The sequence below is a fragment of the Pipistrellus kuhlii genome, unplaced genomic scaffold, assembly GCF_014108245.1.
Source record: "Pipistrellus kuhlii isolate mPipKuh1 unplaced genomic scaffold, mPipKuh1.p scaffold_m20_p_3, whole genome shotgun sequence".
NCBI classification, from domain to species: Eukaryota; Metazoa; Chordata; class Mammalia; order Chiroptera; family Vespertilionidae; genus Pipistrellus; species Pipistrellus kuhlii.
Genome location: NW_023425529.1, coordinates 14,152,901 through 14,274,796, shown reverse-complemented (window position 1 = coordinate 14,274,796; position 121,896 = coordinate 14,152,901). Strand labels below are relative to the sequence as shown.

Genomic DNA, 121,896 nt, shown 5'->3' with positions numbered 1-121,896 from the left:
CTTGAATTCTTTTGTAGCAGGAATGTGCTCGAACTTCCCAACGGCTTGAAAGAATGCCTAGAATTTCTTTTACTATTTTGGTCACTGCTATTTCACACAGAGGCAAGTGAATCTTCCTGAGCTAGCATGACTCAAGTAGGTGAGCCATTAGCAAGCTTTTGGAGAGCAGAGTTGGCCAGTGCTCCATGGCTTGGGCATGGGGAATTCCTGTGTTTGTCACGCATGCGTGTCAGAGAGAACTTGTAAATCTTTAAAGGCAACAGGAAAATTAATGAGCACTGCACAGAACAGGACCTTGTCAGCTCCATAATGGGCAGTGGGAGGAAGAATTCTGCTGTTTTTTCCTCCAGGCATTTAGTGTAACTCAAAAACGCTTGCTTTGTGGTCATTAGCCAATTATAACAGCTTTCCACTCTGAAGAATTTAGTCATTTATTGCTTTTAATCCATTTGGAGGAAAATAGTATTCAGTACAATCAAGACGATGGAGTCTATTACATTAAATTTTCCATTTAGTGATGGAAAAGCAATATTTCTCTTAAATCATTTAGGACATCGAATGCTTGATAATGAAGCCCTACAATTTGGATAAAGAGCAGGGGTCATTATAGCTATCTTCCAAAGATGCTTCCCCATTAGACTGTGAGCTCTATGAGACCAGTGATTTTGTTTTGTTCACCACTATACCCTCTGGGTCCAGAAGAACTACCCATCAGATAGGAGGGTCATAAGAAATATCTGTTAAATTCATAAAAGTCTATAATCCAACAAAAGATGTTGAGAAAGGAGCGCAGAGCTTTAAAATAGCATTGTGCAGTTGATAGAGCATAAGATTTGAAATAAGACAGATCCCTATTTTGAATATTTGGCTCAGCTAGTTTCTAGCTAGTTACTGGCCCTGGGCAATTTATTTCACTCCTGTTAATATCACATTCCCCATCTGTAAAATGAGGTAATAGTGCCTACTTCAAAAGGTTGTTCTGAGGATTAATTGAGATAATGATTGTGAGATGTTTGGTGTTCCAAAAATGCTGGTCCTACCCTTGCATTTCCATAAATTATGTTGCTTCAGTAAGGAATTACATAGCAGACTACCTATTATTCAATGGGAGAATAAGAGAAAGCAAGCATATATTACCATAAAAATCGATAATACTAGTAAAGAACTCTTCATGTTGTAAGGTATTTATTGTTTTGTTTATACAATGTTATTTTAGTTTCTGCTTAAGAAAGGAAAACCTATCTCATAAAGATTTTGGAGTCCTGAAAATCTTCTATTGCCAAATATGAGGCTTTAAATATGCCTTCTCAATAGTTTTCACCTATTCCTAGTAGGATACCATATGTGAGGTAATTGAAAACTTTCCTAAAGTTAATGTTCTTTATTGAGGCATTTGATGAAATCTTTTAAATTTTTCAGGGTACTGATAAGTACTGCATTAAAAGTGTATTCACTTTTTATTTCAAACTGCTTAATATAACATTCATCAAAGACAGAGAACACATTAATAAAAATATCCAGTTGTACATTCCCAATTGTTATAAAAAGCTCTCTAGGTTGCTGAAGGTCACTGCTGGGCAAGTCTCCATGAGTAAGAGGTTGGAACACATAAGTGTGTAACATGAGTGAATCTGAGGTTAAGGAATTCCATTTGCTGTGATGCAAGTTGGGTACTTTTCCTTAATTTTTCTCCTCATGCCTATCAAGAAAAATGTTAGCCTGGATTTTATTTTTCATTTACGGGATTGGGAAAAAATGTGAAGCTTGTGTGGATTATTATCATTTGTGGTTTGAATCCTCATTTCTGTGAGACAGTATGTTAGGCAGTTACCCATAGTTTCCTTTCCCAATGTCAATGCTTTTTCACCTTCTTCCTTATTTTTTAAGCCTTTCAGTGGGGGTACAACCGTGAGTAGGACTGGCACTGCCTACAGGGAAATTAGGAAGCTACCTAAGCAGCCTGATTTATGAGGCATTGAAAGGCACAGCTGACCAAAAATATCTCCATCACTGGTCTGCCATCCGTGCCTAAAATTCTCATGATAAAAAATCACTCATTAAAAGTTTTCTGCAGACACGCATGACTTATTTGGGTCAATAAAGCATTGTGTTAGGGAGAAAGAGGGAAGTGAGAAATCGGGAAAGTATCTCATTAGAATGATTTATTTCATCTTATCAATCTATCAGTCTTTTGGTGAAGAGTAGCATCTTGACAAGTATGTACAGATACTGTTTAAGGCTGGAGGAAAAGTTGGGAGGTTAGAGTTTTGTGTAGTGTCTTTGTGGAGACTCTGAGAAGTATGAAGACAGTGAGCTCCTGGAAGGAGATCGCCCAAAGTGGATTCAGGAGATATAAAAGACAAATTTAGGTATTTCACAATTCTGTGTAGGCAAGGTTAGAAAGTAGTAGGGTACATAGAAGCTGGAGGGATCTCCTTTAAACTCCCCTTTTCCACCATCTTAGTTCTTGGATAACTATAATAGAACTAATGATTTTGCTATTTATAAAATAACATTTGTGATAAAAGCCAAGTAGACTTATGAGTAGAGAGAGATATATTTGCAGAAACAGAAGTGATGAATAATTCTATGACTTTGCTGAGGCTATTCTGTAGGAGTGTTTAGAGCAGAGTTTCTCAAAGTCTTATCTATGGACCACATGTATCTGGTGCATATTAAAATGCCTGGTGTGTGGGCAGAGATCAACCAATGAACTTGTATGCATATATGCATAACCCATGGACACAGACAATAGGGTGGTGAAGGCCTGGGGTGGGGAGTGGGGGTATTTTGGAACAGGTCAATGGGGGGAAAAAGGAGTCATATGTAATACTTTAAACAATAAAGATTAAAAAAAATGTCTGGCCCTTGTTCTCATCCAGATCTTCTGAAATAGACATTCTGAATAAGGGGCCTGTACTCTGCATTTTAATGAACATGTCTACTGATTTTTATGCACGTTATTTGGGAATGATTGGTTTAGAGGTTTCATGAGATAATAGAGGTTAAAAGTATGAGTTCTAGAGATGGGTAAGTCAGGGTTCAAATACTAGCTTTGATTACTTGCTTTACCTTGAACAAGTTATTTAATCTCCTGTTCCTCAGTTTCCACCTAATAATAATACTGACTTCACAAGGTTATTATGTGAAGTCTGAGGAGATAAGTTATGTAAGATTTAGCACAACACCTGGCACATAATAGCAAAAGTAATAACCATTATTATGATCAGTACATATATTAAAAAACTCTTAGGCAGTGTTTACAGATAGCAAATATTTTATTGACTATGTACTTTATAAAAAATCTAGAGGCCTGGTGCATAAAATTTGTGCATGGGGAGAGGGATCCCTTAGCCCAGCCTGAACCCTTAGGGGTTTGCAGGAGGTGACCAGTGGGGTGATTGCCGGCTGGCTCTATCCCCTGATCACCACTGCTGGTTGTCTCTATCTTGGGGGAGGGGCGGGACACAGATACTCAAACAGGAGTGTCTGCCCCATGGTGGTCAGTGCGCATCATAGCGACTGGTTGCTCTGCCAGTAGTTTTGCCGTCCAGTTGATTTGCATATTAGGGTTTTATTATATAGGATAATTTAGGCTGGCCAATGTGGCTCAGTGGTTGATCGTTGACTTATAAACTGGGAGGTTATGTTCCCTGTCAGGGAACATTCCTAGGTTGCAGGCTCAATTGATGTTTCTATCTCTCTCTCCCTTCCTCTCTGAAATCAATTAAAAATATATTTTAAACGATATTTTAAAATTATCCTATATAATAAAAGGATAAATGCAAATTGACCCTAACAGTGGAATGACTGGGAATGACCAGTTGCTATGATGTGCACTGACCACCAGAGTACAGATGCTCAATGCAGGAACTGCCCTCTGGTGGTCAGTGCACTTCCATAAGGGGAGCACAGTTTAGTCAGAAGCTGGCTCATAGCTGGCTAGCACAGCAGCAGTGCTAAGGATGTCCAGCTAACAGCTTAGGCCCTCTCCCCAGGGAATTGAGCCTAAATCTGCAGATGGACATCCCCCGAGGGCTCCTGGGCTGTGAGAAGGTGCAGGCCGGGCTGAGGGACCCTTCCAGGTGCACAAATTTTTATGCATCAGGCCTTTAGTTTTTCAATATATGGCAAAACCATTGAGGCTGTGGGAAACACCCATATCCTTTTGGCAGGAAATTCCAATAATAGACAATCAGCAAAAATCTATATATGATTAACAAGTGGAGATTGCTTTAACTACCAATGTCTCAACTAAACAATGAATGAATAGCTCCGACCATTCAGAGCAATTAAGGTTGACCAGCCTTCCGGATTCCCTTTTCACATTTCTCTATTAGTGACAATGTTCGGTTTCTGGCAGGAGAGGGAGAGGGGGAGAGAGATGGAAACTCTGATGAGAGGGAATCATCATCAACTGGCTGCTTCCTGCATGCCCCCTACTGGGGATCGAACCCACCAACCCAGGCATGTGCCCCCACCAGGAATTTAACCAGGGATCTTTTGGTTCCTGGGGCACCGCTCAAATGTTGAACCATACCAGCTGGGCAGATGTCTACATTTTTTTATTTCCTGTCTCTCTCTGGTGTAATTACTTCTAATTCATCTTGCAAGCAGGATTGCTCTACATAACAAAAGTCAGAGTGGACAGAATTGATTTGAAATGGGATGCAGTTGAATTTTACAGCTTATTCAGGGTCATTATTGATAAATTCGGGAGTGAACCTTATGGCCCTGGCTGGTTTGGCTCAGTGGATAGAGCATCAGCCTGTGGACTGAAGGGTACTGGGTTTGATTCCAGTCAAAGGCACATGCCAGGGTTGCAGGCTCAATCCCCAGTAGGAGGCAGGCAATCAGTGATTCTCATCATTGATATTTCCATCTCTCTCTCCCTCTCCCTTCCTCTCTGAAATCGATAAAAAATATATATTTTTAAAAAGGAGTGGACCTTATGCCTACACAAAGCTCAGAAAACTAGACCAAGAGCAAAAAAGCAGAGGTAAGAAATGGACTCTTACTATTTCATCTTAGTATAAATTATGGTAAGCAGTATTACCCTAATGACGATGTAACAAAGAGAAAGACATTAGAAAATTACGTAATCACAGAATGGAATATTATGATACATTATAATGTGCAGTATGGAGAAGAAAATGGGAAACATGTTGACCCTTAGTGGACTTTCATCAGTTAGGATCTAAAAGAAACCGGCAATGAGGAAAATAGTGCAGTTGGCATCACCTCACATTCGTTCCTTTCTCAATGCCAGCTCTCATTTTAGTGTTTGAAATGTGAACTCTGAGAGTTAAAATGCCTAAGTTCAAATCCATTTTCCACAGTCAGTATTAGCTGAGAATCCTTGGACAATTTAGTTAGTCTCTCTGTACCTCAATATCCAGGAAATGAATAATAGCGTGCACTTCAGGGGTGCTTAGAAAGAGTCAATAAGAAAACACATATAACTTAGAAAAGTGCCTAGCTTGTAGTAAATTCTTAAGTATTAATTCCTTTTAATGTTATTATCTTATTATTTTTTTATTCACTGAGTTTGAAATCCGTGGTGGTGTTCTGGCTGAGAAGGATGTGTTCAGGAAGTTTCTGGGCAGACCATTTTGCTCATATTGTGAAAATTTGCTGACAGTGGCTATTATTCTTTCAGAAAAGTAAGGTTCTCTGCCTGGCTGCCATTCTCATCTATTCAAATAAATGCACTATAATTTGGTCATTCCTAGTACATCTTGGATATTCTTGCATTTATAAATTAATTCATTACTAGTGATCACACTTTGGGAAATAGCCACTCACCTGTGAGAATATATTAATAAAACTAGAGTTAAATTCAGCATTTACTAGCACCCTCATTTTACAGAACATACATTTCAAATTTTGAAAATACCTATTTGGCCCAGTGCATATTTCTTTCTTTCTCATGACTAACATTCTGCTTTTTTCATTATTCGGTATATATGAGCTGACTAATAATAAATCTGATAATTTTTTCATTAAAAATGTTGCAGTTCTCAAACTGTTATTAATGCTCAAAAAGTAGAGAAACGAATAAATCACTTTGGTGAAAGTGTAGGAAAGCAAGGACAAGGGCATCGTTTAAAAAAAATATTCTCAGATAAATCATTCTTCGAGAGACTTAAAAAAACATGTCATGCAAGACACACCCCTTTGCTTTTATTCCATTTTTATCATACCAATCTCCCTTGCAAAATTGAGGTTGTTCATAAATATTTTCCTTCCAGGCTGTGGGAAATAAGTCTTGAGTAACTTTGGCTCTTTGATAAAATTAGGTTAGGAGACTGCTTATCATTGAAACAATGAACACAAAAGCAATTCAGTCCTGGGGCCTCTGAAAAACTCCTTAGCAGCCCAGGCGGTGCTCCTGCTCCTTGTTCTCAGGCATTCCAGGGGAGTGGCCAAGGGACAGCCAGCACAAGGAATTTTCAAGGTTCTTTTTCCCAGCCTTTAGAGTTGATAAGTCTCTGATCATTCAGAAAAGGATTTATTTGGCAAGAATCCAAAGTATCCCAAAGAACTATGTTTATCTATAAGAGGCCTTGCTCTCTGTTTAATATAGCCAGAGGGACATTGCTTTTTGGACTTCTGGTCACATCCCCACAGATTTGACCTCATTTAGTGGACACTATTAAAAGATTGTCTTATTACTGAGAATTTCCATTGCATCAAATACTAAATATTAGTAACATTCTTCTCTGGGGAAAATGACGTAATAACAGGGCATAGTCTAGGTTGACCTCAGGCAAATTACACAGAGGTATGTGGAGATTATGCAACTAATCTGCTAACAACCCCACAGTGTAGAGAGAGACTTTCCCAGTACTTTTTGAAGGAAGTATTCAGGTTCATCTGAAGCCATAGATGGAAATTTTATTAGAATCTGTTGCGTTGGTACTGAGATCATTATTTTGAAAGATACCATGGAGGAGAAAGTGTACATAGAAGCGTGGCAGAATGATGGAAGGATAGAATGGGAATGGGATGATGGGCTGGCTAGTTTACGCTCCATTTTGTTGTTTACTTTTACAAATGAAGTACACAGGGTTTTCTTTTTTCTTTCCCTTGTTCCACTTTGGAAGCCAAATGATGCTCATAAGAAATTAAAACTGCAGCTAAAATGCTGCAAGTGATTGAGAATCAAAACCTTAAGAAATTGCAGCCTGTTGCAGAAACCAGTTTGGCTCAGTGGTAGATCGTAGGTCTGTGGACGGAAAGGTCCTGGGTTCGAATCCGGTCAAGGGCATGTACCTTGGTTGTGGGCACATCCCAGGTAGGGGGTGTGCAAGAGACAACTGGTCAATGTTTCTCTCTCATCGACGTTTCTAGCTCACTATCTCTCTCCCTTCCTCTCTGTAAAAAATCAATAAAATATATTTTTAAAAAAAGAAAAGAAAAAAAAAAGAGAAGAAATTGCAGACTGTCGAATTACAGCGGGGAGGGTAGGGATATCTGGGGGAGATAATAGATCAACCGAAGTATTGTATGCATGCATATAAATACAACCAATGGACACAAAACTCTGGGGAGGGAGGGTATGTATGAGAGGGGGAGCAATGTTAAAATATGTACACAGATAAGTAAAAAAAAAACCCTTAAGAAATAATTATACCAAGGACCTAATTTTGGGAGTGTTGCCAGAAAAGGTGCTTAAAAGAGCATCTAAGAGAGAGAGGACTGGGAAGATATATTTAGGCTGAACAATTTGGTAAAAAATCAAAATTAAATATTTAGTTATAATTTTCCTTGAACTTGCTTTTAAAACAATTGATTGCATTTTAATTATTTTTTAAAAAACAAGTTACACATGTAGTACATGATCAACAGAAGAAAGTAAAACAGTACAGATATAAGCAAAATAAAAAAGGAAAAATTTTCCTCCTTCTTTCCTCTACAAGGGCAAATACTGTTATAACTCTGCTACCTTGACCTTTTAAAACACTGTTTGTATTATAAATGTGTTTTGGAATGGTGGCTAATACAATATGTATTGTTCTCTCAGGAATATAGACATATTTTTTTCTCTCAGGAATATAGACATATTTCTATTCTTTTTTTAAAAAATAGACAATTGTGTTTTTTAAAAATGGTTAGCTATTTTATTTTATTTTATTATTATTATTTTAGAATATATTTTATTGATATTTTACAGAGAGGAAGGGAGAGAGATAGAGAGCTAGAAACGTCGATGAGAGAGAAACATCGATCAGCTGCTTCTTACACACCCCCTACCGGGGATGTGCCCGCAACCAATGTACATGCCTTTGACAGGAATCAAACCTGAGACCTTTCAGTCCGCAGACGGACTCTCTACCACTGAGCCAAACCGGTTTCGGCAAAAATGGTTAGTTATTTAAATAAAGTGAAATGGAAAAGAAGGCAAGTTGGCAATTTTGAAACTTAAGTTTTATATTTGATGTATTTAAAATATTTTTCTTGGTATGAATTACTTACCAACATATTTTATAAGTTGCTTGTAAATGATATCATACTAGATAAGTGTTCCACCTACTAACATAAGATAGGAGTAGGAAAGCAGCTGAGACCTGCTACAGGTGATAAATGTAGATATTATTAGAAAATGTACAGTATAATTACAATTCTATAAAAGATATGTATACTAGTATGCATAAAAACAATCTAGTAGTAAAGAAATTAAAAGCCAACAGCTGTTATCACAGGATGGCTGAAATATAGATATTTTTCCTTATTATAGTTTTCTGTATTTTCAACAATGAACTTTTATTATGTTTAGAATTAGTTAAAAGGAAAATGCAATATAAAAATGCAATGTATCTGATAAAAATTTATGTCTAAGCACTACAGAAGCTAAACTCATCTGAATTAACATCCACTCCATCCCCAAATCCCATAGTAACAGAGTAGAAGCACTAGGCCCTAGGTTTTCTTAATTTAAGGACTTAGATTTGAGTTCCCTCATTAGAGGAGGTAATCTTTAGCATTATTCAGAGTTGATCAGAAAATGAGACAAAAATCAGGAGATCATATTTCTTTATTACATATTAAAAAATTAACAAAGCAATATATATACACATATATATTTTGCAAGTCCACAGGACCTCAGGAAAAATATATGTTCTGTATGTGAAATTAATGTGGTACTGTGGTTCATGTTTTGTATATTCAAATACAGAAGAAACTATATATAGAGTGATTATACATGGGTACAGAAGATGAATAATAATAAAAAACTGTAATTTTGTGAACTATCACATACACTGTGTCAAAAAAAAAAATGAGTAACTATAAATGACCATATACTGTTAATAAAGAAAAGGAAGAAACTTTCAATATTCATGTTTAAATACTAAAACACAAAAATAAAACAAATTCTGTGTCTATAAGAATTTTTGAAGTGTATACAGTGCATTGCAAATAAATGAGCCCTTTAAAATTTATAGTCCATTTCCTCGTTACCAAAGCATATTTTTATACTTAAGATTTCTTTCTCTTATTTTAAAGTCTCTTTCTGTTTATAAAAAATGACTCATCATGGCCAATATCTCTGGAATCTAATCTCTAGCCTGAAGCTGAGACTTCATGCAAACATATTCTCCTTTAAGGTTGCATCTTCACATATTTTCTCCAAGTATTCAGAGTCAAATAGTACAACTTCCTTTCTCTGGTCATGTTTGTCCACATTCAGTGGCAGTGCTTCTGTTTCAGTAGGCTTTCTCACACACGCCCTTTTCTTTTCTTTTTTTTTTTTTTTTTGCTGTCAACAGCGTCTCCCAACTCACACAACACAAGTGATAGGTAGTAAAGTGCTTTATACAGAGAAATACTATATAAATGTGGAGAGGTTCCTCTTAACACACCACAGGCCAAAGTTCACACACATCACACAAGAGAAGGCTCTTTTTAAGAGACACCTTTTCTGATAGAAGGGTTGGGATTCCTTAAAATCTTATTAATTAAAGTAAGTAACATCCAAAGCTGGGAGAAGTCCTTGTTATATTTATTGCCCTTAATGGATTATTGTTAAATATCATACCGCTATTAAAAGATTCTTAATAGCTATGAATTTCAGAATCAATTCTATAGAAAACAGGTATCAGCATAGATTTTTTTTTCATTTCTCTTTATGAAACAAAGTGTATTTAAACATGGGCCCAAAGAGATAGACAAGGCCCATGCATTGGAACATTTCTATACATTTTGGCACTTAAAAATATTCCAGTTTCATTATTGAGTTCTCCTTTCCACCAAGCTTGTGTTTTATCCATAGAGAAGTGCCATTATGTGCCATACACCTTTATTGCTACTTGCACTCTCTTTTTAAAATATCCATGACTTTTCTACCAAGAGATGGTTTCCAGCGCTGAACAAAACTTTTCATATTCACAATTAGTTTGCCTGTTCTTACATCCTCATGTCCTGCTACAAGGTACTCCAAACCTAAAAGAGAACAAAAGAAGCTATATAATATCATAATTTATTGAAGGGGAGATGTGATTTCAGCAGTTTTATGTATGCATAGTTAATGGTTTTATATATTCAAGGTTGGAATTGGGAGCAATTCTATATAATAAAAGCCTAATATGCTAAGCATCTGGTCATCTGATCTTCCATTCAGCCAATCAAAGCGTAATATGCTAATGATACACTAAGGCTGCTCAACTGCTCGCTATGATGTGCACTGACCACCAGGGGGCAGACAGTCGACCAGTCAACCAGTCTCTATGATGTGCACTGACAACCAGGGGGCAGAGCTTTGACTGGTAGGTTAACTTGCTGCTGGGGTCCGGCTAATTGGGACTGAGCGAGATGAGCTAGACACACCCTGGAGCCTTCCCTGGGTCCCTTGGAAACTGGCCAACCTCTTGTGTCCCTCCCCAGCTCCGATCATGCACCAGTGGAGTCCCTCAGCCTGGCCTGCACCCTCTCACAATCCAGGACCTCTCGGGGGATGTCAGAGAGCAGTTTTGGCCCAATCTCACAGGACAGGCCGAGGGTCCCCACTGGTGCACAAATTTATGCATCGGGCCTCAAGTAGACAATAACAGCTAACATGTAAGAAGCATTTATTAAGTGGTTTACATGTATTATTTCATTAATCTTGAAAATAACCTTATAAGTAGGTATTATTTTTCTTCTTGTTTTACAAATGAGGAAATGGAGGCTTGGCATGATCAAGAACTTGTTCTGTGTCTCTCATTGGTAGCAGCATTTTGACTTAAGCTCAGGTCTGTCTGATTTCAGAACTGTTTACTCTATACAGTTCTGTAAGTGCCCATGGAAACCTATTCTTTACCTCTATGGTAAAGAATAGGTTTCCATGGGCACTTAACATATTGCTATAAATCAGTATTTCTTGGGGACTCACTATGTGTGATAGTGTACAGTAAGGAGAATTTAACAAAAGTTTAAAGACTATTTGGGAAAACATATCAGAAGAGAGCTATGGGTTTTACAAAATAGCATATAATTCCTAGATAAAGTTGATGTGCTTTTGTAATATAGGAGGTTTGTTTGTTATACATTTAAAAAAAGATTTTTTTGTTGTTGTTGTTAATCTTCACTTGATATTTTCCCATTGATTTTTAAGGAGAGTGTAAAAATGAGGGAAAGACAGAAAGAAACTTCTATGTAAGAGAAACACATTGATTGGTTGTTTCCTGCATGAGCCCTGGCCAGGGCTCAGGCCAGGGAGGAGTCTGCAACCAAGGTATGTGCCCTTGACTGGAATCAAACTTGGGACTCTTTGGTCTGCAGGCTGAAGCTCTATCCACTGAACCAAATCAGCTAGGGCTAAAAAAGATATTTTTATTGATTTCAGAGAGGCAGGGAGAGACAAATAGAACATCAATGATGAGAAGGAATCATTGATTGGCTACCTGCATGCCCTTTACTAGGGATCGAGCCTGCAACCTGGGCATGTATCCTGACTGGGAATTGAACCATGACCTCCTGGTTCATGTTTGATGCTAAAACACTGAGTAACACTGGCCAGGCTATTTGTTATACATTTTTTTTAAAAATGGTGAGAACTGGCCAGATCTGGAACTGACTTTGTAATTCAAAATTCTTCTCAGGCTAACACAGACATAAAATAAAAAGACAATCTCATTATCTATATGTTAATAAAAAGAAATATGATAATCTCCCTCAGTAGACATTTATAGTAATATCAATATTGGTATTTTTCATTAATATTATAGAACACAGCAATAAGTAATTATGTTTATAAAAGAAAAATTTCCAGCCCAGCCAGCATAGCACAGTGGTTGAGGTCTACCTATGAACCAGGAAGTCACAGTTCAATTTCTAGTCAGGGCATATAATTGTGTTGCAGGCTTGTTCCCCAGAAGAGGGTGTGCAGGAGGCAGCCAATTGATGTTTTTCTCTTATTGATGTTTCTATCTCTCTAAAATCAATAAAAATATATTAAAAAAAACAACACAATCTCAATTCTAGCTATCTTAACTTAGTGGATAGTGCATCGGCCTGTGGACTGAAGTGTCCCAGTTCAATTCTGGTCAAGGGCATATGCCCAGATTTCAAGTTTGATCCCCAGTAGGGGGCATGCAGGAGGCAGCTAGTCAATGATTCTCTCTCATCATTGATGTTTCTATATCTCTCTTCCTCTCCCTCTCTGAAATCAATAAAACAAACAAACTTCAAATTAAGAGAAAATATTAGATGTTAAAACTCAATTGAAAATTTCAATTTAAACTCATGGTTTTAAAAAATATATATGTATACTTATTTATTCATGGAAATAACCTAGAAAAATGTCATTCAGTGAAATTATTGATTCAGGAAGGGATTACCAATTGGTGTTAAAATCATTAAATGAGTGGTTAATGGGACACTTGATATTTATATAGTGATTCAGTAACACAACTTGTATTATTTTTTAGTTTCACAAGGGAAAACAGCTTTGGTCAGTGGCTCAGTTTGTGGAATGTGGTCCCATGTACCCAAAGATTGCCAGTTTGGTTCCCAGTCAGGGCATATACCCAAGTTGCAGGTTCCATCCCCGATGGGGTGCTCACTAGAGGCAACGATCAATGTTTCTCTCATATTGATGTTTCTATTCTCCCTTTTCATTCCTCTCTCTAAAATCAATAAAAACTTTTTTTTTTTAAGGGAAAACAAAATAGCCCAATGGAGAGATCAGACTTTTATCACTCACTCAAGTGTCAGTTTAGCAACACTGATAGTGGGTCATCAGGTGCTATGTGTCTTCTGATATTATTTGACACAAAGTACCCAACATGAAGTATATAACACAAAGTGTAATGAATCCAAGCCAAAAATGTTTGTCTTGACTCTAGCAAGCTTTTCTTTAAAGGTTACATAAAATATTGAAGGTATAGGGACAAGCTAAATGACACCACAAGGAACCAACTAGACAAACATAGAAGGGTAAGGTAGTCTCTAGGACAACTGGCCTGGTTTCTTAAACAATAACAATTTTTTTTCAACAATAATAAAAGGAAACTGTACTTGAATAAAAGAGACTTGAAGAACTTAAAATCCAGATAGTATGTGATCCTAGCAAGGATAAACCACCTCAAAAGGACATTTTGGGATTTGTTGGGAAATTGGAATATGGTCTGAGAATTAGATTATATGAAAATAAACTAAAATTGAAGATAAAGATCATTAACTGAATAAAGAGGGCTACATATATTATGATTTTATTTTGGTTAAAAAATATGACATGTTCGTGTACAAAAAAAGATCTGGAAGGATTTTCACTGAGATATTAACAGAGATTATCTCTGGAGGGCAGAAATGTGAAATTTAAAAATTTCCCCAAAATTTCTATACCTGTAATATATTTAAATATTGCTTCTTTTATAACAATAAAAGGATCATTTTAAAAGTTTATTGAAACAAGTCAATCCTAAATTAAAGATAGCTATGATGGTGTTTTCACAAAAAGAGAAATAAAAGGAAAATAATGACATAAAAAGGTTTAGACATTGAGGAGCACAAATGTGTGGATTATAAGGTATTTAAATTCTTTAAAGGGTTACCTTAGCTTTTGCATGAGAAAGAATCCCAATCCTGCAGGACACTCAACCAACTGAGAGCCACACTGGCCAGGGCTTAAATGCTAGTTTTGACATTCTAAAACATAAAATTAATGAATGACTAAAAGTATACATGAATATAGGAATGGATGAATTCGCAGGGATGCCAAATTAGATTGTTCTTTTTCAAAAGTAGCAAAGGAAGCAAGTTGGCCTGTTAAGGTTTCAGAATTTTCTTATCAGCTTTCTTTGCTCTTAGCTATTGAACTTGTAAAAATGGAAAAACAAAGTGAAATGAAAGAGTGTCTGGTTTTGCTTTGGCAAGTTCCAGTGTTTTCTTCAAAGTGAGTAAACATGTTTTCAAGAATTCTTTGAATAATTGTGCTTATGCTTTCAATTGTGATGAACTCAGTTGATTCCTTGACTGTTTGGCAGAAATCTGATTAGGAAGTATAGTTCACTTCCTGGAGAGTGGCTCAAATGGTCAAAGCTTTTGTTTTCAAAGTCTGGCTAAAAAACTGAGTGGATTATTTTGTTCTTCCTTTGCCATGATAGTAGAAAGTGCTTATAGGAAGAGCCCCTGTGCCTAAATTGTTGGGAAATAGAACACAGATTAATAACTCTTCATTTCCTGTATTAAAAAATCCAAGATTCTAAAAAAAATTTTTAAAAATTAAAAAAATCCAAGATTCTGATTACTTAATTTGTTCTTTGAAACAATATTTATTTAAAATATTTTCTTTTTCCATTTTTAAAAATTTAAATTAATTTAAATGAAATACTGAAGGTGTAAAAAAGGTGTGAACAGCTATTTAACAATAGAAATATAGTCAAGAATTGTATATCATTGTTTAGACTAGGGGTGTCGAACTCAATCAGAGAAGGGGCCAAAATCTAAAATCCAGCCTAAATCGCGGGCCAAATGGTTTACTGAACAGTCATAAACTGTCATTGTGATGGAAACGCAGCGGAGTGCAGTGATGACAGCGCGGTGTGGGCCACATTGCAAGGCCTGGCGGGACGGATTTGGCCCGCGGGCCTTGTGTTTGACACATGCGGTTTAGACGGTTTGGGTTGAGGTAGATATTTTATTGATAGTTTCTCTCTCTCAGTTATGTTTATTTTCCTCAAATTTATGTGTCAAAGATCACAAATGACTTCTTAATAATATAACTGTGGTTTTCTGGACATATACTTGGAAGGAATTATATCCGGAAGAGAAATTATGCACTTGTTTGAACAGTGCCTTTGAGACACAGAGGGCAACTACACAAATGGAAATACAGAGGATTTTAAAAAAATTATTTGTGCTCTGGATGGTGTGGCTCAGTTGGTTGAGCATTGTCCCATGCATTGAAAGGTCTCTGGTTTGATTCCCAGTTGGGGCACATGCCCAGGTTGCAGATTCAGTCCCCGGTGGGGGTACAGAAGGGAGGAAACCAACAAATTGATGTTTCTCTCTCTCTTTCCCTGTTGCTCTAAAAACATTTAAAATCAATAAAAACATTTTAAAAGTTATTTGTGCTCTGTTCAGTGCTACAGAGTGGTTAGAATGTCAGCCATTGCACCAAAGGTCTTAGGTTCGGGATCTGATCAAGGGCACGTATCTGGGTTGCAGGTTTGATCCTCAATTGACATGTCTCTCTTATATTGATGTTTCTCTCTCCCCTCACCCCTTCCTTTTCACTTTCTCTGAAAATTAATAGAAAAATGTCCTGGGGTGAGGATTAACACTACCAACAGAAAGAAGTTATTTGTTTTTCTAGAACTTACTATCTGGAAACTATGTTACTATTATTGAGGTACTAATGGTAGGTAATGGGGACACTATGATAAAAAAATCTAAATCCTGTCCTCAAACTTAATGAGGAAGATAGTAAAATAAGCAGTTTATGACACAGTATGACAATTGTCCTTATATAGTGTGAAGGTATGAATCCCTGCAAATTCCACTGCACTTCAAGTTTCTCTAAGATTCTACAAGGCTTGTTTGTCTATTTGTTGGCTTGCTTGTCTATTTCTGCTGTTTCTAGTTTAAAACCAGAATGATAATTTAATGAAAAATAAGATGCTAACTTGAGAGTTGTTTTCTATCCAGGAGAAACAGATGCTTCTCATGCAGTAGTAGAAATGAATTCAATATTATTTGCACAGATGGAATTTTGCATTTGAACTTCCTTTGGGAATAAGTTCTACCCAGGGCATCGTAATAGGACCTAGCTTTCAGATAAAGTGTTAGTAGCAGATAAATTCATGAAAGTGTTTTCTATGCTACTGACACCTGGAACCAATCTGAGACTTCTCTTTTAGGGCAGAGAATATTATATTGCTGGATTTTAAAGTATTATACTTTAATACAGCACCTGGAAGAGAAATCGTTTTTTGATGTCAGTTCAAAGAATTCCATTTGGGCTTTCCCCAGAATTCAGATGTGAAAAAGATGCTTTTTGCAGAGTTTATTTAGGTTGTGGTTCAGAGAATGTAAGACAAACAGCAATTCAGCAGAGAGAAAGTAGAAAAAAATCTAATGCTCACCAGGATTGAGGATTGGACAAGTGCAGCCTCTGTTAGTCCATGATTCTGGATATAATGTTCGCTTTCCTCGTAAAATTTTCAATTTGGTAGATTTTAAGACTTTTTTAATCTTCACACTGACCTCAGCATGAGATCCTTTATCATGAGCTGATAAAATCTTTATTTTTAGCACTGTAACAACACAATTTCCAAAGTCAAAATGCATAAAATTTCATATCATCTTTTGATATTTGAACAACTTAAATATGCACTTCAGAGTATAATGGAAAAGTGATTTAATGATGTATCATTAGGCTCAGCAATTTGCTACTCATTTCTATAAACTATACTCTTCTTTTTTAGACATTTACAATTGCTACTCATTCCCATATCACTACTCTAAAAGAATATCAGCCATTTGCCTACAGCAAGTATAATCTTTAACACATTCACCTATCAACTAAATAGAATGATGTGTAGGAGGTAGAATTGTTATCATGATTTTAATTTAAATTCTAATTCTATTATACTGTTTTGGTTGATTATGTATAAAGTTATGACAAAGAGCAAATGTTACTACCAGGTTATATTTAAGTATTCTAAAGGGATTAAATAATATTATTGATTATTTAATCTTCTTCCTCTGATGTAAAATGCAAGCTGACTGGGGTTAGGGAGGCTGTCCTATACGATGGCAGAGCTCCAGTATTTTATATGACTCATGATTCCATTATGCTCTAAGATCAATGAAATAGATGGGGGAGGTGTTAAGTAATGGAATAAGTTGGGGTGGGAGAGAAAGTAAACCTAAGGATCAGTGGATGCAATATTCTATATTACTAGAGAGTTCTTACTATATTTTGATGAAAGATTGTGTGTAATGAGAGAACCCTATCCTGGCTGGTCCCATATCCATATGACTATTAGAAAGCTGTCTTTTTAGAAACACCAAGTTTTAGACTCTGAATGGGTCTTAAGAGCTCATCCAATTTTGTTTTATGTATAAGGAAGCAAGTTTTAAGAAATTAAGTGAACTGCTCATGTTTTCATGATTTGTTGTTTAGAGATAGAGTTTGGACTAGAATCCTGATAGGATAATTGCATGAAAGGTACATAGCACAGTGCCTCACACATAGCCATGTTCAATAGCTATTTTTGGCATTTTAGGGTATTTTTTCACTAGACTGAAACTCAGGGAATTTGTCTATTCACAATACTAGCTCAATAAATATTTGCTAAAGGAATGATCAAATAAAGTTTTCCCTCATTAAGGTAGAGAATGGGGTGGAACCATTCCTCCCTCTTTCCCAAGACTATAGGTGTATAGTACTTAATAAGATCAAGGTATTTAATTAGATTATTAAGAGCATTCAAATTATCCTAAGCAGAAAGTACTACAGTTGTATTAAAAGATGCCAATGTGGTTTGTAAATTCAGGCAGAGAGCTACTGAATCCATGTGATAATGAAAATCAGTTGATATTTCCACTGAACTGACTGACTTTGAAACTAAATGGGCATTTTTTTTTCTTTTTTGCTTTTAATAATAAATACAATTCCTTCTAAGTAAATACTTTTCCTTATTAGGCACTATATATTTCAAAAGTTTTATTCTATTTTTTAGTCAAGTTGGCTGATGAAAGGGAAGAAATATGCATGTAATTTTAGATAAGATTTATGAGGTTTTTAACATTTACTTTTTTATCTCTTATGAGATTAAATACAATGTTATCAAGAACTTAAACATTTGGTTTCAGAAATCATGACTTAGATTTTTCTCTTCATTGTAATGCACATTTCAGGCCCTATAAGTTATGGAACAATAAAAAGCCCAGACACTAGTTAAAGATAGTTGGCAAGCCCTAGCCATTTGGCTCACTGCATGTATCATTGACCTGTGGACTGAAGGGTCCTGGCTCGATTCCAGTTAAGGGCACATGCCCGGGTTACAGGCTTGGGCTGTGGGCTCGATCCCCAGTAAGGGGCATTTCTTTTCTTTTCTTTCATTTCAGAGGAAGGGAGAGGGAGAGAGAAATAGAAACAACAATGATGAGAGAGAATCATTGATTGGCTGCTTCCTGCACGTCCCCCTGCACGTCCTTCCTGCATGCCCCCACTAGGAATTGAGCCCACAACCTGACCATAATCCCTGACCAGGAATTGAACCATGACCTCTTGGTTCATAGGTTGATGCACAACCACTGAGCCATGCCAGCTGGGCTAACCATTGATGTTTCTATCTCTCTCTCCTCCCCCTTCCTCTCTGAAATCAATAATAAAATAAAATAAAAATAAAATAAAATAAAATAATATGTTTACAAGATCAGATATCCTTAATATTTAATATTTAATGGTAAACATAAAGTTACTTAGAATTAGAAGGTAGTAACAGTCTGTATTTAGGACAGTGACATTTTCTTTATATGTTGCATTTTCCTGGTATTTGAAAGATAGAGAAACAGAATATACATAGAAAGTAGGGAAAAAAACTCAGGCAGTCAGCTCATCTCAGCATATATATCCTCTTACTTTTCAGAAATATATATTCTCTTCCTCCTCCCTACCATTTACTGAGCATCTAGTAAGTGTAAGTTAATGTGCTTTTCAAAAATCTCATTTTATGAGGAAGGTAGCATCATCTCTATTTTACAGATAAGAAAGTCTGTAGAGGTTAAGTTACCCACTCCATAAACTAGAAATGAAACCCATATAGGTCTGAACCCAATGTCTGAGCTCTTGAAATACTGCTTTATGAAATACTGCTTCAAATTGAGTTCTGCTGGGGTCCAGCTGATCAGGACTGGGCAAGAAGGGCCAGACATGCTCTGGAGCCCTCCTGTGGTCCCTACCTGGCTGGCCAATCTTCTGCATCCATCCCTGACCCTGATTGTGCCAACAGTGGGGTCTCTCAGCCTTGCCTGTGCCCTCTTGCAATCCGGGACTCCTCGGGGGATATCAGAGAGTTGGTTTTGGCTGGATCCTGCTCAATGCAGGAGCTGTTCCCTAGTGGTCAGTGCTCTCCCACAGGGGGAAGCACTGCTCAGCCAGAAGCCAGGCTCACAGCTGGTGAGCACAGTGGTGGTGGCAGGAGCCTCTCCCGCCTCTGCGGCAGCACTAAGGATGTCTGACTGCTGGCCTAGGCCCATGGGGAGTGGGCCTAGGCCAGCAGTCAGACATTCCCTGAGGGTGCAGGCCTGGCTGAGGTACACCCTCCTCCCCTCCCCCGCCGGGTGCACGAATTTTGTGCACCAGGCCTCTAATTATTATATAAGACTAATGTTTTAACATTTTTGAGAATGTCATATGCCAGGCCTCCCATTTTCTAGGAAACTCTTCATACTTAGTTTGAATAGACTCTCAGAAACATTCAAGGACTTTAGACTCACCATATGAATATTTCATTCCACAGAATGCCTTGGAGTTTCCCAAAACCTGTTCCTTACATTCACATTTACCTACAGAAATAAAATGAGAAATGATGTTAGTTAAAAACAGAGAGAAAAAAAAATCATCAAGTAAATCCAGGTAGCATAACTCTTTATGACTTGAGTGATTCATACAATATCATCCACAAATACTAAGAAACCATGAAAAATCATTCAAGAGAAATAGTCACTGCCTTGGCCTGTGTGGCTCAGTTGGTTGAGCATTGACCTTTTCATGGAAATGTCACCAGTTTTACTTGGTCAGGGCACATGCCTGGGGTTGTGGACTCGATCCCCAGCAGGGGGCATGGGGGAGGCAGCTAATTAATATTTCTCTCTCCCTCTCCCTTCCTCTCTTTCTCTAAAACGAATAAAAATATATTAAAAAGAGAGAGAAATAGTCACTCTGAATTGAATTCATCATTATCCAGTGAAGCAATGACCTAAGAGAAATACAGAAATGTAGAAATACTGATATATTTTAATGCTTGCAATTGATGACATACTAGTAAATATAGTCCATGCTAATGGAATGGAACAACTAATAGATAACTTATAGAAAAACAATTATCCTATCTAATAAAAGAGTAAAATGCAAATTAACTATCACTCCGTGTCAAAAATGGCAGCACCCATAACAGCCAGGGCAGACGCTGGCAGTGGCTCCCCAGCAATGTGAACCCAGAGTTCGATTCTTGGTTGCAGAGGGAGGGGAGGGGCCTCTGACCAGAACCCAGCATACTTGCCCTGCTGCATGGAGGGAGGGAAGGAAGGGGCCTCTTTGCTGAGGCCTGGGTGAGCGATGCTGGGCTTGTGGTAACATAAGACCAGTGTCCCCACCCCAGCAGTGCAGAGGGAGGGGAAGACCTAGAAAAATGGATCTTCCCAGTTCCGGACACCGAGGGAGCCCTATGGGTGCTGGGGTTATCTGCCTGAAGCCCCCAGTCACAGCCTGGTAGCCCCAGTCACAGACTGGAGGCCCCTTGCCCGTAGTGCGGACTCAGCCAGCATGGAGCTGCAGCAGGGTGGGGGTAAGGTTTCGGTGGGCGCACTATAGACATTAAATCACTGCCGCTGCAGGCGCGCCCCCCCACTGCACTCACAAGCAGTACAGTATAAGGGACAGCTCCTGAAGCTCAGCTCCCAAGGTAGCTGATGCACACCATGCTGGCAGGGAAGAGGGATCTGGGACTCCAAGTCTCTGTGTACCTTAGTTTCTAGGTATCGTGGCTGGGGCCCTGAGAAGGCCCCAGGACAAGCATCTTCCCAGAGGCTTCGCAGAGGGAGGGGAGGAGCCTCTGGCTAGAGGCCTGGTGAGGGATTCTGGCATCATTGCAGTCCAGGCTGAGGGACACCCCCTCCCCGCACCCTTCGCATTTCATGCACCGTGCCTCTAGTATATATATATAAAAAGCCTAAGCGATTGAACTACTGAACAACCAGTCGACTGGTCACTATGACACACACTGACAGGGACAGATGCTCAATGCAGGAGTTGCCCCCTGGTGGTCAGTATGCTCCCACAGCGGGAGCACCACTCAGCTGACTAATGGGCAGCAGACACCGGGTTCATGGCTGTAAAATGCAGCTGTGGCGGCGTGAGCCTCTACTGCCTCCACGGCAGTGCTACTGAACAGCAGCAGCAGCAGGTGCAGCAGGGCCAGGATGAGTGGGAATGATGTGGTGTCTGACCCAGGCTCAGGCTCCTCCCTGGCCGCGTGCTGCTTCATGCACTTCTACATTCCTTGGAGAATGTTGGACTGCAGGTTTAAACTCTACAATCCCTGGGGATCGGGCCAAAACTGGCATTGAACATTCCCCAAGGGGTCCCGGATTGTGAGAGGGTGCAGGACAGGTTGAGGTACCCCACCGGTGTACAAATCCATGCACTGGGCCTCTAGTATTTTTATAATTAATGTTCACCACAACAAAAGTCAAATGAAATAAAATAGTAGGGCAGTTCTTTGAAGGTAATGCCATGAAATTAAAATAATTTATTGAGCCTCTATTGTAAGCAGGACATGGTGCTATAAACATCAGAGTATATAAATATGAGCAAGGCACGATTCTTGCCTTAAGACTTGCAATTCAGCAAGGTGAATAAAGCAAGTATATTAACAGTGATAAGTGTCCTAAGATGGGTACAATATGCTTGGTTGGGAGGCCACATGTTTGAGGAGATGGAAAAGACTTCATGGCTGAAGAAGAAATTGAAATGGACTTTGATGAAAACATCTACCAACAATTAAAATTATGTATTGCAATTATGTGTGAGAGATTTGCCAGACCCTGTGGAAGACTTTCAAAATATCTTTGTACGTAGTCTACTCAGTATGTATGGTATTCTCATACTTATTTATGTATCTGTTTCCTCTCTGGACCGTAATCCTTGAGGACAGTGGTTATGTCTTATTCATCTTTATATTCCTAGAACCAGAATGGATAGGATTTTCATTCTTACTAATTTTTTCACAAGTAGATATAATTTTACCCCTCCCCTCTTGCCCTCATGTATTGCATTTCATAGACATTGAGTGGTGGTAGCAGCAGGTAGCATTTACTGAGGAGAACTTACTATGTAAAATACTATTGTAAATGTTTTACATTTATTTACTCATATAAGATTCTAACGTATAGAAATTTGACAGGAATATAGATATAAAAGGGTGAGCAAAAAAATGTTAAGAGAGAAAGGACAGAGTGTATTCATGGAAGAGTCAGTGGCATTGTTTATCCTGGGAACAGATTGAGTAGAGAATAATAGACGGTATCATGGAGGACCTTGCTGATATGCAGTTAGGGCCTGAATTTAATTTGTTAGCTAAACAAATTAAAGAAGTTACTTGAATTTAAAAAATATATATGAAAATTAATTTGGCATTATCATATCAAAAATATTAGAATGGAGAGAAGATGAAGGCTAGTAAATTAATTATAACAACAGTAATTAATTTGAGTGCCAGCTATAGGCAATAAACTATGTGAGGAGAGTAGGATTCTGATGATATACATAGTAATATTGACTAATTGGCTCTAAAGCTTCTCTAGGAATCAGGGAATGAGATTTGCAAATCACAGTGGAATTAAATAGTGAGAAAGATAAATCAAAGGTGCTTAAAATGAGCTGTTCTGATTTTTAAATAATATTGACTTTAAACCTAGCAGAGAGGATTATTCATTCAGAAATTATAGTAACTTAAGAGAAGAGCCCACAGCTTTTGATAATTCCACCAAAGCAGGACAGTATGGTAAGCACCATGTTATAAAACCTAAAAGAATTCCAAATGACATATATTATTCCTCCACATAATGTTCTTCTCTTAAGTCCTTCAGCCTATCTCTCTCTATAATACCCTAATATTCGAATAAACTGAGCAGCAGAACAACCGAACAACTGGTCGCTATGACATGTGCTGATCACCAAGGGGTGCGTGCAGAACATGGCGGGTGTTGGCAGCAGGTGGCAGAGTGTGGAACATGGTAGGCATCTGCTGCTGCAGGATGGTGGAGTAGGTGAGCAGGGGTGCCAGACCAAGGTGGGGTGCTGGTTGCTGTCATCGGTTGGTTACTGAAAGTTCTTTGCTCCCATGCACCATGGCACTCACACTTGCTGCTAGCACTGGCCCCACTCACACCCACTGCTGGCACCTGGCACCAGCCCTGATCACTTGGCACCGTCAGTGGGTGCTAGTGGCAGCTGCTGGCCCTGATTGCCTCTCAGGGCTTCTCCACCTCCCCTTGCTACTGAGGGACAATCAGGGCCGGCAGTTGTATCTTGCACCTGCTGCTGGCACTGGAGCCACTGCTCACACCCACTGCCGAGGCCCAGCACTGGCCACAATCCCTCCTTGCTGTCAGCAGTGCGAGCAAGGCTAGCACCATCAGCATGTGGGAGTGGCGGCAGTGAGAGGGGGGTTGCGGACAGACAGGGGACCAGGGCTGTGGTGGGAGGGGCCAGGCAGGGGCACAGAGGATGGGACAAGACCCACCCCTGTGCCCATCACAGCCTCGAGGCCCACATTTCCTTTCAAGGTGCACGAATTTGTGCACTGGGCCCCTAGTAAGAACATATGTAAGTCTGTATTTAAAGATCTTTCTTTGGATGCTTTCCAATACTCTCATTTCATATATTAAGATATCAGACATTAAAATTTGCTTTTGAGTGAATCTTTGTTGATCAGCCTTCAACCTTAGTTTTCTTAAAAGAAATCTGGAAAGGGATTAAAATCTGCTTAGATATACTCGGTATCAGAATGTTAAAGGGAGGTTGGGAGAGAGAACATTGCTTATAGTTCTTTGGTACTAAAGGTAGTTTTGTTGTACATAAAGTGAAAGTTTACATCTGATGTTCTCTGCCTCAAAAGAAGTGGTAGAAGTTAAAAGTGTCTTTTGGGTATAGGACATTACATTCCTAGTTATGTAAACTCATGATAGGTAAATAGGTAGGTAGGCACATATATTTGAGAATAAATCACAGTGCTTAGGAAACTGACTATCACTTTTGTACTGAAAAAAGGTGCCCAAGAGTACTATTCTATACCCAATTGAAATATTGCTGTTTAGCAGGAAACTGAACAATGTCTTCTGCAATCTGGAGTTCATCCAGATGAATTTCAGAGGCTCTCTGGGGACATCACAGACCTAACAGCTGTTGTGAACACTAGAGTCTGGAGTCATTCTAATGCCAGCATGTTATGCGCTTAATTCATGTGCTGCCAGCTCCCTAGTAACAAGATGACTGGCTTAATGAATGTCCTAAAAACTTGACTTTTATAGATTAGCTTAGCAGACAAAGTTAAAGAATTATGAAGATCATTGTGTTAGAAAAATAGCAGGAAGCTTTGAAAAGTGATTATTAAAATCAGTATTCAGACTATGTAGCATTAAGGCAAAAAATGAGGAAGATTTTTTCTTTTTCAAATGTGAAAAGATAAATATGACTACATATTAACCTTTCCACCTTCTTCCCACTTGTGAATTAAAATGAAACCATTAGGAAAATGATAAGATTATGTTAAATGAAAAAAAAAAACACACACCGTGATATGGAATTATAAATATTAGTGTTTCTCAAATTTGGGTTCTTGATTCTTAAATGGCCCATAAGTTCTTTTTTTTTCTTTTTTTTTTTTTAATATTTGTTCTTGTGAACTAATGACATTTGGGATATATATAACTGTAAACATAACCTTTCTTTAAAAAATAGGTTTTTATTGACTTTTAGAGAGAGGGGAAGGGAGAGAGATAGAAACATCAGTGAGACATCATTGATTGGCTGCCTCCTACACACCCCTCTTGGGGATTGAGCACAAAATCCGGGCATGTGCCTGGACTGGAAATCGAATCCTGACCTCTTAGTTCCTAGGTCTACATTCAACCATTGAATCACACTGGCCAGGCCACAAGTTCTTCATGAGAATATAATGAAATTATAGTTTCTAACTCTACTTCAACCATATTGGTCTGTTGCTATTTCCAGAATTAGCCAGGCCTAGTCCCACTTGCTGTGTCTTCTATATAAATGTTTTCCTCTGTTATATGTATAGTTGGTCCCCTTACCTCCTCCACATTCCCCCCCCCCCCAAAATGTCACCTTTCATAAGACTTCCCCTGACAACCCTATTTAAAAGTATGCCTCTCCTAAGCACTTCTTATCCCAATCCGTTTTATTTTTCTATTATACTAAACATCATTATATTAAATATTTTATCTATTTATTAGCTGTCATCCTCTACAAAAATAAAGGCTCCTTAGAGGCTGGGATTTTTGTCTGTTTTGCTCATTACTATAATTACAATATTTATACATATTATGGGTACTCAATAAACATTTGTTGGATGAAGGATGAATCTATGAATAACTTTCACAAATTGGTAAGAAAATTGCAAGTTGGAAATTTGCAGAAAAAGAAACCTAAGTGACCAAGAAACCATGAAAAGTTACCAAACCTGTTAGTAATCAGGAAAAGGCAATTGAAAATGGCAAATCCCATTCTATACCCATCAAACTGGTAAAAATTTATAACTTTGATAACACTAACTTTAGAAGTCCAATAACTGTTAAGTGAGTTAAACTGTGACTGATTAATGAGTTAGATTGGTGCTTTTACGTGCCATATAAAAATTTGTGCCATATAAAAATTTGTTTAATATATACAAAGTATTAATGAGGATGTGGTGCAACAGGATGTCATACCTTGCTGGTGGAATGCAAATTTATGCAACCACTTCAGAGAGCTATTTGCAATATGTGCTAACAATAGCACACCCATGACCCAACAGTGTCTAGGTTGTGGCCTAGAAAAAGGGTCAGCAAACATTTTCTGTAAGGAAACAGATGATAAATATTTTAGGCTTTGTGGGCCAAAGCAAAATTAATGATACTATGTAGGCATTTATATAACCATTGAAAGTGTAACCATTTAATCCTTAGAGCAAGTAGAGTTTACAGACTATAGAAAAACAGATGGCAGGCAAGATTTGGCCTGAGGAAATACGTTATATCTATTGTCTCACCTGAATGTCGAAGTGCAGAAAATCCTTGCTCATCCTCCCACTCCCAGGTTGATTCACTCTTATTATGCGTGGAATGGAAGTCAGGAATTTCATGATACCAGTCTATGTCTGTGCTGCTAATAAAACAGAAAATGATGAAGACATTATTAAGGAATTTCTCAGAACTTGAATGGAATGAGTACCTTTGTAGATATTTAAACATTTACAGCTACCTTTCCAGAAACAAATAGTGTTTTTAGGACCTATTTATTGTTAAGAAGAATAATTTGTTTTGCAAAATAAACTAGACCATCTCTAGAATCTTGCAAGAACAAATGACTTGAATTTCAATTTGACAAAGATTCTTTAAAGCACATGTGTCAAACACAAGGCCCGCGGGCCAAATCCGTCCCGCCAGGCCTTGCAATGTGGCCCGCACCGCGCTGTCATCACTGCACTCCGCTGCGTTTCCATCACAATGACAGTTTATGACTGTTCAGTAAACCATTCGGCCCGCGATTTAGGCTGGATTTTAGATTTTGGCCCCTTCTCTGATTGAGTTCGACACCCCTACTTTAAAGAGATATATAAAGCCTAGCCTGTGTGACTTAGTGGTGAGCATTGACCTATGAACCAGTAGTTCACAGTTGGATTCCCTGTTCAGGGCACATGCCCTGGTTGTGGGGCTTTATCCCCAGTAGTGGGCATGCAGAAGGCAGCCAATTGATGATTCTCTCTCATCACTGGTATTTCTATCTCTCTCTCCATCTCCCTTTGTCTCTCTGAAATTAAAAAAACAAAATCAAAAAACAACCCACATAAAAAAGAGATGCGTAAAGATATATTTGTTTCACTGAATATGGTAATACAAGATTGAATCTGAATATTGGCATACAAGATTTTCCATATCACTACCAGATCTTCAAAAGAATCTGAAAGACACATAGATGAGAATAAGAGCCATGCACATTCACCTGCTGATGCAATCTCCTGTGAGAGGGTCGCAGTTCCCTGCACAATCACAGGGCCTGCAGCCGTAGTCTCCGAAGCCCCAGTATCCCACCATACACCTGTCACAGTGTGGCCCTGCCACCCCGGGCTTGCAAGGGCAGTCACCATTACTGGGGTCACAGAAGGTCACTGAGCTGAAAGGAAGGACAGCTGATCCAACTGGATGGCAGGAACACACTACAACAGAGGACATACAAGGACTGATGAGTGACTGGATTGTGGAGAATGGGCCTGTCAATCCCAAAATGGCTTCTTTTACTACATAGCATGTCTCTGAGGCACATCCTTTCCCATTGGTGTATATTCGGAGAATAAAAGCTAATTAAATTACAGATAAGAAGATAAAATCAGAAAAGTATGTCTGCTGCAAAACAAATGGCATTATCTATAATAATAAAAGTGTAGTATGCTAATTAGACCGGATGTCCCTCTGGATGACCTTCTGGCCGAAGCAGGGGCTGTGAGGGAAGCCTGGGTCCTGGGTGGCAGAAGGAAGCCGGTGCCAGCAGCCAGGGGAAGGAAGGCCTACTCTTGCACACATTTTGTGCATTGGGCCTCTAGTTTATTATAAAATTGAAGGCATTAAATATGAATGGATTTTGGTTGGGGTGATGGGAATAAAGACAAAAGAGGAGCATTTTGTGATAAAGGAAAAAGAAGAAGATGACCATGGTGTTCAAGAAACCAAACAAAGATTGTTTCAAAGAGGTAGGCAATATAAGCTGTGTCAAATGCTGATAGGTCTGGAGCACATGTGTCAAACACAAGGCCCGCGGGCCAAATCCGTCCCGCCAGGCCTTGCAATGTGGCCCGCACCGCGCTGTCATCACTGCACTCCGCTGCGTTTCCATCACAATGACAGTTTATGACTGTTCAGTAAACCATTCGGCCCGCGATTTAGGCTGGATTTTAGATTTTGGCCCCTTCTCTGATTGATTTCGACACCCCTAGTCTAGGGAGATGAGGAATGGAAATGGATTAATGCATTTTACAACATGAAGGCCAATGGCGTCCTTGATAGGGACAGGTTCAGTGACATAGTGAGTAGCAAACCTAATTGAAGAGGTCTTGGGAGAGAATGGCAGTAAAGGAAATTGAGCCTTAGAACAGATACCTCTTTTGAGAAGACTTCCTATAAGGGCACAGAAATGTAGTAGCAGCTAAATCTGAATGGAGATGTGTACTCTAATGAAGGTGTGAGTTTTGTTTATTTTGTTTAAGATGGGAGAACTTATGGGAGTGTGCATTGAGTGGGAAGCAGTTGAAGTTTATCATATATTTGGAGAGAATGTATACTGTATAACATGAATATATCAAAGTGCTATGTGAAAACTTTAAAAGAAATCACATATTCCAACAAACACATTTCCTCATTATGAAGTGAATAAGCCAATAGTTACTTTATCACTCAGATAAGTCAATTTTGTTCTTGACAACAGATAGGGGAACCAGAATAAAGACCCACATCTAATGTAATATATGGTATCCCACCACCACCATTATCTTTTTCTCTAGTAGGAAATTCAAGCCTTTCTAGGATTTAGCCCCTCTGTACTACCATATATTTTAAAACCTACCGTACACATATTTCAGGAATGGCCAGAGAAGAATGTAATTCTATTATACGTGCTAGTGGATTTCTTTCTATGTGACTTTTTACATAATTACCAGATAAAAATACCACTTGCAAACTATGCAGAAGTAGCTCCAGGCAGAAAGCCCTGACATCTTTCACAGCATGCTTTTTCAGACTGCACACCAAGGCTTGCCTTGCATACCGATCTCCTGAAGTCTGTATAGCAGGCAATATCTGACACTCATAATCTACATTTCGTATTTTCTTCCAGAATGCAAATATATTTCCTTCTTACTTGGGGGAAAAATAAGAGGTTTTTCTTAGGTACTGGTTCAGGTTCTGATTATCCAAAGTATATTTCTTTTTAGTTGTTGATTCTAACTCAAGCACTTAATTTTTACCTATTCATTATGATGAATGTCAAAGTTACAACCCAACTGGAGTGACATAAATCCTACTGCTGCTTTGTCTTTTCTTGTTAGACATGAAATCCAATAGTAAACATTTGCCCTAAGCTGCTCTCACAACCAAATTAGAAAAACAAGATTAGTTAAAATGACATTTTTAACTCCTAAATATTGTTACGAGATTTCTTTTAAAATGCAAATGACTAATTTAAAGTAATATATTCCATACTGATATGTCCTATTATAAGAAAATGTGAAATGATAATACAAAGCATTCAAAAACAGATATGATAGAGAAAATGGGTACTTTTATAAACAATTTCACAACAGGTTCCCTTTAAATAATGAATTTAGATACTTGCTAAATGTATACGAATTTTATTTACAGGTATATGGTTGGTTGCATCAATACAGCTATTGTGTGAAGCACTGTTCCTCTATAGAGCATTTACAGAAAAGGGAACATGAGGTTGCTCTGGAGTATATTTTACCAAGAAAACTAACTTGTAATGAAACTACAGATGAACATGTTTTCTAAGTAACCTTGTGTACCTGTAAAGCTCTGAAACTAGTATTTGTTTCAACCACAAATGCTAATGATAAATACAGCTGTTTGAAAGTTACCTGTAATATGTCTTAGGAAGTTCTCTTAGGAAGATAGAAAATAAAACAGGGGCAGTATAATAGAGTTGGCAAGGGCACAAATTTAGGAGTCAGACTAGATTGATTCAAATCTGGTTCTAGGGCTTATTTCTTTGTGGAATTAACCTCCTCAAGACTCAATTTCTCACTGATGAAGTAAGAAGTATGCCATAGGCTTGCGTGAGGATTAAATTAAATGATGTATGTATGTAGCAATGTATCAGGCATTTATTGACATCAAATGCTCAAAGAATAAATATTATTATTACCTAGATGAAATATTGGTTTAAAATGCTCACCATTCATTCATTCCTTCACTCACTCACCCCTTCATCAAAGAGTTCCTAAACGTTAGAGTTAACAATAACTATGCTAGGGGCTGACGACACAAAAATGAGTACAGAGTCACTAACTCTTCAGTAAGAGAAGAGAGATGGCAAATAAATAATTGTAGGGCAGTAAATGTTATAACAATGTAGTCCAGGGTGCATGGGAACACAGAGGAAAGAGCAATAACTGCCTCAGTGTAGATAAGGGTTGTTTTGAAAGGAAATTAATGATCAAACTTGCTTTCAAAATAAGCGGAAATTTCTTGCTTTATACCTGGAAGAAATTTGAAGGCAAATGGCTTTCTCCACGTTTCTAAGACCTATAGAATTAGGTAACTCTCCTATTACATGTTTCTTTCTTTGGATTAAAAAAAAAATCAATCTGCTATTACTGTCCTTTTGTGGATCAGAACATGTTGAGAAAAAATAGGGTCTGATCTATGGTCCTGCTGCTTATAGGAAGGTACCCTACAATGTAATGTAGCACAAGGGTCACATCTGTCAATCCATGTGAACAAGTTTGCACAAATGGCTGGAACATAATGGAAAAGTTATGGCTTCCTTTATTTTCATAGGGCTGCCTTTGGTGGTGGAGTCATAGGAAACCATTGCTGTCTTTTCATCTTTATTTGCACCTTCACTAGAATCCTAGGAGTCTGTTTGCATGTCTTTCACTCGAGTGATCCATGATGCCAAGTGTGCTGTAGAGATACCCAGTTGTGTTCAGCATCTTACCCTTTTGAAATTGCCAGGACCCCTTAGCATTACCTTATGACTCCAGCTTTTGCTATTCTGTTTGTAAAAGCTACTCTGGGAGCAAAATACCCTGAAAGTATTTGCTTCTGATTTAGCTTTTCTAAAAACAGAACTCAGAGTTCAAGGCCCTCAGCTGGGAAAGAAGCTGTTCGTCAAGCCCTTTCATCATTGTCCAATGGCCACTCCTCAGTGTGCTGCCCAGGCTCCCAACATTTTCTCCTGAAAAGGCCAAAGCCCTACAGAATTTCTTATGGAGAATTTTTAATGTCAAAGCTATTTTGAAAGCTGTCCAGTTGCCTGCAGAGGTTCTTGGATAACTAGAAGTTAAAGGAGATGACTTTGCATACAACTCTAAACAAAAAGGAGGCAATATGAACTGTTGTTACTATATTAAGTGTGAAGTTAAATATTAGATAAAATAAAACCTAGCCTTTTTGGTACTGTTTTCTCCTTTCTTTCTACTACCAACTATTTGTAAACAAACAAATTCTCTGTCAAAGGCAATATGGTTTACCCCTTTATTAGCCTCAGGAACAATTTTCTATTCATCCTTTAAATGTTACATACATTGTGTTCAAAGATATCTAATTCCATGATGTTAAAGGTGTATGTTAATTTCAAATAAAATTGTGCTAGAATAAATTTAATAAGAGAATGATCTAAATTAAGATTTGACTTTCACTTACCGAAATATAGTGTCTCCTGAGTTACTGTACATCTCACAAAAGAAGATCAATTTATGCATGAAATCTAGCCATTTCTGCCTCTATTTTAATGTTTTAAAAATAATTGTAAAGTATTTAAGTATATATACTATCTGAGTAATTACTAAATAAGTAATGCAAATAAATACAAGACATACCCTTTATTTTTAATGCTTCACTATGTGGCCCCTGCTCAGAACCTACATTTGACTTTTGTATCATTCCTTTCCTGTTTACTATTTGTAACTGAACCAGTTACTATTTATTCCTGAGTATATCTCAGAGTTCTTTGACAGCTAAATAGCCAATTTTATATTTCTGGATTGTTATTTCAGTTAAAAATGAAGAAAGTACTTTTGAATGTAAAAACAAATTTTACTACAGAGAAACTTTTCAGTATAATTTTGGACACAGTATTTTGCTTTGAAGATTGGTTATATCTCACATCATTATCTTTTTGTTGAAGAAAGCCTGTATTCCCAATCACTCAGGCAGCATCCACCCAGGCACCTAGCCAGGAATTGAGGTCATCCCTAACCCCTTTTTCCTTTGGAGAAAGAACCTTTATTTATTCCATCTAACTTAGCTCTCTCTTTTGAACTGATGTTGCTAATCCCTGTTATAACCTATCATGGTACCTTCTCTTCATAACACTTACTGTAGTTTCCAATTACATACTTACTTGGATAAATGTACTTATAGTTTGTTTCCAAGGCATTAGGAACTGTTTTATTGTATACTAGACACCCAGTGTACAAAATTCACACACGGGTAGGATCCCTAGGCCTCGCTGGCTATCAGGGTCAATCAGGGCCTTCCAGCTGCTAGCTGGGGCCTTCCTTCTCCTGGCTGCTGACTGCTGGCTGCTGGCCAGGGCCTTCCTTCATTCTGTGTCGCCCCCTGGTGGTCAGCATATGTCATAAATAGTAGTTGAACTCCTGTTGGGTCAAACACCAGAGAAGATAATTTGCATATTAGCCTTTTATTATATAGGATACAGTGACTATGATTAGCCTGTCACATTGTCACCTCTGAGTAAACCTATGTTGAATTCTTAATAATGGATGAATTATAGCCATTTGATAACTATTTCTTAATGATTGATACTCTTCTGGCCTCCAGTGTAATCACTTTATGGTGTTTTTTTTTTTTTTTTCCCCTCATTGCTCTTTTTATAGTACACTGTAAAGGCCTAGAGGTAGGAGCCACATCTTTTTTTATCTGTATCTTTAAAACCTAGGACAATAACCGACCCACTTTAGGGACTCATTCAATCTTTGTTGAATGAAAGAATGTACCTCTCAATAACCAACAAATATGAAATGATGTTATGTTTTAAATGAATATAGCACTCAATAACTGACAAACATGCAATGATCTAGGTTTAAAGCTCTTTAAAGATTCATACTATTTATTTATAGGATTTTAGTATCTTAGCATCACAGCATTTGTAATACTAAGATATTAGAAAAATAAAAAATAAAAACAAGCCCTAACTGGTTTGGCTCAGCGGATAGAGCATTGGCCTGCAGACTGAAGGGTCCTAGGTTCGAATCCAGTCAAAGACATGGATCTTGGTTGCGGGCACATCCCCAGTAGGGGGTGTGCAGGAGGCAGCTGATCGATGTTTCTCTCTAATAGATGTTTCTAACTCGTTATCCCTCCCTCTTCCTCTCTGCAAAAAAATCAATAAAAATATTGCCGAATTTATTAATAAATAAATAAATAAAAACAAAGCAAAACAACAAATTCATAGAAAACTAAGATGCTCAAGTAGAACAGATTATTCTTAGTCTTGAGACTATTTCCTACATTTAATACTTTACTCAGTTGAGTTTTATTATTTATTATTTGTAATAAAAGTTCTTTATTCTAACTCTGTAGGAGACATCCCCACCTATCAATGCCTCTTACTGGCAGCAATTTTTTTTTTTGTCACATTAATCAATCTGAAATTCCTTTCCTCACTTTCATCCAATTATATGTAATTATGACTCTTTGTTCTAGGAGAGTAAATTATTTTTTGCCACTCCCTACATCCCCTTTCACCTTTTGAATATGTGTAGAAAGTTATATTCTTTCTGAAAAGTTTCCTAATCTGTGAACATTTATGCTTTTTTATATTGATCTATTAGCATCTCTCTTTTCATGATTGTTTTGTTGGTCTGTCTGAAACACTCTCCATTTACCACCACTTTTCTTGTACTAAGAATCCTTAAGATAAGTGCAGTTCTTTATATTCACACTTCATATGGCTCTTTATCAGTAAGCAAAGTTTTATTTAAAACCCAAAGTGATATTTAAAATTTTTAAATATTATTTTTTAGCTCCAGTATGTATGTCTGATTATTTCCACCTTTGTTAACTCATTTTGTTTTCATCAATTATGTCACATTGTGGAATCAAATTCTTTGGATTTTTGTAGGTCAAAATCTCTGAGGTCAGATAAAGTTGGGTTCAAATCCCAGCCCTGCCTCTGACCATTTGCATGAACTTAGACAAATAATATCAATTTAACAAATGCTAGTTCTCTTTTTTATATCCCATCTAATTTTGTACAGACTTTTTGAAGGTTTTGTTGTTTTATAATATTTGCTTAATTATTTAATTCTTGTCCTCATCATGTACAGAATGACATATTACAGTTATTCAAATTCATGACCTCTCCTACTTTTCTTCCCCAGTCTAACTAACTTTTATTATTTATCAATTCATAAAATTTCTCCTTTTTAGGTGAATTTTAATATGTTATTTAATCTTTTAAAAGGATAGTCCTACTCTGATTATTACATTATGATATATGTATTTTCTTAACCTTTTTGTTTTACATGCTAGGTTTTTTTAAAAGCTGAGGTTAGCTCAGCTGGTGTGGCTCAGTGGTTGAGCATTGACCTGTAAGCCAGGAGGTCATGGTTCAATTCCCAGTCAGAGCACATGCCCAGGTTGTGGGCTTGATCATCCATGAAGGAGGGAGCCAATTAATGATTCTCTTTCATCATTGATGTTTCTATATATCTCTCTCATTCCTCTCTGTAATAAAAAAATTATATAAAAATAAAAATAAAAAGCTGAGATTAGAGTTTTCCAACTGTTATTGCCGAATCACTAGTCTATTTAAAGTTTACTTTGCCCTAACCAGTTTGGCTCAATGATACAGCATCAGCCTGTGGATTCAGGGTCCTAGGTTCGATTCCAATCAAGGGCATGCACCTTGGTTGCAGGCACATACCCAGTAGGGAGTGTGCAGGAGGCAGCTGATCAATGTTTCTCTCTCATTGATGTTTCTAACGCTCTATCCCTTTCCTATCTTCTCTGTAAAAATCAATAAAAATTATATATATTTTTACAGAGAAGATAGGAAATTTTTACAGAGAAGATAGGAAATATATATATATATTTCCTATTTACAGAGAAGATAGGAAATATATATATATATATATATATATATAAATTTTATATATATATATATATAAAATTTTTACAGAGAAGATAGGAAATATATATATATATATATAATATATATAAAATAAAATTTGCTTTTCAGAAACAGTTACTTCATATTGATTCTATGCTGGAATCATACACAGTTACTTTCTTTTTTAAAAAACAATATTTTTTTATTTCAGGGAGGAAGGGAGAGCAAGAGAGAGATAGAAACATTAATGACGAGAGAGAATCATTGAATGGCTGCCTCTGGTGTGCCCCCCACTGGGATCAAGCCCTCAACCCAGGCATGTGTCCTTGATGGGACTCGAACTTGGGACTTTTCAGGCCACAGACCGATGCTCTATCTACTGAGACAAACTGGCTGGGACCATACAGTTACTTTCAATAAAAAAACAAAGATGTATATGTTGTTTACATGGCATAAAATGAACTTATATGGCTTTCTAAAACTATAATTTGCCCACTTAAGTGAATACTGAAAGAAAATCCTTTTCTTGAGACAGACCAGAACATAGGCACAAGAATGAAAAATGGAAGGTGCTTTGGATTCCTAAATGTGTCACTGTGGTAAGGTATTCTGGATTTTACTAATTTAAATTTTTTACTTTTAAGACTCTTTAAAGGGAGAGAAAAACCACTCTAGAGGTAGAATGAAGTAATTGTTAAATAGAGGTATGAGCAAACAGGCAAACACAAAGATTCTTTATGGGAGCACCATGAGAAGATCATATCTGAGCAGACTGTGAAGGATAGAAAAGTGGTCTGTGGCAAGATAGTCACCCATTCAAAGCACTTTTATTTCCATCGACTGAACAGTTCTCACCTAAGTCAGAAAGCAAAAAAGAAAAGAAAAGAAAGGACAGAAAAAATGATTTGAGTGGATGATAGAACACAATCTTTACAAAGAGAGCTGGCTAGTTAGGGTAACAGTAACCAAGTAACCAGACATTATCTTGGTAAACACTTGGTTTGGGTTTAAGGGCAGAGGGATCAAGTTTATTTTTATTCATTCTCTACTGAAATGCAATTGACTACATTTATTTTGGCCCACCAGGGAGGAAGGGCACGTCAGTTTTTTAAGAGGTTGTTTACTTTGATAGGGAATGAATTCTGCTTTCTTTTCCACTTGCTGATTTTTCTTTAAATATGGAGAAAGACTATGCAATAGTTAAAAATAAGTTTTGACATAAGGTTAATAAATTTATTGTATAGTTCCTAACAGGCTGTTTCTTAAAAAGAGAGCTAATTCTGTTCTATAAAGCAGTTTTTTTTTCTCAAACATCTGTTTCAAAACATGTATTCTACTAAAGTAAGGAATTTTTTCTGTAGGAAATTTCATGTCATGGAGTGAATAGCTGTTAATATTCCATACCCAATCAATTTCCCATCTGTCTAATATTTAACATCCTTTGTGTTAAAAGGAGTGAGAAGGAGAAAAGGACTTTATGAAGAACTGGATTGATGATTATTTAAATCCAACACAAAACATACTTATAATAGTTTAATGTTATGTTTTGAAATATGTAAATATAAAATAAAAGTAAAATGTTGATGTTGCACTAATTTTATTATAAATTCCAGTTGCAGTATACTAATTTACTTCAAAGTATAAGATATTTACAGTAAATAAATTTATATACTATGAATAAGAGGGCATTCTCTGAATGGAATTGCTAGGTATTTATTTTGAAACTGTTACATGAAAAACAGACATCTTAGAATTCTGCCAGAAACTGCTTGGAGGAAAGCTGAGGCTCTAAGTTAGACATCTTTAAGTGGGAGAAGGTACTAGTATTTTATATGAATGCTTACCAGTATTCACATCTCCACTATGTCAGGAAAAAAGACCTATCTAGCCAGAGTTTTAAAAACCTTTTAGAATTTCCTATCAGAGTCATGGCTAATTCAGTGAGTAGACTAAGTTATAGATGGTTATTAGCTCCAAATCTTTCACCAAAGATGAAAATAGAGCTCACACTAGAAACAGGAATGATATAAGTAGTGGTCCTCATATGCTAGTCATGAGGCCAAAAGGCTGAATCGGAATTACCAATGATACTTAAAAATACAGATCTCAGCCCCCATCCCTGGTGGAGATTCTGATTTGGAAGATCAGGGTCAGAGCTCTGAGATGTCATTTATTAATAAGTGTTCCCAAGTGATTCTGATCTATATGCAGCTTTGACTAAAGAGAGGTTCTGGGATCAGAAATGGGTCTGAGAAGGTGCAAGATTTCATTCAAAGGAGAGAAACCATTCCCCTTTTGGTTTAGAGTTTGAGTCACTGAATTCCTGATTAAAGAAAAAAAAAAATAACAACAATGATCTGGTAGTTGGAAACTGGCATGGTGGGACTATTTAAACCAAAAAATTGGTCAGTGCTATAAATCAGCATTTTGTTTTGTTTTCTTTTCTCCCTAGGAAGTCAGCATACCACTGCCTATTAAGGTTATTCTCATATTTATATTGTGCCTGCCTTAGGAAAATCTACTTAGGTTATAGGATATCAAAGGTACAAAAGTAACTTTAGAGATTTCAAATAAATTACTCTAAAAGAGACTTCTCTTTTAACACAGAGATATAGTATTCCTCACAGTACCTCAGTACACAGTGAAATTTTACTATTTTACTTTTTTACTATTTCTATTTTACTTTTGGACCTTTGTGACCAGCCAGTTTGAGCTTTGATTTCTGCTGTCAGCTCCAGATTCAGCTGGGGCAGTTTCACCCTGTCCGATGTGTTCACAGACCTTGAACGCACTGTCCTTTTAAAATTTGTTTTCTGAGTTGTAGAAATAAATTCAGTTTCAGTGATCTTCAGTAGTCTTAAAAAAAAACAAACATCTTTGGAATCCTTAGAAGTGATTTCTTCTAAGGCAATGTGTAGCTGACTGGGTCCTGCAATTGATTCTGGTTACAGTTGAAATTAAGAGGAAGTGAGAACAGAAATGATTTAATTGCTCACAGGAATAAATCTGTTGGTTAAAAAATTTGGTGCTTGACTCTTTGTATTTAAGTTTGATGAATTTATGGCCATCAATTAAGTACACACATAAGGACCATAGCACTTAAATGTTGCTTATCAGGATAGAGGTAGGGAAAATAGAGCCTGGAACATGAATGGGGCCAATAAATCCTTGGCTTACTTGGCAGGGAGCTGGTGATGTCACTGTGAATGGAGTCCCAAGACTAGTGCCACTATTTATTAAATGAATGAATGTGCCTAGGTGAGTATTCTATTAAATGTGCAGTGGATTGAATAACACAAATTCATTCCATTTTCTAGATGAACTCATTAAAGGCAAAGAAGGCAATCATTGATTAGAAAGTGGGACAAATTGTGTTTCAGCACTTTTAGAGGAAAGAATAAAACAGCACCTAAAGATGAGTTGGAGGCATCTCATCAAGGAAATCTCCTCTCATCTGCTTTCATCTCATCCACACATTCCTGCTAGGTACTCCAAATATCTCTTTCACTGCACTTTCCTCATATAGTAATAGTACTTCCTCATATAATAATAGTGCCTATATCAAAGTGCTTTTGTGAAAGTTAAATGAATTAATGAATATATCACTCTTTGAACAGTGAACAGAAAATAGTAGGCACTTTATACATATGAACTATTATTATCATATCATCATCATTATCACAGTGGAATGAAGTGTCTTGTTATTTTAAGTTTCTCCTCATCTAGAATGTAAGATCTTTTAGGAAAGACCTTTTATCTTTACAGACCTAGTGCTTACTACAGTGCTGGGCAATGAAGACATGTCTCCTGAGCGACACTGAGAATATAATTTATGTTCTACTGGTAAATTCTGTCTGAGCTGCTGCTTCAAGTTTTCAATGGATCCAACTCCTGAGAAGACATAAACTAGGAAATGAGGGAGGGAAGTGTTTTCATATGTTATCACTGATATATGACTAGACTGCTGAGGCTCAGTTTTTGTTTTGTTGTAATTATTTCACTGATAGAAATATAAGGTCCTTGATAAATGATTGTGGGATCTAGCACTTGGAAATAAATAACAAATAAAGGGAAAGAATCTTCTGGGACATGACTTCCCAAGTTTCTATAGCTCACTGGTCCCACTGATGTTCTGTAAGAATGGCATTCCCTGCCTGGCTGGCGTGGCTCAGTGGTTGAGCATCAACCTATGAACCAGGAGGTTACGGTTCGATTCCCAGTCAGGGCACATGCCCGGGTTGTAGGCTCCATCCTCAGTGTAGGGCACACAGGAGGCAGCTGATCCATGATTCTCTGTCATCATTGGTGTTTCTGTCTCTCTCTCACCCTCTCCCTTCCTCTCTAAGGTCAATAAAAATAAACAAGTAAAGAATCACCAAGGCCATTTGCCAACATGGAAGGAAGGAAGGAAGGAAAGAAGGAAGGAAGGAAGGAAGGAAGGAAGGAAGGAAGGAAGGAAGGAAGGGAGAGAGGGAGGGAGGAAGAGAGGAATAAAGGGCACTCCCCAGTTAAATTTGAAAGATGCCCCTCAAAGCTCTGTCTGAGGTTTGTAATGAAAATTAGCATATGAAAGGCTCTGAGAAATCCTGAGGAAACCTTTGATTAATTCACCATTTTCTAAATTTTCAGGCCATAGGCAAATTTTCTCTTACACTCATTTCTACTAACATCTCATGGAATTAGTGTTCCATGAATTAAACTTTAGAAAATACTGAACTACAGAAACATACTTATCCAGATTTCCATTTTCCCCTCTGTAAATCTTTATGTAATTCAGTTTTAAAAAATTCTAAGTTTATATGCACAAGTAGAGATGCAAACCTTGGTAAATTTGATGCTTAGGTAATGATAGGATGTTCTGGATAATTAAAAAAAAAATTAACATCTAGAGTAAGTGCTGAAATGCATTTAACTTTTATTGAAAAGCATTCTGCAGTATTCCCAAACTTTAATATGATATGATCACTTGAGAATTTTGTTAAAGTGCGAATTTGATTCAGTAGGTCTGGATGGGAACAGAAGTTCTGCATTTTCTAATCAGATGGTGCCAGTGGGATTGGTCTCTGAGCCACACACTGAGTGAGTAGCAGATTTCTTTTCTGCCTTGGTGAGCAGAGTAGAATAAATATAATAAAATTGTTATTTTGAATAACATTGTACATGTTGTTGATAGAACCACACACTGAGATAGTTTAAAGTTTTAAAAATATCAGCTTGTTTTCTTGATACTATCTTTATCATGAAAGTAAATTGGGAACTAATAAGGAGAAAAGTAGTGGCTATAACAACATCTAAATCAGCACCTACTATGAAATCTGATACATTATAGATACTTAATAAATGTCAATTAATTAACTTATTTGTCATTAATTTTATCGGAATTAATAACTTGAGGTGACAGGGATACATCTGCCTAGGAGATAGTTAATGATAAGAAAATATTGTCAAATAATAGTGAAAATGAACTACTAGACTTGATAAATTAATTCAGCAATGTAGCAGGATACAAAATTAACACCCAGAAATCTATGGCTTTTTTTATACACCAATAATGAACTCACAGAAAGAAAAACTAAAAACAAACAAACAAAACACAAACATTTACCATGGCAACAAAAAGAAAGTAAGAAACCTAGGAATAAACTTAATTAAGGAGGTAAAACACCTGTACTTGGAAAACTACAGAACATTGAAAAAAGAGATAGAAGGAAGATATAAACAAGTGGAAGAATATACTGTGTTCATGGATTGGTAGAATCAACATCATTAAAATGTCCATACTACCCAAAGCAATCTATAGATTTAATGCAATCCCCATTAAAATACCAATGGAGTATTTCACAGATCTAGAACAAACTTTCCAAAAATTTATTTGGAATTAAAAAAAAAAAAGACTGAATAGCTGCAGCAATCTTGGAGGGATGACAATACCTGATGTCAAGCTATATTATAAAGCCACTATTCTCAAAATTGCCTGATACTGGTACAAAAACAGACATATAGATCAATGGAACAGAACAGAGAAACCTGAAATTGAACCAAGCTCAATTAATATTTGACAAAGGAGGTAAGAGCATACAATGGAGTCAAGACAGTCTCTTCAATAAATGGTGTTGGGAAAATTGGACAGGTCTATGCAAAAAAAAAAAAAAGAAAAAAAAAGAAAAGAAAAGAAACTAGACCACCAACTTATACCATACACAAAATAAACACAAAATGGATAAAGAACTTAAGAATAAGATTTTGAACCATTAAAATCTTAGAAGAATTCATAAGCAGCAAAATATCAGATATATGTTATAGCAATATCTTTACCAATACAGCTTGTAGGACAATGGAAACTAAGGAGAAAATAAACAAATGGAACTACATCAAAATACAGCTTTTGCACAGCAAAGAAAAACCATCAACAAAACAATAAGAGAGCCCACTTGATGTGGGAGAACATACTTGCCAATGTTATATCTGATAAGGGTTTAATTTTCAAAATTTATAGGGAACTCATACAACTAAACAAAAGGAAGGTAAACAATCCAATTAAAAAAATAGGCAAAGGATCTAAATAGATATTTTTCAAAAGAGGACATACAGAAGGCTAGGAGACATATGAAAACATGCTCAAAGTCACTAATATCCAAGAGATACAAATCAAAATGACAATGAAGTACCATCTCACACCTGTCAGAATGGCTATCATCAACAAATCAACAAACAACAGGTGCTGGTGAGGATGTGGAGAAAAAGGAAACCTCGTGCACTACTGGTGGGAATGCAGACTGGTGCAGCCATTGTGGAAAACAGTATGGAGTTTTCTCAAAAAGTTAAAATGGAACTCCCATTTGACCCAGTAATTCCACTTCTAGGAATATATCCCAAGAAACCAGAAACAGCAATCAGAAAGGATATATGCACTCCTATGTTCATAGCAGCACAATTTATTGTACAATAGCTAAGATTTGGAAACAGCACAATTGCCCATCAATAGATGAGTGGATTAAAAATGGTGGTACATCTACACAGTGGAATAGTACACTGCTGTAAAAAAAAAAGAAAAAAGAAAAAAAAAGAAAGAACTCTAACCATTCACAACAGTGTGGATGGAACTGGCGAGCATTATGCTAAGTAAAATAAGCCAGTTGGAGAAAGATAAACATCCCATGATCTCACTCATTTGTGGAATATAATGAACAAAAATAGATCCAGAGACACAGAAACATCAAACAGATTGTCAAACCTCAGAGGGAAGGAAGGGAGGGTGGAAGGGTGGGATAAGAGATTAATCAAAGGACTTGTACACATGCATGTAAGCAAAACCAAGGGACACAGACAGTAGGGGGGTGAGGGCATGTGCTAGAGGGCGGGAGTGGCCAGGGAGAGATCAACGGGGGGAAATGGAGGTATATGTAATACTTTAAACAATAAAGAATTTAAATTAAAACAAACAAAAATAATAATAGTGAAAATGTTGCCAAACATGTTTGACAATTAAATAATACATTATGAAGAGTATTTTGGTTGAGATAAGAATTAGATGTGCTAATAGGTGTTGGGACATACCCCTGGCTGAGTAAAGGAAAGAAAAGAACCAGAAGGTGCTAATAAGGAAAACCATGCTAGGGAAGTGAACGGGCATAGGCATCTCTGCCCCAAACATATGCTGGAATAGTGAATGAAGATAAGTGAATGAAGATAAGCTTTTATTGGGCAGTGTCCCAGTTGATCAGGGGGCTGTATGGAGAAGGGAAGAAGGAGATATAGATCTTCCTTACTAATCCACCTATTGATACCTGCTATAAGTTATGCTAAAAGGACTAATTTGGCATAAGTTATTTTTATAATTCCTTACTTGATGCATCTATGTATTTGTGAACTAGGAGAGATTAGCAATATGAATTATTATTAATTTCTAGCTTCAAGTCTGAGTACATACAGGAGCTGAAGTAAAATAGAACTCTGAGAAATAGTATTACATCTAAATTTCGGGCTCAGTGTTGAAAGTGAACTGTGCCACAATCTATCTTCTACAGTTTAAGAGAGAAAGCTTGTAACAAAGAAGCCCACTCAAATGTTGATATCACCTGCCTGATGTTAAAAATATGTCTTTTTCAAGAGCACTAGACTTTTTCCTTTAAGTTAAAAAAACACACCAAGATTTTAAATGATTATTTCCCATTGTATTGCTCCCTTCCTGTCACTGTTTTGAGCCAGAACATGGAGTCCTTGGTGGGGAAAGGAAGGGCATGATCATCAATCTCCATTAAGAATCTTGAGTGGTTTGTCCTCTAATAATTTCTGAGTTAATAGACATGTAAATACTCATGTAGTTAGGTAAGCTGTTCAGCCACATTGGACATTGACTTAAGTTCTGCATGCACCCTTTACAGTCACATTTCAGATAATTGGATAGGCATTTTAAAATTCTACTCTTTTTTCCAAATAAACTTCTTGGAGTTATGCCAACAAAAAACCAGAATCCATTCTATATGAATTTTGTATTGGATGGGGAAGAGAAGGGATTTATTATTATGTTCTAAATTTGTTTATGATATGGGGGTGCATTAGAGCAATGTCAAGCAAATTACATTCATAGTGAAACCAAACAGGTGTTCAAGTTCACTCTGGAGATGAAAGTTAGAATGACTCAAGTGCAGGAAACCACTCTTTATTTTATTAATTTCAGTCTACTTATTATTGTCAATGCTCTACTCATATATTTTGTCTTAAGATAATTTTAAATATACTTCCCACTTCATCATTCTTTTTTCTCTTATACTAGACATCTTGTTTTCCAAAATGTGGTGCTACAGAAAATAATTTTACTTCATGGAGAGTGAGAAAGGAGAATTGTTTTTAAATGAATATTATACTATTTTCACCTAACAAGTTGAAAATTCTTGCCCCGTATCAATGAAATTAACTGATGAGTGTGAGTGTATTGTTTGAAATTTCACGACCTCTCTCCCTTGAACCAGCAAATGAAGGATGGAAAGATTCATCTCTTTTACACATATCATCCTTTTCTCCAGCAACCATGAATGAGATCACTTACATTTGCAAGCATCTGGAGCAGAGAAGGGTCTCCGGAGGTCCCGGTAGAAGCCTGGCTTACATCGCTGGCAATGCTGGCCTTCCGTGTTGTGCTGACAATCATTGCAGACACCACCACTGCGATTCCCTGATGCCTCCCACACATTCATGTCAAAGTGACAGGCATCAGCATGTCCATTGCACTTGCAGGCTGGGAAAAAGCATGGAAGGAAAGCAAATCATTAAAAATAAAGTGGTAGGTTTTATAATATTCAGTTAAATTTTTTCATTTAAATTTTAGTTTTTTGAAGAGTACAAATTTCACAGTACATAAAAACCAAAACAATATAAATAGGTATACTTCAAAAACTCTAGTCTCCCATCCCCATTTATCCTGTTTCCTCTTGCCTTTAATTGGTTACTACTTTCTTTAAAAAAAAAAAAAAAAAAAAAAAAAATATATATATATATATATATATATATATATGTGTGTGTGTGTGTGTGTGTGTGTGTGTGTGTGTGTGTGTGTGTGTGTATACAGTGGTGCCTCGCATAAAGAACGCCTCACACAGCGAACGCTGCACACAACGAACTTCATTTCATGATTCATACAACGAACTTCGTTTCACACAACGAAGTCGCCCGAGCTTCCACGATCGCTGCCGATGTATTGCATCCTTCCGCGCAGGCACTGCAGGCAGTCATTGGTCACTGCGCTTAACTTAAGCACGTATCTCGGCAATCGTTCTTCATTACGAATTAAATCACGCACGTATCACGGCAGTCGTCCTTTTAAGTTAAACTCAATATTTTTTTTATATAATTTTTTTTTAAATTATGTTTTTAGATGTATCTAAATAAAAATAATAACAAAAAAATTATCTTTTTTTATGTCATCTTAGCATATTTTATGCTACAGAACGAATTATTTTTTTTAACATGTATTGTTATGGGAAAACGCGTTTCACATAACGAACTTTTCGCATAACAAACTTGCTCCTGGAACGAATTAAGTTCGTTGTGTGAGGCACCACTGTGTGTGTGTATATATATATATATATATATATATATATATATATATACATATATTTGATTTCAGAGAGGAAAAGAGAGAGAGAGCTAGAAATATCAATGGTGAGAGAATTATTGATTGGCTGCCTCCTGTATGCCTCCCACTGGGGATCAAGCCTGCAACCCAGGCATGTGCCCTGACTAGGAATCGAACTGTAATGTCCTGGTTCATAGGTCGATACCCAACCACTGAACCACACCAGCCAGGAACTACTTACTTTTTTTTTTTTTTTTTTTTTTTTTTTTTTTTTGAGTTTTGGGGTATTTTTGGTGTATATGTTTAGTTTTTCTTTTTAAATATATATATATATATTTCATTGACTTTTTACAGAAAGGAAGGGAGAGGGATAGAGAGTTAGAAACATTGATAAGAGAGAAACGTCGATCAGCTGCCTTCTGCACACTCTCCACTGGGGATGTGCTTGCAACCAAGACACATGCCCTTGACCAGAATTGAACCTGGGACCCTTCAGTCTACAGGCTGTCACTCTATTCACTAAACCAAACCAGCTAGGGCTTAATGTTTCTTTATAGATTTTTTTTTAGGTATAATTGACATATTAGATTTTTAAATTAAAAACTTACTTTGAAGAAATGCCTGAAAGCCAATCAAATGTATATTTGTTTACGTAGGCAGAGATATAACAATTACCTTAGCAACTGGAGTTGACATTTATTTTGGAAAGACTATTTGAGTGGCCATCAATTTTTTCTCTCTTTAATGGAAATATGTCACCATTTCCATTCCTGCTACTTCTCAAGGACCACTGTTATCCCTGGGGGTCCCATGCCTTACTTAGAAAACCCTATATTGTCAGGCATTATTTGAAAATAGTTCATACTTCAGATACAGGCCTGATTTTATGCTCACTAATGAGCCTGGATAACACTTCTGTTTGACAGGAGTTAATAACTTGGTAGGTAGATTTATTTGTTTTTCTATTCATCAGCTATTGTACTGGTGAGTCAAGGTAGTCACTTATAAAAGGCTCAATTTTCTTATAGAAGAGGTCAGTAGTGTTTCCTATGTAATCAATTTCTTAAAGGCATTTCTAGAATTATCGGTCAATAGCACCAAGTGACAAGTCTTTTATGTTCTATATGTATTTAGATATGCAATTGGATTCTCTGTAAAGGGCCAGCATGGCATTCTAGGAATTTAGGAGAAATTCTTTAGATTCTCTTGATGAGTGATTTAGAATAAGATTCTAGACCTTTTTTGTGTGGAGGTCAACTGTATTTGAAAATGTTTGTGCTATTGTTTTTCATTGTTTCCTTGATATGTTATGATATTTTGAGAAGATTTATAATCTTTAAAAATCATATTGTAAGATAATTTAAGATTTATGCTTAGAGGAAATCCTTTACATTTCCTAGAAACTATAATAAATCAGTTATGATGCCAAATTATGAATGAGAAGAGACTTCTCAGAATTTTACCCACAGTACTTGCCTGTAAAGCCCAGTAAAATTGAAGTTTGTGAGTATAAACATTGTTATGGGCATGTGACTTTCTCTGAATATTTTGAATTGAAAAAAAAAAAACACCCAATGATTCATATTCCCATATTTTTTACCCTTCTATCTAATTTCAAACCTTAAACTCAAAGTTAACCTGGTAATGCAGCCTCCTTTTTTTTTTTTATATATTTTTTTAAATATATATATTTTATTAATTTTTTACAGAGAGGAAGGGAGAGAGATAGAGAGCTAGAAATGTCGATGAGAGAGAAACATCGACCAGTTGCCTCTTGCACACCCCCAACTGGGGATGTGCCCGCAACCAATGTACATGCCCTTGACCGGAATCGAACCTGGGACCTTTCAGTCCGCAGACCGACGCTCTACCGCTGAGCCAAACCGGCTTCGGCGCAGCCTCCTTCTTGACTGACTGGCATAATTTCAAATCTGATTTAGTACCATAGTATGGGGGGAAGGGAGTATTTAATTTGGAATTCTGAAGATTTGGGACCAAGTCTTGACTCTATTTACTAATTTTGGAAAAACGATTTAATCTTACTAAGCTTCAGTTACCTGATTTCAAAAAGGGGATTAACACCACCTGCTTTATAGGATTGTTTTTGAGAAATGAATTCATGATTATAATTCATTAACTCTACTATGAGGTTTATTAAATACCATTATCCTAGTTGCTCTTATGTCTGACCATGTTTTTATAATGCCAAATGATTAGGAAGGATGCTTAGGTGCCCCAAAGTGGCCAAGAAAATGAGCAGCATATTCTTGGTAAAACAGTCATATTGGCAACTTGCAAACTGTAATTCTTTCCAATAGTTGAGGGCATAATGGCCAGAGATACTGGTATGTTTGTGTCAGTCACTCACAACTTTACATTATGTTTCCACAAACAACAAAGATTCCACAGATAAGCTTACTTTGTAAAGAAGGCTCTGAGAGTTCTAGTCTTGGTACTTACTTCTGCACTCTTTAGGAGATCCTGTTTTGCCATCAGCTGCCTCCCAGGGGCGATCATTGTACAATGGTGCACAATGTTGGCAGTGAGTGCCTGCTGTGTTGTGTTTACACATACACTTCCCATTGACCTACAGACAGAAATAATTAAGCTATGAGCACAAACCATGCTAGAAAAGCACATTTCTTCCCACAATCTCATCTCATTAGTTGGCTTTAAAATATAACATTCATTCACCTATTTTTTATTTTTACATATTGTATTTTAATTCAGTAATGAATATCTTTGTAGCTAACTATCTGTGTATAGCTTTATTTATTTGAAATGTGTTTTCTAGAAGTAAAATTAAATGGTAAAAAATATATATCTTTAAGACTTTGAATACATTTTTTCAAAATGACTGGTTTACAGAAAGAGGAAAAGAGAAACATCAGTTTGTTGTTCCACTTATTTATGCATTCATTGGTTGATTATTGTATGTGCCCTGACCGAGGATCAAACCTTCGTGTATTAGGAAAACACTCTAACCAATTGAGGTATCCAGCCAGGTATCAGATCTTTTGCGTGTGTGTGTGTGTGTGTGTGTGTGTGTGTGTGTGTGCGCGCGCGCGCATGTGTTTTTTCTGTTTGTTTTTTGAGAAACAGTATAAAAGGTAACTCAGCATAAAGGTAATAATTATATCAACTAGTCAAAAAGTATTTAATGAATATATACAAGGGAGCCCTGGCCGGATAGCTCAGTTGGTTAGAGTGTTATCCAGATTCACCAAGGTTTCAGGTTTGACCCTTGGTCATGGCACATTCAAGAATCAATCAATGAGCCGAAACTGGTTTGGCTCAGTGGATAGAGCATCAGTCTGCGGACTGAAAGGTCCCAGGTTTGATTCCGGTCAAGGGCATGTACCTTGGTTGTGGGCACATCCCTAGTAGGGGGTGTACAAGAGGCAGCTGATTGATGTTTCTCTCTCATCGATGTTTCTAACTTTCTATCCCTCTCTCTTCCTCTTTGTAAAAAAATCAATACAAAATATATTAAAAAGAGAATCAATCAATGAATAAATAAGTGGAAGAACAAATTAATCTCTCTCTTTTTTTTAATCTCTCCCCCAAATCAATAAACAAAAAAGAAAACTTACACACACACATACACACACACACACACTGGACATTCAATCCGACAGGTAATGTTTGGTCCACAAAGCACTACAAAATATAATTTTTGTCTTTAAGAGAAGTATAAATGTAGCTAGAGGAAAAAAGATTTAATAGAAAAAATTACATATAAAACTAGACAATAAATAAATACCTAAGAACAAAATGATGTTGGAACTAAAAGGTTTCAAAAATTACTATAGGTTGGCAGTTCTGGAGTGCTTTATGAGAAGGATTATGTTTTGAGCTGTCCTTGAAGATGGACAGTAGCGAAGAAAGTTACCAGGAAGAGGAAACAAAATAAACCTAAGTGTGGTTCTAGGAGTCTAGGGACAATCTAAAATGTTTTGATTGCAATGATAATGGAACTATTAAAAATGACATGTATTTAGAATGGTAAGAATCAAAATGAGTTCCTAGAGTTCAACAAATCTGGAAATAGTTACACCAATACATTGATCTACTGCTTGACCTAATTTAACACTCCAATAAGTTCTATTATTTTACCCAAGAGCCCCTTTCTCTTTTAATTATCTTAATATCCTATATGTATAATACAAGGCTAATATGCAAATTGACCAAATGGCTGAATGACCAGTTGTTATGACATGCACTGACCACCAGGGGGCGGATGCTCAGTGCAGGAGCTGCCCCCTGGTGGTCAGTGCTCCCCCTGTGGCTTATGGCTGGTGAGTAAAGCAGCGGTGGCAGGAGCCTTTCCCTCCTCTGCAACAGGGTAAGGAGGGGGTCCCAGACTGTGAGAGGGCACAGGCCAGGCTGAGGGACACTCCCTCCCCCAGTGCATGAATGTCATGCACCGGGCCTCTAGTACATATACATAAACATATACACATTTATATACACATACATATACACATACACATATACATACATATACATATACACATACACATACACATACACATACATATACATATACATATACATATACATATACATATACATCATATACTGTGTGTGTGTGTGTGTGTGTGTGTGTGTGTGTGTGTGTGTGTTTATGGAGGGACTCTGAAAGTGGCATATATATTATCCAAGTATGATATATAACTACTGTGGACCTTATATTCACATATTCAAGTGCAAGGATTACATAGTGCTTGGAGGACTGTAGGCTACTTATGAATAAACCACATGAGGCCTAAGAGTTATAATCTGGAAAATTTCATAATGATTTGGTGGCCATCTTGCTAAATTTTATTTCTGTGTATTGTAATGTAAGGTTTTTGTGCTTAATAAAAATTGATTTTAGCTGTCTTTTTAGCTTTTAGGGATTAGTAAATTAATATATATTACTTATTTGAGAAGGTGGGATTGGTTCCTCACTGTACCATGTTGCCAAAATTTTTGTTGGTTTTCTTTGTAGAAACTCAACTAATGTTATAATTCAATTTACTGGTTTGGTCTTGGAATGCCCAACTGTGAAGTGAATTATAGTTACCCATTTTCTTGGACTTCTCTTTGTGACCATTTTTCCATGGAGCTACTGTTATGGAAAGTCCCATGGAGTTGTAAGAGTTTACTATACATCTCCATTTTCATATCCAGACAAGCTCTAAAGACAAATTTGCACTTAAATTTGGAGGTCTACAGGAATTCGATTTCTACTGGTCTATAAGAGTGAGGTCTTTTTATCCGAGCTCCAGGATATCTGATTTTTCATATATTTTGGGAGAAATGCTCTAGTCGTACTGCTCTTATTAAATATTTTATTGATTTCAGAGAGGGAGGGAAAGGGAGAGAGAAATAGGAACATCAATGATGACAGAGAAGAATCTTTGATTGGTTGCCTTCACACCCCACACTGGGGATCGAGCCTGCAACCCGGACATGTGGTCTGATGTGAAATCGAACTGTGACCTCCTGGTTCATAGATCAATGCTCAACCACTGAGTAACACTGGCTGGGCTTATTGAATCTTTTAAATTCAACATTCCTTAACATCATTAAAATGGAAACTCTTAATCAAATAACTTCTGCATAGTAAGATTCTTTAAAGACTTTCAGTAAAAACTGAGTAACTTTGTTTACTTATAAGAGATGCTGATTTCAAACAAAATGAATCTTTGGAAAAACTGAATAAGAAAAACTTTCCAAAGTTGAAGAGTTTAGTAAAGTGAAGACAAACTTGTGTAGCTGAAGGAAGTTGGTAGCATAATGAAGATCAGTCAGAGAAAGACAAATAATATATAATTTTACGCAATGGTGAGTCTATTGAACAAAATAAACTAACAAAATAGAAACAGACTTATAGAGAACCGTTTGACAGCTATCAGAGGGGAGCAGGCTTTGGGGGGCTGGATGAAAAAGGTGAATGTATTAAAAAGTACAAATTGGTAGTCACAAAATAACCCTGGGGATGTAAAGTACAGCATAGAGAATATCCTATACTAGTAGCCCTGTGAACGAATCTGTATACCAGTTGGTCACTGCTGCCCTCCTATAGCTGCCCTACCCTCCCTCACCGCCCCCCCACCCCCCCACACACACATAACTTGCTGCCCTGCCCTCTCCTGTAGCTGTTGGCTGCGCACTTGTAGTTCACTGCCCCACCCTCCTGCAGATCCATGATCTGGTTGTTATGCAGTTGGTCGTTATGCCTTAGGGCATAATGGATAATTAGCATGTTCCTTTCTTATTATATAGGACAATAAGAGGCTAATTATGCAAATTGGCCTTTCAACTGGGAGTTTAACGGCCTGCAACCCCTTACTCCAGCTGGCCAGACCCCACTGGTACACAAATTCGTTTAGTAGGCCTCTAGTAGTCAATAATATTGTAATAACTAGGTATAGTGCCGGGTTAGTACTTGAAATATTATATCACAGCTTATACTTTCCAACAGCCAGTGGTACCCATGTGTATTTTCTGATAATGTTCAGAATTTTAAAAGGTTGTTAATTCTTATTTATTGCCTTTTTGCAATCTTTATACTTTTTAACAACCATGTATATAGTTCTATATAAAGATAGATACTACCAAGTACTGTTAGTTTTCTTTAGAGAAAGTAAACCGTCATTATAGGTCAATGTTTCAGGTTTGGTCCTGGACTACCCACAGCTCATAGGTTAGCCTTGGCCCACAAATTCCAGGCTTCAGGAGGCCACAGATATTTGAAGATAGATCATCAAACATTCACATGTATCACAAGATAATGTGGAAGGTCAGTTCCCTCTGGAGTAAGGATTTCAGAGCATTTCCTTGTTTCCCACATGCTGAGAATTGGGATGACCTCCCAGGGTCTGAAAGATGCCAGCCCAGCAAATTTTTCTGCACACAAAAAAATTCAAGGGGCTGTCATTTTGAGTATTACCCAAAATAGCTGTAAATCATTACCTAGATCATTTCAAACAAGAAATCCTTCCTCAGCGATACAACTGTTACTGTTCAAGCTTGAAAGATCACCCACTATTTGATGCTTGTGAAAAATGTGCAAGTAAAACTAGGTCTTCATTGAAAAAACAACAAGGGAAACTTTAGTAACAACTTGGTTAAACATAGCTCTTATTCGGTACACAAACATAAACTAGATAAAGAGCAGGAAAATGGGATTCTGTACTTAAGATTTATTTGAAGAGGAGTGGTGTCTGGCTATCTAATTAGAAAATGAGAAATCTACTTTAACAACAAATCTATAGTTCCTGATTATCTAAAAGGTACACCTTGGCATTTTTGGTACTCTATGAGTTTTATACCCCCTTTATTATAATAAAGGTACTTTACAAAATTTCTCCTACTTATATCTAATATTATTTATTTGTTACTACTATTAACCTACTTGCAAATCACTTTTAGCATATTTGTCTTACAGGGAGGAACTCATACAAACTTTGAACCAGTAATTTAAAGAATTATTAGAACAGTATACTCATTAATAGCTGTGCACTTTGGTGACATATATATATATATTTTAGCCAAATAAATACAAAGAGAAAAATACCATTATTTATTTATTTTTATATCTGAGGCTGCAAACTCAGGAATCTAGGTGGCGAGCAAAATGAAGAAATTATCATCTTTGAAACACATCATTGGAAGATATATAAGTCTTGCCTAGAAAAGCTGCTTTTTTCAATTATTGTTCTTTTGGGGAAGGCCTTTAGTAGTCAGCAATCATGGAGTTGATAAAATTATCCATGACAAGAGGTGGTGAGAATCTGGCCATTGACAGTGTCAGGCAAATGGGTTGAACAATCAATTACCAAGATGTTGTAGAATATTTAAATATTAGATTGAAGATTGGTCTAGAAAACTTTTAGGGTTCTTCTAGTCATAACATCCTATGATTTTTAAAAATACTAGAGGCCCATGCAGAAAAATTCATGCACTGGAGGGGGGGGCTCCCTCAGCCCAGCCTGCCCCCTTTCACATTCGGGAGCTTTCAGGGGTGGGAGTCGACCTGGCGATCAGGGGAAGCTGATGCCCCATCACACCTCTGCTGCTGCCACTGCCGGTCGCAGCACAAGCCTTGGCTGGCACTGGTTACCTGAGCCTCGGCCCTGGGTGGCTGGGCAGCAGCCATCCAAGGCTTGCCTGTGCCTCGGGCCAGCCCTGGGTGACTGGGGGGTTGAGGGGATTGGGGGACTCCAGAGGCAGGCGCGCCTGCTGACTTGGCACAGCTGAGAGGACTGGGTGCCACCATCTTGTGGCTGTGGGTGCCACCATCCTTGTGGGTGGGATGGTCAATTAGCATATCCCCTCCTTATTGGCTGAGGGTGCTGCCATCTTTGCAACAGCATAAGGGTCAATTAGCACATTCCCTCCTTATTAGATAGGATTTTTATTAATTTCAGAGAGGAAAGGAGAGGGAGAAAGAGGTAGAAACATCAATGATGAGAGAAAATCATTGATCGGCTTTCTCTTGCATGCCCCATACCAGGGATCGAGCCCACAGCCCAGGCATGTGCCCTGACCAGGAACTGAACCATGACCTCCTGGTTCACAGGTCAATGCTCAACCACTGAGCGACATCAGTTGGGCTTAAGATTCTATGATTTTAAGGTTTCCTTCTTTGTGTTGGCTGTAGGCAACTACTCAAAATCCTTTATTAGCTATCGGAAAAGAAGCAAATGTCCTATGGCTGGGTCCTGTTGCCATATCAACAATGCAGATCATCTGAAAATCAAACAAGAGACAGCTAGGAGAATATCTGTTATTTCTTGCAGGCATTACTTGTGACACAAATGAAAAAGTAAATGTTAATAGTTTCTGAAGACAAACTTTCATTTGTCAATATTGACTATATATCTTAAACTAAGACCTATTCTTTCTGATCCCCCCCACACACACTATTTTCCTATTTTTACATTGCATTTTTTCCCATTGCTTGTGACTCAAGAAGTAATAAAACAAATATCATTCTAGCTCCTTCCTTCCAAATAAATGTATATTTATTTCATCATCTATTGATGCTCACTACAGACATTCACCATAATGGAATTACCAAAGCAAAAAGCCAATCTGTTAATGCTTTGGAGGAAGCACATTAGCAGAATTCTTTTAAGAGTGTGTGACAAAACTTGCTTTCTAATGCATTCCAAGAAAGAAAGACACAACTGTTATTTATGTCCAACTAAATATTCTGATGAAAGTTAGTAGGGAAAAGAAAGATTTTACAGCTAAGTATTCAGAAACTCTTGAATCATAAATGGAGTAATTTCCTTGTGCTGTTGTGCCATTACTTTTTACACACACACCATTTTAATTTTTTTTTTATCAGTCTACTGGGTTGTACTCCTGAAATTAATATATGATAATATTGTATGCCAACTGTCATTGAAAAATAAAATTATTTAAATTAAAAAAAGAAAATCTTTTTTCATATCATCATTGGAACTTTTTAAAATGTTTCTGAAAAGAGAATGCAAACAGTCCCTACTCTATGAACCAAAGGAAAATGCTTCTGTAATAGCAGCTGCAGCAATTCACGAACCTCCACTTAGCTATGACAAATGATTTAGAAGTGGAACAATGCTATGTAGCAATTTAAGGCAAAATGTGAAGGCAAAAATTGATTGCTTTCTAAAAAGATAGTATGTCCTTTTTAGAGAAAAAGATTAACTTTTAAAAGAATGAACTTCTTATTCATGAAAAGAGACAAATTCTACAATAATAACAGGCTAGCCTGTTAGGACCTGTTCCTCTTATGCAGGACAAAAACACGCACAACAATGCTATAGCAGAGACCTTTGAATAGAAAGCATTGTAAGAAAACATGTCTTTTCATTAATGAATAAAATATTCTTTTTCCTATTAAAGGTTTGTATGTTTCAGTTTAACAGAAGAAGGAATTCTATGGTGAATATGAAGCATAATAATTGAGTTTGGTGGGAAAGGGACCTTGAAACATACTGTCAGAATGGGAGCAAAATAGGTTGAAGGCTGAGTATTCCAAAGCTTTGCCCAATAATATATATAGCAACAATGCAAGCAATTGAAAGCTCTGTAATCTATTCATTGGTCTGTACTTGAACACTAGAGAAAATAGCTCTTGTCAGAAAGCATGAACAATGAAACAAAAATATAGAGCAGAGCAGTCATGATTAAAGAAGAAAAACTGGGCAGTACTTTTCTTTCTCCCCTAGCCAGCTGCCTGAAATTCTTCCTGTAGAGGTTCATCGTTTAGCTCCTCAATCTGTTTAAGTCTAGGAGCTCTCTACAAGAATGCATTTACACTCAAAAGGGGAAAAACCTTAAGTTATTAGCAACAAACATATCAACTAGGATTACTGCCATCTGTTCTCAATCCTAGAACTGGACACAGAGTTAGCTACCTAGACAAGGAAGTGACTTTTTGGTGGAGGCAAAGGGAATGTCTTAAGAGGAGAGGGAAGGAGCCAAAGGCAACTGTGCCTACTTCATTCACTCTTGTGCCAAGAACCTTGTTCTGGCTGACAGAGCTGGAAAAAAGTATTAATGGAGCATTGCAAATTTCATAAGAAAAGTGCATTTAGTACACTGAATATAATCAGGTGTTTATCTGCCTTTCTCCACTAGATTGTACATCCTTGAAGGAAAGAAGAAACAACTGACTTAAATTTCTTTGAAATTTAACTCATTTGTTTTCAACAAATGTGTTAATTTTTTTAATTCAGCATATATGTATGTGTATGTATATATATGTGTGTATATATATATATATGTGTGTGTGTGTGTGTGTATATATATATATATATATATATATATATATATATATATAATTTAAATTCTTTATTGTTTAAAGTATTACATAAGTCTCCTTTTCCCACATTGACCACTCCCTGGCCACCCCCACCCCCTCAGCACATGACCTCCTCCTTAATCCCCCCTATCTATGTCCATTGGTTATTCTCATATGCATGCATACAAGTCCTTTGGTTGATTTCTTACCCCTCACCCCCACCATCCCTCATAGGTTGGACAGTCTGTTTGATGCTTCTATGACTGGTTCATCAGTTTATGTTGTTCATTATATTCCACAAATGAATGAGAACATGTAATATTTATCTTTCTCTGACTGGCTTATTTCGCTTAGCATAATGCTCTCCAGTTCCATCCATGCTGCTGCACATGCTAAGAATTCTTTTTTTACAGCAGCATAGTATTCCATAGTGTAGATATACAAGTTTTCTAATCTACTCATCTGCTGATGGGCATTTAGACTGTTTTCAAATCTTAGCTATTATAAATTGTGCTACTATGAATGTAGGGGTGCATATATCCTTTCTGATTGGTGTTTCTGTTTTCTTGGGTTATATTAACTTCTATTTTTTATCTTGAGGATGTACTTCTAAAGGTGGAATTTCAACATGTTTTATAAAGCTAAACTAGAGGCCTGGTGCACAAAATTCATGCACAGGGTGATGGGGGGCCCTCAGCCAGGCCTGCACCCTCTCTCAATCTGGAACCGCTGGCTCCTCTCTGCTCACCTGCCTGCCTGATGTCCCTTAACCACTCGCTTGCCTGCCTGATCACCCCTAACCACTTGCCTGCCTGCCTGATTGCCCCTAACTGCTCACCTGATTACCTCTAACTGCCTCTGACTCAGCCCCCACCATGGTGGCTTCATGCAAAAGGACATCCAGTATGCTTTTATTATTATAGATGGGTTTTGAATGTCTTATATTGTCACAAGATTAATTCTACTAGTTTCCTCTTTTCAGTGTCATCAAGCACTTTTTCTTCTGAGGACTGTAATAAATATTTCTGCCATAAAAATGCAAATAGCATTGAACTGAAAATTGCAATGCCCAGGAGGCTTTTGAAGATTACATTTAGACATGATCATACTATTAACAAGTTAGGATATTTTTTTTCTTTTACTTCATTGCATAGAATTGTTTCAAATTTGCTTCTTACTGCCTGGTTTTAAAAGTCTATCCAGAACATATCTTTATTTTGTTAAATCCAATGAGTATATGCATAAATTGGTTTCAGATTTGCTTGTATACAATGGCAATAAAGTAAGACTCTCTGATTCTAAGACTAACTTGCCTTAAAATATTAAATTAGCTTCTTTTCTCTAAAAGCCACAATTTTTCAGCTGCAAAGATACAGACAAATACCTTTATATTCTTGCTGCAGTTCTTGTTCATAGATATGTTGCTGGTAGAAATGGGGTCCTTATAGTGTCTGGAGAAAAGCATTTCAGAGGATGAGGTATGGTGGTAAGATTTATTGAAACTGGGGCAAACACAAAGGGCTGTCCCAGGTTTTTTTCATCAAGCCCAGAAGAAAGGCCAGAGTCCAGAAATTTTGTGCCATTGGTTCAGTCTAGTACAGTCCCTGTCTCCAACTGGCCAGCCTAGCCTCTGTTCCCGGTTGCACTCGAGCCAGGGCTGTGCTGCCATCCCCAGTACCTAGGCTCACACTTAGAGCCCATGTATGGGAGCCATGTTTGGGCCCCCCTCAGCTGCTAGGCCTACATGGCTGGTATAGAGAGAATGTCAGTGCAAGAGTGCACATTATGGGACTTTAGGCCCTTATTAGGTTTAGATTATATTATCATGAGTTTTCAAACTGACCAACTTCTTTCCCAATACCTTGAAGGCTTGTTCTGGGCCCTCCCCCTAACCAATCCATTTCATAGATCTTCCAGAGTCTATATCCTTATCCAATCTTATCCTTTTCCCAGGCTATACTCTCCTTGGTATGATTGCCATCTTAGCTTCTACTGCACATGCCTCATAGTAGAAGAACCTCCCCTATGCCATCTGCTGGGCCTGTGCCCAGCAGAGGAATTTCCCTTTTATTGGTTTTATTTCTTCCTCCATAATCCTGGTTAATGAATGCTAATGATCCTTCCTGTCCATTTTGGGGATTAGATCTCAAGGGTAGAGGATGCAATAGGGGAATTGAATGCTCCTCCTCCTCCTCCTCCTCCTCCTCCTCCTCCTCCTCCTCCTCCTTCTTCTTCTTCTTCTTCTTCTTCTTCTTCTTCTTCTTCTTCGATTAGGCTTCTTAATGTCTAATTCCATTTGCCCCATTCTTTTTTATTTTTTATTGAGGAAGGGAGAGGGAGAGAGAGATAAAACATCAATGATGACAGAGAGTCATTGATCGGCTGTCTCCTGCATGCCCCCTACTGGGGATCTAGCCTGCAACGTGGGCATGTTCCCTTGACCAGAATCCAACCCAGGACTTTTCAGTCCATAGGCAGATACTCTATCCACTGAGCCAAACAAGGTAGGGCCCCATTCTTTATTATTATCCAGCTACCTACACTAACAGACAACTTTGAATTTCCTATAATACTATATAAGAAACTATCTCAGTATAAAGCTAGGCAATGAAATTTCAGACAAAATTGTTGCCCTATAACTGTGTTGAGTGACTACGATAGTTGCTAATAGCCATTCAACCACTCCATCTCTGCTCTTCATTTGATCTCAGTTATGTGTTTTCATAATTTCACTTTGCACTTGTCTTTTTATATTTAAACTTTTCTAAGGCTGCAATGCAAATCAGAATAGGGAGCAGAACTTCCATGAGAATCCTAAAATATTAGAGGCTCCATCTAAGAACAGTGATGTCATCTGAAGGATTTTTTCCTTCCCACAAACACCTAAAATAACTTCTTATGATAAAATCTCATTGAGGGGAAAAAAGGGATCAGATCAATGTCAATTTCTTAATACCTATTTAATTTAAAAAAGAAACAGTAGAAGTGGAATTAACAATGTAGAACTTCTAATATGCTGTTAAAACTATTAACAACTATGGAGCAAGAACCTGGAAACTGAGTGAGGGCAAAAACTAATAGAACACATTTTGTAAGCAAGTTATCTGTCAAGAAACATTATATTTGAGAATGAAGGAACATTTTGTGATGGTTTTGTTCAAGGCCTTTTAGGATTTAGATCGTTTTTATAATGAGGTGGGGACCAGGTAAATTCTATTAGAAATGCTGTGGGAGATTATCAAGTACTTTTCAACCGTTGACATTCACTTGTTCAATGTGCTCACATAGCTTCTGGTTATTTTAAAGGAAAATTCTTTGTCAAAGGCTATTTTGCATTCTCTTACAAAGTTTTTTTTTTTTTTTTTTAATTAATTCTAGTTCACATTTCCCACTTCTTCCTTTTTTTCTTGACAGCTCTGTCTGACTGTCACTCCATATTCTATACAGTGCAGAGGGTGTTACAAAAGTTGACTTGTTTAAGATAAATGAGTCCCTGATTGTAATACAAGAAGCCAGTTGCTAGGGCATGTTTTCTTTCATGTCTTTTGTTGTTGAATTAATTCATTCACATGGTTCTTTTTATATTGAAAAACTGCTTGTTTCTTGGTGAGCCTTATAAAACATAGTCTGCATTATTGAGTATGCTCATATGAAAGATCAATAATGATGTATTAAAAACTTATACTTCTTTGGCAACTCTATCTGAATGCAGTCATTAACAAATCTGTGATCATCAGTGTAATGATGAAACAACAGTCACAGACACAGCCACAGATACTGAAAGAATTGGTTTTCTTCAATACCCATCTATCCAGAGCTATTGCTTTTTAAACAGTCAGCTTGAAAAACTGGAACTTGAAAATCTATAATAATAAAAGGGTAATATGCTAATTAGACAGGATGTCTTCCAGAAGTCCTTCCTGATAAAGCCAGGGCTGGTGGGAAGCAGCCTGGGTCCTGGGTGCCAGAGAGAAGCCAGTGCCAGTAGCTGGGGGAAGGAAGGCCTACTCTTGCACGAATTTTCATGCATCAGGCCTCCAGTAAATATATAAAATCCCTATATAAGCAGCCATGGTATTTAGTTAGTTTGTTTTTTAGTTATTAATTTTTCTTATTGAAATTATATTCTCATAACAAAATTCATCATTTAAACCATTCTAAATCACACAATTTAGTGGTTTTCAATATATTAAAAAAAAAAGTGTGCAATAATTACCACCATCTAATTCAGAGCATTTTCAAAAGAAACCTTGTGCAGCACCTGAGCCCTGTTCGCCCCCATCCACTTGAGTCATGGCGCCCAAGTCCCCATGTGGATATGTGGTAAGCGTGGCCAGACGCTGTGGGCCAGGGCACAGTGTGGGCCTCTTGGCCATCCAGCGGTACCACACGGAAGCTGGGTGAGCAGCGTGCTCTCTCCTGGCCGGCCTTGCAGACTGGCTTCTGCGCAAACCCACAGGGAGCCTGACCGGCCCCTGCGGTCCCGGTGGCTACGGCCTGGCTTACCTAGAAGACACTGTGTAGGTGCAGGGTGGACTACTCGCAGGCACCCGGCACCTGGAGGAGAGGGGGTGCTTCCCATGTGCACAAGCTCTGGCATTCCAGGACAGGGTAGCAGGGGGAGTACAATCTTTAGCCTCTATTCAGCATATGGAAATACTAGGATCTCACACTCTCTTTAATTTTAATGCCTACCAGTGCCTTGTCTGGGAAACAATGAAACCACTGCCCTTCAAGAACTCTGAGAGCTGACCTAGCCAGCTGAATTACATGCCTGCTAGTGGTGCCTTTACAGATGCAAAAATAAAAGGCAAAGGACACTTGATCAGTATTTACTCTTAGGAAATACATAATTATTTATATTATATATGAAATATTTAATAGTGGAACACATGTAATCTTTTTTCTATTTCTAACATGTGAGCTTTCTTAAAGCTAAATATATTATAGTTTTTGAAACTATCATTCTTTTTTCTTTATATCTAAGAAGCCAGAGAGAAAAGTTAAAAAGATATTAGATTCTATATAACTGAAAAATCTTATAATGAGTTAACAGGTACATAAAACCATACATGTACTGTTTTATTCCATTAAAATATTGATATTGCTAAGATATAATACAACTGTAATTCCAATTATAGTACTGTATTAAGGCTTTGAGTGCCAAGATAAACAGACCTGGATTTTCTCACTGTTTGAAATGGCTGTGAATTTCTCTGTCTAGTAGAATAATTATCGTGTGTGTGTGTGTGTGTGTGTGTGTGTGTGTGTGTGTGTGTGTATTTTAACCTCATGTGTCTAGTCATTAAAATTTTTCCTTATGAGAGGGACTGAGGATTTAAATTACAGCTATCTTCTACTGAATGCTATTGTTTTAGGAAAAACTGAACTACATTTTCAGTTCTTACAAAATTTGCAAGACACAAAAGAAACACGTTAGAGGTGTGAGAGCTGGTGCTGTGAACCAGAAGTTAAGTATCTATCTGCAACCTAAGCTTTTCTCTTTCCATAAAGCTTCCCCCACACCCCATTATACTAGCAGTTAGGTAGAGAGACTAGGCTTTACTGACCCAGAGCTCAGATTCCAGGCTCCCAAATATCCATAGAATGAACCCAAAAGTCCTATCATAAAAACTCCCAAAGTGAAATATCTAAGGAGCACTTTATAGTAAAATATGTCAAATTTAACTTGTTGTTTCCCAAATTTATAAAACCAGCAGCTTAAACCTGTTAAAGGAACTCATTTTTGCAGCTTTATGATGCCCCAGTTTTGACCTAAATCTACATGTGTTCTACATTCTGCAATTCATAAAAAGTTGAATGTACGAATATATTTGGATAACTGACCTTACTTTCTAATTGGTGTATATTTTACTTTCAGAGATGTCAGCTCTGACACCAACATTTTCGTTTTCAGGTATTATTGTCCTTTTACCTCTCCGTGAAATAGAGGCCTATAAAAATATTTAAATATTCTAGGGGAACTCTTAAAAGGAAACCCATTGGGAGTTCTTTCGTGAGTGCAAAATTGCTTTATAATGCCTTTAGTTCTGAAGTCTTCTGGTTTCCTGATCATCCAATAAAAAGAGTAATCTCAGGCAACTCTTGTCATTAAAAGAGAACATGTCTTACTGTCTAGACAGAAAATAAGGCTAGATTAATTGGAAGTTTTACAATCAAAACACTAATAATTTTCAGCCATGAACATATTTTACTGGCTTGCCCTTCTAGGAAACACAAGGTAGTAAATGCAGTATAACAACATTCTGTTCACCTTCTATATTATCTGTAGTTACTCATTGCCAAGGGACTACTGGCAAAACTATATCATGCTAACACAGGAGCATTGAAATGAGAAGGTTAAGACTTTGCAATGGATTGAGAACAGCCTCACACTAAAAGCACCAAGTAAGCAGGCATTAGATTTTGTTTACTTTAGGGATACAACATTGTGTCCCCTTTCATGATAGGATTACCCATTCCTCTAGATTTGATGTGACAAAATGAAATGACTGGCATTGCTGCTGTTTTTCATCCACAGTGAAAATTATTTAGGGCTAGATATGAAAGTAGAATTGTAGGTACAGAAATCCCTCTTCTTATAAAGACAAAATATAAGCATCAATGATGATACATACCCCCCAAAAAATAGTCACTCCTAATTTTTTTTTATTTTGCAGATTATCCAAACTTATTGCTTTGACTCTTTCTTCTTTCCTCCCTTTAAGCCATTTCACTAGTTACTGAATGGAAGAGAAGAAAGAGAATCAATGATAATTTCTGGTTCCATATTAAATGTAAATGACTTGGGTAGATGGCCTATCCCTATAAAAAGAGTCTTTTTAATAATAGTGTTTTTTTTTCTTTCTTAGTAACCTATTGGGTATGGAGGTAGGGTACAATAATAAGGATTCTGAGTAATTGCTCTATCACTGTGACTTTAAGCAAGTACATTAACCTCTTATCTGTATCTGTATCTCAGTTTCCATTATTTGCAGAATTGAAATAAAAATACTTCCAATGTTGTAGTAAGGATCTAGTGAAACAATATATGAAAAAGGGCTTTATAAAATATGAATCAGCAGACCTTTGGTGGTGGGAATAGTCTTTGCTCTCTTGTGTCCTAACTTTCCTCCTTGCTCAGTTTAGATCCTATATAGTCCATCATGATAATCAATCCCTTGAGTCTGTCCCCATCTCCCTTGCCCCTACTCTACTTTATCCCTTCTTTTTTCTCTGTTCTTGGCATAATATCAAACCTGATTAGATACAAATCTTTAACAGCACAACAGCAAAAAGAGAATGGGCTTCAATGTCTGACAGGCAAATTTAAACTATAGCTCCATCCCTTCTCAATTTTTGAGAAACCAAATAACATTTCCCAGCCTCACTTTCTCATCTGTTAAAGAAAATGATGATATTGCATCATCCAGTTGTTGTGAATATTAGACTTAATAACATTTATAGCATGAAGGCATAAGACTTGGCACACAACATGCATTTGATAAGTAATAACTCTTAATAGTAGTATTTATAATCTATGATTATTAAAAATATATTTTATTGATTTTTGCAGAGAGGAAGGGAGAGGGATAGAGAGCTAGAAACATCAATCAGCTGCCTCCTGCACACCTCTTACTGGAGATGTGCCACAAACAAGGTACATCCCTTGACCAAAAATTGAACCTGGGACCTTTCAATCCTCAGGCTGATGCTCTATCCACTGAGCCAAACCAGTTAGGGCCTAAGATCATTTTTTTTTCTCTGCTGAGAAGACCTAGAGAATTAAGGCTAGATTAATTGGAAATTTTACATGTCCAATTTACAGGTGTTAATTTTCAAACATGAATATATATTTTACTATATAAAATATTTTTAAATTCTTATATATTATCATTTAATAACTTTATTGATTGTTTTTAAGCCTTCTGATCTCTCCCTTAATACTTTGAAGAGTCAAGAACATTCTCATTATTACTTTTTGCTTATTTACAATAAATAGTTTTTTAAAAGAAGAACAGTGGTCTTAAACCTGTTCTAAATTTACAAAACATGGCATATAAGATATGCAAACATAAATACATGAATAATTATATTCAGTTTCTGCCCATGAAACTGTATGAATGAATCTAAATCCTTACTCCCAAAGGTAGGTGGCTAAGTAACATTTTTCTCAAAACACACTCTATGGTTCCATAGATCTCAATGCTACTCTTAGGTTTGAACTCATCAGTTAAAAAGAAAAAAAAAATCCACCACCATAACAAGTGTAACTCAAGAGGTTTAAACAATTGTTCCTTTTATTCTAAGACTTCTGTATTATCTAGTGGATAATACTTTGGTAAAACAATGAAGCTTTCCATGCTCCTTCATAGTATCATCCATCAACAACTATAAAATCACCAGCTGCTAGGGAAAAAGGATCTAAATAAGTCCTCTCCAGCTGCAAAGAAAAAAAAAAATCTTTGAGATCTCCTCTTCACATAATTTCTGCCATCACAGGAGGCTGGAGTCAAAGTATAGTGTTCCTTGCCACAAGATCTCTAGCCCTGTATACATGTCCAATAGCACATATGCTATAATTTACTTTTGTTATTATTGGGGTAGAAAAGTATATGGAAGTAGTTAAAATAGTCTACACTAATAAAAGAGTAAGATGTAAATTGACCGTATCTTTGCAACACCCACCAGCCAATCAGGAGGGAGTATGCAAATTATCCAACAAAGATGTTGGGTTAATTTGCATACACAGGTGCTAAGCAACCACACCAGCTACTCCAGGCCTCTGGGCAGTATGGGAAGGTGGAAAGGCAGCTCCTGGCCAGGGCGAAGAGGCGTCACTGGCTAGAGCAAAGGCAGTGCTGGCAGCCAGGGGAAGGAAGGCCCATTCTTGCATGAATCTTCGTGCATCAGGCCTCTAATACAATATAACAACATCAATAACCATAGGTAGTGTCTATCATGTCTTAGGCATTGGCTATCATATGTTTTTAATCCTTACACTAATTATATGATAGATGTCATCCTCATTTTCTTAAGAAACTGAGATGCAATGAGACCAACTTAGTAAATGTGAGTCAAATCCAGGTCTATTTGAATCCAGTGTTAGGATATCAATCATTGTTCTGCCTTCTAATAAAAAGAGCAACAAATTGAACTGGAAAAAGATAGAAGGACAAACACAGAAGAGCTGGTGCTACTTTTAAAGACACAGAAGTGCCCTGGCCAGTTGGTTGCAGCATTGTCTCTTATACCAGAAGGCGGCAGATTTGATTCCCAGTCAGGGCACATACCCAGGTTGTGGGTTCGATCCCTGGTTGGAGGACATGTAGGAGGCAACTGATATATCTCTCTCTCTCTTTCTCTCTCTCTCTCTCTCTCTCTCTCTCTCTCTCTCTCTCTCTCTCTCAAAATAATCAATCAACCAATCAATAAAAGACACAGGAGTATTTTAAGATAAATGAACCTGCCAACTTGTATTCTTCATATCTTTTCTTCCTTCCTACTCCCAAAGAAAGAAAATAATCCTAAAACATTATATAACTTAAGAAACAGACAAAGGATCATTTTTATTAACTTCCTTAATTATCTATTATCAGCCATAAAAAATTATGGCACATAAAGTCAGATCTTACTTAGTTGCCCTCAAAACAATATTAGTTTTTGCTGTCTATGGAGCAGCAGATTTCAAACTTTAGCAAGCACTGTAATCACCCAGAGGGTCTGTTAAATATGGATTTCTAGGCCGCATCACTAGAGTTTCTGATTCAGTAGGTCTGGGCTAGGAATTCATAATTCTAACAAGTTCCCAGGTAATGCTGCTGCTGCTGGTTCAGAGACCAACTCTTTGAATATGACTGCTATAAAGAAAAACTAAAGAAAGTTAGATTTATACACACTACCTAGGGCAAGCTGGCTAGTAAAAGAGAGCATATCTTATGAGGCTACTTTCCATTCTGCATGCACAATTTACAAATCCAGTTATTTATTTCCACATATCTATAATGAATGGTGTTCACAGATACACAAATGTGGGAAAAAATACATAAAAATAAAATTTGGCCCTAACCAGTTTGGCTCAGTAGATAGAGTGTTGGCCTGCAAACTGAAGGGTCCAGGTTCGAGTCCAGTCAAGGGCATGTACCTTGGTTACAGGCTCCTACCTGGCCTGGGCCCTGATCAGGGCTCATACAGGAAGCAACCAATGGATATGTTTCTCTCACATCAATATTTCTCTCTGTCTTTCCCTCTCTTTCCCACTCTCTAAAAATCAATGGAAAATATACAGGTGAGGATTAAAAATAAAATAAAAATAAAATAAAATAAATAAAATAAAATAAAATAAAATAAAATAAAATAAAATAAAATTCATCTAAGCTCAGGGATGGGAAAGATCTGAAATCAGAATGATTCACATTTCCAATTAACCATAAGACTTTGCTTGTCCAATTGCTATCCCTCCCTCTCTTCTTTTCTTCCTCCCTCCCTCTCTCTCTCTTCCTCCCTTCCTTTCTTCCTTCCTAGAATAGAGACAGCAGGGATTCACATGGAACTGGATCCCTGGAAACTAACATATTCTTGACCACATAGTCTGTTTCTTATCTCTACCTGGCTCTACCTCCAGGTTGAACGATGTCTTGCCTGATTTTAGCTATAGTTACAGCAGTAGGGGCTACCACCACTGCTGCACAAATTGAAATAAATATGAAAGCTGGGGCACAGGAAGCCACAAAACTAGTATTATTTTAAAGGGAAATTGCTTTTGATTTCAAAGCAGTCTCAGATTATTAAGGAAATGCAGCTCCTGTCCCATAGAGTCTTCTGGAATAGAGACTTATTATCCTAACCTCCTTTTGAAATGAAAAACAAAATAAAACACATTTACTATGTAATCCCCTTTCCTTCGTTATCCAGATCTTCTTTATAGATTGATAGTTTTCTCTCTTTCTTTTTTCTTTTCTTTTAAAGGGAGGGGGCTCCTACAGTAACTTTATTGTAACTGAGAAACCTGGCTGCAGACAGGCTACATGATTAGAGCAGATGGCTATCTTTCCAAAGGGTGAGGCCTGAGCCCAGCTGGCAGCACACACAGTTAAAACCAAAGCCCAGAATAACTTCTTTCCTGCCACTGTCCGGCTTTGCTCGACTCATGAGTGACAACACAACCACACTGAATCGAAGTACAAGGTCCAACTGGGCAGGGGCAAAAACCCAACAGGAAACAGCTAATCACAGGAGAGGGTGCTAAAATAAAATGCAGTTGCCTACTCTACGCTATTCTTTGCAAAAAAGGTGAGGGTATGGGATGAGCAGTAAGTTATGTTTCTTTCTTCTTCACATAAGAGAATGGGGTTGATGGTCTATGAAATAGTAGAAGAGGATGAAAATCTAGGCTAGTTATAAATCTTTGTGCCTAATGAAAAGAACAGCAGTGCTAGGAAGCAGAGAGGAACATTAAAGTACTGGTGATTATTAAAAAGAAGAGCCTTCTTCCTTTTTTTTTTTTTTTTTTTTTTTCAAATAAGACAGGAAACAGCATCTTGTGTTTTCCTTGCTGCAGTGTCTGCAGATTTTCTGGTTTTCATAAAATATAATTTCTATATTATTGTCCATTGATAAAATTGCTCATGAGAAAATGGTAAGAGGTGAACTGTTATTGTTAGAACTAGGTCTTCTCACAAAACCTTGAATATGGGCTATTTATCATGCTGGATCCCCAAACACCATAAGGTGCCTCAGTTAAAGCTCCTGTAATAGTGCAATGGTGTGGTTGACAGGTTCATGAGGGGCTGTAATTTTCTTGCACTTGTAAATCCTTTTGGAAAAGGTGAAGATAAAAGGATGGGAAGGAATTCGGTTTAGAGCCAGAAAATTTCAGACATCAGCCACGGATGGATGCCTCTGCCCCATTTCACTATATGTTCTTCTCTGAGAAACACATTTATAATAATTGAATCTCACAGTAGCAGAAGCTGAAGACAAGAAGGTTGTCTCTGTTCCTTTCACCAGGGAAATCACTTGGCATCCTGGTAAATGAGCTAGGTAGCTCAGTTGTCTGAGGTGACCCCTGACAGAGATGTGGCTGACCTTTGTCATGTAGATGGAGAACTCCTTGGTCAGCCACTCCATCTCTTCAGCCTTTATCTCTCTGAAACAAAACATGCCAGTCTGGTCATGAATGTGCTGCCAATGGTGGGAGAAGTCCTCCTTCTTGAGGTTGGAGACAAGCTGAGTTCACAGGCCAATGATAAGGTTGGTCATGACTTAAACTTGCAACCACTGTTTTTGAAAATCCAAGGTAGTCAGAATGGTTGAGGCAATCTGGGTCCTACTGAGAGGAGGGTTGGAACACATTGGGTGGATCAGTATCTCCAACTGTAATTTAACTCTTTGGGCTTGATCAGCATCTTTGCAGACTTCTACGAAGGCTGCCACATACTCACTATAAGCCCATGTCCTTGGCATAGGATTGGCAGAGAGAAACATTAATGTTCTCTTTGATGGCATCCTTGTTACCATTACACGTGGCAAATCCTTGGCAGGTCATGTCAAAAAACATAGAGATTCTTTTTCCTCACTACTGTTGCTTTTCCTTCCATTTCTCAAGATGGAGTGCCCACTCTCATATGATTGTAGGCACAGGTATGCAGGAGAATGCTTTGCTGTGACATTTTTTGAAATGCCCTTTTGAGAGCCTGTGAAATCAAAGCCACAAGTCTTGGAATCATAGTATTGATAGCCAATACAATGTCCCTGAAAGTGCATGAGTAATTTCCCCCAGGATGGTTTGGGCAGAAATATGTCTCAGCTGAACTTAAAAACCCTTTGCAGATATCTGGCTCCAATCCTTAAGACACATTTCTGAAAACAATCTGCATAGTGACATATTGGCCATTTTTCAAGATTGTGCTATTCTTTTCCAAGGCTAGTTCTGCAGATGCCTTGCAAACTCCAACCTTTTCAGCAACATACAGGTATTCTTTGTCCAGGTTTTTTGCAGCAATCTGGACATTAGGGTACATATACAGCTTTCCATTATCATCCTGGTAGGCATCGCCTTCCAGACTCATCTTCTTGATGTTGGTGTCTCTCTTATAGGCTTCTGTGACCCCTAGGATGGGATCTGTGGCCCTCATCTCCACATGAGCCTACCAAGAATTGGCTGTGGCAGAGGCAAGACAACAAGGTCTCGGTGGGAGGTGGCAGTGACCCGAGACAGGATGCAGCTGGAATGTATCAGAATTATGGTGGGCTGTAAGAGAGCAGGGGGTAATGACAGGATGGAACAGAGAGCCAGCAGGCACAGACACAGGGGTGTGGGCTCATGGTGACAGTTTTCTTTCTGGCAGAAGATTGTATATAATAGTTGTATTTTAAAATTTTTGCAAAAGTCTCTGATAACTCTGCATAATTATCCCCTGTTAAATTTAACAGAATTAATAGAATTTATTTTCTTTTTAAGTCAGAAAGTCAGTTTTTTATTTCTAAAGCTCTGGAATATATTGTTTGCTGGTGGTCACCTGCTACACTTCTATTAATTTGTTCAGGTCAGGCCAAAGAGGTGCACTGGGGTGGCTCTGCTGGGACTGATATCTTCTTGCTTCAGTTCAACTACAATGCCCAGATCTTAAGGCTGGGGCCCATGATAGCACAGAGACAATAGTGGTTGGGGCTGAAGCACAGGGTGATGATGATGTCCCCAGTGTCTAGCATATGGAGGTGCTTGCCTTTGTTGAGATCCCACAGCATGGCCTGGCCACCCTGCTTCCTGAAGCATAAAGGGATCCATCTGGAGAGACAGTCACAGTGTTTAGCGAGCCCTGGTGACTGATGTGGTTTGTCTTCAGCTTGCAGTTTTGGCAGATTCCATCCTTGCCCAGCTTTTCCCAGCCACAGAAGGCAATAATGGGATTGCTTTTCTTGGATGAGAAGCAGACACAAGATACCCACTGCAAGTGGTTCTCATCCTGGACAGTGTATTTGCACAGGTCCACAGAATATAATAAAATGTCTAGAATTTTTTCTTTAGCCTTGGAAAATGTTATCTCTTGAAAGTTTACATTCAGAGGATTTACAAAAAAAAAAAAAAAAGAAAGAAAGAAAGAAAGAAAGAAAGAAAGAAAGAAAGAAAGAAAGAAAGAAGCTATTGCTTTTAAATGCATATGCGTGGGAGTTTTGTAAGGCTCTTGAAAACAAATTTAGTTTGGTTGATCAGAGCCATTCAGGTTGTCTCATGGGTCATTCTCTTCAGAGATATGGCCTACTCTGGGCCATGTCATGGGAACTGTTTGTATCTATCCCTTTGCTCAGGACTCTACCCTGAAGTGATCATTTAAGGCTTGGATTATAGGAGACTGCTGAGGAAACAAAGGGCAGCATCTTAGTCAATTCAGGCTGCTATACCATAAACTGAGTAGCTTATACACAATAGAAATTTATTTCTCACAGTTCTGTAGGCTGAATGCCTAAGGTCAGGGTGCCAGCATGGTCAGGTCCTGTTGAGGATCTCTTCCTGGTAGCAAACTGCCAACTTCTCACTATGTCCTCACATGGCAAAGGTAGAGCTAGCTAGCCATCTGGCCTCTTCCTAAAGGACACCTACCCCATTTATGAGGACTCTAATCTCATGAACTAATTACCTCCGAAAGATCTTAGCTCCACATACCATCCCGTTGGATTAGGGTTTCAACATATGAATTTTGGAAGGATACAAATATTCACTCACTGTAGCCTATAGCCTCTCCTTTCACTAATTAACTTAAATATAACGGCAGAAATTTCTAGCACTCTATCTCATACAAACTATGGAGAGTAGGTTGACATGTCTCTAGAATATCTGGGTTTTTTTTCTATTTGAATCATATACAACTCAATTAACTTAGATATAATGAATTACCTAATCCTGTATTGAAGCTATATTAGTTCAAAGATCTATTAGTGTCTAGAAACTAGTAAGTTGGAGAAGGTGAGGTGAGAACAAATAACAAATAATTTTTCATTATCTCTCTATTCCTATATTGCTATCATACAAACACCTTCTGAAGGCCTACTTCTGGCTCAAGCAATGCACTCGGTCCTGAGGACACAAAGATCACAGTCTCTGTCCTCAGGGAGTTCAAGATCTCCTAGGAGATGAGGAGTGGTAAAAGTTCAGAAGAAAGCACAGGAGATGTATGAACCTAGAGGAAAGAGAGTTTAACTCTGCCTAGGGAGAGAGGGGGTCAGGCCACTCTTCACAGAGGAAAACTATTATTCATTCTATTGGCTGAACAGCAAAAGATACCAGGCTTTAAACAGAGGTTCTTATTTTTTCCACTATAAAAATCTATTCAACAATGGTCCCCATTTATTGTCAAAGCTGGCTTCTGTGTGATAATGCCACCAATATGATTATGCCAACCTCTCCTACTGCTCACCTTACACTTTATATCTGAAGGTCATGTACTAAAAACTGGCATGGATGCTTTCCAAGGAATCTTGTTATCATGCTTGACTATTTATAATTCTAAAATTGAAGATTAAAAAACAAGTTAATAGGCACTTTACAGGACAGATATGGAGTTGGAGAAGTGAATCAGCAGAGGAAGAAACAAGAAGCACTATGCAAACACACACCAGCTCTCAGGGAACTTAGACTACCTGTGCCCAAAGCTGAAGGTAACTTATGATTTGTTTTTCACTGGTGAGAACTTGTGTTACATACCACGTGGAATACTCCTGGGGCCTTGACAGGTCTGAAGCCATCAACAGGTACACATTGATCAGCATGGCCATTACAGAAGCAGCTGCCCTTGACGATGAAATCATAGATCGCATAATGTGTAAAATGTTGAGGCTTTGCATTCAGGTCATTTCTCTGACAGGGACAAAACTGTTGTTTTAGCAGCTGCACACGAAGGTTGGTGATCTTCAGCTGCTCCTGCGCTTTGGCACTATAAGGGTTCTCCATGTCAAATGGTGGTGTCAAAGCTCTGAAAATAACCTGTAAAGAAAAAGAAAATACCATGAGTATATAAGACTGTGCAGACCCCGGGTTGTTTGCTCATAGCATTCTCATTTGATTTATACCTTGTGTTATCTGTAAGTGATACAATCACAAGAAGTTTTTTTTTTTTTATCACACCTGGGGAAGAGCTCTTTCTTATTCCAAGAAAGAGCTGTGCTGCCTGTTTGGATGCAGAAGTATAAACGGAGTAGCCAGCAGAGAACTGACTCTTGAGGTGAAGGAAACCATGCAAAGATCTCAGGGGAAGAGCATTCCAGGCAGAAGGAACAGCATGTTTAAAGGCCTTGACATGGAATCAGACGTGGCTTATTCAAGGAGGAACAACAAGGCCAGTGTGACTAGAGCCCAGAGGACAAGAGGATGGTGTCAGGAGAGGACAGAGGTGATGTGTGGCATACCCTGAATGCAGCCCCTTGAAGGCCATGGCAGAGTTATTGTAGTGGAAGCCACTACAAACCTATAGGCAGAAAAGTGATTATGATTTGGTTTACATCTTTTAAAAAAGATAACTCTTGCCTGTGTGAGGAGAATTCTATATAATAAAAGCATAATATGCAAATTGACTGAATGGTGGAATGGTGCAGGGTGCAGGGCCAGCGAGCAGGCAGTGCCAGGCCAGCCAAGGCACATGCCAGCAGACAGAGGGAGGGGCCGGCAATCGGATGCCGGTGATGGCAACCAGCAGCAGCTGCGGAGGGGCAATGGGGTGGGGTGGGGCCGGCTGCTCACTCTCTGGCTGGCACCATCCCCTGATCAGCCTGCTGGCTCTACCTCCCACAGAGGGAGGCCAAACTTTGGCTTAGGGGGAGCGGGCCAAAGCCATCAGTCAGACATCCCCTGAGGGCTCCTGGACTGTGAGAGGATGCAAGCTGGGCTGAGGGACACCCCCCACCAGTGCACAAATTTTCATATACCAGGCCTCTAGTGTATTATAAAGATTGAAGAACAGAAGCAGGAAGACCAGTTAGAAAGCATTGCAAAATCACGATCCAAAATGACATTTCTAAATGAGATATAACCCTTTCAAAGACTAGTTCGTTATTAATTGGGGTCCCTATTGCTACCAATATTCTTTGTTCTCTTTTAGTGTATCTGCCTTCCAAACTTGTGACACATACAATTGTTTGAGGGTAGTTTGATTTCTGAAATTAATCAAAAGTCACATAAACCCAGATGTGGTGAATAACGTTACTGATCAAATTATTTAATGGCACTTTTGATTAAATGCAAGTCTAATTAAATAATGAGACTGTTTTTATTATGTAGGTTATAAATGGAATCTAAAGGCAATTTAAAACTTTAGTTCTGAGGAGAAAACCAGAGGGCGGAAGGCATGCCGCTATTATTAAAAAGTAGGGTTTAGATAAACTCCCAATTTGAAAGAAAGTATCTAAAAGTAACTTTCCAGAAAAAAACTTATCTAGGAAAAGATTTGGACATAAAAATTTCATTTTAAAAACCAGTTTTAGCCCTAGCTGGTTTGGCTCGGTGGATAGAGTGTCCACTCACAGACTGAAGGGTCCCGGTTTTATTCCGATCAAGGGCATATACCTCAATTGCAAGCTCAATCCCTTACATATGCCAGAGGCCACCAATCAATGTGCCTCTCTCACATCGATGTTTCTCTTTGTCTCCCTTCCACTCCCTCTAAAAATCAGTGGAAAAATATCCTCAGGTGAGGATTAACAAAAACAACAACAACATAAATAGAAACCAGTTTTAGACTAAGTATGAAAAGGTAAGAACCAACTATGTAGGATCACATCTCCAGATCTATTGATACAGAGTATCCTCAGTGAAATATAACCTTGGGGGAGAGGGGTATGATAATTCAATGGACATTGGCCTTCTACAGCCAATTCTCCATCCAGCAGCTAGAGCAATTCTCTGTAAACTGAAGTTGGATCACAATATTTCCTTGCTTAAATCCATTGCCACACAGATATTTCTCAATAAAATGTATAGTTCTTATAATGGCCCTACCTTATTTTTGTTCTTGCTGTTATTACTGCCTGACACATTAGCTTTGTAGTTGTTTAATGATTTACGGTCTTCCCAGTTTTGGATAGAAACTTCTAGAAAGGAGTCATTGATGTACCCCAGAACAATGTCTGGCACAAACTAGGTATTCAGTACATTTTTTGTAAGTTAATTGATTAATTATAACATAACTATAGCACTGTACTTGGCATTCAAGTAATAGGTGAGAATTCCAAATAACTTAACTTCCTTTTATAGTCTCAAACAGATTGACATACTAAATTAACGTTATAGCACCTGAAGGCGAGAGGCAAGAAGTTGTATTATAAACAGTTATAAATAACTACATAATTAACCAGTATCTACATTTCTAGCTATTACACTTAGTAAGTATACTTTCAACTCAAACAATATTCTGCCCCATTTATTCACATGTAAAGTGGTGGAAAGCAATATATTATGGAATAAAATTTTCCAACAATATGTCCCTTATTTGAAAATCAATATAGAAGTAACTTCTCTCTCTTTTAACAATAGCCTAAACCAGAACATGATTTTGTATTTTGAATCATTAAAAAAATTTTTAAAAACATGGAATCCATCATGAGTTTTATATGGGATTTGTTTTCACTATGACATCCCAATTACTGGCATTCTGTTAGACGTTCATGAAAAACACTTGTTTTAAATACGACAAATGATGTGACTACCGCCTAATTTACCAATTACAGTAATGCAAGGACATGGAAGAGGGTAACCAGTGCTAACCAAATAAGTATCCCATTGAAAAGTCTAAGGAGTATTTCTCTAAATTGTCGCCCACCTTTCTTTCTTCTGAACATTGGTGACAACTGTTTGCTCTCTCTGTTCCTGTCACATAGTCACCCTTGACATTTACCCTGTTCCCCACAGCTCCCTTCCCCTCCCCCGCTTCCCCCTGAAAGCTGTTCACATGCAAGGCTAGAGGAAGATCTGTCAAGGTTTGTAGGAACTTAGAAGCTCTTTTGCTTCCTGAACCCAGACTGGAAGCTGAATGGCAGCTCTGTGCTTGGTGTGCATGACACCACAGTTGGCACGCTGATATCAGCAGGGAAGGGACAGCATGACCCCTGAGGCTGCATGCTGGAAAGGAGACAGCAGAGTGCCACAGACACAAAAGTGAACGGGAATTTAAACCATGAAATCTTTTCTCCAGAAAGGAGACGCCTTAATCTGATACCCTGGGAAATGGATCTATCCTGCATCAGGAAACAAAGAGTGGGCCAATCCAGATGCTTCAAACTTCTGGCAGGTCGCCCTTTGGGTCCCACCCAGTTTTTCTTCAAACATCCCCAGAAGAAGCCTGCATGGCACAACTAAAATGGAATAAGAAGAAAAAAAAAAATGTAGAAACACTCCAAATAATGTCAGCCTCTTCTATTTTTGTTCCCATCAGAAACAGGCTGTATTTATGGATTCACCACTGTTCCTCTCTCATTGCTTCTGAAGATACACTTATAACAAGACATAGTTAAAAAGTCAGAGGGGGAGTAGGATCAAGCCTACTTTGATGTTTCCAGTGTGTTAATGCTATTGGCCTGCACTTCATGATCTTATTATTTAAGAAATTTGATTATGCTTTAGTGATTAATACTATACTCATTACAGAAAAATCTGTCACTGAAAAATGTAAAAGACAATAGGAATCTACAATGAGATCCAACCCAAAGACATCCTAGGATATCAACTGAATTATATTTTTTCATCTAGACTTCTTCATGTATACACAAAGAATCTATACTAATAAAAGGGTAATATGCTAATTAGACCAGGAGACCTTCTGGACGCCCTTCTGGATAAAGCCATGGTGTCAGGGCCGAGGCAGAGGCAGTTAGTGGCAATGAGGCCAAGAGGGGAGGGCAGTTGGGGGCAAGCAGATCGGGGGGGGGGGGGGGGAAGGGGGAGAGCAGTTTGGGGCAAGCAGGCTGGCCGGGAGGGGGGCAGGGGGCAGTTGGGGGCGATCAGGCCAGAGAAGAGGTAGTGGCAGTTAGGGGTGATCAGGCCAGAGGGGGGGGGCAATTGGGGTAATCAGGTCAGCAGGCAGAGTGGTTGGGGGTGATCAGGCAGGCAGGCAGGTCAGTGGTTAGGAGCCAGTGGTCCCAGATAATGAGAGGGATGTCCAATTGCTATGTTAGGCGCAATCCCACTTGGATCGGGCCTAAACCAGCAGTTGGACATCTCCCAAGGAGTCTCAGATTGGAGAGGATGCAGGCTGGGCTGAGGGACAACCCTCCCCTCCCCCCCACCATGCACAAATTTCATTCACCGGGCCACTAGTCTACACTAATAAAAGAGAAGCATGCAAATTAACCATCACTCTGCTATACAAAGCCACGCCCTCCAGCCAATCAAGAGTGATTATGCAAATCAACCCAACCAAGATGGTGGCTGGCCATGAAGCTGGAGCAAGCAGGAGGCTTGGATTCACTGGCCACTAGTCCTATCTAATAAAATAGAAACATGCAAATTGACCATACCTCTGCTATGCCACCAGCCAATCAGGAGTGAGTATGCAAATCAACCCAACCAAGATGGCTTGGCCACAGAGCTTGGGTTGCCCCAGCAATGGAGGAAGCCAAGTTCCCACCTGCCCTGTCTTGCCCTAGTCTCCACTCAAGGCTACAAAGTATTAATTATAGAAGATAAATTCCAGATTCCTGCTTCCAGCCTATGTTTGGTTCGCTGGGGGGCGTGGCTTGCCTGCAAAACAACACAGGTCCCTTGCCCAGGCCACCCTACACCCCAAGGGAAGCCCCACCCTGATCCGGGAAACCTTTCAGGGCAAACCAGCCGGCCCCCACCCGTGCACCAGGCCTCTATCCTACCTAATAAAAGAATAATATGCAAATTGGCTGTCACTCCAACACACAGATGGATGCCCCCATGTGGACACAAGATGGCTGCCACAAGATGGCCAACAGGGGAGGGCAGTTGGGAGGGACCAGGTCTGAAAGGGAGGGCAGTTGGGGTGGACCAGGCCTGCAGGACAGGACAGTTAGGGGTGACCAGGCCTGCAGGGGAGGGCAGTTGTGGGGAGACCAGGCCTGCAGTGGAAGGCAGATGGAAATGACCAGACCGGCAGGGGAGGGTAGTTGGGGCAATCGGGCTGGCAGGGGAGGAAGTTAGGCATCAATCAGGCTGGCAGGAGAGTGATTAGGGGGTGATTAGGCTGGAAGGCAGAAGCAGTTAGGGGCAATCAGAAAGGCAGGCAGGCAAGCAGTTGGGAACAGGCAGTCCTGGATTTGAGAAGGCTTGTCCAACTGCCCATTGGTGGAGGGGGTCCCAGATTGGAGAGGGTGCAGGCTAGCTGAAGGACACACACACACACACACACACACACACACACACTGCACAAATTTTGTGCAAAGGACCTCTAGTATAATATAAACAGCTTTGGTTCTAGCCAGTTTGGCTCAGTGGATGGAGTGTCAATCCTCAGACTGAAGTGTCCCAGGTTTGATTTTGGTCAAGGGCATATACCTCGGTTGCAGATTCAATCCCCAGCTCCAGTTGGGGTGCTTGTGGAAGGCAAACAATCAATGTGTCTCTCTCACATCAATGTTTCTCTTTTTCTGTCTCTCCCTCTCCCTTCCACTCTCTCTAAAAACCAATGGAAAATATATCCTAAGGTGAAGATTTTTAAAAAAGTAAAAAGAAACAGCTTTTTTTCAATTTAACAATCCCAATCAATAAAAATAACTCTAACTCTATATTGGCGGTTCTCAAAGTGAGCCCTTCACTCCCTGCTCCTCATCCCCACCAATGGCATCAGTATCAACCTGGCAACTTGTTAGAAATGCAAATTCTTGGGCCCTATAGCAAGCTGACTGAAGCAGAGACTCTGGAAGTATGGCCCAGCAACCTGTGTTTTCCACAAGCCTTCCTAGTGATTCCGATGCCTCATAAAGTTTGAGAAACACTGCTACATTATTTAAAAACCTGGTTAGAATTCCACTGTGTGGCTATGACATAATTTAATGAACCAGACTGCTGTGTTAGGCATCTAGGTTGTTTCCAACTTCTCAGTATAACCAATGACAATCTTGGGGCTAAAAAGTGGAAGCTTTTGTATTGAAGATAATTTCCAAATGTGAAATCAATGGGTAAAGGAAATGGGTAATTTTAAAACGTATTTGAGCTTCTGAAGGAGCCCTTTCCTAACTAATCTTTGGAATCTTCACATTTCTGGACTTGCCTCACATCTCTAAACCTGGACTTCCTTCAAAATTTGCCTAAAGATTTAGATTCTTGACTTATCTGCCATTTCTTATGCCCTAGTATAACAAAGAGATCCTTAAAAGTTCTGAGCAGGTTGGAATCACTTGTATGTTAATAGGTCTTTTCTAGTACACCTACAAAAACTCTCAATAATACTGAAAATTAGTAAAAAGAGCATTCTATATGTCTTGTTTATACTATGAGATGAAAATGTCAAGAATATTAATAGTGTGAACAGATTTAAGTAGAGTAAATATTAGCTATATAATAGTCAAGGAATTCATATAGTATCAAACTCATACCTTACATATTAGTCCATACCTGAAATTTTATTGCCTATGTTGAATCATAATAATTCAAAAAACTTATCACATTTTTAGGAACGTCTCTTTAGATGCTAACTTGAGGACTATTTCAGGTCCAAGTTGATTACCCATCTGTGGACTCCCATGGCATCTGTTCTTTCCATGATGGTACTTTTATAAGAGTACGTTGTTATTGCCTATGTTCTAGTCTGTATCCCACATTTGACTCAATCAGTAGGCAGGAATCTTGTTTGTCTGGTTAACAGCTGTGTCCCCCAGCATGTCTCACAATTTGTGGCATATTGTAGCATTTCATAATTATGTTGAATGAATAAATGAACTCTCTCTCTAAATAGCATTTTTAAAAAGGAGAAGCCAAATATGGAATAGAGTTTAGAAAAATAAATAGAGCAAGATGTTTTACCATACTCTTGATGAGAAACATGTGAACACATACACATATGTATAAATACCTATGTAAAATATATAATTTCAAATGGCTTTATGGATTCTTTTTCTTTAATAGCACACAAGATTTTTCATATTCTTATGAAAACAGGTCAGGGAGGGAAGAGCAAGCACCCAAACACATATAAAAGATCTTTTCTATGGTTTCTGGTCTATTTCTTTTAATACACCCAAAACAGGAGCTTCAGGATCATAACTACAATTGTTCTTTAGTGGTTTTTGAAATCATAGAAATCTGCCGAAACTGGTTTGGCTCAGTGGATAGAGCGTCGGTCTGCGGACTGAAAGGTCCCAGGTTTGAGTCCGGTCAAGGGCATGTACATTGGTTGCGGGCACATTCCCAGTGAGGGGTTTGCAAGAGGCAGCTGGTCGATGTTTCTCATCGACATTTCTAGCTCTCTATCCTTCTCCCTTCCTCTCTGTAAAAAATCAATTATATATATTGGTTTATATAAAAAATCCTAGATATCTTCATGTTCTCAAAAACAAACAAATAAACAAACAAAAAACAGCTTTTGATTTCAATGGCTTTCTTATTGTTTTTAATTTAATTTTTGCTTTTATTTTTATTTATTATTTACTTTCTTCTGCTTACTTTGGGTTTAGTTTTCTTTTCTTTTGCTAGTTTTTTAAAATGGAACCATAGATGTTTGACTTTTTTTTCTCTGTAAGTGCTTATTTAGTTGCCTCCCATAAATTTTGATGTTGTGTTTTCATTTTTCATTTAGTTCAAAATGATTCTAATTTCCCTTTTGATTTCTTCTTTAACACATGGGTTATTCAAAAGTATGCTATTTAATTTCAAAATATTTGGGGATATTCCCAGATACCTACCTGTTATTGTTTTTTAATTTAATTCATTTGAGGTGAGAGAGAACAGATCTTGTATGCTTTGAATTTTTTACATTTATTGGTACTAGTTTTATAGACATTTTGATAAATGCTTCTTGTACCACTGAAAAGCTTGTATGTTCTACTGTTGTTGGTAGAGTATTATATAAATGTTAATTAAATCGAGTTGGTTGACATTCTGTTCAAATCTGCATTCTTACTGATTTTCTGTACTTATTCTATAAAATATAGACAGAAAGGTGTTGAAATGTTCAAATATGATTATCAATTTACATACTTTTTGCAGTTTTTGCTTTATGTATTTTGAAGCCTTGTTATTAGGTACATAAACATTTAAGATGGTTATATACTCTTGATGAATTGGCTCTTTTATCACCATGAAATGTCCCTCTTCATCCCTGGTAATATTCTTTGATTTGAAATCTACTTTATGTGGATAATAATATAGCCATTATAAAAACTTATCTTTTTATTATTGTTAGCATGGCATATCTATTAGCATTCTTTTACTTTTAATTTAGTTATGTTTTTACATTTAAATTAAATTTCTTATAGGCAGCATAGTTAAGTTTTTAAAAATATTTTTATCCACTTTAATTGGAGTATTTAGACTTTTTACACTTACTGTAATTGTTGATGTGGTTGTGTTTAAATCTACCATCTGGCTATTTGTTTTATATTCTACTAGAGGTCCAGTGCATGAATTTGTGCACTTGGGGGGTATCCCTCAGCCCAGCCTGTGCCCTCTTGAAGTTTGGGAGCCCTGAGGGGATGTCCAGCTGACATCTTAATTAAAAATAAATTTTAGTAAGCCATCAGTCAAGAGTGGGCCTAAGCTGTCAGTCAGACATCCTTAGCATTGCTGCTGAGGTGGGAGAGGCTCCTGCCACCACCGCTGCACTTCTGGCTGAGCCCAGCTTCTGGCTGAGCAGCACTCCCCCTGTGAGAGCACACTGACCACCAGGGAGCAGCTCATGCGTTGAGCAGAATTGGGCCAAAACAAGCTCTCCTACATTCCCTGAGGGGTCCCGGATTGAGAGAGGGTGCAAACCAGACCAAGAACCCCACTACTGCACCATTGGGGTAAGAGAGGGACCCCAAGAGGGCTCCAGGATGTGTTCGGCCTGTCTTGCTCAGTCCCGATTGGTTGGACTCCAGAAGCAAGCTAGCCTACTGGTCAGAGTGTCTGCCCCCTGGTGGTCAGTGTACATCATAGCAACTGGTCGACTCTGCCCCCCCCTCCTCCCCCTCCCCGCCCCCAGTGGTTGGTGCACATCAGCAAGCGGTTGAGTGGCCTTAGTATATCACTAGCATATTACGCTTTGATTGAATGGCTGACCAGATGACTGGACACTTAGCATATTAGAGTTTTGTTATATGGGATTATATTTTTCTTCTGTTGGAGCGAATATTTTAAGGTCCCTTTTATTTCCTTTTTTGTTTATTAGTTTAACTCTTTTTTGAAAATAGCAGTTGCTTTGGGGTTTATAATATACACCTTTAACTTACATAGTCTATCTTTAGGTAATATTTACCACTTCACTTACCATATTTTTCGGACCATAATACGCACCGGACCATAAGACGCACCAGTTTTTAGAGAAGGGAAATGAAGAAAAAAAGATTCTGAAACAAATAGTGTCCTAAAATATTTTATGTGCATTAAAACCCAACATCACAGTCATAAACACATGTAATCAACCCTGTAAAGTAAACAGCAGCATTTAGAACCATTTTAGAGCCGGGCAAGCACACAGAGACCACACAGAGCTGGGCAAGTAAAAAAACTTTTTTTTTAAAGTATATGTGTAGGCTATATTTGGACCATAAGATGCAGGGACTTTTTCCCCCCACTTCTGGGGGGGAAAAAGTGCGTCTTATGGTCCGAAAAATACGGTATAAGAAACTTACAACAGAATTCTTCTGTTTCCTCCTCTCAGCCTTTGCACTACTATTTTCATGCGTTTGACTACTACATATATTATAAACCACATTATTTTTGTCCTGAAAAGTCAATTATCTTTTAGAGAAGTTTTTAAAGTAAGAAAAAAAATTATGTCTTTACCTATTTTCCCTTTTTGATGATACTCATTTCTTTTTGTAGGTCCAGATATCCATCTGACATCTGGACCTACACATTTTTCTTTGCCTGAATGACTTCTCTTAATATTTCCTGTAATGCAGGACTACTGGTAATGAACTTCTTACCCCCATGTGTTTGCAAAAGTATTTATGTCATCTTCATTTTTGAAAAATATTTTTGCTAGGTAAAGAATTGACAATATTTTTTTCTGTCAGTACTTTCAGGATTCTGCTCCATTGTCTGATAGCTTGCATTGTTCTTGTGATAAAACTGCCAGCTTTACATTGTTCTTCTAGAGACTGTGTTAGTTCTTTTCCCTCTGGCTGTTTATAAGATTTTCTTTTTATTATTGGTGTTAAACAATCTGATTATAATGTGCCTCGGGGTAGTTTTTTTTTTTGTTTATTGTTTTTAAGGTTGGTTGAACTTCTTGGATCTGTGGATTTATTTTTTTTAATTTATTTATTTTTTTAAAATATATTTTATTGATTTTATACAGAGAGGATGGGAGAGAGATAGAGAGTTAGAAACATCGATGAGAGAGAGTCATCGATCAGCTGCCTCTTGCACACCCCCTACTGGGGATATGCCCACAACCAAGGTACATGCCCTTGACCGGAATCGAACCCGGGACCCTTCAGTCCCCAAGCCGACGCTCTATCCATTGAGCCAAACCGGTCCCAGCTGGATCTGTGGATTTATAGTTATAATCAAGTTTAAAATGATTTTTCAGCTATTTCTTTTTTTCCATTAGCAAAACTTATTTATTTTTAATTAAATTTATTGGGGTAACATTGGTTGATGGGATTGTATAGGTTTCAAATGTACATTTCTAGTATATAAAATCTGTATATTGCACCATGTGCCCACCACCCCATCAAATCATCTTCCATCACTATATATTAGGCCTCCCTCCAACCTCTAACACCTTATTATTCCTTTCTCTCTGGTAACCAACACACTATTGTCTTTGACCATGAGTTTCAGTGTTACATCCTACATATGAGTGAAGTCATGTGTTTCTTAACTTTTTCTGACTGACTTATTTCACTTAGCATAATATTCTCAAGGTCCATCATGTTGTCACAAGTTCAGACATTATTTCTTTTTTTCTTTTTTCTGTCCCACTCTTCTCACTCCTTTCCTTTGTGGACTCTCACTACACAGATATTAATTGCTTGAAGTTTTCCACAGCTATGAGATTTATTTATTTAAATATTGATTTATCTATATTTCTCTTTTTCCCCATTTCATATTGGATCATTTATATTGCTATGTATTGAACTTCACAAATCATCTCCCTTATAGTATATTATCTACCAATACCACTCAATGTAGTTTTCATCTCAATATTGCATTTTCCAACAGTAGAAGTTCAGTTTGGATTTTTGCCATATTTTCCATGCTATGCTTAATGTGGTGAATCTTTCTTCTACATTCTTGAATACAGAAACAATTATAGTAGCTGTTTTAATGTCCTTGATTCTATCTAATTCTATCATTTGTGATATATTAAAAAAAAATCTTTTTATTGATTTCAGAGAGGAAGGGAGAGTGAGAGAGAGAGAAAAAAACATCAATGATGAGAGAGAATCACTGATCAGCTGCTTTCTGCACATCCCCTATTGGGGATCGAGCCCACAATTCAGGCATGTGCCCTTGGCTAGACTCGAACTTAGGACCCTTCAGTTCACAGGCTGATTGCTCTATCCACTGAGCCATTCCAGCCAGGGCCATTTATGTTATTTCTAAATCTGTTTCTATTGATTTATTTTTCTACTCATTATGGATTGTATTTTCCTGCTTTTTCATAGTTTGGTTAACAGCAAAATATTGTGAATTTTATCTTCTTGGGTGCTGGATATTTTTGTATTCTTGAGGTTTTTTCTGAGATGCAGTTATGTTTCTTAAAAATAGCTTAATCCGCTGAGACCGGTTTGCCTCAATGGGTAGAGCGTCGGCTTGGGGACTCAAAGGTCCCGGGTTCGATTCCGGTCGGGGGCATGTGCCTTGGTTGTGGGCATATCCCCGGTGGGGGGTGTGCAAGAGGCAGCTGATCGATGACTCTCATTGATGTTTCTAACTCTATCTCTCTTCCTTCCTCTCTGTACAAAATCAATAAAATAATTGATATTAAAAAAAAAATAGCTTAATCCTTTTGAAGTCTCCTTTAAAGTTTTGCTAGTTAGGACCAATGCATCCTTTGGTATAGGGCTAATTCTGTTCTTTTACTGAGTCAATACCCTTCTAATTACTTTATTGATACATTATGAAGTTAAATTACAAGGGTTTCCACTCTTGTCCGCGTCCTAAGTGATCTCTGAAAATTCGTTCCCTTTGTTCTTTCTCTGCCCCTCAATACATAACAACACTTATGTATTGATCGGTACTCAGCTGAAAACTAAATCTCTGGAAATCTCTCCTAAGCAACTCTCTCCTCTCTGGTACTCTGCCCTGCAAATTCTAGCCAGACTCTCAGCTGCTTAATTCAGAAAATCCACTAGGCTTCTCCTTAATTCCTACTCCCTGCACCCTAGCCTGGAAATTCTCTCTAGGAAGTGAGCTGAGGCAATCATAGGGCTCACTTCACTTACTTCTCTCTCAGGGATCACTGTCATCTGCTGCTAACATCTAATACCCAAAAACAGTTGTTTCATATATTTTGTCCAATTTTGAGTTGTTTCAGGCAGCAGGACTAGTCTGGTTCTTGTTACTGCATGTTGGCTGAGAGGCTGAGAGCTGAAGTTTACAAAACTAACTCAGCTTAACTTTTATGAAATACAATTTATAAAACTACAAAGTGGAAGTTTTATAATAAATTTAGTTGTGTGGATACATTTAATAGATAAAAAGTCTTGAAAACAAGTGAGTTTTCTTATTGGGCACATCAAAGAAATATGAAAAATAATTTAAATTATAAGCATTTAAACTTTATAAGTTTATTAAATAATTCTTTATTATTGATTTCAGAGAGTTATAGATCACTGGCCTCCTGCATGCCCCCTACTGAGGATAAAGCCTGTAACCCGGGCATGTGCCTTAACTGGGAATCGAACTATGACCTCCTGATTCATAGGTCAATGCTAACCACTATACAAAACTGGCTGGGATCAATAATTCTTTTTTTAGTAATTTATATCTTTTAATAGATAAGTGAACCCTCACTATAATTCTATAATTTATTATATATCTATTATAATTTATTTATTTATTTCATGCTTTGATGCATCTTTGTGTTTCCATCTAAAACCTTGTCTTATAGATTCTCAAAAATACCATACTGAAGGAGTGAATTAATATAGAATCATGGTAAGATGGGTTTATTTTAATTTTATGATATAATAATAATGTAAATATAACACAATTTTGTTTATATGTTGTCCATTTTGTTCTAAAGAGAATATACTAGATACATAGTATTTCATAATAAAATTTTATCTTACAAAAAATCTTAGTTGTATGCTAATCTTATAATATACCCCACATGACTAATAAAATTTTACTTCTTAGAATAAATGGATAAATATTTATTAGTATTAAAAGACTCTGAGTGCCAAATTTGAACAGTTATATGATTAATTTATTTCAACTGTAAGAATGACAAATCATTTAGAGAGGAATACCTGGAATTTTTGCCTAATATCTATAATAATAAAAGCATAATATGTTAATTAGATGTCATTCCTGACGTCCTTCTGCTGGTATTGTGAGGGAAGCCCAGGTCCCGGGTGCCAGAGGGAAGCCAGTGCCAGCTGGTGGGGAAAGGAAGGCCTACTCTTGCACGAATTTCATACATCGTGCAAGCCTCTAGTAATCTAATAAAAAGGTAAATCACCTCATAATAAAAACTACTTCTACATAAGAAAAATAGTGCTGAAACCAGTTTGGCTCAGTGGATCGAGCATTGGCCTGTGGACTGAAAGGTCCCAGGTTCGATTCCAGTCAAGGGCCGTACCTTGGTTGTGGGTGCATCCCCAGTGGGGGATGTGCAGGAGGCTGTTGATCAATGTTTCTCTCCCATCGATGTTTCTAACTCTCTATCCCATTCCCTTCCTCTCTATGAAAAAATCAATAAAATATATTGAAAAAAAGAAAGAAAAATAGTTACATTTCTTCCCTACTCTATTTAAGCCTGATTAGAATAACATCTAGATCAAGAAACATTTCCAAATGTATTATAAAGACATTATTTATTTTCTGTGGTTGTTTACTAGTTGTTTACAAACAGCATCTGGTTAATTCAATGAAAGTTTGTTACTACACATCAATAATTGTTCATTGTTAAGTTGGTGACACACCTAAGACCTAAATGCAGAAACTGATATTTTTTTCTTCATTTCTACTGTTGAAGCTATCCCCAAACTGAAAACTCACCTATTTTTATGTTCCTAGAAGGTACTGGGATCCACACTTTAGTTTTATACTGTCACCTCACTAACAAGGAAGGTTTTATGTCAATTAACGTCTGAAGCCAGTTACTGGCACATTTAAGTTAAGTTTTAGGTATGGGAGATGAAAAGCTCAAAGAGCATAGATTTCTTAAGTGACAACAGGTATCGTAATATTAATATGTTCTGGAAACAGGCTTTCTGCTTCCCTGGATAGGTAACCTTTTGGAAAGTATGCAAAGTTCCAGGCTTTAAAAGGGTTTCAGTGAGTGGGAGTTCTGGTTTCACGGAGAAGATTGGACAAGGAGAAGATAGCATAAGTGACAGGTGGGCATCTGCGGGAAAGCAGCTGGTTGGTTTAATTTTAGAACATTTGTCCTTGACTGTGTCACTTTAAGTGGAGCACCTACTTGTCTTAGAGAAGTGTGTCTGTCTTTTGGGCAGCACCAAAATCCTTTTGCTTACACTCTGGAGCATTAGGCACCCTGCTTCATCAGATAGTCCACCTTTTAAAGGGGGAGAGTCTTATCTCCTCAACTAGTCCTTCTAAGATAGGACAATATAACCTAATAACGCTCTCAATGGAGCAAGCCGAGGAATGCAGTGCACTCAAGTGACTTACTTGTACGATAATAACCTCGATTTGTAAGTACACAAAAGCCTCTTTGCATGTTTCAAGGGCATATTTACAGTTTTAAAGTGATGAAAAGGCAGCTTCTTAAATATCTTCAGTGGGGTGGGCAATAACAAAACTGCAAGGAGGAATGAGAAACAAGATAGAAGACCAAAATAAAAATTAGGATGGGGGCTAAAAATAAATTTTAAAAATCCTCCAATACATTTGGAATCCTAGCTTTCCTTTGCCCTCAATACTTGCAACTCTATAGGATTTGAGTGTCAGAAGAGTCCTTAGCAATCGTTGACCTTGTCAGGCAAGAGGAAACTGAGGCACAGAGCTTAAAGTGACCTGCCAAAAGTCAACCAACAGGTTTGTGACAGATAAAACTAGAATCCAGTTTCCTGATCTCCAATGAAATAATTTTTCCACTGTATCCAATTTTATACATGTTTTGCAGTTAGCCACTCCTGGAATAAAGTTAAATTTAAAATGTAGGATCAAAGAAAATACTATCTATTATTTATCCCACCTCCACTTGTCAACCTAATAATGGATAGAACTAACTGTGCCACCTTTATCCTGTTAATGGATGTGACTAATTGTACCCTTGATAAAAGTAATGATACCTGGTTGGTTTACAAAAATGCAATGAAGGTTTTTTTGTGTTTGTTTTTTGTTTGTTTTTTAAGTATCAGATGTAGGAATGCCTTGAAAATCGATATTCTTTATAAATAAAATTGGTTTGTGAATAACTTTTACTGGGGACTTGCCTTGTTTTTGCCAATCTCCCATCTTGGGACTGAGCTCTATCAGTCAATGTAGCCCAGTGGCTAGGAGCCAGATGTTAATTGTCTACCAGGGCAACTTCCCAATATGGATCACCTCTGTTTCTTATCACCATGCTGGGTACACAGTTTGGATCATTGATACATTTGGTTTGCTTGACCTCTGTTGGAAATTACATACATTATCTCTCTGCTATCACTGCCCATTCCTTCCAACTCTTGCTCCTTCTCTTTGTACTGAACTTTATTCTGTTCCTGGAAAGCTCCATTGTCTCTCTCCTTTTCTGGCCTTTGCCAATGCTATTCCCACTGCCTGGAATACTTTATACACCTTGTTGCTGTGCCCACCCACTGCTCCACCCCTTTATTTGGCCAAATCAATCTATCTTTTAGGTGTTATCTTACATGTTCTTTCATTCAGAAAGCTTTCTTCACCATTCCTCTACAATGTTAGCTTAGATGAGATGTTATTCTTATGTGCTACTTCGAGCACCTCTTATTTCCTCCAGACCTAGAACTTACCATGTCTATTTTAATTGCTTATGTTCCTCTCTACACTGTGAACACCATGAGGGCAGAGAGCCTGGCCTGCTTGCCTACTTGTGTATAGCGAATTCTTCGCACATATAGGAAAAAAACACATTAAAAAAAGAATAAATACATATTTATTGGAAGGTCATATTCATGCTTAATGATTTCCAATTTCACAAATTGTTTTTTTCTTTGACTTCATTCTTACAGTAAACCTGTGGTATGGTTTTATTCTCTCCCATTTTTCAGCTATAGAAACTCTGAAAAGATGTTAAGTGACTTGTCTAAGGTCACCTAGCTAGTAAGTAGCAGAGCTAGTATTTGAACCCAGATTACTGGAGTCCAACTTCAGTGTTATTATCATTACATCATAGCTAACCTTGTTTGGTTATAGACTAATTAAAGTCTTATGCATGTCTTCAGGGGAATTAAATGATCATAACTTCTTTTCAGGAGAATAAATCTAGCAAAGAAGAGGCTGAACCGTGGTGTAGGCAGTGGGGATAGAGTGGACAGAAGAGTCATTTGTGAGAGGCAAAAAAATGAATATCAAAACAAAAACTAAGAACAAAGGGCTAAGTTTTAGGAGGCACTCATGGTTAGAGATCAGAAGGAAGCAAATGAGCCAGAAATAATGCCAAAAAAGAATCATTTGAACAGTGTAGAAAAATAATAAAAATTCATCATCATAGAAGTCAAAGGAAGTGGGAATGCAAAGAAAGGAAATATAATTAATAATGGCAAGTGTAATTCAGGAGACAAGAAAGAAAAGAAAAGGTCTGGGAGTTTGGCTGGCTCACAGAAGACTTTTGAGAGCCTAAATGGAATAAGGAACAATTTATAACAGTTTCAAGAAAGAATAGAGAACAAGCAAATTAAAGCAAGAAATAAGTGATTGAAGAATTTTGGCCATTTATTTATTCATTCATCAGTTGATAGACAGTTGGGTCATTTACAGATTTTGGCTATTAAGAATATAAGTGCTATAAACATTCAGATAGAAGTCATTGTGAGAACACAAGTTATTTTTCAGCAATACTTTGGAGAAAAATTGCTAGGTGATATGGTAAGAGCATGTTTAACTTTATAAAGAACTGCAGGCAAGACTGTTTTCTAAGTTGATTGTATGGTTTTGCATGTCTACTAGCAATGCATGATGAAAGTTTTAGTTATTAACACATCCTCATCCTTACTTACTATTGCCAGTTTTCTTAATTTTAGCCTTGATAGTAGAATGTGAGCAGTATCTCACTGTGCTTCTAATGTGCATTTTCTAATTGACTAATGTTGTTTAGCACCTTTTTATGTATTTATTTGACATGCATCTTCTTTGAGGAAGTATCTGTTCATCAAACTAATAATTTTCTCACAGTGAAGGAAACAAGCCTATCTAATAAAAGGGTAATATCCAAATTGACCATCACTCCAACACACAGATGGCTGCCCCCATGTGATCAAAGATGGCTGCCCCATGTGAACACAAGATGGCCACCACAAGATGGCCTGCAGGGGAGGGCAGTTGGGGGGACCAAGCCTGTAGGGGAGGGCATTTGGGAGGAACCAGGCCTGCAAGGGAGGGTAGTTGGGAGCAATCAGGCCTGGAGGGGAGGGCAGTTGGGAGAGACCAGGCCTGCAGGAGAGGGCAGTTGGAGGTACCAGGCCAGCAGGGGAGGGCAGTTGGGGGAAAGACCAGGCCAGCAGGGGAGGGCAGTTAGGAGGGACCATACCTGCAAGGGAGGGTAGTTGGGAGCAATCAGGCCTGGAAGGGAGGGCAGTTGGGAGAGACCCGGCCTGCAGGAGAGGGCAGTTGGGGGTGCCAGGCCCACAGGGGAGGTCAGTTGGGGGCAACCAGGCCAGCAGGGGAGGACAGTTAGGAGAGACCAGGCCTGCAGGGGAGGGCAGTTGGAGGTGACCAAATCTGCAGGGAAGGACAGTTGGGGGCAACCAGGCCTGCAGAGGAGAGCAGTTGGGAAGGTCCAGGCCAGTAGGGGAAGGCAGGTGGGGGTGACCTGGCCTGCAGGGAGGATAGTTGGGGGGGACCAAGCCTGCAAGGGAGGGAAATTGGGGGTGATCAGGCCTGCAGAGGAGGGCAGTTGGAGGGTGACCAGGCTAGCAGGGGAGGGTAGTTGGGGGGGACCCAGGCCTGCAGGGGAGGGAAGTTGGGGGCATCCAGGCTGGCAGGGGAGGACAGTTAGGGGTGACCAGACCAGCAGGGGAGAGCATTTACAGGCAATCAGGCTGGCAAGGGAGCCTTTAAGTGTTGATCAGGCTGGCAGAGGAGTGGTTAACAAGTGATCAGGCTGGCAGGCAGAGCAGTTAGGGGCAATCAGGCAGGCAGGCAGGTGAACGGTTGGGAGCCAAAAGTCCTGTATTGTGAGAGGGATATCTGACTGCCTGTCTAAACAGGCAGTCAAATATCCCAGACTAGAGTCAGTGCAAGCTGGGCTAAGGGATAACCCCTTCCCCTGTGCATGAATTTTGTGCTCCGGGCCTCTAATCCTATATAATAAAAGCCTAAATCACTAAGTGTCCAGTTGACCATTCAACCAATCAAAGCATTGGTTAAATGCTAAGGCTGCTCAACTGCTCGCTATAATGTGCACTGACCACCAGGGGGTAGAGGCCAGTGGGTGCGAGTGGGGAGGGCACCATCAGTATGTGGGAGCGGTGGCGGGAGAGGGGACCAGGGGCCTAGCGGGAGGGACTCGGCAGGGGTGCAGAGGATGGGCCAAGATCCACCTCATGCCTACTGCAGCCTTGCAGCCCACAATTCCTTTCAAGATGCATGTATTTGTGCACTAGGCCCCTAGTATGTACAAAAAACACTTTCCCTGACTGTGTGCTATAAAAAACCATAGTTGGCAATGACAGAGGTCCCTCTTTATCCATGGTTTCTTTTTCCTTGCTTTAAGTTACCCTCAGTCAACTATAATCTGAAAATGGAATATTCCAGAAATAAACCATCTGTAAGCTTTAATTGCATGCCATTCTGAGAAGTCTAATGAAGTCTTACTCTCATCCCTCTTTGTCCCTCTACACTGTATATGCTCCCTGCTCATTAGCCACTTAATAGCCATCTAGGCTATCAGATCAATGGTCGATATTGTAGTACTTGTGTTCAAGTAACCTTTATTTTACTTAATAACGGCCCCAAAGTGCAAAAGTAGTTTAAACTTTATCATAGGTATGCATGTATAGGGAATATCAAAATATACACTGAGTGACCAGATTATTATGATAATTTGTAGGCAAATTAGTCCTATAATGTATCATATGGGATATGGAAGCCGAGGTCTGTTTAAACATCTTTGCTGTCTGTAGTTACCAAGATAAAACGTCTCCAATTCACACAGAAACACAAGGATTGGATAGTTGAGCATTGGAAAAAAGTCATATAGTCCAACAAATCACATTTCCAGTTGCATCATGCAGATGGCAGAGTGAGAATTTCACGGAAACAGCATCAAAGCTTGAACCCCATGAAGGGCAGACATGAGTACAACCCTTCAAGCTGGTAGGGGCAGTGTTATGCTTTGGGGCATGTTTTCCTGGCATGATTTGGGCCCTTTAATTCATGTGGAACAACATATGGATAGCACAACATACCTAAGTATCATCGCTGATCAAGTTCATCCTAACATGTTGATGGCATATCCCAATGGAGATGGCTTATTCCAACAAGACAATGCACCATGCCACGGTGTTCCTATTGTTCAAGAGTGGTTTCAAGAACATGAGGGAGACTTTACCTTGCTTAGGTGGCCCTCACAAACACCAGATCTCAATCCAATTGAGCATTTGTGGGACAAAGTTAAAACAGCCATCAGGCAGCTGGTTCCACAACCATCAAATCTCACAGAACTGGACAGTGCTATACATCAGGCATGGTGTCAGATTCCTCGCATCACCTCTCAACATCTTGTGGAGTCATTGCCAAGAAGAATCGCCGCAGTATTGAAGGCAAAAGGTGGCCCAACGACCTTACTGATGGGGTGGTCATAATAATCTGTCCACTCAGTGTATAAAGGGTTCAGTACCATCTGCAGGTTCAGGAATCCTTTGGAGGTCTTAGAACAACATATCTTTTGGGGATAAGCGGGAGACCACTGTAGTTTGACTTTAAAACTAACTTTTTTGTTGAAGAAGTGTGTGCCTATTGAGGGTGTCCCATAATGCAAATCTAGAGTAAAACAGGCTTTCATCTTTTCATTTAGGAGCCTTCATCATGAGCAACCAAAATGTCCTGATTAAAGTTTTGTGGTTTTTTTTTTGTTGTTGTTGTTTTTTTAATATCACTCTTTAAACACTGTTATTCTGGCGAGAACATCCTGGCTATCAAACATAAAGACTTCAAAGGGACCTCCCAACTTTCCCTAAACCACAGACAAATATTTGCTGTTACTGTTGTACTAGGTAGTATAGGGCCACTTTGTCCTTCATTTATAGAAGACCTTGAAGATAGTTATAATATTAATCACCATCATGCAAAGTTTTCCCAGTAGAGATGGATCTCATTTACCTTTTCCCATTCAGTTCCAGTCTGAGATATAAGGATTAATTGCAACAGATGAATTAAAGATGAAAAGCAAAAGCTTAATTAGAAGGAAGGACTTGCAGAAATAAAAATGAGTAACTGGCTTAAAAAGTAAAAAGTAAATATTGTTTTCTCTATTTTGACCTACATATAATGAATTACCATTAGTTCAACTAAAAGACTGGTAGACTAATTTTATAGGATTCATAATGACAGAAAATGGTAAATACCATAAAAATTTGTTTATGTTTCCTTCTGTTCCAGAATAGAGGTTATATAGAGAATAACTGGTAGTAGAGGATTTCTTTTAGGATATTTAAGTCACTGGGCTTAAGAGCAAGAAAGCCCACAAGAGAAATTCTGACCTCCAAAGAGAAACAAATTAAATCTCATTTCAGTTTCTAAAAATGTTTCTTCTTTTATACTTAAATTTTTTATTTACTTATTGTTAGAGAAAGACATCAACTTATTGTTTCACTTATTTATGCACTCACTGGTTGACTCTTGACCAGGGGTCAAACCTGCAACCTTGGGGCATTGAGACAACACTAACCAACTGAGCCACCCGGCCAGGACACTTTCTTATACTCTGGATGAGAAAAAGACTTCTCCAGTCTGGATGGATTGCAAGCTTGGCTAATATAAATTATAATTGCATCTCCCATTTTTTCCCCCCTAAATGATGACAAAGCTGTAATTAAGTAAGATAAAATTCTGGGTCTATGTGACATTAAGCCTTTTAATAAAGGAATTATTATCATTTATTTATTAATTCAATCATTACTTATTGAGGAAATACTTCATATGGTAGATCTTCTGGATACAAAACTGAATACGAAAAACAAACAATAACATGCATAGATTTGAGTTTCCCCCTAATTCTTAAAAATTAAGCTCTGTTCAATGATGTTAGAAAACAGCTCAAAATAATCTTGAATATCAGAAGAGAACATAAGGCTACTTAACCCAAATTTATCAATGCAGGAAGTCCCACTAGAATACTTGACATCCATTTAGTCTTGACTAGATTCCATACCCTCACCAAAGAGCATGTTTCATTTTGTTATGGTTCTAATCGTCAAAAAGTTCTTCTGTTTTACCCTGGCTAGTGTTGCTCAGTTGGTTGGGTGGTATCCCATGCACCAAAAGGTTGCCGATAGTTTGATTTCTGTTCAGGACACATACTAGGAGTTATAGGCTTGATCCCCAAGGGGCAGGGTGAGGAGGCCACGGCATACAGAAGGTAGTCAGTCAATGTTACATTCTCAGGTCAATGTTTTCCCTTCTCTCTCTTCTCTCACTCCCTCTAAAAATCAACAACAACAACAACAACAAAAAACTTAAAATGTTCCTCTGTATAAAGCTGGGATCTGTCCTATGCAACTTCTAAACTTGACTTGGAGCTATACAAAATAAGTTTATTTTATCTTAAATAAGGAAGTGCTTATTTAAGTCCAAATATTTAAGGGCAGCCATCAACTTAACTTTCATTCTCTAGGTAAAATATCGACCGTGTCTCACTCCACACACTTTCTAGACCATCTACCACTTTGCTGAGTAGCAAATGACCTCTGTTACATGCACAAGTTACTTATGACACTATTTTCCAAACATTTTTCTCTCTAAGAGGTCAAACAAACTTTAACCTCTATTTCTGAGTACCCTTTCCCATTTTTTTTAATCCAAATATATTTGAAAGGTTTTTCTGTAACACATGAATATTGTAAAAGACCTATAGTATTTTTAGTATTTTATAGTATTTTGGTTTGGCTCAGTGGATAGAGCGTCGGCCTGCAGACTGAAAGGTCCCGGGTTCGATTCTGGTCAAGGGCATGTACCTTGGTTGTGGGCACATCCCCAGTTGGGGGTGTACAAGAGGCAGCTGATCGATGATTCTCTCTCATGGATGTTTCTAACTCTCTATCCCTCTCTGTTCCTCTCTGTGAAAAATCAATAAAATATATATTTTTTAAAAAAGACCTATAGTATTTTTACAATATTTATGTTGTAAAAGACTTACAGAGGTCATGCAGCAGTTTGGAAGAAATGGAGCTGAGTGGAGACAGAACTGAGAGGGGGAAAATTAGTCCTCTAAGAGAATATCATTTTTGTAGCCTTTTGAGCACTCATCTCCAATAATCAGGGAGGCATGATTACAGTTCTGATGTAATTATTTTGAGAAGTGGAGAGGGGATGAAAAAATTATTTCTACAATTGAATAGAATATTGTGATATTATCTGCATATTTCCATAACATCTGTCATTGTATTATTTATCTCATGAGAAAATAATATTTCTGGTTCCATGCCAACTAAACTGACAGACAAACTGACAGGAAAGGCTGAGGTAACAGCTGTGTGCGGGGGGAGGCTGTGGAGAGGTGGCAGCAGCCTAAATATTCAGCAGCCACCTGTGAAACAAATTAGTTTCCCCTCTTTCTACCAATGAAGGGATGAAGGTAACTGGCTGGAAATTGACCAGAATATTTTAAACTAGAGGCCTAGTGCATGACATTTGTACACTGGGGGATGGAGGGGCCCTCAGCCTGCCCTGCGTCCTCTCGCAGTCCAGAACTCCTGAGGGATGTCCGTGGGGAGTGGGCCTAAGCTGGCAGTTGGACATCCCCCAAGGGTCCTTAGCACTGCTGTGGAGGCAGGAGAGGGTCCCACTGCTGCTGGGTGCTCGCCAGCCATGAGCCAGGCTTCTGGCTGAGCAGCGCTCCTCCTGTGGAAGTGCACTGACCACCAGAGGGCAGCTCCTGCATCGAGCATGTACCTCCTGGTGGTTAGTGTGTGTCATAGCAACCCATTGTCTACTGTTTGGTCAATTTGCATATTAGAGTTTTATTATATAGGTTGGCCTTTGAGGATAAACTACAGTTCCATAGGTAACATATCTTCCTGGTTACACAGCACCTGCTAGACCATATAAAGTAGTTAATGCTTCATCATCAAGTGGGCTTTTAAAGAAGGAAAGCTAGAAAAGGAGCAGAAATGATATATCAATGAACCTCCAGCCATTAATTTCCATGTTTGCTTCCTGCAAGTGCTTGATAAACAGGTGCTTGTGAGTTATGATTACAGTATTTCAAATTAATAATATTATAAATATGTTATGATTCCCTAACTGACTTGAACAGGACCTCAAGAAAGACTTTTTCAAACATATTACTTTAAAAGACCATTGATTTTAAGAACAAACCTGCCATACACAATCACAGAGCATCTATTCTTTTTTTTTTTCTTTTTCTTTTTTTAATATATTTTATTGATTTTTTTTTACAGAGAGGAAGGGAGAGAGATAGAGAGCTAGAAACGTCAATGAGAGAGAAACATGGACCAGCTGCCTCTTGCACACCCCCGATGTGCCCGCAACCAATGTACATGCCCCTAACCGGAATCGAACCCGGGACCTTTCAGTCCACAGACCGATGCTCTACCACTGAGCCAAACCAGTTTCGGCGAGCATCTATTCTTAATAAAAGAATAGGGAATCCAGATGAGGGTCAGGACCTGAACTCTGCTTGTTCATTCTAATTTCACTACAGAGCAACCTCTTAAGAAAATCACTTGGAAATTCCTCTTTGAGTCTTAAATACCAACAAGGTGTAGGTGGCTACATTTTTTTTTTTTTTTTCAGTTTTGATAAGAAATTTTACTTTAGGCTCATTCTTGTATCTTATCATAACATTGCCATCTAAAAATACCTTTAAAAACTTACCTCCTTATCTAGTACTTGACATTCATAGTATAGTTTAAAAAGAATTTGTAGCATCACAATAGATATGTAGGACTAAAATATGGAATGAATATGTAGGACTAAAATATTCATCTGATTTGTTCATTTTCTCTAAACCTGACTCCCTCCAGTTTATTTTTTACTATCTATGAAGATGATTGGGCTACTCCTTTAATAAAAGCTATATAATTTCTTGTACTATCTTTATCAACTATCAAATGACTCAGGCTGATGTTCTCTAACTAAATATCTGTGCAAAAGCACTAAGCAAAAACGTATACCCCTGATGCTCCTAGAAACGTGTGTGTGTGTTACATGTTGTTGTCATCAGCTCTGACTCCTGGAGACCTAGGATGCCCACAGTGTCCTGTCCTCTACAGCTCGGCTCCTCTAGACACAGGCCTGTGGCTTCTTTTATGGACTCAATCCATTTCCTATTGGGTCTTCCTCTTTCCTGCTGCTTTCTATTTCCCCCAGCATTATTGTCTTTATTCTAAACACTCCTACCTTCTTAGGATGTGCCTGAAGTAGGAGAGCTTCCGTTTTGTCATTTTTGCTTCCAGCAATAGCTGAGGCTTAATTTGCTCTAGGCCCCATATGTTCATCTTTCTGGTGGTCCAGGTTATACATAGATGTCTCCTCCAACACTGTATTTCAAATGAATCATTTTTCCCCCTATCACCTTCTTTACTGTCCAACTTTCATGTCCCTGTATAGTAATGCATAGCATTATATAGTAATATAACACTGACAGTTAACCTATGTTAGTATGAGAAGCCACTAACTGATAAATGGTTTGTGTTCTAAAAGTTTATTTGTAAGTCAGTTGCCTGGACTTTAGAGTGCATTTTTATGTCTGTTTTTGTTTATTACTGTGCCCCTAGAGCATGAGATAGTGCTAGACTCATAGTATGTACTCAAATACTTGTTGAATGATTGATGAACAACTTCACTAATAATGTAATCAAATAATAATAATTAGCACTTATATAGTAGCCACTTATAACACAGATGTATGTCTTATTTTAATCCTTCTGACATTGATTCAGTTTACACATGAAGAATCTAAAACCCCTAAATTAAAGAGTCATTTAGACTACCTGGCGGGGGACATGCAGGGGGCTGCAGATCAATGATTCCCTCTCATCATTGATGTTCTACCTCTCTCTCCCTCTTCCTTCCTCTCTGAAACCAATAAAAAATATATTTAAAAAACAACAACAAGATAGAGACTGAGAGAAGAGGAACTCATTTGTCTTTGCCCTGCCTCCCCTTTCTTTGTCAGTAAAGTGACTTACTTAATGTTTAACGGTCATGAAGGACCACTCATCTTACACCAAAATTGAGGGTTTCTGTCTACCTAGCTGAAAGATTGTCATGACTAGCTGAGCAGTGCCCAATCCATGACCGCTGCTACTAGAGTTGTTTAGATGTAAAGGACTTTCTTCAGTCATTTACTCACCCTATGGTGTAATCAGTGTACCCAGAGGTGGGTGGGACATTATAGAATCCTGACACAAACCTTGAAATCTGTACATGAGTCATTTCTGTAATATCACTCACTGGTGATCATTCAGACGTTGCCAAACATTTCCTGGATGAAAAACTAAAGGAAGCTCACTTTGTCTTTTGGATACATCCTGTTTTTAAGAAAGTCTTTCTTTGGTCGTACTCTTGCCTTCTGTAAGCATCAAAGTCCATTTAATCCCTCTCCAAATATCTGAAGAATGTCAGCAATGTCTGAGCATCCATAAATCCTCTCTCATAGGAGAAATATCCCAAGTTAATTGTTCATTATGCAATGAGGTTTCTAATTGATCTCACCAGTCCTATTCAGCTTTCTCTAAATAGAAATATCCTTGGCCTGAACATAATATTCTAGCTATGCTTCAACTAGAGAACATAACAGAAGGACTATTCTCTCCTTTGTTTGGAACATTCTTCTTCAGTGTAGCCTAAGATTGCATTAGCTTTTTTGGTAGTCATGATGTATTGTTGACTCACATTGAAATTACAATCAACTGAAACCCTCAGGTCTTTTTCACATGAATAGCTGATAAGTCATACCTCTCTAGTGATAGTACAATTGATTTTTTTTTAAAGAGGAATTTATGTTTAAAGCTATTAAATTTAATCTCATAAGTTTTTCTTAAGAATTTTTCATACTGCTCCCTGAGTTGTCTTTCTGATTATGTTGTCCCTACCAGAAGAAATGTTGTTTGATCTCCACTACCCATAGGATCAAGTCCAAAATACTTGGTTCACCTGACCTTGCGGAATCTGACCCAAGCCTCCAGAGCCAACTTCATTTCCCCAATCCCTCTCTCCTCCCCATTACCCTTCCTTACTGTACTCTCCAGCCATTCTAAGAGTTGACTTTCTTTATACATGTGCATTTTTCCATAGAAATTCCTTCCTTACCTTTTGATTATTACTCATCCTTTAAGAGACAACAATTTAAAAGTCTTGATTTGACTGTGAACTCCTTGAAGGCAGGATTATACTACAGTGAAGTTCAGGTAACAGGAAAGGGACATAGCTTACAAGATTTTTAGTGGTTGTACTTTTAAAGATTTTTGGTTTGTTTTGTCAAAGAAAATAATTTTGAAACCTCTCTCTTCAAAGCTAGTTTCTCCTCCCAATTCTAGAAATGCAGGTAATTTGGGTTTGTCTTACTTGGAATAGCAGTTCTTACTTAGGGAGAGGGAGTAACAAGCTTGGTGGTTTATCCAAGTAAATCAAATAGTTTCTCCAGAGGCACTGTCACAAGGCAGTTGTTTTCCAGAATCACAAAACAATTACCTTATACCCAGCACAGCATTGTGAAAAGAACCCCAACTGGAAACACCAAAGAAGCATAAGCATGAGGGCCCCTAATTAATCATTTCCAATAATCTGATGAAAAATAAAATCCCCAAGTGAACTTTTACATGCACTTTCCACTGTTTTTCCAATAGGCAGCAATAGGTTTGTATCTTTCCACATAAACTGAAACCCTTTATGTCCGGCCTTCACAGATTAGTAATAGAGTCTGTGGTTGGGTTGGCAAAGAGACAGATCCTATGATATTGTACTTGTTGAGAAATTATAGTGATCAACTCTGCCGTAGGGTCTGTTATCCTAAATGACTATGAGACACTTAGTAAGTCTATCAAACAGTGTTTAGTGTATCTGCATACCAGATACTGTGTTAAAGAAGCCTTTAAAACACACACACACACACACACACACACACACACACAAACACACACACACAAAAAAAACAACACACCAATAAATAGTCATTATCAATAATATCATAATGTCTCAGAATTCATTTATTTTATAAGTATCTATTTGATATGCCAGGCAGCATATTCAATGTTAAGGTAGTGTTTCTCAAATTGCAGTGTGAACTATCTTAAAGAGCTCACAGCCTGGCCTGTAGTGGTTGAGTGTTGTCCCAGGAATCAGGAGGTTACAATCAGATTTCTGATCAGGCCACATGCCTGGGTTGCGGCTCAATCCCCAGTGGGGGGGTGAGGGAGGGGAGGGGGGCGGGAAATGGGGGCTGGGGTGGGTGATGCAAGAGGTAGCCGATTGATGATTCTCCCTCATCATTTATATTTCTACCTTTCTCTCCCTTGCTTTCTCTGAAATAAATTAAAACATATTTTTAAATAAATACATAAAAAGCTCACAAAACAATGTGACAAATGTTATGATAGAGGGAACATGTGTTATAATGTGCATGAATGATACACATGTATAGTACACCTGACCCAGAATTTTGTGATGGAAAGACAGGGGCAATGGAGTTGAGAGAACTGTTAGAAGATTCCAGAGAGAAGATCATGGGAAGGGGCTAGGTATTATGTTTGTTTTTGGAGACAAATAGGTATCTTGGGACCAGAGAAGAGATAAAAGAAGTGGTCTAATGTGACATAAGTAAATGCTTGGAGGGAAAAAAAAAAATGAAAATTAGGGATGGGGTGGGGAGGGAAATGGCCAGAAGAAATAAATAGAAATGGACAGAGTACATGGGAAGGGAGAGAGTTGGGAGTTGGGGAACAGGAGTTGACAATCATCTTGTTCTTTGTTTTTGCAAACTACACCTCCTCACTATACTCCTTGATAATCATCAGAGAGGGAGCTATTGTTACAAAAGGGTGTGCATCCCTTTGGGTATATTGGAATGGGAAACAACAAGGAGGGAGATTCCTGGAGAGTGAACTGCCTAGTTCTTCTAATAGATCATTGGATATGTTCTGCATTGACTTTTGCTTTTGTTTTTTTGGAGGTGGGGAGGGGTCAGAGGTTATTTTTTTGGGTGGGGGGGGGGGGGCAGCCAAGGTTATTTATTGGGACATGGAGTATGAGAGAAATACAGGCATTGGTTACAAAAGGAATTAATGGAAAATCACTGAGACCTCAGAAGAGTTAAATTGGCTGAAATAAAAAGAAAAAATAATTCTCCATGAAGGTTAAACAATAAAAGTGACTACATTGCCGAGACCGGTTTGGCTCAATGGATAGAGCTTCGGCTTGGGGACTGAAAGATCCCGGGTTCGATTCCGGTCAAGGGCATGTACCTTGGTTGCGGGCATATCCCCAGTGGGGGGTGTGCAAGAGGCAGCTGATCGATGACTCTCTCTCTCATCGATGTTTCAAGCTCTCTGTCTCTCTCCCTTCCTCTCTGTACAAAATCAATAAAATATATTTTTTAAAAAAAGTGACTACATTTTCTATCTTCAATTTTAAAATGAAGTATTTTTCAATAATAGCTGAAAGTCACGGTGTTAGCTCAAATAAACATGATGTCATGCAGAAACCATCTGAATATTTTCCATACTTTTTTGTTTGTTTTAGGAATTGTGGTTATAAAGTGACATCAGCAAACTTAGCGATACCTGGAAAGACTTCTGTTTCTCTCTCAGTTGCAAGAAGGTTAGGAAAAGAAGATAAATATGACACAGAGAGAGGGTTGGTGTTTTGTGTTTTTGTTTGTTTGTCCTTTTGTTTGTTAACAAGATAAACTATCCAAGAAATTAGTGTGTTCTATAGCAATAAAGTGAGGTGTGTGAAAGGCCCAGCACAGTAACTGCACATTCTACTGTGATCTCTAAATGCTGGCTTTCTCTTCTCCCTCTTGACAGAACAATTAAGCATTAATGCAGTAAACACTAATTAAAACATTAATAAGATATTTCTTGACATTGTAAACACTTAAATGAGATAACCATATAGCTCTCATGCCTTAGGTAGACACTCTCCATCACATTCTGCAAATCAAAGTTTACAACATACTAAAGCAGAGAACATGTGTACAAATGCTATCTTTTAATTTCATTGTTAATACTGTGATGAACCAAGGGCATTCCAAAATTAAATTGCTCTTATAGTTTAAATTTTGAATCTAAAAGGGAAAAAAAAAGTTGGATAAGTTAAAATAAATATGAGGCCCTTAAACATGAAGAGATTTTTGAAGGTCCCCTAGAGTCAGCATTTCTCTTTCAGCATGGTATTTTCAAAGATATCTTTCTCCATCTATACTGTTTCCTCTCTCTTTTCCCTTATCATCTGTTATCCAACCAGTGCTTTCCCTTCCCCCTATTTGTTTTGGTTTGTCTTTTGAAAGCTTTAAATTGCAGCTCTCATGCCTTCTCTCTCACTTGTCATTTTAGAATGCACACCCACTGTTCTGACTGTGGCAATTCAGTGTTATTCAGTTCATACTGTTGCTTAATGAAACAACTGTTGGGCAAATGGATTGGTGAGACTGGCTTGCATATAAGCCTTGACCATTTCAGAAGTGTTTTTGTAATGGCAGTTTGATCCTGCCCTAGCCTAGGCTCAGCACTTGGAGTTTCCTCTTTCCTATCCACACCCACTCCTGTGATGATCTCATCCAGTTTCACAGCTTTAAATATCATCTCTAAACTGATGACTCCTAAATTTATATATTTAGTTCAGATCTCTCCTCTGAGCTCTAAACTCACAGATCCAACTACCTACTGGGTGTCTCTACTTGGATATCTCATAGGCAACTCATACTTAATGTGTCCAAAAATGAGCTCTTGGCATCCCTCTCCAAATTTGCTCCGCCTAGAATATTCTCCATCTCAGTAAATGGCTGTTCTATTCTTCCAGGTGCTCAGGCTAAAAACATCCTTACTACTCTCTTTCTCTCACATTCCACATTCAACCTTTCGGCAAATGCTATTCACTCTCTCCATATAATAGTTCCAGAACTCAACTACTTTTCACCATTTCCATTGCTCCCCTCTGTCCATGCACCATTAAATCTAGCCTAAATTATTTCAATATCATTCTAGCTAGTCTTCCTCCTTCCCACTTTGATTTTTTTCTTAACATACATGTCAGAGTGATCCTATTCAAAATACGTTGATTCTATCACCCCTCTACTTAAAACCTCAAATGGCTCCCAATGTCATTCAGAGTAAAAGCAATGGCCTTCAAATAATTACTTGTAATAACTTATGGTTCAAATTGGGACCAATTTACAAATTTACCAATTTACAATTTACAAATGAAAGGGAATGCTAAAAATAATTAACAGGCTTTAACTGACCTAGGTATATGTTTGGGACATCCTGGGTATCTCCTTACTTATAGTACTCCGTCATCTCTGACCCCCGACCTCACCTACTACACTGTACTTTGACCTGTGAGTGACACAAAGTGCATGGCAGTGCAGAGGAGGGAGAGATTACATTTACCAGCTTTTCAGACACTGCAGTAACTTCCATATTCTTGGCATGATTCATTTTCCTCATCTTCCAGAGCCCCAACTTCTAATAACCCCACTATAATATGTAGGGTTCTCCATTACTTGTATGCCTCTTCCAGGTGCCTATTCCTCATCTGTTCTTCATTGTTCACCCTTAACTTGTCAATGTAATACATTCATTACTAACACAACATTTAAAATCTTCTATCTCAAAGTTTCAAGACTATTTTAACCAAATAGTGGCAAAGTTAAACCATCGAATCAAACAAATACTAAGCAAAAAAAATGCTAAACAGATTTTATTGATTTTATCTCTGGGGTTATTCTAATTGTTATGTCATCTCTTTTTTTTTATAATATATTTTATTGATTTTGTACAGAGAGGAAGGGAGAGAGATAGAGAGTTAGAAACATCGATGAGAGAGAGTCATCAATCAGCTGCCTCTTGCACACCCCCTACTGGGGATATGCCCGCAACCAAGGTACATGCCCTTGACCAAGCCAATGCTCGCTCCATTGAGCCAAACCGGTTTCGGCATGTCATCTCTTTAAATACTTTTAATTGATAATCACCCTGTGTGTTTTCTTTAAACCACATGTGTCAAACACAAGGCCCGCGGGCCAAATCCGTCCCGCCAGGCCTTGCAATGTGGCCCGCACCGTGCTGTCATCACTGCACTCCGCTGCATTTCCATCACAATGACAGTTTATGACTGTTCAGTAAACCATTCGGCCCGCAATTTAGGCTGGATTTTAGATTTTGGCCCCTTCTCTGATTGAGTTCGACACCCCTACTTTAAACTAAAGGCATTTTTGGGAAATGCGCTGTTATAAATCTCTAGCCCTACCCCCTATAGGGAAGGTATACAGCCCCAGGGAATGGATAATTGAAGCACTCTAACCAAATATATACATTATTCTATTTTTCAAGGAAGTTCAACAAAATTGTAGCAGAGAATATGCTTCAAAGTAAAACATTAATACATAGGATGACTAAGTTAGGAAAACTGCTTAAAGCAGTTACTGTCTTGATAAAAAGTACTCTCCTTCCCCCTAAAAAAAAAAAAATCAAATAAAACTATGCAAAGTGGTATGGAAGGACTTTGATACTCATTCACATTTAGCTCACTCTAAATGCTCTAAGTGCAAAAAATATTTGTTGTAGATAATTTTCCTATCAATGTAAAAAAATCTACTTTTTTTATGCAAAGTTCATGCAATCATTTACAAATTATCAGTTAAACAGTAAGTGGTATATAATACCTAATAATTGCTACAGCAATTTAATTTTAGTATAGGATTTAGTGCTTTTTTACATTTTGGATTTATAATAAAGCTTAATCATTTAAATAATTTCAAGGCAAGCTAATAATCCCAGCTCTAGCTCAGGCTAGCTATTATTTATTTATAATAATTCCTGAGCATTGATGCTGCAGAAATAGGCATGAGCAGATTTCAGTGACTGAAGAAACTGAAATTAGTGACAAATTAGAGAAGAGTTCTACTCATGTACTACTTTGCTTTATCTTTTAAGTTTAAAAATCCAAAACAGTGCTTAGCACATTATAAATGTAAATATCTGTAAAAACCTGAATAAGTCATTTATCATTTTCTGCACACTTGTGCCATACAGACTTTATCATGAGGTATTGAAATATAATCCTTCCAATGGCCTAAAGCAGGAATGGGGAACCTTTTTTCTGCCAACAGCCATTTGGATATTTATAACATCATTCTCAGGCCATACAAAATTATCAGCTTTAAAAAATTAGCCTGCTATATTTGGTCAAACACTTAATTATCTCACCCCTAATGCTTTGGTAGCACCAGACCAATGATTTCACGGGCCTTATATGTTCCCCACCCGTGGCCTAAAGAGACAAATAAATACTTGAATCTTGAAAGGCATATTAACTGCACAACATATTGGGGAAATTAAGCATGTACTATATCGTGTTATTTAATAAACCAGTCTATAAATTGCTACATCTACTCTTTTCCTCAGTAGATTACAAGCACTGTGAAGGAAAGGAATGCATATAGTTTTTGTATCTTTCACATTACCTGGCATGGCACAAAGGAAGTTTAACCTAGTGCAGATAGCACTGGGCTTGACATCAGGAAATACATTTTTCAGCTGACTAATTGTACACAAATCAGTCACTTAACTTTCTTTAGGCTTCAGATTACTCATCAGTCATATGCTTTTCCATCCAAGACATTTAGCTTCCTTTCCTCATTCCAAGAAACACTAATCAGAGGGATTTTTACCAATGTTTGTCATTTTAACACACAACTTCATTTCCCCATATCTATAGATGGGAAGAAATGAAACCCCTTAATTACAGATTTTGTTGGCTCCTAAAAACTTTCTAGGAACTCCAAGTTCTTATCATGGTTTATTCTATCAAATCTTTTAATCATTTTCAGAACAGTAAGCCCTTCCCTGCCATGCCCTGCCCTGTTTTATTTTCTCCTTAGTTCTGATTTACTATCACACTCTGACATACTGTACATTTTACTTAATTATTTGTTCTCTCATCCCCTTCCCTCCACTGAAACCTAAACTTCATGGGGACAGGAATTTTTATCTCTTTGGTTCCCTGCTACATCCCCAGCATGTGGAATGGGATCAGACACAGAAACTCAAAGATTATATGATGAATAAATGCATGAATAAATATTATTTAAGATCTTTCATTAATGGCCTTTCCTCAACCACAACTTATCCCCTATTATTACCAACTCAATTTCTCCATGTATATCAGGGTTTCTGAATCATATCCCTACCCAAGCACTTCATTCTTCCATCTGTGTCATTTAAAGATATTCTCCTACTCAGCCCCTGCTTTTATGTCATTCCTGTGTTCATTCATTCAGTTACAGATTTACTAATTGCCTACTGTGGCCCAAGCAAATGCTGGGAATACAGGGGAAAATAGGACTGATGCAATCCTTACCCTCTTTAACAACCCTTGCCTAGTACTTCATGAGACCCAAACCCCCTCTGTTCTTGGCTTCTCTATGCTGCTGCCTCCCATCAAATACTCCATATTCATAATGCCCTGGAAAAAAAAATAACCATGCTGTTTGTTTGGTTGCTATCTAATTCTGAATAGAGTTCTAAAAATAATTTAATGGAACAGGGAGCAAATGATGCTAACCTCTAAGGAGATGACAACTACATCCCTTTAGAGTTGATTTGGAATAACTGGAATGATGCTGTTTCCTAAATAGTGATCATTAAAATTTCAGTTCCATGAGGCCTGACTGTGTGGGCCCAAAAAAGCTTGCTACATCTCCCCACTTACTTGTTTTTGTACCCAAAGCTGATCTGAGGTGCTTCTTTTCATCCTGAAAAAGTCTAATTAACCTATCATCTTCAGCTTCAAGGTGATTATTATTTATTGTTCCAACTAAATAGGAGACTACCGTATTTTCCGGCGTATAAGACGACCCCCTAATTTTACAGTTAAAACATAGGTTTAGGCCTATATTCGCTGTATAAGACTACCCCCCACTTCCGAGGCAACACCAGTTCTTTTTTTAATAGACTGCCTCTCTGACTCTGGCCAATCTGAGCAGGCTTTTTATGCATGCAAATTATACATGTTCTGTACCCAAAGCTACACTGTGTTCTAGTAAAAAGCCTGCTCAGATTGGCCAGAGTCAGAGAGGCGGTCTATTAAAAAAAGAACTGGTGTTGCCTCGGAAGTGGGGGGTAGTCTTATACAGCGAATATAGGCCTAAACCTATGTTTTAACTGTAAAATTAGGGGGTCATCTTATATGCTAGAAAATACGGTAAGTCCTCAACTGACAGAGGGCCTTGATGTTTAGCCATGCCAAGCACCAAGTCTGTCTGGGCTTTAAAAAAAAAATTATTGAGATATATTTTAAAATTAAGAATTATATTTATTTACAGTGTACAATTTGATCATTGGATATACATATACTAGTACATTGCAAAATAATCACCATTTTCAAGCTAATTAACATATTCTCACCTATGTTTTTGCATGTGTTTAGTGAGAACACTAAGATCTATCCTCTTAGTAAATTTCAAATCTATACATACAAAAGCTTAAGCAACCATTACAACCAGTCGCTATGACATACACTGACCACCAGGGGCAGATGCTTAATGCAGGAGCTGCTCCCTGATGGTTAGTGTGCTCCCACAGCCAGCCAACCTCCCATGGCCAGCCAACCTCCTGTGTCCCTCCCCCTGGCCAGCACCCTGAAGAACCCCTATGGGGGTTGGCCAGCCAACCTCCTGGCCCCAATAGGTCCCATTGGGAATGGGCAAGATAGTCCCGATTGGCCTGATCTCCGGCCAGGCCGAGAGACCCCACCTGTGCACAAATTTGTGCACCGGGCCTCTAGTATACAATAAAGTCTTGTTAACAATAGTCATGTTTGCTGTTCATTGGATCTCCAGAAATGATTCATCTTGCATAACTGAAATGTTGTACCCTTTGAACAACGTCTCCTCTGGCTGTGTATTTTGCCAGGATTTTGGTGAACACTTTATACCTTCACCCCAGCAATTCCCAAGTTGGGCTCTGGGGATCTCTGGCGTTCTGAGAGATAGCAACTGCAGTTCTAAAAAAAGAGGGTCCCAGGAACAAATGAGTTTGGAAGTGTTTCAACCTATATTTCCCTCTTGGAGATATAAGATAAATAATGTGAATATGTATGTATTTATAAATGTTTAATTTTGTTAAACTCAGTCAGTGTTTCCAAACCTGATTTGGCATGGAACCTCTATTCCTAGACCACCACTCACATCTCAGAGGACATTCCTGTTCTGAGGAATGTTGTTAGGCAAATTCTTTCTTACCTTCCTGTCATATACAATTAATAACAAATAGTTATAAGAGTGAGCAAGGAGAGAGATATGCATATAATCTCTCTATGACCAGTTCTTGGGGGTCAATAGTGAAGAAGAAAATATTTTTTTATGGAACAATAATAGATTTAAAGCCAGAAGACTTATGATTTAGTCCTAGCTCTATGACATAGCTACCTTTTACCTCTGAATCTCAGTCTGCCTTCCTATAAAGGAGACACATTTTAGGATAGCTCTACCCCATTCTTTGAAACAGCTGGCCAGTTTAGGAAGTTTTATTTTTAATGTATTTTTTTATTGATTTTAGAGAGGAAGATAGAAATATCAATGATGATAAATGCTCATTGGTCTGCTGCTTTCTGCACACCCTACTGGGGATCTGGCCCATAACTCAGGCATATGACCTGAACAGAAATCGAACCACAATCTCCTGGTTCATAAGTTGACACTCAACCGCTGAGCCACACAAGGCAGCCAGGCAATTTAGAAAATTTCTGTATAGCAGACTTAACTTTTATTTTAAAAGTATTCTTCTGGCCCAGCTGGCATGGCTCAGTGGTTGAGCATTGACCTATGAACCAGAAAATCGTGGTTCAATTTTTGGTCAGAGCACATGCCCAGGTTGTGGGTTCAAATCCCCAGTGGGGGACATGTAGAAAGCAGCTGATCAATGATTCTCTCTCATCATTGATGTTTTAATCTCTCTCTCCCTCTTCTTCCTCTCTGAAATCAATAAAGATACATATATATATATATATATATTTTAAATTAAAAGTATTCTTATGGGTGGATTTTTAGGCCTACTATTTGAAAGTCCTCTTTCAGGTGACTGGTGCCTTCAGTTCTGTAAATGTAGGTATCTGGTGTGTTAGACATGAAACTACAGGCTCTCTAAGGCCTGAAAAGCCCAAAGAAGTATTTTGGAATAAACAATGGAAATAAATTAAGTCTGAGATATATTTATCTTAGCCTAAGTAGTAGGATAATATCTTTAGAAGTTTTATACAAAATGGAGGAAGTTATAAGTCTGTAATATTATAAATAAGCAATAAATGAAATTTGAGACTACTATTTGATACTAGATTCATTGGCTTAGTTTCTTCTCACTCCATTTCCAAAGATAGAAATTGATGATACAGAGGTGTACTGTGAAATTAATTCATAGCTTAAAACTAATTTACTCCCCAGAACAACATAGGAGAGGTAGGTAATAATCACTTCTGGGAAGGCTTGCCCTGGTCCTTCCTTTGAGGAAGACTTTCTTCTACTCTCTAACTCAGAAGGGAAAGATTCATTCCCAAACCTGCCCTCTAAAGGGAAGAAATTCCATTATGGTTTAATGTACATTTACAAATCTTGATTTTATCATTAAGATATGTCTGTTGAAATAACTACAGTAAAAAATGTAAAAACTGGATTAAAAATTCTACTGTACATTGAAATAACTAACAGATTTTAGCCTTCATCTGCTTTAAATTTTGATGTAAGCATTGATGACAATAAGTAGTTTGGGTTTAAAAAAGATAAGATCTTTGTTTTTACTATAGGTTAATCAAATGTTACCTTAGTCTCTCTAAGTGATTGCTGGGCCATTGTAATACATTCAATGTAATGTTTGCTAAGCAAGCATGCCTGCCATCTGGTTACTGAAACTGTATTTTTGCTACTTCATAGATACACATGGCCCAGTAGCACTGAGATGTAGGGAGCTGATATCAGCCTGTGGATCATTTCCAAAGCAATTTGAGAGTTCAAGTCATTCATTTGGTAACACCAAGTGTTCTCCACATAAGAAAACATGAGTCTAACTTATCTGTCTCTTTCCTTTCCTGGTATCTTTAAAAATGCCTATCATGACAGGGTGCTCATGGATTTACAATATTAAGCCAACTTTAGGGACCATGAAGAAAAATGGAAAACAGTCTGTGTGCTGTTTGTGCCACATTCTTTGGTTCTGGTGCCAGTGGCACCATTCCTGGTCTGCAAAGTGCACACAGAAGAAACAGCTGGATCATATGGCAAAGTCTATATGTGCCTATGGTAGTGGGGGGAAATTGTTTTCCAAACCAACCTTTTCACCAGGCCCCAGGCAAGCACCCCCCCATCCCCGCCACTCCCCCCCCCCCCCCCCCCCCCCCCCCGCCACACACACACCCAGCCAAACCAAAGGCACAATTACTAGCACTGAGTACAGTACCTGGGATAGTAAGGGCTCAATAAATGTTTACTAAATACTATCACCAGGGAAATATGCAAAAACAAATACTGCTAAAAGAGTGCTTCTCTTAGTCTATAGCCTTTGTACTATATGCATTAGATAGATGTATGCCTGACAGCTTGTCTGGGCTTTCTTAACCTTAATGCTATTGGCATTAGGGCTAATAGTTCTTTGTTAGGAATGGGAGAGGTGCTATCATGTGCTCTATTTAGCAGCATCCCTGGCTACCACCCACTAGATGCCAGCTGTGTCCCTCCCCCCAGCAAAAATGTCTCCAGATACTGCAAAATGTCCCGAGAAGGGAGATGGTGGCAAAATCAACCCTAAGTTAACAACCACTTATTTAATCTGTGTATTTATGACATGTACCAAAATTAGAAATTTCATACTCTTTCTCTGCTCTTTTTATAAATCAATATTTCTGAAGGTATTTTATTCTTTTAATCTGCTTTCACCCAATTTTCTCTGAAATTTTTCATGTATCTGGAGGTACATTAGGTACATCCGTATAAGTTTAAAAGACCTGTTTCCCCCTTAGGAGAACAGAAATATGAAACAAAGAGAAATCACCCTATACAGAAAAGGGACTAATAGCTAAGGAGAGTGTTTCTGCAGCATGAAATTGAGATGATATTGGGCCCAGGATAGACCCAAGACCCTGAACTGGTGGAGGTATCTATGAGTACAAAAATAACTTTTGTATCTTAAAAAAAACAAAACTACCTTCATTTGTTTGCTGTGCACTCTTATAATCTTAACAACAAAACTCCACTGTTATACAAAGTATCCTTCTGACAAACAGATTTTTTTTTCCTCCCTTGGCTTTATTTTTATTTACTTCCTATTTATGTTAACAGTTTCAGGAAGATACCAGCATGGGCTCCAGGAACAGGCTGTCTCAGTAACTTCTGCCTCCTCAGAGGCACAGTAAGTAGTCCTACTGACTGATTAAATTATTAGCCTTTCAACCTCTGATGATATTGGGGGGAGGGAGGGGGAGAAAAATTAAAGTCTTAGAATTCTGACTTAAACCCAGTCAGTGGGCAACCTGCTTGAAAATGACTACATATCTACGTCTAAGGGTGAGAAATAATTTATGACAAATAAAGCTCATGAAAAATTCTAATTTCATTCATGTTGCTACAAGTATACCTTCATACTTTTAAAAAAATGTGGGCTGGTAACATTTTTGTACCTTACGTACAGTGTAGACTTAAACGTGGGCCCTTACCTCTCCTCCAGTGCACGGGAAGGGACTGGAGTATCTAGAAGTGCAAATAGCTCCCTTCTTGACAACATCATCTTCCAGGCCAAAAGTAGCCGAGCAGTTAGCTGCAAAGTACTTGTAAGGCTTCCATGTCTTCCCAAAGTCCTGGGACCGGTCCAGCACCATGGCTGCCGGCCTGGGGGACTTGAACACCATAATTAGATGAGTGAAGTAGAATTCAGCTTCCAGATCTAACTGGATCTTTTCTCTGTGCACATCCTCAGCAGACTGCCACCACGTGCGAGGAAACCTGAAGGACGAGTCTGCCATGGCAGCTGGCAGGTGAGCCAGGTGAGGCTGAGCAGCATTGCATTTGTCACATTTGGGCTGCCGACAAGTCAGATCAGTGTTCTCGCTGTAGAAGCAGTACAGCTCAGTGGCGTTCTGACCACAGGTGGTGTCTGCCCAGAGTTTTCTCCCTAAAGCCAAATTTCCCATCTGAGGGTTACAGGCTTTCTCACAGCGGGAACTCATTCCAGCTACTCCACTCAGCCCTGGGGAAGGGAAAGCATATGTTATTCAAGACAAACCCATCTGGAAAGCTCTGCTGACCACCTAGTCCATCTCCAACCGTCAAGTTATCTCTAAAGAGCTTGAGACTTTCAGTAAAGAGGAAATCCTACCAAATTTGAGCAGGAATACTATTCTGTACTTAAACCTCATTTGTGTATGCAAGTGTGTGTGTGTGTGTGTGTGCGTTCGCATTTCATGCTCAGATGCAAAATTCACATGAAAGAAAAAATCACTTTAGGGAAAGGGCAAAAGGAAGGAAAATGGGAACATCGGGGTAAAGATAACAGGCTTAATGCTTTCTAGTACTTTGCTTTCTAAACATTTTCTATATTTGAAGTATACTTATTTGTTTTTGATGTCATGACTTAAATAATATCCCAAACAATAATGTGTTTAAGGTAATTCAACTTAGTCTTTTAAGTATAATTTGAGTCATTAGCATTATCTAACATATTTATGAGAATGCATTAAGGAGGAAATGTTGAATCTATTACATTTTAAACCAAAAATATGAAGGGACAGCCCTAACTAGTTTGGCTCAGTGGATAGAGCATCAGCTTGTGGACTAAAAGGTCCCAGGTTCGATTCTGGTCAAGGGCATGTACCTTGGTTGCCGGCACATCCCCAGTAGGGAGTGTGCAAGAGGCAGCTGATCGATGATTCTCTTTCATTGATGTTTCTAACTCTCTATCTCCCTTCCACTCTGTAAAAAATCAATTATATATATGACACCTCTTTTAAAAAATATGAAGGGACAAATTACCTTGGAAAAGCAATGTGAGACATTTAATCATTAGACAATGGGATCACATTTGGGAGGCAAAGCTAGAAACTTTGGGCACTCAGATGTGCAATAGCTATTTTTAATATTAAGTAAATATAACCACGTAAAAAACCCGCTAAACTGCCAAATGGCAGAGAAGCTTATTTGACATGCTCTCTGCCTCTTGAGTACTAGGACAGGTTATATAGTAGTTACCTGTTTGCTTAACAAGAGAATGCTTACAGACTGGCTGCCACCAATAGCACCTTTAAACATTATCTGTGAACTAAAGCACCTTCTTAAAGAAATATGCAATTCCAGCCAAACAAAGCTCCAACAGACTTTAATGTTTCAAAATTTCCTAAATTGATAAACATTATCCACTTATTAACATCCTGAGTTTGTATTATTATCCTTTAATTTGGATTTCTTGTTTTAATTATGAATACCGTAAGTAAGATCATCTATTTTAAATATTAAGACAGACAGGGAAAGAAAGAAGAGGAAGTCAAACCCCAAATTCTGGCTAATTGAACGTCCGTGCTTCTAAAGAGGGAGCACCTCTGAACGTTATCACAGTTCTGTTGAAATGACAGCTTAGATTAAAACAGATATTTCACACAGGGAGAAGCAACAGCCCCGCATGGCCTTTGCAGCCAAAAGAAAGGGATTCCTTAGGCATATTCTCTACTTGTCACATCCAAGGGTGCCTCATGCCTGGACTCTGATAGCTGGGGCAACAGTTGCTTGTGGCCAGGATCACCCAAACACACAATGTGCTATGACTCACCTGCAAAGCATCTCAGGGAAAATCATATACTGCCTGTACAAGTATTTTTTACTTTAAACACTTGGCTTATGATATTTATTTACAACCTCTCGATTGCTTGCATGTTTTTTTTTTTTTTTTTCCATAACATGGTTTGGAAAGGGAAAGGTTTATTAAAGTACACTTTGTGGTTAGGAGAGCATGGATGAGTCCACACAAGGATCCATAGATAGGAAGAATTCAAGTAAAATCTTGGCCCTTTAAGGCTCCTTGGGTAAAGTATTGGATAATTTTCAATGCACCTACACTAACAAGAAGTCCAGAAAACACAGAAGCCAGGTAAATAATGGGTGGACAAAACACTTGGAAATCATCTCTAAGAAAGTGATCAGTCAAGTATATGGCAAGGATGCTCTCATGAGTCTGGCTGGTTTGGGATGCAGATTCTAGAGCCTGACTTTTACTGAGTGCCAGCATCTCTGGGGGCAGAGTGGAAGAAGTCAAAGGGAGAGGAAAAACGATGCTCACTAGCCACCAGTCTGTCCCTCCAGCCCACACTCTGTTCTGGAGCAAGCGAGATGTGTTTGAGAGACCCTACAGCTGACGAGTCCCTCACTTTCTTTCCCCCTAACACGCGGAGCTACACCTATGCCTAACTGGAAACCACGAGACCCTGAAGAGTGAGGGAGAGGAGCAGAAGAAGCTCCCACATTCAGAAAGGGCGAGCTAGGAACGGGTGGCCAAGAGTACCCAAGAAAGCCGGGATGGAAGTGGGAGGAAGAGCGCATCTGAGGACGCCCCTGCTGGCCTTCCAGTTCCCCAGACAAGGAGCAGACCCGCCTCCGACCTCCCGCGGAGCCTCGGCCAGGGTACCAGTTCCCGAGGGGCGGCCAGCCTGCTCCTTGCAACCCAGAGCGATCACCACTCTCCGTCCCAACACGGTCTCACTCCGTTCCAGACACTGCCCCGTGAGCAGGGCACTCACCTCGCCCCGGTGTCCCTACCTGGCTCCCGAGTACCCAGCAGGAGGTCGGGCACGGAGGCATCTCTCGGTGAGAGAGCAGCCCTGGCCCACGCGCGCCCAGGGTCGCTGGGCCACCCCTCCCCATCATTCCTCAGGCCATGAAGTGCCGGGGGATGGCGAGCTTGGTCCTTTGTTCCCTCACAAAGTGGAAAAGCAGTTGTTTTGTATTTTGTTTTTTTACTAACCCAAACCTAGAAAGAAACCAAGGTCAAGTATCTCAGGCTGGGTGCACCTATGCTATTGGGTTATCCAAGGGCTTGCGATTCGCAGTTGAAAAAAAAAAAAATCAATAGTATTTTAAACTGCGGAGACCGGCGAAAGGAGGCGGAACATGGCCACTCATTTCATCCCCGGGAGCGGAGCTCGGCGCTCCCGAACCGCACTTCCCCCTGCACCCCGAGACCTGAGCTGGAGAACCTAAGGCGCCAGGGAAGAGGGGTGGGGGGCCAGCCGCGTCACCACCCACCTGCGGCCACCGCGGAGCAGCCCCAGAGCAGCAGCAGCCGCGCGCAGCTCCCCATGTCCGGGAGGAGCCGGCAGGACCGGGGCCGGGCGGGTGCGGGATGAAGCGCCAGCAGTCCTGCGGAGGAGCCCGGGCTGCTCTCTTATTTCTTCCTTCTCCCAGGGTGCCAGGCGTGATCAGCGGTCGCCGGCGACCGGGGGCTGCGGGCCGGGGTCGCGCCGGGCGGCGGGGTGACCCTCGCACGCTGTCCTGGAGCGGCCCGGGCACCTCGGGAGCGGTGCGAGCCCCCGGACCATAGCCGGCCGGGCCGCGCTGCCCGGCTGAGCGGTCCCGCGGCTCCTCCGCCGGCTAGCCCGGGCTTGGCGCTCGCAGCAGCCGCCGCTGAACTTTGCGAGACCTTTCACTTCCCGGCCTCTGCCACCGCCGCCGTCTCCCTGGCGTCCTCCTCCGCCTCTCCCACCTCCTCCGGCTGCGGCGTCTCCGTCCCTTCCTTCTCCACGGGCAGTTCCATGGGATGCATTTTTATTGCACCGACACCGCGGCGCTCCGGTGCCAGCCCTCCTCCCCTCGCACCTCCACCCCTTCCTCCTCCCGCCCGCCCGCTCCCCCCCCCCGGCCCCCCCCCCCCCGCTCCCGCGCGCTCTTGACAGCCGCCGGGGTGGTGCAGCCCGCGCGGCCCGGTCGCCACCGCCGTCAGTCTTCCCCGAGAGGGATCCCTTCTGGGTTCAGCCAGCCGCCCTCCTCGCCTCGCTGCCAGCTTGTCCCGCCCGCCTCAGCCCCCCACGCGCGCTCGGCATCTCGGCCCCCAGCTTCCCTCGCGCCCCTCCCGGCGCTTGCCCTTCACCTCCCTGCGTGACCCCCCTGATGCCCTGCAGCACCCACAGGCCTCCTCTGGGAAGCAGTCTCCCACCTTCTCCCGGAACATTCCAGAGAGCAGTTGACTCTCCGGATCAGGTCAGGGCATGCCAAGGGGCTTAAAAAACCGCGAAACAGGCTAGCGCCTACTTCCCACATCCCCGAGCAAAACAAGCCCTCCTCCCTCTCTCCCCCTGCATCCCCGTCGCCCCTTTTCTGGGAGTCTCGGGACCCCTGAAAGGACTTCCCTCCACCCCACCCCTCACCCCAGCCCAGCCAGGGTCACGGGCATCAGAGAGCGCACGGACAGAGGGCTAAGTGTCGTTCCCTGCTTCTCTGCCGCCTTTGGGGGGCCGGGAGGACGTCTGGGCTGAAAAATCAATACTTACTTTATGCTAGGTGTATCCATTTTGATGTAAAAGGTATCCCCTAATTCAAACTCAAGGGTCACAGGACTGCCCCTGGGCAGTTTAAGAACATCGTTGTCTAGCGACAGGGGCATGACAAAGAGCACGTCTTCCTCGGTCCTCCCAAGCACTTTCACTCTATAGAGTGTGTTGTGCTGAGAAACAATAATGATGTGGAATGTTATGGGGAACATTTTAGTAGCAACCACAAGTAACTAATTGTGGAGAGAATCGCTCAAGGCTGCTGTTTATAAAGAGAATAAATAACACTTGAGTCTACGACTTTTGCAACTTCTATGAAAACATTGTTCGATGTACACTTCTAAAGAAATTGACAAAGTTAAGAAGAAAGCAATTTTATTGCATTGTTCATTTTGTGCCTTTGAATATTTTCCAGAAAATTAACTGCTTTACAGACACCATTCAGTTCTGTGTGTTACTGATGAGGACAGTGCAGAGCTTTGGGGCACATGTAGATGTTATTTATGACTCAGCTGGGACTACATGAGAAAATATCTCCCAGGAGGATCTGGGGTGAGATCAGCATCACCTATTTGGGAGATTTTAATGTAATCTTATGGACAACACTGGAAAGTGGCAAATAATATGAGATGGCAATTCATATAACACTTTAGAAAATAAAACCTTTGAGTTTTCAAATATTGGCAATATTGGGACTTTCTTCATTTTTTAATAAATATGCTCCCAATGAAGCTACTAAAACACCTCTCCAAAATATTCTTTTTACCAAATAAATGATAGGAATTATAACAGTCAAAAGCTCTTAGCACCAATATTACCTAATACTCAAAGCAAATTAAAAAAAAAAGAAAATGCACACTTATTAATTTGTGAGCTAATAACATATAGTAGTATATTAAAGCAAAACTCTACCTCTCACTGCAAGTTTCAAAACCATTTACTATCTGCATCAATCCTGCCTCACTAATACAAGGTTGGGCAAAAGTAGGTTTATAGTTATTCATATGGAAAAAGGCATGCAAGTTATGATTAAGTGTATGAAATAATAAGAAGACAAATAATACAATAATAATACAAGAATAACATATTACATGTAATCAGAACTGTAAACCTACTTTGCGCACCCCTGTATGTCTCCTGATCACACTATAACTGGTTCTTGTATCCTTAAACAAGACAGTAAGCTCCTCAATAGTAAGCCAATCTTTTATACTTAGTCTAAACAAAGCATTATTTTTCTTATATTCTTCATTGTTATTAATAGAGAACACCTGCTGGATATAGAATAAGTTTTCATTAAATGTTTTTGACAGATTAAGAAAACAAAACAAAACAGTGAAATCAGAATGATGCTCCATATTCTAAATTAATCTGTACCTTTACAACAATACTTTATATATAAAACAGCTCAGGAGAGAAAAGTGATTAGCATTCTAACCAATTTCTAATCAATTTTATTTGGTTAGGTATTCTAGTTTAGTTCTAAATTCAAATTTAATCTAATTCTAACTTAGATACATTTTCTTCTACTAAATAGTAATTTTGAAGAAGTTATCTAGGAAAATTTTACCTACATAAGGAAAATCTTACTCAGTGACAAGTTTATCAATGCCTATGATTGTGTTTTTTAAACAAACGTATGCAAGTTCAATATCAAGTTTCCAGAATGCTGCGTAATTATCAAATTAACCTAGAATATTCCTGAGAACTTGGAAGAAAGCTAAAAGGTCCTTTAAGAACTAAAATAAATGGTAAAATGTTGATGTAGCAAAAATCTTATTCATGGGAGAGCTCTTTAGGACTTCACTTAAATTATTCTTACAATGTTAATAGTTTGGTTATGCTGTTTTCCTAGGCCACAGCATATCTGTCTGTCTATCTGTCTGTCTGTCTGTCTATCTATCTATCTATCTATCTATCGATATCAAAGCCTAAGTAACTGTTATGACCGGAACAACTGGCTGACCAGTCGCTATGACCCACACTGACCCCTGGTGGCCAGGGCACTCCCACAGCCAACCTCCTGCAGCTGGCCCCTGAGAGACCTCACCTGTGCATGAATTCGTGCACTGGGCCTCTAGTTAGAAATAGCAAATTAGAATGGAGCGGGATGTCATTAAAACAAGGAATGAGTTGAAATAACTTGATAATAAGAAGAATGAGAGAACTATAAAAAGTAGCCATAAGGACAAAAAAAATAAAAACAAAAACCCACAGCAGTCTGAGGCCTTGCAGTGCAGAGGCAAAGCACAAAAGGCTGTAAAGGTATCACTCTGTTATACAGTAACTTGGTGCACTGTGTAATGTTCCTAATGGATCATAGGGTAAGAAGTTGGGGATCCTTGAGTCCAACTTCTTACCCTATCAGGAACTCTCTGCACAAAATCTCTGTCCAGTGGTCATGCTGTTTCTGTTCTAGAAATTTCAGTAAATGAAAGCCTCAAAAAGCAGCCCTTTTCATTTTATTATAGTACTGTTCTTATTTAACTGTGACATCTCTTTTCTTAAAATTCTACCGTTGTTTACAGTTTAGTTGTTTGCAACTATACAGAATAGGTACGATTTCTTAATAGGTATTCAAAGTTGGTTTTAAAAGTTAAATTTATTGGGGTGGCATTGGTTAATACATTATGTAAGTTTCATATGTACCGCTCTATAGTACATCATCTTTATATTGTATTGTGTGATTGTCATCCAAAGTCTAGTCTCCCTTCATCACCAGTATATTTGACTTCCTTTACCCTCTCCATACTCTCCATAACCCTTTCCCCTCTGATAACCACCCTTCTGTTGTCTGTGTTTTTTAGTTTGTTTTGTTTATTCATTTGTTGCTTTCTGTATTATATCCCACATATGGGCGAAATCATATGGTTCCTGTCCTTTTCCATTTGGCATTTCACTTAGCTAGATATACTCAGAAAAAGTTGTCACAAATGGCAGCTTTTTATTCTTTCTTTATGGATAAGTAATATTCCATTATATGTATATATCTTCTACTTTTAAATATATTTTCATTGATTTCAGAGAGGAAGGGAGAGTGAGAGAGTGATAGAAACAAGAATGATGAGAGAGAATCATTGATCAGCTGCCTCCTACATGCCCCCTACAGAGGATTAAGCCCACAACCTGAGCATGTTCGCTTGACTGGAATTAAGCCAGGGATTCACTCCATAGGCCAAGGCTCTATCCACTGAGCCAAACCAGCTAGGGCTACATATATCTTCTTTATCCAATTATCCATTGAAGGACACTGAAGTTGTTTCCATGTCTTGGTTACCATGTATAATGCTGCATGTTTTTAAAGATTTGAAGTCAAGTTTTGTTATTAGTTTTTTTATTCTCACCAAAGATATGTTTTTATTTATTTTAGAGAGAGAGGAAGGGAGATGGAGACAGAGGGAGATAGAGAGAGAGAGAGAGAGATACATCAATGTGAGAGAGAAGCATTAATCAGTTGCCTCCTATATGGGCTCCAACTGGGGATCAAATTTGCAACCTAGGAATGTGCCCTGACTGGGAATCAAACCCACAGCCTTTTAGCATATGGGACAATGCTTCAACCAACTGTGCCACCCAACCAGGGCTTAAGTCAAGTTTTATTACTCCTCTTAATTAGTCTCTTTTCCAAGTGTTTGTTCAATCATCCATACAGCATGATTTCCAAATCTTTCACCATCTTAATCATCTCCTTCAGATATACTACAGTTTTTCAATGTTGCTTTTATACTGTGCATCTGGAACACTCAACTTTACATTTGTCTGGCTACATGTAGAATAAAACAGAAATAGTAGTTCCCTTAACTTAAGTCTAGGACTTCTATTGCTGTAGCCTTAAAATGCATTAGCAGCTTTGTGATGAAGCAAACAAAAATCCCCTTTTCACATATTGATGTCTTAAAGATCATTAATAAAATAAAAAATATACTTTGTTTAACCAGAAAGAAAGAGTTCTATAAAATACATTTCAGGTAGTAAGCATTCAATAAATATAAATTTAAAGAAGACAAATCAACAAAATCAAATTGTAAAATTTGAAGGGAAAAAAATGGTTTCACTTAAAAAAGAAATTGTTAATCCTGAATGGGATAAGTATCAATTTTCTGGAGGAAAAAAAGTTCACTTCTATAGAAAATTTGACACTTCAACAATATTGTATACACAAGTATTACTACACATTTCCGAGGAAAGGAAGGACTTTGAAATAGTGTTTTTTAATAAACATAGTATCTCTCTTCCATGGGACTATAAACTATCTCATTTATCTTCACAGCATCAATGTATGGGAAGGGACAGAAATAGTTGTGCTCATTTAAAAAGGAAGAAAATAATATGAAAGATGTAAGTACCAAACTTATCATCTAATAAGTATACACATTGGAGACAGGACATGTGTTTCCAGATTTTAAAACGACAACAAAAACTACCATTGCTTATCCATCAATTTCCCATTAATACAACCTTATATCTCTTTGAACTAGAAGACTATTGGGAGAAAATGAAACGGAGAGTTGTTTCTATTGAAATAATCTTATATATTGTTTTCTATCTGGTTTATGTCCTTCAAATGCCCTTTAGAAGCATCTTGGGAATTTCCTTAAGCTTTAACTTTAGTCTTCTGCCACTGGCACTGTTTCTTATTTTATGTGCTTCCTGGCTACAGCTGCTCGTTCCTAGGGAGTGAGAGCTTTTGAAAATATTAGGTCTAGTAATAATTAATGTCGTTTTCTAATACTTTTTAAAATCGAATTTATTTAAACAATACAACAAAATTTAATCAACAATATAGTTGCTTTTGTTTTCTACTACTTGTGCCCAATGCTCAGGAAGCATTTTAATCCCTCTGTTATAAAATTCTTGTGATTTTGATGCAAAAAATTCGGTCAATGCATTTTTGAGGCATTCTTCATTATTAAATTTTTTTCCAAGAAGAAAGTTTTGCAAAGAACGAAACAAATGGTAATCGGAAGGGGCAATATCAGGAGAATATGCAGGTTGAGGGAGAACTTCCCATTCCAACTGGCGCAGTTTTTCAGCAGTGATTCTTGCAGTATGCAGTCGTGCGTTATCGTGGTGAAGAATTACACCCTTCCGAATAATCAGCGCGGGTTCTTTTTCTCTTAAAGCTTGGGCTAACCTTTCCAACTGGGCACTATACACTGCACTTGTAATGGTTTGGTTAGATGGTAAAAGTTCATAATGAAGAATTCCTTTAAAATGCCACCAAACACACAACATCACTTTTTTCGCATGCAAGTCAGGTTTTGGTGTGGGCTGCGGAGCCTCATTTTTGTCCAACCATTGAGGCCGCCTTTTCAAATTAACATACAGCACCCATTGTTCATCTC

General features: G+C 38.5%; 1 protein-coding gene, 1 long non-coding RNA gene and 1 pseudogene across 6 annotated transcripts; all 3 read right to left on the bottom strand.

The window, feature by feature from the left end:
• Window positions 1–9,019: 9,019 nt before the first annotated feature.
• On the bottom strand, window positions 9,020–116,573 carry NTN4 (netrin 4). 5 transcript variants are annotated; one of them, XM_045587645.1, is made up of 10 exons: window positions 116,552–116,573; window positions 111,740–112,269; window positions 71,867–72,145; window positions 47,838–47,964; window positions 44,352–44,540; window positions 27,437–27,650; window positions 26,484–26,599; window positions 19,930–19,998; window positions 16,566–16,736; window positions 9,020–10,443 (listed from the first exon to the last, which is right to left on the bottom strand). In XM_045587645.1, the coding sequence occupies exons 2-10, from the start codon at window positions 112,247–112,249 to the stop codon at window positions 10,307–10,309; spliced, it is 1,812 nt and encodes a 603-aa protein (XP_045443601.1). In that variant the 5' UTR covers window positions 112,250–112,269; window positions 116,552–116,573; the 3' UTR covers window positions 9,020–10,306. The 5 variants fall into 5 exon arrangements, with proteins under 5 accessions (XP_045443601.1, XP_036314601.1, XP_036314602.1 ...); XM_036458708.1 differs by lacking the exon at window positions 116,552–116,573 and adding an exon at window positions 115,311–115,465; XM_036458709.1 differs by lacking the exon at window positions 116,552–116,573 and adding an exon at window positions 115,311–115,465 and having other exon boundaries at window positions 26,484–26,596.
• LOC118730663 lies at window positions 50,126–68,101 on the bottom strand. The gene is made up of 3 exons (XR_004991560.1): window positions 67,815–68,101; window positions 62,007–62,010; window positions 50,126–50,145 (listed from the first exon to the last, which is right to left on the bottom strand). It is a non-coding gene; the product is annotated as an uncharacterized LOC118730663 (long non-coding RNA).
• Window positions 68,122–70,437, bottom strand: LOC118728404 (annotated as a pseudogene).
• Window positions 116,574–121,896: the final 5,323 nt, after the last annotated feature.

Bases quoted from the DNA above. Each gene is read 5' to 3' on its own strand.
- NTN4 (XM_036458708.1), bottom strand. From the start codon at position 115,365: ATGGGGAGCTGCGCGCGGCTGCTGCTGCTCTGGGGCTGCTCCGCGGTG. The intron at 72,146-111,739 runs GTAAGGGCCCAC...TTTTCTTTACAG, and splicing joins TCCCGTGCACTGGAGGAGAG to GTTATTTTCAGAGCTTTGAC. The intron at 47,965-71,866 runs GTATGTAACACA...TTCTGTCTGTAG, and splicing joins CCCCAGGAGTATTCCACGTG to GTCAATGGGAAGTGTATGTG.